The sequence below is a fragment of the Mustela nivalis genome, assembly GCF_964662115.1.
Source record: "Mustela nivalis genome assembly, chromosome: 1".
Classification (NCBI taxonomy): Eukaryota; Metazoa; Chordata; class Mammalia; order Carnivora; family Mustelidae; genus Mustela; species Mustela nivalis.
Genome location: NC_139020.1, coordinates 136831693 through 136973944, shown reverse-complemented (window position 1 = coordinate 136973944; position 142252 = coordinate 136831693). Strand labels below are relative to the sequence as shown.

Below are 142252 nucleotides of genomic sequence, written 5' to 3'. Positions count from 1 at the left end.
GACCAATTGCTTGGCATGAATTAAGGGAGGTTCTGAGAAGATGGTGAGAAGAGTGAGAAAGATGGAGAGAGTCTGGGACTCTGTGGGATGAAAAGCTCATGAGTCTGCAAGGAAGGAACTAGAGCTGTGTTATAAATATGGTAGCCACTAGCCACATAGACCTATTTAAATTTAAAGACATTAAAATTAAATAAATCCAAAATTCAATTTCTCAACCATACTGGCCACATTTCAAATGTTCAAAAGCCACATAGTAATGAAGAGCATTTCCATCATCATAGAAAGTTCTATTGGACAGGACTGAGTCACAGGGTAGTTGAGGATGACTGTATCTATTGGCCAGGGAGGTGGTTTTCACTGATGTAAAGTAAACCTCTCTTTCATCTCCCCATACCCCGGATTACCAGCAAAACCCGTTAATTTCATGAATGCTCTGTAGGAATAAATACAAATGGAAGAAAGGGCTATATTTCTTGCATAGCTCAATATGACATGGTATATGGAATATGCTTCAAAGACAAGAGACTGGAATCTAAGGTGGTCACATGAAATTGTGAATTGTATTCTTGGGGTAGGATGGGGGCTGGAACTCCCATAAACTGTGGAATTAGGGGAGCGACGGTGGTTCAAACCAATTTTCACTAAGATTTGTGGATCCTGTGACCCTCTTCCTTCCAGCTGACAGTATTCATATGACCATTCTTATAATGTGAAAAGGGGAATTATGTTCTACTCTATTCTTGATCCCATAGACTTTAAAACATTTGTCAAGTTTTCTTGAAAGCTGCAATTTGTGGTAAGTTCATATTTATCCATCCTGTTATTGATTTTGAGTCACCACACAGGGGACATTCCTGGCTGTAATTAATAATAGTGGTTAGCAATCTAAGTGCATCTTAAACACTTTATGTGTATTAAACTCTCTTAGTCCTTAGAGTGACTCAGTGAGATAGTTAGTGTTCTCCCCATTCTGGCAATGAGTCCAAGGCGCTAGACACTAAGTAACTTGCCATGAGTCCCATAGGGTGAGAGGCAAGATTTGAATGAATTTTTGCCCAGAGGCCAACATAATGTCTTATCTTTTGATAGGCAGATAACTAGAGAGTCTTATGGTTTATTGGCTTGGCTCCTGAATCTTGGCCCTGTGTGTTGCCTTCATGGATACCTCATTGCAAGAAGAGTCAGCACTGTGAGTGAATTAAAGACATTAATTTATGTGCCTGTCATCTCTGGGAGTGTGGAAATGGAATACCAAAGAACATCAGGGACATCCTGAACACTCTGTAGCTCTGAAGGTGCCAATCTCTACCCTTTGGGTGGAAAATTAAAGTATCCCTGACCAACTGTGCAGCTATATGAAGGAACTAGCTGCCAAGCTATTGAAAATGTCTGAATGTTCACTGAATACCTGTTCACCAACCACGTTACAGGAGAACAATCTATAATTAATGTATATTATAATCCTGTAGCATGGAGTGCTGGGATGGACTTTAGGGGTCATAGGGGTCATTTGGTCCAGACATTCTCAATGGATGGGCTGTAGACAATGTTTCAGAATCATTCAGGAAGACTTAAGTATGCAGAAACCAGGTCTTACCCCCTGGAGACTCTGGTTCCACAGATCTGTGATAGGATCTGGACATCTGTACTTTAAGGGGCTGCCCATTAAAAAAATAAAATTCATTGGTCATATTTGGAGGATGTTAGAGAAATAATTCATTATTTTAAAATCTGCCAAAATGGGGCACCTGGGTGGCACAGTGGGTTAAGCCTCTGCCTTCAGCTCAGGTCATGGTCTCAGGGTCCTGGGAGCGAGCCAAGCCCTGCATTGGGCTTTCTGCTCAGCGGGGAACTTGCTTCCCCCTCTAGCTCTCTGCCTGCCTCTCTGCCTACTTGTGATCTCTCTCTCTCTCTCTCTCTCTCTGTCAAATAAATAAATAAAATCTTTTAAAAAAATCTGCCAAATTAAGGGGGAAATCATGCACTTATCTTGTTTCTCATTTACCAGTGCTAATAAGAAAATTGAATAGCTATTTAGGAAAAATTTTTCTTTCTTTCTTTCTTTCTTTCTTTCTTTCTTTCTTTTTAAAGACTTCATTTATTTATTTGACAGACAGAGATCACAAGCAGGAAGAGAGGCAGGCAGAGAGGAGGAAGCAGGCTCCCCACTGAGTAGAGAGCCCGATGTGGGGCTCGATCCCAGGACACTGGGATCATGACCTGAGCGGAAGGCAGAGGCTTTAACTCACTGACCCACCCAGGCGCCTCAGGAAAAATTTTTCTTTACAGAAGATCGCAGCTAGTAGGTAAAGAAAGAATGGTTAAAATATCACCATTCTATAAATTCTAATGAATCAGTGGATCAAGGCCATGATCATCAGTTATTGTGAATAACACAAAATGGGCCTCCTGGTGAAGGTACACAACACCATGTATAAGTGTTCTCACCAAAAACTTAAACTGGAATCTTATCAAGTTTCTATTATTTCACTTTCAATTTTTTTTTTTAAGATTTTATTTATTTATTTGACAGAGAGAGACAGTGAAAAAGGCATCATAAGCAGAGGGAGTGGGAGAGGGAGAAGCAGGATTCCTGCCCAGCAAGGAGCTTGATGCAGGGCTGGATCCCAGGACCCTAGGATCATGACCTGAGATGAAGGCCGATGCTTAACAACTGAGCCACCCAGCCACCCCATCTCACTTTCAATTTATAGGAATATAAAGGACAGAGGAGCATGCTAAATGACACTACTAGGATTCAATAATCAAAATCCAGATTGTGAGGGATACCTGTGTGTCTTAGTCAATTAAGCGTCTACCTTCAGCTCAAGTCACTACTGCAGGGTCGTGGGATGGAGTCCCACATTGGCTCCTTGCTCAGCAGGGAGCCTGCTTCTTCCTCTGCCACCCACCCTCCACCCCCCCGCTTGCTGCTTGTACTCATACGCATGTGCGCTCTCCCTCTGACAAATAAATAAAGAAAATCTTTAAAAACAACAACAAATTTTTTTTTTTAATCCAGACTGTGGGAACATCTATAGATCAAATAATCTAGTTTCTTCATCAAATACATTGAAAGGGGGAAGAAAAGGGGAAATCCCTAGAGTGAAAGAGACTTGAGAGATAAATCAATAAATTGAAAATGGATCTTGTGGGGCTCCTGGGTGGCTCAGTGGATTAAAGCCTCTGCCTTTGGCTCAGGTCATGATCCCAGAATCCTGAGTTTGAGCCCCACATCAGGCTCTCTGCTCAGTGGGGAGCCTGCTTCCCCCTCTCTTTCTGCCTGCCTCTCTGTCTACTTGTGATCTTTGTCCATCAAATAAATAAATAAAATTTTAAAAAAAGAAAAGAAAAGAAAATGGATCTTGTTAAGGCTCTTGATTTGATCCCACACTTAAATTTTGTTAGGGGTGATAATTATGTTGTAGATGTATTTTTAGAGTTACTGTAATACTTATGGATGAAATTAATATTTACAAATAAAATTAAAAATTTTATTTTAAAATATTTCAGAGAAGAGATGTCGATCAAGAGTTATATGAAACAAGAATAGTCCTAAGTTGACAACTGTTGAAGCTAGGTGATGGACACTGAGAAGTCATTATACTACTGTAAGTTTTGAATATGATAAACAATGAATCTTGGAACACTGCATCAAAAACTAATGATGTATTTTATGGTGACTAACATGACACAATAAAAATTAAAAAATAAAAGAAAGAAATTGCCAATCAGAAAAACTTGAAAATAAAAATTGTGTCCCAAAATGCAAAGGCTATGGCTTATCACAGGGGTCAGCAAATTATAGTTCTCAGGTTAAATACAGTCTGCCACCTGTTTTTGTTAATAAAATTTTATTAGAATACAATAAACTACACCTATTTATTTTCCTATTATCTATAGCTATTTTCATGCTACATTGGTGGAGCTGAGTCATTGCTACAGAGACTGTGTAGCCCCATAAAGCCTAAATTATTTGCCATCTGCTCCTTTACAGAAAATGTTTGTCACCTCCTAACTTAGAAGAGGTTGTAAACTGGAAAAAGAATTGAGTACTAATTTTTTTGTTTGGTCGTTGTTATACACATAATTTCTCATGTGTGTGTTTCTATTTTTTTCACCTTTTTGAATCATGTTAGGAATATTAGAATTAGAATATCATCATTTTTTTTTTAGGATTTTATTTATTTATTTGAGAGAGAGACAGAGAGAGAGAGCATGAGCGAGGAGAAGGTCAGAGAGAGAAGCAGACTCCCCATGGAGCTGGGAGCCCGATGTGGGACTCGATCCCGGGACTCCAGGATCATGACCTGAGCCGAAGGCAGTCGTCCAACAACTAAGCCACCCAGGCGTCCCAGAATATCATCATTTTGTAACTTCTGATGAGTTAATGGTTTTAGGCAATGGGTATCAATAGCGATAGATCTAAGCATTGGTCATCAAGGAATAATACATAAGAATATTGACATAATGGGCAAGACTATATGAATGATGAATGGTTTAAGCTACTGTCCTAAAACAAATATGCCTAGGTGATTCCAATGGACCAAGCTGAGAATATTAACCTCCCTCCCCTTCATTATTTATATGAGAAAACAGTTAAGTCATGGAACAGATACCAAAAGAAGGTACCCACTCAGAGACCCAGACAGGTTTCATCATGTGAGTTCTTTCTGCCCTCTCACAGTGTACTAGAGTGTTTAAAACAAAATGAAATGGTATATGAATCCTAGCAAGATGTGCTTTGCATTAGTTTTCTCTATCTCAATTCTTGTAGTTCCTACAGACTGTATTGGTCAGTAAAATATTGTGTCTTGCAGCATCACTACCTGCCAAGTGGAGAGAGAAAGGAGGTAGTTAATGCAATCACTGTCCCCACAGTGATGGTCCATATATTATCTGTCTAATCTTCTAAAGAATTGGGTGGTGCAGAAGGTGGAGTATTGTTATATTCCCAACACTAGCTTCTCTGAAGGACGATTATATTGCTGATTTTGTAGTGGTTGGGGTTGAGAAGTGGGAGGGGAAATAGTTGGGAAAAACACCTTAAGGAATCTAGGGCTCTCACTAAGCTAAGGGAGGTAATGCTGGAGTAGCAGAAAGGCTTGGAGCTGAATGACTTTGTTGGAGCCCTGACTTTTCTGTTACAACAATGTGACTTAGGAAAAGCCACTTAACATGGCTTCTTTTTAACCTTTGTGAACTTTAGTTGCCTCTGATACTTCACAAGGTTGTTGTGAAGATTAAACGGAGTAATGGACCTGGAAGAATTTTATAAACTCTATAACACTAGGCGACTGCAAGGGGTCATTACTTAAGCTTATTCATTCTGCCAATGAACTAGAGGCATCTTTGACAGGTGCCAAGTTCAGGAATGTTAAAAGAAGCATTTGGCTTTCTTGCAGATGGATGATTTACACTGAATCGAAACTGTCACGCCTTCTTCATCCCTGGCTAGACAGTCCATGCTATGTTCTTAGACCCAATAGCTTACTTCCCATTTACTCTCTGGTCCCTAGGATGGTAGCTGGATGTGTCATGCAGAAGAAGCACAGAATGAAAGGAGACGCAGGAGTTTGGGCAGCCATACACTTCTATAGCATCCCTCTATTTATAATTTGGCAGAGAGATGGTAAAATGAATACAAAATAATGTGTAATAGAAAACAGAACCAAGAAGGGAGCAGTACGGAACACAGAGAAGGTAGATGTACTTTTAGAGACATATGGTTTGGGGTCACCCATAGCATGACTTTCCAAAGTCAAACGCAGTTTCTTGCTTTTGTGCTTACCTCTGGCATCTTCCCAGCCTATTTACTTCTCTTGGTTCTAAACAGTACCTGACAAAGTGTTATGCACATAGCAAGAGCTCAGTAAATATTTGTGGAATGAATAGTCCTTCCATTAAGGCTGAAAACTGAGAGTTGGCTACACATATTTCTTTCCTTCTCTAAAAGGACTTTGATAGCTCAGAGAAGGGTTGAGCCATTAAAGCAGCATTGAGAATTCAGTCCAGGTTTGAGGTGATTAATTATCATCCTGTTTTCTCTGGCTTGGCCAGATACCATAACTACTTTTAAATGTTCCGTACAGCTAGCATTTAGCTAGAAGCCTCTGACAGCCTTGGAAACTACTATTGTCTAAACATTTTGTGGAGATGTATTTTTTATCCTCTGTTAGCAACTGAATTCTTGCTCTTGTATGCAGTCTAACTGCCACTCAAAGCAGAATATTTTTATTTGGTGCATCCTTTCTACCTTTCCCACTCCTAAATGCATGAGTGAAAGTGTTTGCTGCTTAAAAAAAAGAGTAAGAGGTTTCTAGAGCAGGTCATTGTTGCACTAAGATTCTTTGACGTCTTAGATATTGAATAATAGTATAGGTATTAAATAATATTTTAGCTATTACATAAGTATGCATTATGGACATTGGGGTGGGTATGTGCTATGGTGAGTGCTGTAAGTGTGTAAACATGGCGATTCACAGACCTGTACCCCTGGGGCTAATAATACATTATATGTTTATAAAAAAATAAAAACATTATAAACAAATAAATAAGTATGCATATATTTTATACAAAATACTGGCCGAATAATGAGGATGTCACATATAACATGGTAACTATAGTTAATAATACAGTACTGCATATTTTAAAGCTGCTAAGAAAGGAGATCTACAAATTCTCATCATAAGGAAAAAAAAACCTTTTAACTATAGTGATGGATGTTAACTAGACTTATTGTGGTCATGATTTCCCATAACTACAAATATTGAATCATTATGTTGTACACCTGCAACTATTATAATGTTGTATGCCAGTTATATCTCAATAAAAATGATTTGACAGAGTTGTAAATTGAATATGAAAAAAAAAAAAAGTACTGAACAGTATAGCATTTGTTTCTGAAATTTAACACAATTGACCTAGACAGTAATGGCTCTTTTTGAGAAATTTATTACTTAGGACTTGCCTTAAGTCAGGTTGGTTAGAATCAGAGCCTGGGGTGGGGATTCTTGTTTGAATGATTTATTAGGGAAATGTTCCCGGAAGAACAGGAGCACGGAAGCTGGAGAGCGTAAGGAAAGGAGCTAAGCAGGGATGTGGACTCAGCTGGAGACTGGCTTCAGCCTGATCCCACGAACCTCCCCCCCACCCCGCCCCCTGCCCCAGCATACACTACATGGCTTCTTTTAAATGGTAAAAGGAGTTTGAAAGCTCAGTGAGTTTTGTAGTCCTTTTACTTGACTAAATGAATAATCATATGAAGGAGAAAAGGGTTCTGGAAGCTCAGGTAACATAGCATTTCCTGTCTCTCAAAGAATTTCTGTTCTTCCTGTATTTTATTTGGTTAAAATAATCCAGAAGTAATATTTTTAACCTCTCATTCTTTTGCTTTTCTTAAAAAAAAGAAATTGATGAATGTGAAAGAATTGACTAAAGATTATTGCTTAAAATACTATTCTGGAAAGAAATTATAGAAAATAATAGCACTTGTGATGTGTACGTAGATAGATATGGCAACTTGAATTTGTTAGTTCAATTTTTTAGTTCATATTAAAAAACAAAGTTTTCAGATTTAAAAATAATTCTTGGTTTAGTTGTTAGATAGAGGATGACAGGGGCGCCTGGGTGGCTCAGTGGGTTAAAGCCTCTGCCTTCGGCTCAGGTCATGATCCCAGGGTCCTGGGATCGAGCCCCATGTCGGGCTCTCTGCTCAGCAGGGAGCCTGCTTCCTCCTCTCTCTGCCTGCCTCTCTGCCTACTTGTGATCTCTGTCTGTCAAATAAATAAATAAAATCTTAAAAAAAAAAAAGGATAGAGGATGACAATTAAGTAGCAGCTCACATGATGCATCTGGAGAAAATTTTTACCAACATCAATAGGACAAATATTAAGTGTCTAACTAGGAAATTCTGCCACCCTGAGTAGACTATGAAACTTCTTACTTGAATGCAGTTGGTGACAATTATTTCAGTATGCGTGTGAGGGGGAGGGATGTTGGCGAGAATGGGATAGGATTGTAAGAATGAAGGTGTGGATTTGATACATTTTTCTACAGCTAAATATAGCATATGTATTCTATATATATACTCTCATATTCTCTATATATTCTCTATATATTTTACATATATAGTAAATGCATAGTTAAATAGAGAATATATATATTCTATAGGAATATATGTTTACCTATAGAACATTTCTCTTTTTTTTCCATTTTAAAATTTAAATTCAATTAATTAACATATAATGTATTATTGTTTTCTTAGGTAGAGGTCAGTGATTTATCAGTCTTATATAATACCCAGTGTAGAACGTCATTTCATCTTCATTTCACTGCTAGCACCAAAATGGAAATAGCATTTGTTACCTAAATTGGGTTAAGGGAGAAATAGATTAAAATTCATACAACATTTTGCATATGATAATGTAATGAAGTTTGTCAAAATTACTCATTGTCTCTTCCCTTCTTACTTCTTTCTAATTTCTAAAAATAAGTCAATAATTTATGCTATCTCTAAAGGTATTATTTATTGTTTTTTAAAAACTTTTTATTCTTTTGCTGATTACTCTTTATTCTACAATTCTTTTTTAAAATTCCATTTAATTGGGCGCCTGGGTGGCTCAGTGGGTTAAGCCGCTGCCTTCGGCTCAGGTCATGATCTCAGGGTCCTGGGATCGAGTCCCGCATCGGACTCTCTGCTCAGCAGGGAGCCTGCTTCCCTTCCTCTCTCCCTGCCTGCCTCTCTGCCTGCTTGTAATCTCTCTCTGTCAAATAAATAAATAAAATCTTTAAAAAAAAAAAAATTCCATTTAATTTATTTAAGTAAACTCCACCCCCAAAGTGAAGGTCTAGTTCACAACCTGAGGGGCACCTGGGTGGCTCAGTTGGTTCAGTGGCTGCCTTTGGTTCCAGTCATGGTCCCAGGGTTCTGGGATGGAGCCCTGAATCCAGCTCCCTGCTCAGTGGCGAGCCTGCTTCTCCCTCCCCTCTGCCTACTGTTCCCCCTACTGTGCTCTCATTCTCTCTGTGTCAAAATAAAACAAAAACAAAAACAAAAACAAACCCCAAACCTCTCACTACCTGAGACAGATTGAGCCAGCCAGGCATCCCCAATAATATTTTTTGACACATGTATACAGAAACTTATGAGCAAGCTTTATGACACAAACAAATGAAAGATCATTAGGTATGTATAATGTAACCCAAAATATCATATACCCGTCAAAAAAGACATACAAGCATATATGTGAACCCAGATGTTTCCCTGTGAGAACTACATAAACAATCACAAGGATGGGGAAGAGGGAGATTGGGAGAATGTGAAGGTCAGCCGAGGTGTGTAAAGTGTTTCCAAGTGTTCCAACATAAAGGTAACTTGAAAAAGGTCAGAAAGATGGTGGGTTTTTTAAGGGTAAACAGGACATACGAGAAAACCTCAGGTACTGGGGTCAAAAGTCAATAGGAAACCTGGAAGAGCCTAGGGTCCCAAGGAGACGCAGGAAGTGGGAAAGTGTTCAGAAACCTCCGAAGAGGACAGAGTTTAAACCAGGTTCAGGGGAAAGCCCGTGTTGCCACTGCGCCAAGTCCTGTAACATACAAACTAACAGAACCCTGTTGCTTTCTTCTTCTTTCTTTTCTTTCCTTTTTTTTTTTTTTTTTTTTTAAAGAGTGGTAGTGGGGAGGGGCAAAGGGAGAGAGGGACTCTTAAGCAGACTCCACACCCAGCATGGAGCCCAGTACGGGGGCTTCATCTCACAACCCTAAGATCATGACCTGAGCCAAATCAAGAATCCAACGCTTAACTGACCAAGCCACCCAGGCACTGCCTTGCTGCTTGAAAAATAACAATCCTTTCTAGGAACTAGAGCCTTGACTTGGCTCGGTGCCCTGGACCCTCACCAAGACCAGTCCTTCTAGACGGCTTCCTTTGCATGTCACATATGCCAGCTCAGAGGTTAGCTCTGCTCTCTTCATCGAGAGATCATTTGTACTCCTCTCCCATTCCTCATTGTTACTGCCGGAGAAAGGAATCCGGATTTTGTGGTATGAGGTTAAAAGGGGGAACCATCTTCCATGTGGGCTCCCTCAGGACATCCAGAGGTTTCTGAAGACCTAAGAAGCGGTGGCGGTGGGACGCTGAAGGCACAGAGTGAAGGGAAGGCAGTCCTGATGGGCTGCCCGGTCCTGAGCTGACCGATGGTGGGTGGGTGGGTCTGCGCAGCAGAGGCTGGACCCAGCAGTGGTCTTCAGGCGCAGGCACATTCCCAGGAGTGCAATCGATGACTCCCTGGGCGGTGTGCAAAACATGTCAGAGCTCCTGGGTTTTTTTTTTTTCTCATCTGACATTAAGCTTCAGTACTAATGAACATACATATCGACACGGGTGCCTTGAGTGGATGGGAGGTGGTGTGTGCTACAGTCTTGGAGGTGTTTCGAGGTGATGGGGGGAGCTCCACTCCATGTGGTGAGCAGCAGGGAGGGTTGACCTTGGCACCTTCATGTATCTGAACGTTTCCGAGCTCTATGATTGATGTCTTCTAGGTTACTTGTGCCATATTAATTGCATTTGTAAATGATTATATCTACTTGAACTAACCCTTGAAAGATGAATGAGGAGATTAGGCAGTTCTACCAGGAAACTGAAGACTAAACTAAATGCAAGCGTAAGCAAACAACCAGAAAGGGGTAGAGCTGATGCCACTTTTACTCTTAGATAAACTCATCAGTCACTGAGGAGGTAAAAATGATGTTGATCTAACTAGGTCTGACAGTTAGCCAAAGTAAATTGTCATTAGCATGACGACTTTATGTCATAGATACACATCTATTTTCATTAACGATGGTCCTTACCTTTTGTGACTATGGAGCACTAAGATAATAGTGGATGTGTTTTTAAGAATAGGATGAACGCGGAGGAACAGGGGGAACAGGTCAATAGGAAAGTCAGGAGGAACAGGGCAATAAGGAGTTGGCTTTATTTTTCTCTAAACATCCTTCTTAACCATGACTGTCTTAGTCCATTCAGGTTGTTACAACAAAATACTGCTTCGGGTGGCTAATAAAAAAGCCAGAAATTTATTTTTCAGAGCTCTGGAGGCTGGGAAATCTGAGATCATTGCAGCCTTTGCTGATAAGGGCCATCATGCTGGTTCATAGCTGCTGCTTTCTCATTGTATCCTCACAGGTGGAAGGGGCTAGGGGGCTCTCTCTCTCTCTCTCTTTCTTTCTCTCTTTCTCTTTTTAGATTTTATTCATTTTGGTGCACCTGGGTGGCTCAGTGTGTTAAAGCCTCGGCCTTTGGCTGGGGTCATGATCCCAGGGTCCTGGGATCAAGCCCCACATCAGGCTTCTGCTTGGTGGGGAGTCTGCTTCCCTTTCTCTCTGCTGCATCTCTGCCTACTTGTGATCTCCATCTGTCAAATAAATAAATAAATAAATAAATAAATAAATAAGATTTTATTTCTTTTTGAGAGAGATTGTGTGCACTCTCTTCCTCAGCCTTTCTTAGCCTTTCAGTTAAATGAAGAGAAGCAGGAGTCTTTTGTGACTGGTGCCCCTATTGTTCTATCTTAACGCTTTTGTGCTGTTCTGAATGTACTCCAGTGAGGAGGGACGAGGGTGATACATTCTACTACTTACTCCTGGGTCTAGCTCCTTCAGCTCTGACCTTTGGCATTCTGTCCCACGACCCTAACTCTTCGACTTCCTTGTCCCCAGGAGCTGCCTTCTTGGGTCGGTCCCATCCTGGCGGCGTGAACATGCATCCATGTGTGCAGGGAAACACTTACATTCTTGCCACCCGAACGACTGCTTCAGTTGCTGGTCTCCCCTTGCCCCCAGAGACCTCTTGATGCCTTTGATGGCCAATGGCACTACCTAGCCTCCTGCTTTCTGCTGCCACTAGCTGGAAAATGGACCCACATCTCCATGTTCCCCCTTCATCCAGTCAATCCCCAAGTTATTCTGGTTTTACCTTCCAAATCTTTCTCAAATGGAGTTTTCCATGTCTTCTCTGGCTGCCATTTTTCTAGTTCAATCTTTTCTGTATTTTTCTTTCTCACTTACCTTGTCCTCTTAAAAAACTACCTTCCACACAACTGCCAAAATAATTAACAAAAAGGAAAATGGAATCCTATTACCACCCTGCACGATGACCCTCCTCCAGGGAATTTTCCCTGAGACTCACTTCCACCTGCACTCTCTCTGCCCCTGAGCTGGGTTAGGAGCCCCTCTTCTTCCCTCTCTAGGCTCTTCGGTCAGTTCTTCAATTACTGTACTTACCTTGCAGGTGCCAGTACATGTGTGCCTGTCTCCACCATCAGACTGAGCATCTGTGAGGAAGAACAGGGTCTTTTTTTTTTTTTTAAAGATTTTATTTATTTATTTGACAGAGAGACAGTGAGAGAGGGAACACAAGCATGGGGAGTGGCAGAGGCAGAGTAGACTTCCTGCTGAGCAGAGAGCCCGATATGGGGCTTGATCCCAGGACCGTGGGATTGTGACCTGAGCCGAAGGCAGACGCCAAACTGACCAAGCTACCCAGGTGGCCCTGAACAGTCTTTTTGACTTGGCCTTCCTTGTGCTGGCACATGAGTGGCATTAAATGAATATCTGCTCAAGGAACAAATGAAGAAATGAAAGAATAAAATAAGGCTTTAGGATAACTGAGGGCAGGAGATCAGATGGAAAAGATGATTCCCTCCTACTTGCCCCTTCATTGTTTCTGCTGCGGTTCTGGGTCACCACCAAGTGGGCCTTCTCAGCAGTAGGGAAGTCATCTGTGCTCCAACCACCTGTCTGCGTGTCTTTTTTTCCTACTTACGAAAATACAAGGCTAGGGGCGCCTGGGTGGCTCAGTGGGTTAAGCCACTGCCTTCGGCTCAGGTCATGATCCCAGGGTCCTGGGATCGAGTCCCGCATCGGGCTCTCTGCTCAGCGGGGAGCCTGCTTCCCCCTCTCTCTCTGCCTGCCTCTCTGCCTAGTTGTGATCTCTCTCTGTCAAATAAATAAATAAATTCTTAAAAAAAAAAAATACAAGGCCAGAATAGATGATCATTCCTCTTGCTTGTAAGCACAAAGATTCCTTGCCTCAGGGGATCATGACGGTTTGCCTGGTTTAAGAAAACAAAACAAACAAGGGAACTGGTTCTTGTGGGTTTTCTCCGTAGGATTCCAGACATGCGGTGGGTGGGGTCAGGGTGTGAGTAGTCAGAGAGAGGTATTTCTGCAATGCTACTAGATTTCCAACGGAGTCTGATGGACCCAGTCCTTACAAAGCATCTTTAGACTTTTCATGGCTGCAGTTGCCAACACGAAGGCAGAAAAAGAATGGACAGGATGGCAGGCAATCATGAGAACCTGTGACCAGAATGGGAAACCTAGAGACAGAGTATTCAAGAAGCTACCCTTTGATGCGGCCCCGAAATAGCAGCCTGGGGGAGGTAGGGAAAGACAGGAACATGGTGGCCCTGATGGCACATTTTGCCTCTGTCTGTATTTACCTAGTGTCTAGCACTGAATCTGGGAAATAGCAGACATCTGCTAAGGGGGAAGGTGACACAGGACTCAGCAATGTCTAGGATTATTTAAAAAAAAACAAATAAACTTGTCCTAAACCATGGCAGTCACTGAAAATAACTTACTCATGCAAAAGTGTGGACTTTCTAAATTAAGAGAAATGGTTTTGGCCTTCAGTTCTTGCATATTCCTAAGATCATTGTTATATAAGCAGTTAAGATTCTTTCCTATAAAACTCTGAAGAAACACCAACATGCTTTTGTTTTTATTTTATTTATTTATTTATTTGAGAGAGAGAGAGAGAGAAAATATGTTGGGGGGGGGGCAGAGGTGGGGAGAGGGAGAGAGAGATAACCAGACTCCCCACTGAGCAGAAGCCTGACATGGAACTCTGTCTCAGGACCTGGAGATCATGACCTAAGCTGAAGGCAGGTACTTAATTGACTGAGCCACCAAGATGTCCCTTGAAGGGAGAGAGGGAATCTTAAGCAGACTCTGTGCTAAGAATGGAGCCTCTTCCAGGGTTTGATTTCACAACCCTGAGATCATGACTTGAACTGAAATCAAGGCCTTGAGCCTTCACAAAGACATTTAACTGACTGAGCCCCCCAGAGACCTCTTTCCACGGGGGTGGCTAATTTGAGAAAATATAAGCCTAGAACTGCTGGAAGCCATATTTGGGGAAAGCCTGCCTGGAAATGATGCCAAGTCAGAAGAAAGCAGAGCTTTCTGATGGAGGAAATCAGATTCCTGATAGCATTGTGTGTATGCCTAGATCAAGCCAGACCTGTAACAAACTTAACTCTGGATTTTTTTATGTTCCAAGTCAATAAATTTCTTTTACAACCTTGTTTAATTAAGACAGTCTTAGTTGGGTTTTTTATTACTGTTTACCCCAAATTCCTGACATTCTAAGACCCTAGAATTCTACTTAGAGTAGATAGAGTCTTTTCTATTGCTATCTAGGAGCTACTTCTTATATACGCCCTTTGATTCACACAGGAATATTACAGAGGCCCAAACTATGGAAAATGACGGGAGTTGTTAGGACAGAAGCTTGTTCTATTTATTCTTCTTTTTAGGTAGATATGTAAGGTAAAGAAATATTGATTTGAGACACAAGACATATTTTTAAGGCTTCTATGACCTTTTGAATACTTTCAAAGGGAAAATAATTTTCCATTTTTCCCCTCACCCTCTATTTCTTTTCTGAGGTCAGTGGTAAAAAAAAGCTCTTCAGCTTTGAATCTTGAGTTTTCTATTTGTCCTTCCTTCCAGCCTCTCCCTCTTCCCCTACCCCTCTTGCCAGTCTCACCACAGTCATGCTTAGACAGCCTCAGCACCAGGGTCCACACCAACACCAACAGCTCCAATTCAAAAATAGTTTTGACATCATTGTTCTAACTTTACATCTCTCCCCCACTTTCTTGTTTGTGCTGAACTCAGTTCTGGCCTCAGTTGAGACCAAAAATACTTACTGAGCAGCTACTATGTGACAAGCACAGTTTTAGACACTTCAGATATATCAGTGAACAAAACTTAAAGATTCCTGCTTTCACAGAGCTTGCATTTTAGTGTATGTGTGTGTTGAGGGGGTTGGGTAGAAAATGAATAATAAATATTACAAGCAGGTATATTATATGGTCGTAAAAGGGTCATGAAGAAAAAAGGGGAAAAAAAAAAAAAGCAGAAGAGAAGGAAGGGATCAGGTTTCCTGGGAGTGAGAGGCCACACTGAGAAGGTAAAATGTGAATAAAGACATGGAGTGCAGGATTTAGCTGTTAGATTTGGGGGAGAAGTTTCCAAGAGTGGGAAGAACCAATACCAAGTTCCTCTGCAACAGTGCACCTGGGAGTGTACATGAGATGGTGTATGTCCCTGTCACTGGGCGGTTGGGGTGGGGGGAGATGGGGGAGGGGAGAGAAGTAGGAGGTGAGGCAAGGTGAGCAGTGGGAGGAGCGTCATGGGATCAGTGTCATGGGGGACTTGGGTTTTTACTTTGAGGAAAATGAGTACTGGATGGTTTCAATAGAAAGGGACATGACCTGACTCAGATTTTAAGTGATTACTCTGGCTTCAGAGTTGAAAGTAAGTTTCAGAGGAGCCAGGGTAGAACACTGAGGATGTAGTCAATGCCAGAGATGACGGTGGATGTCGAAGAGGTGATGAGAAATGGCTGGGGTTTATTCTGAAGACCAAGCCATCAGGACTTGCTGAGAGATTGGAGGGGGAGCTTGTAAGAAGAGCCCAGGAAGATATTTGCCTTGAGCCTTTGCAAGGATAGAGTTATCATCAGCTGGGAAGGAGAAAACGGAAGGGGACGCACCGTTGAGGGGATAGCAACAGTGCAATTTAGGACAGCTGAGGAGGAAGTAAGCGATGCTGGGTAGGCAGCTGCATACCAGATTTCAGGAGATAGGCCTGGCGTAGAGAGAGATACTTGGGAATTGTTACCGTCTAGATGGTACTTAAAACCTCATGTGAAACTGCAGGTCCTTCTTATCAAACAAGCCTCCTATTACCTTCCTGATCTGACTTGCAGTGAGAGCTGAGAGCGTGACACATTGGGAAAAAAAAATACAGGTTTTGTAGTGGGACAGATCTAGATCAGGATACGACTGATGCTACCTTACTAGTGGTGTGACTTTGGGCAAGCTCCTTATCTCTCTTGGTTGCAATTTATGCATCTGAAAAATTGAATGAGAACACCTACTTTTTAGGATAGTTAAAACTCATGAACTTAAATAATGCCTGTGAAACTGCTGGAACATAGTAGGTACTGAAGAATTAAGTTCCTACCCACCTTTTTTTTTTTTTTTTTTTTTTTTTTTAAATCTGGTATGGATGCTTACCAATGATTGCAGCCCTGTTCTACTTCCCTGGAGCAGCTATATCCAAAGTGGGGTCACTGAAAAATAGCATCACCTGGGAGCTTGGTAGAAAAGCAAATTGTCAGGCCACATTATTCCAGGCTACTGAATCAAAATTCCATGGTGGGATCCAGCAATTTGCATTTGAATGAGTCCTCCAGGTGATCCCGTAAGATTCTAGAATTTAAGAACCAAAGCTTTAGTGTCCATTCACAAGCTTCCATGTGAGCCCTGAGTACACCAGTCTCTCTCTGCTCATGGCCCTGCATCGCTGTTGTCAGAAAAACTTTTATTGACAAAGTTAAATGGCTTTACTACACTTTCATTCTATTTGTTCTTTAGCCCTGACCTCTCAGTTGAGTCCAGACTTACACTTCTAATTTTCTCTACATTGAATATAGCTGTGGCGTGCCTGGGTGGTTAAGGTGATGAAGCGTCTGCCTTTGGCTCAGAGCATGATTCTGGAGTCCTGGGATCCAGCTCCGCATCAGGCTCCCTGCTCAGCGGGAAGCCTTCTCCCTCTCCCTCTGCCTCTTCCCTATGCTTGTTCTCTGTTTCAAATAAATAAATAAAATCTTAAAAATAATTAAATAAGTAAAGCAAGCAAGCTGTTCTGGAACACACTCCAACTAAAGGGACTACATACAGTGTCTCTTTAAAAGAAAAAATGACCCGGATGTGAGGGCGATCTGGCTGCGACATCTGTCACCCCATTGATCGCCAGGGTTGATTCGGCTGATCTGGCTGGCTAGGCGGGTGTCCCCTTCTTCCCTCACCGCTCCATGTGCGTCCCTCCGGAAGCTGTGCGCTCCAAGAGGACAACCTTCCCGGATAGAGGAGAGCACCATTCTTCGGTCAAGGGTATACGAGTAGCTGCGCTCCCCTGCCAGAACCTCTAAACAAGCTCTCAAGGTCCATCTGTAGGAGAACGTAGGGTAGTCAAGCTTCCAAGACTCCAGACACATCCAAATGAGGCGCTGCACGTGGCACTCTGCCTTTAAAAAAAAAAAAAGAAAAAAGAAAAGAAAAAAAAAGATCCAAAACTAAAAACTGTAACACCAACAACTCCAACTTCCCTCTGTCCTCTTAGGTTCCTTATTTTAACAGTAGAGAAAGTTATTTGCTCACTACATGTGCCACGGTGCATGTATTATTTCACTGATTACTCCCTAAAACTCCATAAAGTAGGACTAACAGGAGGTTTCACTTAGCAGACAAGGAAATTGAGGATGAAGGAAATTGAGACTGAAGGAAGTTAAATAGCTAATGCAGGGGTACACAGGTTGGGCCCATTAGGGGAACCAGAGGAAGACCCTGAGGCTGGAGGGGAAGGAGGGACTTGTTCTGTCCTGCTCTGCTTAGAATCACATCCTACGGTTCGTGGGCAGCAACTGGGCTCTTCCTTCATGCAGAGAGTGCGTGCATGTGTGCCTGTGTGTGTGTGTATGTTTGTGTTTCCCCCAGGTTCAAGAAGACTGAATTAAGCAATCTCATGGCAGGGAATTGGGTACCAATCAAAGAACTTTCATTCCTCTCTTCAGGGTCTTAGCATAGACCTCTTCTCTCACGCTCTGGAGGAAACGAAGTCACTTTTGTTTCCACGGAGCAATCAATGGAGCTTCATAAATAGGTTGTCTGCCACTTTACGTTATTGTTAGTTTGTTTCTATACAGTTGACTTTGGGGATATGGAAATGAAGATCTGTTTTCCTCATTACTAGGGAAAATGAGAGTTTATTTTTTGATGCCAACTCTTTAAATATAAAAACAAAATTATTTAAGAAACAAGTAGGAGTTTTCGTAAGGAGGGTTATGTGGTAGAATATATTAAGCAATATGTAGGAGAGGCTAAGTGTAGCCAAAAAAAAAAAATGCTGTAGTGAATAATAAGAACATCTGGAGTGTAGACTTTGGTAATTTTTGGCATTATCATTTGCATTTTAAATGGATGAGCAATAAAACAGCAGCTATTCGTAAATGTCTCTATCCAGCTTGACTTAAAGTGCACAGTTTATGATTTCACCCTGAAAGCTGGTGAAGTTTTTTAAGTACCATCTTATCCACTTCCCTGTTCCTGAGAAACATCATGTTAAGAAAAAATAGAGGTTTTGTGAGGCCAAAAGCTACAAAAAAGCAGCCATATGAAGCTCTGGGACTAGAGAACTCTGCTTGAGTCTATTTACCTCCACAAAGTTCAGATCTTTGTTGCCTGCTGTAGTCGTTCGGGTTCTGTAGACTGATGAAAACACGACAGACAGAGCATTTGGATATGGATGTTTTTCCTTCTTAGTTGTCAGATTATATCTTTTTCCTTTCTTACTGATGCATTAAAAGCTTATTCTTTGGAAAGTAGGGGTCCCAAGAGAATATTATCTAACCCTAATTACTCATTTGGAGATGAAAATAAGAGAGCATTCCTTAAAGTAGGGGCTTTTTCACTTTGAGGGCAAGAAAGTTTTCCCTTCTTATCCTTAGTCATGGAGGTTGTGCTGTCCCTGACACATCCTTCCTTCCCGTTCTGCTTCCTGACTCATTAAGAAAACACCAGGCAATACCCTCTGTTACTTAAAACATTTTATTTGTGCATTTGATTAAAGACTGGTATTTTCTGTTGATAAAAATATTTGGACTGTGGTAGTCCAGTGTAGGTGCTGCTTACGGAGTGTATTTAGGGAAAGATCCACGTGCACAAAGCGATGGTGAAAAGCCTGTTGGTTATTGCTTGTGGTGAAGGAATGACCTCAGCAGATAAACTTCACAGCTCATAGCCATGTGAGAGGGTATTTCCTGGGCAGAGTTCCACATACCATTCTGCCCCATGGGACTATTGTGGACTACTACCTAGTTATCTATGTTGCCAAGGTTTTGTTTATTCTCTTCCCCTTTCTTAAGTTATTTATCAAATGCCTGCAGTCTCCTTTCTGTTTGCTCCCACATCAGCTTCATGCCCCCAACTAGCTATGCAAGATTTAGAAGGTCTTTTCTTATCCTTGGATTTCATTTTCTGTTAAAATTGTAGGTACATTGGGGCGCCTGGGTGGCTCAGTGGTTTAAGCCGCTGCCTTCGGCTCGTGTCATGATCTCAGGGTGCTGGGATCGAGTCCTGCATCAGGCTCTCTGCTCAGCGGGGAGCCTGCTTCCCTCTGTCTCTCTCTGTCTGCCTCTCCATCTACTTGTGATTTCTCTCTGTCAAATAAATAAGTAAATAAAATCTTTAAAAAAAAATAAAATTGTAGGTACATTATTGTTAAGATCTTTGTCAGTTCAGAAATTCTGTGGTTTCTTATCTATGCTTCCATATTTTAGTGCATTTGACTTAATTTTTAAGCTAATCTTGATATTTACCTCTCATCTGAGATAAATGTCACAAGCAGAGATGGGAAGAAATAGTATCGTGGTGTCTTAAGTACAAGAATTAGAAGCGCATGAATTACAATGAGCCTTAAGTTATTAGGTGGTAAACTTACCTTTATTTCATTTTGCCTCAGATGACTCCTATATAAAAGGCAGATAATATTATTTGGAAGTCCAAGAAAGAAGACTGCGGGATGTAATTATGAATGCTATACAAATAGATAATACAAGGACAATGGTGACATATATGATTGACTATTACATGAAAACCATTCTTGGAATTGTATTGCCTCTTGCTAAGCGTAAAACATAGCAGAGTGTTTTACTAGAAGTCTGACTGTACTTGTGTTGGGAATCCTGAGATAAACTCCATCATAAATTAAAAGCAAGAATACCATTTATTCTAGGAGCTCTTTTAAACCTAAATATAGTCATCACTTTATCTCATTAAAAATTTTTTTTCCTCACTTAAAATTTTTTGTGTCCTAAGAACATTCATAGGCACTCTGTAGTGCTATCACCATTCAACTCTTCAGTGTCTCTAAAACCAGAACAGGGGTGTCTACGTGGCTTAGTAGTTACGTGTCTGCCTTCGGCTCAGGTCATAATCCCAGCGTCCTGGGATGAGCCCCTGCATCGGGCTCCCTGCTCAGAGGGGAGCATGCTTCTCTCTTTCCTTCTGCCTGCTGATCTGCCTACTTGTGCTCTGTATCTCTCTGTCAAATAAATAAATACAATCTTTTAAAAAAAATAATAAAAACAGAACAAATTTCCACCTAAAATATTATATGGGTTAATTATAAGATTTGAAAGAGAATAATAATATTTAGATGAGAGAGGAAAATGATCTCATTACTTGACTCTTTGCTCCATTATTGCCTTAAAGAAAAACCCCATTGATTTCATTGAATAATGGTAGAATATTAGAGAATAATTAATATAGTTTGTAAAATTTTATAAACATTAAGACAAGTTGAGAGAGTTATTTTGACTAATGTCTGTATCTAATCATAAATTAAAATCCTGAAAGGAAATGATATAAACATTAAGACAAGTTGAGACAGTTATTTTGAATGATGTCTACACTTAATTGTAAATTAAAATACTGAAAAGAAATGTAAACATAGATTCCTTCTTTCGTGTAAAACATTATAGTCTGCTTGATGGTTAGAAAACTGCTGGTTTATCTGCAAAGGGCATTATCATGATTGCTACGGTCAGAGGTTCAATTTTAAAAAATTTGAGTCTGTAGTATGTGTTTACCAGGCTAGTGTTAAAAACTCTTTCTAAATATGTATTCCCAGGATATAGCTATTAGAGAAAGTCTTGTCAACTTTCATGCACTTTTATGACAGATTGTTTTTCTTTTTCACACAAAGGATACGTGGCTGATTCAAAGCTCAGAACAGTTCAATAGCTGTTATGTGATACCATGACAAGTTCTATCTAAGCTGGTTTAAAAATATTCCTCAGGGAATGTTTCAAAGAATGGCACACAGTGACAACGGGAAGAAAACTGCTTTATTAATAGTCGGCAATTCCTACTGATTGCAGGCATGTGGCATAGCCCCTGCCCAGCCTGGTGACGGGTCAGCGTCAACGTCTACCTCTAACACAACTGCGTACATTCTGTGTGAGTATTTAGGAATGCTCTTGGACCAGCTAGCTTTTTTCCTGACAAAAAATAAATTTATATTAAGTAAATAGAAGCCAAGTGAAATAGGAGACATTGCTCTCTCTGATGAAGACTTAGCACTCCCTTCGACCAAAATGCGAGTCGGGCGGCTCCAGCTCACTGTCTTTTCCACGACCCTCCAGGTGAGACAGGATTTTCATCTCCTGCTTTTCCTTTTGTGCCTTAGTCTCATTTTTACTTTCTTCCCTTTCCTTAACATCCCTTTTATTTGCTTTCCCACAGACATCCTACTTCTCCTTCCTCTGTTGTTTCCTCTTTTTTTTTTTTTTTTTTTTACCTTTTCATAGATTTTATTTATTTAACACAGAGAGAGAAAAAGCACAAGCAGGAGGAGAAGTAGGATCCCAGCTGAGCAGAGAGCCTGAGGTGGGGCTCGATCCCAGAGCCCTGGGATCATGACCTGCGCCTAAAGCAGACACTTAACAGACTGAACCACCCAGACACCCCCTTTCTTCTTCATTATTTTTCTACCTCCTTGCATTTACTTTCTTCTTTCCATACTTTCAATTCTCCCTCTGTCTCCCTTCCTGTGTTGAAGTCATTACAGGCTAAGAGAACCAAATAAATGGCACCTGCCAGTGGCCCCTCTGATGTCAGACACAAAAAACTGATATTTGTGAATTTTTTTGTTTGTTTGTACTGGCAATTACAAGAAATTCAATGTCAACATCTTAAAGTCATGCCTTAATCAGAGGAGTATTTCTAGGAAACCACTAATATGTGAAATGCAGAGTGGAACTAAAGAACTTTTTAAAATACCAAAATTAGGGGTGCCTGGGTGGCTCAGTGGGTTAAAGCCTCTGCCTTGGGCTCAGGTCGTGATCGCAAGGTCGTGATCTCAAGGTCATGATCTCAGGGTCGTGGGATCGAGCCCCTCATTGGGCTCTCTGCTCGGCAGAGAGCCTGCTTCCTCCTCTCTCTCTGCCTACTTGTGATCTCTGTCTGTCAAATAAATAAATAAAATCTTTAAAAAAAAAGCCAATATTATTTCATTTACTAAGGTTCACCAATGGCTATTTAGATTTAACCTATTAAGTAAACAAGCAAACAATGAACTCATTTCAGTATAAGTAGGAGAGAATTCATGAATAAGTAAAGTGCACTTTTTTTGCTTTGGTATATTAACAGGAAGCTTTCAAAGGAGTAACACCTCAGATCTATAGCAAAATTGTTTTCTTTAAAATGAAACAAATGCAGAAAAACAAGGCGGGAGGTCATACTACACAAACCACACCTGGGATCCACCCAGTGTAACTGCCTCAGCTCATTGAGAAAAGGGAAAATTGGCCTGTGAACATAAGCTGCCTGAAGACTGAGTAAGCAAAGGTTACTACTTTCTGTTTACATTAGTCCTTAGGAAGCAAATATTAAAATACAAATATTCTGCTATCAGCCTCTGTATCTCCATGTGAGCTAAAGGACACTAAGTCTTCACAGGTCATGAAATATTTAACTTGGTACTCTTTCCCCTTAGAATCGCAATATTGATACCTAAGTAAAGGTAAACACTAAAATGAACACAATATTACTGTTGAGTCTCAAGACATAATTTTGAAACAAGGAAAAGAACGCGGCATAATTTTAACAGTAAGGTAACCAAAACATTTATTTCAAACATAAAAAGGCTGCTGATAAGACATCCCCCAATTTTTCTAATCAGTAAGTAGGTCTTCCTTGTAAGCTATCAGGAGGATACCCAGGGAATCCATGGTGCATTACTAAGTCATTGCTATTTATTAAATATACTCTATTGGTTGGACTATAGTTTGTGAGCTATTGTGTTAAAATTACTGCAGTAAATGACCTTATAAATATTAAATAATGAAGTTATTTAATCAAAATTAGCTTGTAGCATTTTTCAGATCTGCATTAGAATAAATCTGGATTAAAATAAATATCAAGCTTATTTTGATATTAACCTATGCTATTTTGTGCTAACCTAAACCATTCCCCCCCCCCCCGACTTTCTTACATCAAGTTGATAGCACACTTCTTCTAAAAAACCACATTTTTAAATTTTGGGAAAATTTAAAGGGTATGGAAAAGTTTTAAGAGTAAGAATGGTACAAGGAAGATCTGTATATCTGTTATTAAAATTTTATCCAATTTGCAGTGCTCCTTAAGCATACTCTCTGTGTATGTGTTTATGTGTATATATAGATATAAGTACATATATTTTTCCTGACTCAGGGTCAGTTGCATATACCGTGGCCCCTTTACCCCTAAAACATGATGTGCATTTTCTAAGAACAGGGATAGTCTCTTACCTAACCACAGTATAGTCAAAACTTCAGTAAATGTGTTAATACGCTTTTAAAAAAAATTTTTATTTATTTATTTGACAGAGATCACAAGTAGGCAGAGAAACAGGCAGAGAGGCGGGGTCGAGGAGGGGGAGAAATGCAGGCTCCCCGCTGAGCAGAGAGTCCAATATGGGGCTCAATCCCAGGACCCCAGGACCACAACCTGAGCCGAAGGCAGAGGCGCTAACCCACTGAGCCACCCAGGCGCCCCCCCACCCCCCGATACACTTTTATTCAATCTGTTTTCTCACTTTTGTCTGTAGACTTAATAATGTCCCTGCCTCACTGGCTCTCTGTTACAGAATCCTGTCTAGGATAGGATAGAGCATCTTGTGGTGATGTTTCTTTAATCTGGAACCTTTTTATAGCCATTCTTTTGTCTTTTATGACAAAATTTCCTCATTTTCGGTTTGCTTGATGTTTCCTAGGGCTTAGAGTCAGGTTATGCATTCCTGGCTGGAATATTTCGTAAGTGAAGCTGGATACCTTCTTAGGGTGTCTCATGGAAGCACACAGTGTTGGTCTGCTCCCTCTTAGGGATGTTAATTTTCATCACTCAGTCTAGTGTTGTTCTATGTTTCCACTGTGGAGTTACTATTTTTTTCTCTTGCAACTAGTAAGCAATCTGTGGGAAACATATTAAGATCCTGCAAGTATTCTGCCCTCATCAAACTTTTTCCTAGATTTAGCAACCATTGACAATTCTTGCTTGAACTGATTTTCTCTGTTGTGGTTATAAAACGTGCAAAACTCCTGTATGCCACATTTACCAGCTGGCACTTGACATTCTACCACAAATAACATTCCTCCTTTCTCCCTCTTTAAGTATTTATCAGTGGTGAGGACTTGTGGATTCCTTTTTTCTCTCAATGGTTTATAATTCATTACTGCCCTTAAGCATTTTGTGCTCAAATTGTCCCAGATTTGGCCAGAGGAGCCCCTTCAAAGTGACTCCCATGTCTTTACTACTTGGCTTATTTTTGTGAGGATTTCCTTGTCTTATGTTCCAAGCCCATCTTTTGTTTATCCTTCCAGCCCCAGAACTGGCCTTTTTTTCTTCTTTGTTCTTTTTTTCTGAGAAACCCTATTTCCTGGTAGTTGGCAAAGGTATTTAAACTGGAAGATCTAGGTGTTAGGTGTGTTGTTCTTTGCTGCTGAGGTATCTTTGTTTCTGTGGCTTTCAGCAGACAGAGCTAATAAATACTGGCCTGTATGTACACATGTACAACCACACGTATTTATACATACACACATGGGTATGCATGCAGAGACACATACATATTTTATTTTATTTTTAAATAGATGTTATTTATTTTATTTTAGAGAGAGAGAGAGAGAGAACGCAAGCAGATGGGGGGTATGGAGAGGGGCAGAGGGAGAGAGAGAATCTCAAGGAGACTCTGCAGTAAGTGCAGAACCCAAGGTGAGGCTTGATCTCATGACCCTGAGATCACAATCTGACCCAAAAGCAAGAGTCAGACACTTAACCAACTGGTCATGCAGAGGAACCGGCACATACATATTTTAAAAATCATAGCTTCACCCATTCCTCCAAGTCCAATCTACCACCAAAGGGGTTTTTCTCACCTTCCTCCATTCTCTATTTGTATGTTTCTGCTTTCGCAGTGAGAACCTGGTTCCCAACAATATCGACACATTTATTTCTTCATTGCTGTATTTTATTGAAGGTGGTTTTAGAAATATGTAGCCCATATCAATGCAATGAACCAAAAAAAAAAAAAGAACTTAGGTTGTGTATGCAGTTTTACCTCTGCTCCACAAGCTGCATAAGGCTAAAAATACAGAATTGAAGTCAAATATTGTGCTCATAGGTTTCTGAGACTATTTTTTCTTTCCCTATTTACAAATACAATATTTACTTGAAATATATTTGGACTCATTATTTTGGTTTGCTTTCAGTTTCAGATTTAAAATTTTTCCCTTCCCATCTTTGTTGTTTGAATTTTACTTAATTTCTTGAATGTTTAGAACAGTAACATGCTTCCAAAACTCAAAACTATATGAAAAGATAGATGCAGAACCATTACTTGCTCTTACATCCCTTTGACCTCACCCTGTCTTACCCTTATTTTGTGCTCTTCTTCTTCCTGTGTTTCTTTGATAATGATAACAGATAAATGTATGCTGTCTTTTTTTTTTTTTTTTAAGAATTTTATTTATTTGACAGAGAGCGATCACAAGTAGGCAGAGAGGCAGGCAGAGAGAGAGGAGGAAGCAGGCTCCCCGCTGAGCAGAGAGCCTGATGTGGGGCTCGATCCCAGGACCCTGGGATCATGACCTGAGCTGAAGGCAGAGGCTTTAACCCACTGAGCCAGCCAGGCGCCCCCTATGCTGTCTTATCTTACTAGATTTTACTTAAAAAAAATTTTTTTTTTACTTAATTATGTCTTGGAAATAAATTTATATCAGTTCATAGATACCAGTCTCTTTCTTTTTACAGTTTCATGGTACTCAATTGGGGATAATAAGCCAATCTTCTAGGCTAGGGCCTTTATGTAGTTCCTGATATTTTGCAATTACAAATAACGTTGCAATGATTAAACTTGTGCATGTGTATTTTCGCATTATTGGAGGTATAGCCTTCAAGATAAATTTCCTAAAGTGGAATTGTGTGTGTAGTTTTGTAAAATATTGCCAGTCACCTCCAAATGGGAACTCCTTCATCTTGCATTTCCACCAGCTGTGTAGGAACATGCCTGTTTCCCCACAGTCTCCCCAACCAGTGGGGTATGTTGTCAAGCATTTTAATGTGTGCCAATCTAATAGATGAGAAATAGTATCTCACTATGGTTTTAATTTGCATTTTCCTTATTGTGAGTAATATTGCATGTCTTTCATTTATATAAAGGCCACTTTTATATCCTAAACATTTTTTTCCTATGTCTTTATCAATTTTTCTTTAGGATTTATGGTCTATTTCCTCTCAGTTTTAAAGCATTCTTCGTATAGTAGGTTTATTAGCTTCTTATCAACATAATATGTGGCAATTGTTTTCTCCCCGTTTATCATTTGTCTTTTGACTTTATTTATGGTTGTGTTTTTATTAGCCATGCAAACATTCTTTATTTTTATAAAGTCAAATTTATCAGGCTTCTATCACTGTATTTACTTATTGTTTTTAGTCCTAGAAGACTCTCCTTCCCCCCAGATGAAAGGGGAATTTGCTTATTTTCCTTTAGTATTTGTATCATATTATTTTTTATATTAAGTTCTCAGATACATTTGGAATGTATGCTTGCTTGTGTATATTTTGAGGAATTAATCTAATTTTATCTTTTTTTTTAAACGGTCCTCTAGTTATCTCAACACTATTTATTTATTTTTAAAGAATGTATTTATTTATTTATTTATTTGAGAAAGAGAGCAAGAGAGTGGGAGAACATGAGCAGGGGGAAGGGCAGAGGGAAGGAAGAAGCAGATTCCCTGCTGAGGGAGGCTGATGGGGGACTCGATCCCAGGATCCTGAGACCAGAACCTGAGCCAAAGGCAGACACTTAACTGACTGAGCCCACTCAGGTGCCCCAACACTATTTATTAAGAAGACTAACTTTGCCTCAGTGATTTGACATGCCACTCTATCCTATACTAGACTTATGAGTTTTGCTGGGTGTATTTCTGAACTCTGTTTTATTCTGCTGGTATGCCCATCTGTTCATGTTCCATTATTGCCCTGTTTTAATTATCAAGTCTTTGTAGAAAGCTTTAAAGGCTGAGAGAGCAGTCCTTCCTAAAACTCCCCCCTTTTAGTGTTTCCTATCTGTTCTTTATGTTTTTTCCCCTATGTGAACTTTAGGATCCATTTATCTAGCTCCATAAATAGCTTATTGGTATTTTAACTGGAATCCCGTTAAACTGATAAGTTCACTTAGAACTGATACGTTGATGTTGTTGAGATGTCCTAAGAACAAGAGATGTCTTTGCATTTGCTTATCGCCTTTGGACAACCCATTCTTTTCTTTCCATCTTAAAAAAAAAAAATAAGCTTTTATTGTAACAAAAGCAGTATGTATACACTGTAGAAAATTAAGAAATGCAGAGAAGCCAAAAATAAGATGATAAAAACTTACAATTCCTTTGTCCATTCATTATAACTATTAAATTCTTAGTGTGTATTCTTCCAAGTCTTTTATCTAGGAGATCACACTGTCCATGTTGGCTTGTTAGTTACTTTTTTACAGTTAACCATCTCTAACTTTTTGTGTCCAAAAACCTATGAACATTTTATCTAAATCACATTTGTATTCTAAATTCCACAATTGGGCAACCTATTCCTAATCAAAGTGAATAATGATATTAGGTACTCTCTAATTTTTTTTCTGGTATGCTTCAATCTAAACTAGACGATAGAATAAATAAGAAACTTAAATGTCTGTGGGAAAGGGAAAGTAACACTTCGAATACCTTCTAGGTGTCACATACTTTACAAAATGTTATTTACTTCTCAAAACAATAGTGATGTTACTGATTTAGCTTGTCATAGATCGTATAAGGGAGTCCTCTTTCAAAGAGCTTATCTTCCTTCTCTAAGAATAGTTAATGAACAGCAGGAGCGGGACTCAGACCCTGTTCTGTGTGCCATCACTGTCTACTTTCTTAACGTTCACTACCTGTTAAAAAACGATACTGCATCACTCTTACTGCATCAGAGGTATGCATTGTATACATTGTCTTATTTGATTTTTAGAAGTACCTGTGACGTCTAAAAGGCATGGGCTATTATTACACTAATTTTACAGATAAGGAATTGAGGCTCAAGAGCGGGCGAGTGTCCCAAGATTGTGGCTGGTTAAGTGTCAGACCTGTTTCTAAAACATGTGACCTCTAACCCTGTTCTTTTGAGGATATCACATCCAGCCTAAAAATTCAAAGGGAAACAACTGTACCTCTTCCTGTTGGTGTTACACAGGGATGATTTGAAAATGAATTCTTTATAGGAAAACAGCAACACAGTCCATGCTTGCCCTATGGTGGGTTGAAAACTTCCTTTGTTCACTGCGAATCAGAGGGTAGCAGTCAATTTCCCTACGACTGTAATTTTTGTTCCTTATCACCACTAGCTGTCTTGTCAACAAAATATAAAAACTGAACTTGAATCAGTGGATCTTAATATTTTTTATACACTGGAATCACCATGATGCTTAAATAACTACAGACATTTGGATCATCCCCCCAGAGATAACGTATCCACGGGGAGAAGGTGCAGAGAGAGACAGCCAGGTGGAGGGAGGCCTACTGCTGGGCAAGAGGCTGATGAGAAAGGAGGGAAAAACAAGGAATTAAGCATATGAAGGAAGAGAAGTACTTCAGAACATAGAGAAACCGTTTTTTCTGTAGCTCTCTCTTTTTCCTTTCCTTTACCACCCACAGAATCTCATTTCCATGCACTCTTGGCTAATGTTGGAAGAATGAGAGAAAAATATGGACTTTTAAAAGTTTGGGATAAGGTTGAAATCACCGATGTTGTGTGACCAAACTCCCCTCCTCCCTCCCTCCCTCTTCCTTTCTTCCTTGTTTCCTTCCTTCCTTCCTTCCTTCCTCCCCTAACATTCATTAAGAGCCGGACTCTGTTCTCAGGAAATGCTTATTGAATTTATACGTTAGACTTTGGGCCTACAGGGACTCAAAATATTAAAAGTCAGGGCTTACATTCTTGAGAGGCTCATAATTTTCAAATTGTGGGAGGGCATCACTCACTGGGTTGACATGATAATGGGCTCATCTTCTTCACTTCTCTATGTCTCTATGTTCTTGTTCTTCACTGTGCACCAAAATCACCCGGGGTGCTTGTTAAAGCATAGATGACTGGGCTCACCTGCAATTTCTGGTTCAGTAGGGCTGATGTGGGGCCCAGTAATTTGCATTTCTAGGAAGTTCCCGGGTTCTCACTTTCCTCCTAATTGCCATCAGAAAATATGGCATAACACAAGCAGCTTTCTGAAGTAGTTTTGCCTGATGGTGATGGTCAAGGGTGTTGGGGGCATGGCTGGATGCATCTTGTGTCTGTGAAACTCCTGACCAAGTGAGGGGTAAGTGTGAGATGAATCAGATCTTTTCCCTTCTTCGGCGCTGCCATGCTCTGCTAGCTCAGGTGGTGCAATGAACTATGACTGTCTTTTGCATAACAGCTCACCACAGCCCCATTTCATGGAAATATTTCTAGATGGTGACACATAACCTTTCAATCTGGAGCAGTTGCTAATATATATTTTGAGTGGGTCTGTTTCCACAGGTACTTGGAAGAAGACATTCTGGGTATAGTAGGATAACAACTTACCACTTTTAGCCTCCTTTTTAAAAATAGCATGCTCTCAGAAGATGTTAATTTGGTAGTGGTGAAATAGGCAAGGCTTTAAGAACCAGTCCTTTTTAAAAAAAAAAAATGTTAAATTAACATATAATGTATGAATAGCGCCAGGGGTACAGGTCTGTGAATCGCCAGGTTTACACACTTCACAGCACTCACCATAGCACATACCCCTCCCAATGCCCATAACCCCCCTCCCTTCTCCCAACCCCCCTCCCCCCAGCAACCCTCAATTTGTTCTATGAGATTAAGAGTCTCTTATGGTTTGTCTCCCTCTCAATCCCATCTTGTTTCATTTCTTAAGAACCCAAACTGCCTACATGCAGCTGACTTTGAAGTTAGTATCTTATGTCCAGATTTCTCTGAGCTCTGGAGGTCTTCCTTGGAATCTTACATGCATACTTCAAGCTTGTAATAGTCAATGCAGAACCCATCATCTTTCTTCCCAAGCTCTCCTCTGTACCTCGATTTTCTATTTTGGTGACTAACACTACCATCTAACCAGTTTCCCAAGCTGGAATCCTCCTGCATCCTTCACTTTCTAGGTCATGCAGAATCTTAACAGACTGGGTTGCTGTGCCCTTCTCTCTTTTCCGTCAACTATGGTCTCTGTTAGGCCCTGACTCTTCCGAATCATCACGGTGGCCTCCCAGCTGGGCTTCCTGCCTCATTTGGTCTCACCGTGGGCCCATCTCCATAAAGCTGCTAATGTACTCTTTTAAAACTGCAAACTGGGTTTCATGGCTTTCAAAATAAATTAAAATTTCTCAGCCAAGAACTGGGCCCTTCAAGAGTTTGCCTTTGCTTGCCTCTCTGCCCTCAGAGCTCACCACTTTCCATTTTATATCATTCTCTCTAGTCATATAGAACCAACTGAAAGTCATTGAGGTGTTATTGTATTTTAAATATTAATACAAAGAACCCTTCATATTAAAGTAGCTTCAAACAGAAAAATTGCAAGACTAGGACAAAAACCTCATATATTCTTTATCTAGATTCACCAGTTGTTAACATTTTAACAATCCTTTTTTTTTTTTTTTTAAAGATTTTATTTATTTATTCGACAGAGAGAGATCACAACTAGGCAGAGAGGAAGGCAGAGAGAGAGGAGGAAGCAGGCTCCCTGCTGAGCAGAGAGCCTGATGCGGGACTCGATCCCAGGACCCTGAGATCATGACCTGAGCCGAAGGCAGCGGCTTAACCCACTGAGCCACCCAGGCGCCCCAACAATCTCTTTTATCATTGTATCCTCTCTCTCTCTTTCTCTAATCTGCCCATTTACATAGTGTTGTTTTCTGAATCACTTGAGAGTAAATTGTAGACCTTAAGCTCCTTTTATCCAAGTATGTATATGCTAAGTACAAAGGAATTCACTTGCACAAACACAGAATAGTTATCAAATTCAAGATATTTAACATCAGTAAAACAGTATTACCTAATAGACCTCATTCAAATTTCACCAATTGTTAAAAAAAAAAAATTGAAGTATAGTCAACAACGTCATGACTAGTTTCAAGTGTACAAGATAATATTTTACGAATTTTTATAGCACTTTTGTTTTGTTCTTCTCTGGGGCCACTCTTCACAGGTAACTACCCTGTCCCTGTAGTCCTTCAACATGGACAGTTTCTTAAGCATCCAGGGTTGTGTCCAGTCTTGTCAGTCTTTCTGGAATACACTTTCCCTCATTGCCCAACAGACTCTTAACTACATCAAACTAGCACTTACCAGCACTTGCCCAGACATGTTTTACATGGCCGCCCAATCTGATTTCCCCACATCTTGCACCATATGGAAATCTTCATTCCTGCACTAAGCACACTGCTGTTCTCATTTGATTTGTAAGCCGCTCAAGGATGAGGATAAGACTTTATTTAACTTTTTATCACTAGTGGCCAGAAAAGCACTCATCACAAAGTTTGTGCTCAGTACGCATATTTTTGATATTTTTATAGGTGTGCTCCCATGAATCAGTATTTAACACTTAGTGGTCTAGTACCCCTCATATCCAAAGAGTGCCTTGTATTAATAGAAGTGTGAGGACATGGGCTGGTAGGAGTGTGAAGTGTTATCACCTCATGGGAAGGTAATTTGGCAGTATTGAACAAAATTAAAAATTCAAGTTTAAAAATCCTATTTTGGGGGCTGCATCTTGTGATAAACCAAGGACCAGTACGTAAAGTCACAAGTGCAAGGAAGCTTATTGTAACATCATTTATTGTAATTAAAAAAAAAATACCAGAAACAATTTAAATGTTCATCAGTGGAAGAATAGTTGATTATGGAATATGCATACAATTAAAAAAGAATGAACATTTTGGTACATCCATATAGTAAAATGTAATGAAGGCATAGCTACTATGCCGAACAAAAGAAACCAAACACAAAAAGGTGCAAACTTTTGGGTTTGATATAGGAAATTGTGAAACAGGCAAAATCATATCATGGTTTATTGGCACCGGCAGGGCAGGTTTGACTAGGAAGGGACAGAATGGAACTTTCTAGGATGATGTTCTATATCTTGAGAGGGGTGTCAGTTCCACGTGTATATGCACTTGTAAAAATCAATTGAACCATACACTTAAGGTCTGTGTCTCAATTATTTGTTAATTTAAAAAGTGTGCATAGCCCTGGAGCTAATTGCTCTGTTTGGGGGCTATGTTTTATTACAAAAGAAGCACATATATGTAAAGACATGTTCACAGGGAAGTTTGTTATAATGGTGTTTATTATAGCAAAACAACAAAGACAACTAAAAACTTGGAAACATCCTAAATGTTTTTCTCTAAAGAAATAAATATATTTTGATACAGGTATAAATAATGTAACTACTTAAGAATAAGTATAATCTAAATGTATTAATCTGGAGGGATGTGCATGATATGTTTTTAAGAAACTACAAGTTGTTGAATAGAGTGTATAGTATGTTATTGTTATAAAAGTAGGAAAAACTTTCATATAATTATGAATGTTTATAGAACATATGGAGAAAGGTAAAAGAATCCACACCAGATTTAACACAGAGAAACTAGTATGTTTCTGCAGTTTGTACATATTTTTATAACTAAAAAACAAAACAAAACAAAACCCACCAAAGTGAATTCAGTCACAAAAATACATGCAAGGAAACAGATGTAAATATATAAGAAATAAAACCAGTTGAGTCTGAAGACATAGTTCATGTTTGGCTCAATTCCAAGTGTCATTCCATTCCAGCTGTCATTTGCCTTTTTGCCCTTTGTCCGATTGTCTTTTGTTGAATAACACTGTTGAATGAATAATATAAATAAATGATATAAAGAGCTCCCATAAAAGAAATCAGAGAACATTACGTTGTGTTCCCATTGAGGTTAAGCATGTGAGTGAATCAGCGGACTGGTTGGACTGGTGAACCACCAAGTTAGCAAATTTGACAACTTTTGGCAAATAATGATTTATGTTGTGGGGATGAGGCAGAGATGTTTTCATGTGTCTTGTATTTATTTGACCAAACCTTTTTTTGAGGGATGCACAATTATGATGTACACAGATTGGACAGAATGAAAACAAACGTTTATGTGGTCAGGCTTGTCCTTCTGGCTAAACCAGGCCCCAGACCAACACATCTGAATCTCTCTCTGTTTCCATGGAGGCAGTGTGTTGTTGGAAGAAGAGAATTTTTAAAAAGGAAAAAAGCTGGGGCGCCTGAGTGGCTCAGTGGTTTAAGCCTCTGCCTTCAGCTCAGGTCATGATATCAGGGTCCTGGGACAGAGCCCCAAATTGGACTCTCTGCTCAGTAGGGAGCCTGCTTCCTCATCTCTCTCTGCCTGCCTCTCTGCCTACTTGTGATCTCTCTCTCTCTGTTGAATAAATAAGTAAAATCTTAAAAGAAAATAAAAAAGGAAGAAAGAAACAAAGAAGGAAAAGAGGAGAAAGAGCTCAGGCTTTACTGTAAGAGAGGCAAAGATTTGAATAATGGCTCCTCTTAAAAGCATGCCAGGGGACAAGCAGTGAACTTCCTTTTGCATCTCTCTGTCTTCATCAGAGGTGACTGTGAGGTTTGGTGTATTTAAAAAAAAAAAAAAAAAACAGAGCAATGCCTGGCACGTATTAGATACTTGAACAGATTAATGTACCCTCTCTTCTAGTTACACTCTCATATTTATACCTGCCCGGCAACATGCTGGTATTTTCCTTTTGGCAATTCTGATCTTAGGAGTACAACTAGCTCAGAAACAAAGGGATTTACCTAGCCATGTAGGTAACTTGCCATATTTCACCTACATTTGACACGTCTACTTCTCCCAAGTCTGCAACTTCCTATCATGAAGCTGGCTTGTTTCTGCCCTTACTTTCACCACTTTTTGTCTTGAGCTGTACAGTTTTAGCAGAACAGGATCCTTAAGTCTGCATTTGTGATAAAAGAGACAGCAGCTTATAGTAAAGTGGCTTTCTCTCTGTGGGTTGAGTCTGCCTGACTGATAACAGATCAGAAACAGCAAGTGGCCTTTGAAATTGAAACACTGACTGTAGTGGGGAAAATGAAAGGATCTTACATTTTTGATCAAAGGACCATATCTTCTAACTTGGAAAAGGGGGTTATTCTGTCTGCCAAGGCCTCTTGATACTGTGTTACCTACTTACCCTAAGGAAGAAGATTCAATTTCATAGCTATTACATTGCTACATAGTTTTAAAATATATTTATCGATACACATTTCCCCATTTTGTTTTCCTTTTCTAACTGCTGTCCTCTAGTCTGGCCTCCAGGCAAAAGGTCCTGTGATTCTTAATTCAAACAGCATTTAAAACAGTCCTCTGGATCCTTAATCTTCAATGAATATTTACTACTAAAGAGAAGACAAACTTCATTTTTAAAAAAGACTTATTTATTTATTTTAGATAGAGCACATGGGATGGGGCCTAGGGGAATGGGCAGAGGGTGAGAGAGACTCTCAAGCAGGTTCTATGCTTATCACAAAACCTCATGCGGAGCTGTATCCCTCAAGCTTGGGGTCATGACCTGAGCTGAAATCAAGAGTTCGATGCTTAACTGACTATACCACCCAGGAGCCCCAAGAGAAGATGCACTTTAAATTAAGGGAGGGCATTAAATAAAACTGAGGCATTAAATAAAACTGAGGATGCCATGATGAGTAGTAGGTATTTAGTGGGATAGTTTCTGGTGTCATTCCACAGGACGAGATCTGTGTTATTATTAAAACTAGCCAAGGGAGAGCTGGAGATATGGAAAAGGCAAAGGCCTAGACAAAGAGTCCAAGGTCAGTGTGTTTGCCCCAGGTGTCTGAAATGAAGAGAGATGCTCAAGGGAATGAGGAGAAAGGGGTCATCAACATTAGACTAGAGAGGAGCCTATCCAGAACTGGCCACTGGGAACAACGTGACTGGAAATTAGACAAGGGATGGACAGATGGGAGACAATCTAGAATTAATTCCCCAGACAGAGACTATATTCTGTTATTGGGATCCTAGGGTATTTTGTGGGGAAGATATTAAGTCTTTATTGACTTATGACTTTAGTGACTTACAAATTATGTCAGTTGCTGGCCTACCAATCATCAATGCTGAATCTGCTTGCTTCTAACATGCATGTATATATGTATGTGGATATACACACATGCAAAGATACACACTCATATAGATTTATGTTGTCTTATTTCAATGTAGAAATTGGCTTCTGTGTGTCAGTCCAGTTACTTATTTCTCAACAACTCAAGCTAGATCTCAAACCACAAGTATTCTTGATTTGTCTCTCTACTTAAATACCTAATCTCCATTTATATTCTCAATTCCCTCTCACTCCTCCTACCGTTGGCTCTTCAGGCTTCACTGTCCAATATGGCAGCCACCAACCACGTGTAGTTATTGAGCACTTGAAATGTGGCTACTGTAAATCAGGATGTGCTGTAAATTAAAATACATAATGAATTTCAAAGTCCTAGTATGAAAAAAGGACTGTAAACTATTTCAGCAATTGATGTAATATTATTATCATATTTAATATAATATTAATATAATATAATTGATGTAATATTAAAACAATATTATAATATTGACTATAGTATTAAAATCATAATATTTGGATAAATTAAGTTTAATTAAAATAATTTCATATGTTTCTTTTTCATTTTATATATGGCCACTAGAAAATTAAGGATTAGGTTATGTGGCTTGCATTTGTGGGTCATATTATATTTCTACTGGATAAATATTTCTACTATCCAGGCCTTCTTACTTCTTTCTATAAGGTAAAAAAAGGGGGAACTACCCAAAGCAGGTTCCCAGATAGCTTACCTGAGTCTGCATATCGATGTGCCATCAATTTCTCTCTATCCTTTCATAGACAGTATTGTGGAGTGAGCACAGTGCTAGCAGCAGACTTGCCTGGGTTCAAACTCTGAGTCTGTTGCTTGCTACCTGTCTGACTTTGGTCATACTACTGTATCTCTCTACAACTGTTTTCTCATCTTTTAAGTAGGATATTAATAGAAACTACTTTATAGAATTGGTATGAAGACCAATTGAGTCAACGTATGAAGCACTTTGAACTGTATGGCTCAGAGAAAGTACTCAATTAATGTTAGCTGCTTTAGTTTTCCTTAAAATCTCAGAGGAAGGCTGTCTTTTACTCTGAACCTCTTAGGGGATTTGGGTGTCATATTTATGCTTCCATTTAGCAACCTCTTTCTCTTTTTCTCTCTCCCCTTCTTTTCTGACTTTACATAAGCTCCACTAATATGAGCTTAAAAATTCTCAGGAGTATCCTTGATCTTAAGCTGACTTCTGTGTTTGTTCATGTTCTTCTATCTTTCCTCTCTTTCAAATCCCAAGCAATCTATTTTTCTTCAAGGGTGTATTACCCCCCCCCCCCACACACACACATTCTGACCATGTGATTTAGGACCTAGGCTGGAAGGCAGAAAGGATCAGGCTAATTCTTATGGGGTAGGGAACAAGGAAACCAAACCCAAGTTCTGGAACAAAGGTGGTATCAAGAAAGAGGGGAACAACATCAGACTCAGTGGGGAGTAGACACAAGGGCAAAAATCCCTTATAGGGTCTGTTTTTTCTCCAGCTCTTTTAGGTTTAGGGTTAGGTTGTGTGCTTGAGACCTTTCTTGTTCTTGAGAAAGGCTTGTATCACTATATACTTTCCTCTCAGGACTGCCTTTGTTGTGTCCCACAGATTTTGAACCATTGTGTTTTCATTTTCATTTGTTTCCATGAATTTTAAAAAAATTGTTCTTTAGTTTCTGGGTTAACCCATTTGTTCTTTAGTAGGATGCTCTTTAGCCTCCGTGTATTTGAGGGTTTTTTCCAACTTTCCTCTTGTGGTTGAGTTCTAGCTTTAAAGAATTGTGCTCTGAAAATATGCAGGGAATGATTCCAATCTTTTGGTACCAGTTGAGAGCTGATTTGTGACCGAGGATGTGATCTATTCTGGAGAATGTTGCATGTGCCCTTGAGAAGAATGTGTATTCTGTTGCTTTGGGATGGAGTGTTCTGAATATATCTGTGATGTCCATTTTGTCCAGTGTGTCATTTAAAGCCTTTATTTCCTTGTTGACCTTTTGCTCAGATGATCTGTCCATTTCAGTTAAGGGGTGTGTTAAAGTCCCCTACTATTACTGCATTATTGTTGATGTGTTTCTTTGATTTTGTTATTAATTATTTAATATAATTGGCTGCTTCCATGTTACAGGCATAGATATTTAAAATTGTTAGATCTTCTTGTTGGACAGTCCCTTTAAGTATGATATAATTGTCCTTCCTCCTCTCTTATGGTTTAAATCTTTGGCTTAAAATCTAATTTATCTGATATAAGGATTGCCACCCCAGCTTTCTTTTGATGTCCATTAGCATGGCAAATTGTTTTCCATCCACTCACTTTAAATCTAGAGGTGTCTTTGCATCTAGAATGAGTTTCTTGCATATTGATGGGTGTTGCTTTTTTTTTTTTTTTTTAAATCCATTCTGGTATTCTGTGTCTTTTGATTTGGGCATTTAGCCCATTTACATTCAGGGTAACTATTGAAAAATACGAATTTATTGCCATTGTATTGCCTGTAAGGTGACTGTTCCTGTATATTGACTCTGTTCTTTTCTGGTCTGTTACTTTTAGGCTCTCTCTCTGCTTAGAAGACCCCTTTCAATATTTCCTGTAGGGCTGGTTTGGTGTTTGCAAATTCTTCCAGTTTTTTTTTTTTTTTTTTTGTCCTGGAAGCTTTTTAATCTCTCCTATTTTCAATGGATATAGTATTCTTGGCTGCATATTTTTCTCATTTAGTGCTCTGAATGTATCATGCCAGTCCTTTTTGGTCTGCCAGGTCTCTATGGATAGGTATGCTGCCAATCTAATATTTCTATTGTTGTATGTTACAGACTTCTTGTCTTGGGCTGCTTTCAGGATTTTCTCTTTGTTACTAAGACTTATAAGTTTTACTATTAGGTGACGGGGTGTGGACCTATTTTTACTGATTTTGAGGGGGGGTTCTCTGTGCCTCCTGGATTTTGATGTTTGCTCTTGCTGCCAAAATAGGGAAATTCACTGCTTTAATTTGCTCCAATATACCTTCTGCCCCTTCTGCCCCTTCTCTTTCTTCCTCTTCTGGGATCACGAGTATTCTAATATTGTTTCATCTTATGGTATCACCTATCTCTGGAATTCTCCCCTCGTGGTCCAATAGTTGTTCATCTCTCTTTTTCTCACCTTCTTTAGTCTCCATCATTTGGTATTCTATATCACTAATTCTCTCTTCTGCCTCCTTTATCCTAGCTGTAAGATACTCCATTTTTTATTGTACCTCATTAATAGCTTTTTTTATTTCAATTTGGTTAGGTTTTAATTCTTTTATTTCTCCAGAAAGGGATTTTATTTCTTCAGAAAGGGATTCTCTAGTATCTTCCATGCTTTTTTTGAGCCCAGTTAGCACTTTGATAATCATCATTCTGAACTCCAGTTCTGACATCTTACTAATGTCTGTATTGATTAAGTCCCCATCTGTCAGTACTGTCTCTTGTTCTTTTGTTTGAGGTGAGTTTTTCTGCCTTGCCATTTTATCAAGATAAGAATAGATGAATGAGAGAACAAAATACTAAAAGGGTAGCAATGATCACAGAAAAATATACGCTAACCAAATCAGAAGAGACCCAAAACTGGGAGGAGAAGAAAGGAGGGGGAGATAGATAGATAGATTGATAGATACTAGATTGGTGAATAGAACAGAGCCACACACTTGATTTTGGGTGTATTTTTGTCTGTTAAAAGAGACTGCCTCCCAACATTTTAAAGACATAAGATTATATATATGTATATACACACACACACACACACACACATATATGTATGCAAAAGAAGGATAAACACAATGAAGGGATGGAATATGACTGTAAAGATGAAAATTTTAAAAAGATTCTAAAAAAGGAATTGATAAGATAAGAAGTTGGTTGAAAAAAGAGAGGAAAAAAAGAGGATAGAATGTGATCAAGCTGAAGACTAGAACAAAGCCATGTGCTAGATTTAGGGTATATATTGATCTGTTAGAAGAAACTATATCCCCAAATTTTAAAGAAAGAAAAACCTATATGTATACCAAAAGTAAAGTTAAATACAATAAAGGCATAGAATATGGCTATGACAATGAAAATTTAAGAAGATTTTTAAAAAAGATATTGATAAGATAAAATAGTCAAAAAACATTAAAACAAGAGGAAAAATAAAAAAATAAAACAAGAAAAAAATAAAATTAAAAAAATTTTAATTTTGAAAGACTAAAGAATCATGGGAAAAAGCCATGAATTCTATGTGCTGTATTCCCGTGTATCTCTGAATTTCTGAGGTTCTCATTGATCAGTGAACTTGGTCAAGGCTGGGTATTCTTGCTGATCTTCTGTGGGAGGGGCCTGTTGTAGTGATTCTCAGTGTCTTTGCCCAGAGGCGACCAGGCTAATTAATCTGCTTGGCTTTGCTCTTTGGAGTTTTTGTTCCGTGAACGCTTTCCGTAGAGCTCTGGAGGATGGGAATGAAAATGGTGGCCTCCCAATCTCCCCCCCTCCCCGAAGGAGCCGAGAGCTTGGGGCCCCACTCCTCAGTGAGTCCACAGAGAAGAGCAGTTAATCCCTCCTGTCTTCCTAGTCTCAGGCCACAATCCAAGCTCACCTGGCCTGCGATCGAGCATTTCTATCTCTGGTGAACAGCCCCATTTGGAGTCTCCAAACCCAGCAGATTCCTGCAGTGCCCTCCTGCACCTCTCTTCCCGGAGAAGGAAGGTGAGTCTCCCTGGATCTGCCACTTGTGGGGTCCCTGCCGGAAGAGCAGTGGTCAGACTGTGCCTCAGATCATGGTTAAGGTAACTCTGTTCTGAAAACTCACTCCTCGGGTCTGTCTCTGTAGTTCGCTTTCCCTCTGAAACCCGGGAGCTCTGCCACACTCAGACACCCCTGCTCTTTTTGTGAGACCCCATGTGTCCTGAGACCATACTGTCCCTGCGAGGGCTCCACATGCCCCTGCCTCCCAGCCTCTGGAGCCACATCCCTCAGTGGAGCAGACTTCTTCTTCTTCTTCTTCTTCTTTTTTAAATTAATTTTATTTTATTTTTAAAATTTAATTTAATTTTATTTTTTCAGTGTTCCAAGATTCATTGTTTATACACCACACCCAGTGCTCCATGCAATACATGCCCTCCTTAATACCCACCACCAGACTCACCAACCCCCTACCCCCCTCCCCTTCAAAACTCTGTTTGTTTCTCATGGTTTATCTCCATCTCCAATTTCCCCCAATTCACTTCTCCTCTCCATCTTCCAGTGTCCTCTGTGTTATTCCTTATTGAAGTAGATGTTTTAGAGTTTCAATTTTGTGCTCTGCTGCTCTACCGCTTGCTGGGAACTAGCCCCTCCCCCCGAGGTCTCTCTTCCTGTATATCGCCTTGGATTCACTTCTCTGCACATCCAACCTTCCAGAATGTGTCGCTTTTCTGTTCCTAGAATTGCTGCTCTTCTTCTCTTTGATCTCCTGTTGATTTTGTAGGTGTTCAGAATGGTTTGAGAACTATCTAGCTGAAGTCCTGAAGCCCTATGATATTTAGGTGTCCTACTATTCTGCCATCTTGCTTCTGCCCCCCATCATTGAGTCTGTGTCTGCAGGTGAAGAAGAGGAGTTGGCTGGTTCTGGCAGAGTCTCATCCCAGGGGCACTGATATATAGAGGTACGAGTAGTGTTTGAGGTTGTCTTTGGCTCATTGGTAGGGATAGAAGAATTCACAAACATGCCTATTTGTCTGTATAATTACAGAACCAGTGGATCTGAATGGCATGAGCAGGACCAAGTGAGTCAGTGGGACACACGGGTAATTACCTCAAGATGATACCCCCAAAGGGTCAGAGAAGGAGCAACTGAGCAACAGTCTGGCCTAACTATAGGAAAGTGGTGCTCAAACTTTAGTGCACATCAAGATCACCTGAAGGTTTTGTTGACAACATATTCCTATGACTCCCCCCTTCCTAATTCTGTAGTTCTTTTTTTTTTTTTTTTTTTAAGATTTTATTTATTTATTTGACAGAGAGAGATCACAAGCAGGCAGAGAGGCAGGCAGAGAGAGAGAGAGAGAGGAGGAAGCAGGCTCCCTGCTGAGCAGAGAGCCCGATGCGGGGCTTGATCCCAGGACCCTGGGATCATGACCTGAGCAGAGGGCAGAGACTTTAACCCACTGAGCCACGCAGGTGCCCCTGTTTGTCTGTTTTGAAGGGTCATACCACTATGACTCTTTTAAGCATGCTAACCCTGTGAACTGTTATCCACTTGAGCATTGAATTCTGGAATTCAGTACTTATTTTTAATGGCAGAATTCACCTGTAGGTTTCTATAGTGGATATATTCAAAGTCTTTACCAACATTGTAAGATCTCTTATTCCCAAACCTTCCTGGGGAAACCACGTTTCATTGATGTAAATGGAATATTTCATCATTTGCTGATTATGAACTGTGTTTGCAATTTACCCTGGGAGCATATGCTTTATTAAAATTGTGATATTAGATTTAACTTCTTAAATCATTTTATGAAGCTAATGTAACATTAATACCAAAACCTAACAAAGTATTAAAACTCAAACACCATGGGCTAATTTCTCCTATAAACACAGATGTAGAATTTTTGAATAAAACAGTAGCAAATCAAATACAGCATTATATTAAAATAACAATATATAATTAGCCAATAAGTTACAGGAGTTCAGAGATGACTTGATATGAGAAAGTATATCAGTGGAATTCATCATATTATTATTTGGGAGGAGAAAAACAATCAGATGCTAGAAAGGACTTGGTGAAACTCAACATCTATTTTATTCTTTAAAGACTTTTACCAAATTTGGGATAGAACACTGTTTCCTTATCAACATCTTGGAATACTTATTTCAAACTACTGGTTTGTAGGATATTTAATGGCTATCACACAAGGCATTGATGTCAAAGTCAGAGTTGAAAAGAAGGATCCTCACCAGCATCTTTCATTTAACATAGCCAATGCTATTAGATTTGAAAAAGGAATAAGAAGCACAGGGTAGATTATTCTTTGATAATGATTTGATTACTGACCTGAAAGAATCAGCCAAAAGTCTTTTAAAAATCAAAAGAATCATAAAAAATCAATAGTTTTCTTATAAATTGACAATAACCAGAGAGAAAATGGAATGATTCTAGTTACAATAATAAAACCTATAAAATATTTAGTTAAAACATCATAAGAAATATGTAAAACTTGTGTAAAATTTGTTAAGGGAAAAAATTAAGTTGGAAGATATATTATGGATTTTGATCAAAAGACTCAATATTAGGATGTCAGTTAACTCCAAATGGATTTACAGATTTGATGATTAACTCCAAATGGATTTACAGATTTGATATTTACTGAAATATTATTGGGCTTCAGGGGAGAATAGGACCAATGGATTCATTAAAAAGTTCATGTGAGAAAATAAATAGACTCAAATATCCCAGAAAATTTTGAGAAAGAATGAGAGTGGGCATGTGTATGAGTGTGTGTGTACTCAAGTGTAGATATGAAAGTATATTTTGAGTTTTAAGAGTTAAAACAGCAGGGTGCTGGTGAAGCTTAGATGACCAGAGTAGAACAGAAAGGTTAGGACAGTCCCAAGTCAGATCAATAGCCACAACATAATAGTGACATTTCAAATCTGTGGAGGAAAATGATTAGCAAAAAGGTGCTCTGTGTGGTCTGGCAGCTGATAAAGAAAATCCCTTCCTCAGTCTCCCCTCCTCCTGGCCTCTGGCTCAACTAACACAGCTCACAGGCAAAAAGCTTCCCACTATTTTATTATTAGTATTCTAGACTTCATTTATTTGTTTATTTGAGAGAGAGTGAGAGAGCGCACACGCAGTTGGGAGCAGCAGAGGGAGAGGGAGAAACAGGGAGTCCAATGTAGGGCTCTATCCTGGAACCCTGAGATCATGACCGGAGCCAAAGACAGACACTTAACCAGCTGAGCCACCCAGGCGCCCCTCCATTATTTTAAATTGGAATTCTAAAAACGCAGAAATAGAAGATATTTGATCAATTGGTCAGTTATATGGAAAGGAATGAAGTTAAGATTTTATAATGCTATCATAGATTCCAGATGGATTATGAACTAAATATAAAAAATGAACTCATTAAAGCACTTAAAGAAGAGAATGTAGGTAGGCATTTATACAATCTTGGAATGGAAAAAGCCTCTAAGTATATAAAGTAAAAAATTATAAAAGAAAATATTTAGAGGTTTAACTATTTAAAAAGGAAAAAAAATCTGTATATCAAAAAGCACCAGGAAGATAATTAAAAGTGATAAAGTGGTTAAATGCATTTGTAATGTATTATTTCAAAAGGCCTAGTAATCTAGGTGTTCTTATAATAAGATCATTGAATATCCCAGTAGAAAAATGGATATGCAACTTGTAGAACAAAAAATTCACAATGTACAATAAATATAAAGAAATAGCATGATTAGTAGTTGGCAAAATGAAAATAAAATGGATACCATTTTTACTCTTTATCAATATGGCAATAATTAGAAATAATAAAGCCAGTGTTATCAGTGTCTAATTTTGAATATTAGGTTTTTGGGTGTTTCTTTTTTCTTCTTTTTGGTATTCTTCTATGTATTCCAAAATTTCTACCATAAACACTTACTATAGTTTTAATCATAAAAAACAAGGAATTTTGCAGATTACTTAGATTTGTCAAATTTTAGCTTTTAATTAATCCCACAGTAATTTTGGATTGGCATCCAGTCTCCAGTCTTATTTCTCTACTTCAATTTGCCCTATTTTTCTATCTACATTTTCTCCAGAAAGGGTAGATGGCATTTGAATTTGCTGAGACAAATATGGAGCAGATCATCTACATCCGTGTTTACATTTTGCATTGTTGTGTGCTTTGGGGGGGGTTACATTGTTTTTATTAGCTCTTTAATTATTTTGTGTAGTATTCTGCCATGACAGCAAAATACTTGAAAAGTAATTAAGAAATTCTCAAGCACAGCAGGAGATTTTGCTGGAAAAGAGAACCTTGAATATGAAACTCAGCAATCAAGAGGGATGGGGACTTGTAAACTGTTTGCGAACCCTGACACAGGAGGAATGGGAATAAAGCATCACAACACTTCAAATCCATGGTGATTATAGCAAAAGATATTTTTATTATTGCTTGATGTAGCTATTGCCTTGGTGATTTCCATGTGATTTTTCCCTTGGATAGTTGAGTTTCACTCAGTTTATTTTGCAAGGTCTACCTGTTGCACTATCTCAGGGAATCTACGAGGCATGATGAAATAATCCTATGCAATTAGGCTAGGAGCAGGGCCTCAGCACTGGTTGTGTACAGTTGAGAAGTTGTGTGCCCCGCACCTCCCTGTGTGTCCAAGTTTCTCTACTTTACCCTTGTCTAGCCAATATAAAAGCACTTCTTCCCTGATTCCGGATGGACAATTATTGGAACTTAATCTTGCTCTGAATCCCAACCATTGACAAACGTATTTTTGTTCAGATGAGGACTCTGTTCTCCATGCTCCCTGCTATTACCTGGAATCCTCTCCCAAACCAGATGGGCCACTGAGATCCATGGTATTGCCACCCCTTGACTTCTCTGATCACTGATAATGAAATTGCCCGTAGTATGCTTGTGGATCCATGTCCACCATGTCAAAATCATTCTCTTCTTAAGAGATGTAGCATGGACTGTTGGCCATCAATTTTAGTGCTCACCCCAGGCTGAGATAGTTTCTCTGCCCATTCTATCTGACTCCAGGAACATCACTTTCCCCACCAACCTGTGTCTAGAGCTGATTCTGCCTGAATTATGACCCTATTTTTTCCTAGGGTATGGAAACAGTGGTTTGAAAAAGGAGCAATTGATAAAGTTTAGAGAGAATTTTCTTTTTCTTTAAAATAAATTATGTAATGTTTTGCTATACGTTATAGAGGTTAAATAAATCTGAGATGCTTTTACTTATTTGGACCTGGGGTCAGATTGACTTCATCATCTGTGGAATAAGTTCAAGTGTCACTATTTTACCTCCTTTGGAGGATATTAGGGGAAATAGGTCATTTATAGATAATTCTATGTCATAAAATAGAAAAATGTGATAGTTAGATAACTGTTTTAGATAAAGTCTGCACACATTTCAATGGACAAATAAATAGATAATGTCAGAGATGTATTTATTACACAAATCTATCCTCATATTTTATTTAGAGTCATTTATAACCCTAAGAAAAAAATTGCCAGCTTGAAACATTCATAAAAGAGCAAACAAATACCCTTGGGCAAAGAGTCTACCCACATAAATTGATTTCTAAATAAAGATTCAATTTAGATTTAAAAGTCTTGTATGCACCCAGAGGTATCTATTATATCTGTAATTTCCTTGTGGGGTTCTAGTGCCTGATTGTGCTGTCATCAACTTCTTATTAGTTGCTTTCTCATGGAAGAAGGAAAGCTTCCAATTAGCACAATTTTTTTTTAATGAACATGTGTTGGGAATCATTGCCAATATATATCACCTCTCTAATGTTGATCTAGAGTTCTCTCTACCAACCATTCTGCATTTAGTGTTTGGTTCACCTGGTTAGCTTTGGGTGATGATACTCCTGAGATAAAATTTAAAACTTGGAAAAATCTTTTTTTTCTTATTTATTAGGAAATATCATGATAACTTCAGATACTGGTTATATTAAAATTGAAAAATACACAGACATTCTCAAACACTATTTTCAGTTTTACAGTTAACCTGCTGTACCACTGAGAGAGCATGCAATGCTGGGAACATGCTGGGAAGAACAGTGTTAGGCATGAGCGCTCCAAGTTTTAGCTTCTGGTCTCTTGGCTTGTCCTTTTGAGAAGGACCACTGAGATTGCTACCCACAGGACCAGCCTTTATATTAGAAGTGCTTTCATATGGGGCACATTTCCCTCTCCACCTTTCTGAATTCATCAGGAATCACAATGATATCCTCATGGGCATCCATGCCATTCCCCTCCACCCCCCACTTTGATATCAACCTTGGAATAGGCAATATGTTTTTCTTACTTATAATCGTGCATTTCCAACTTATTAACATAACCCAGAAGCGCAGCTGTCCCTTGATCTGTCTGGCTGAGTCTAAGTTCTGCACACATTTTTGACTCAGTCTGGCCTCTTCGCTGACTTCCATGAGAAACTGAATCACGCCAAGCATGTCCGGGTTTTGTAATTTGTGAAAGATGGTCACGGTTTCTGGCTGAAGTCTTAGTACAGGGAGTTTCATTTGGGAAATTCTCATCACACTTTCTTCTCCTCGCCTTTCTCTACCTGCCTCATTGCCCACCACGGGTCCCTTTTTGCCCTTTACCCATCTCGGAGAGTCCTTTTGCCATACCTCATTCTATTTACATATTTGTCACTCAGACAGTGACAGTGAACTTAAAGGCTGGGATATTTCCTTTGGATTTGTTTGTCTTTGCCTGGAGGAGTCACTAGTACATTGTAGTTAGCTCTCAAAAAACATTTGAAGAATAAATAAATGAACAAAAGGAACTGTTAATTATGGAGATTTATTCTTTTTACTCTGCAAGGGAGTAGGGAGTTTATTCTCTGGTGTTCTTTCCATGTTTATCCCTATTATTACCTGTGTTTATGCTAGTAAGGTGAAACGGAAAAGTGAAGCAATTAAGAAATTTAAATAACAAATCTATCATTTTAACTTTGAGGGTGAGAATTCATTCATTCATTCATTCATTCATTCATTTGACCAGTCAATACTTTTTGAGAATTACTAGGTCCAGACAAAAACTCTATCCTTGACTAAGGAGTAGGCCTCAAGCTTTGTACCCATGTCTATCTTTGGTCTGTGCAGGCCAGTCTTAGCAATGAATCCTTCTAAGTCAGCCCTTATTCCCTTGGTATTTGATGACCCTCGCCTGCCCACAACAAGGATCCTGTTAGGTCAGTTTACCAAGAATTCCCCCCACCTTTGATGTCTCCTCTTATTAGTAATTTATCTCCTGTCCTTCACCTTTAACATGCTCTTTGGCTGTAATTCTCCAGCTGTCTTTGCTACATTCAGAGTTAAGCTCCATCTATCTCCCTTATGGCAATACCCCTATTGTGATGCTCTTTTAAAAAATTTTTATTTATTAGAGGATCTCTAGACACCACATGGGGCTCAAACTCATGACCTTGAGATCAAAAGTCACGTGCTTTTCTGGCTGGATCAGCCAGGTGCCCCATAATGGTCTTGAATAAAAAGTCTTCCTTAACATTTTAACAAATGTCAAATTAATTTTTTCCTTACCAGTGTCAGGCATGAAACAGGTAAGTTATTAGCTTTCATGGAGCTTAACTTTTAGTTGGTATAGAGAGAAAATAAGCCATCCCCCCAGAACACAAACAAACATGAAAAAATAACAAATAAGTTAAGGCTCCCCCTTAGGTATATAGAGGGCTTCTTTAGATTGGCTGACCAGAGAGGACCACCCCCAGGAAGAAGATGGAGAAGCTGGGAGCCGAAAGAAAGACCCAAGCATCATGCTGGGATGAGGGAAGGGAACTACAGGTGGAGAGTGAAGCAGGATCTAGGGGGAGGGAGTTGTAGGAACATGCTGGGACAGAGTGGGGGAGGAGGAGATTGGCAAAGGGTGAGACCAAGAAATGAACCAAAGCCAGGTAGTGATGGACTTTGTAAGGGAGGGGAAGAGTTGGGGTTTATTTCACGGAAGATTGGGCTTAAAATGGATGTTGCCTGGGTTTTTCACATCGCACTGCTGTCATTGACAGGTTTAAGAAATTGTCAAACAACTTCCTCTTTTTAAACTCTTACTGAAGCTCCTTTCTCCCTGGATTTGTTATTTTGCATAAGATGACAGAAAAGTGGGGAATGACTATTGCTTCGGGATATTACCATTTTCTGTGTTTCCTTTAGTATTCTAAGGTAAAGGAAAAATATTTTGCTAGATAATAGTCGGTTAGCAGTTTGTGCTTGGTTGCTTTTAATTATTTCTTATACCATCAGCTCCTCTCTGGGACCCTTTCCCTCCTGGAGGGTTTTTTATCATATAAAAGATAGGTCTGCCTAATTGTTTTCATTTTGCTTGGGTAGTCTTTACTGATATGAGAAAATGTTGAATGTTTTAAGTTTATCAATCTGGTTGTATTAAAAATTTTAGTTTATAGGTCCATCTTCTCAAATTCTTAAGTCTTCCCAATTATTGTTCCAAAAGATTGTCTTCTCACTGTGTTCTTTCTCAAAGAATCTACATATTTAAGTTTGTGACACTATCATCATCTGATACTTAATACTACTTCCAAAAAACTTTCAGAACCTTTATGCTAGGCATTTTATTTGAAGAGCTATACTGTAATTTTCTATCATATTATATTCTTGCAAAACATTGTGATTCTGATAGTTATATTTTGTCTGGATCACAGGATGGGTGTTTTTCTTTTACTTTGTGAGAAAGTGCTGAACGTCTTTCCAAACTAGGACCATATATTCCTTCCATCAACAACATCTGAATGTTCTAGTAACTGCACACTTTATTTCAAGGACAAGCTATAGAGTTGGCTGGGCATCCTGCTTTAGATAGAGTTCTTTCTACAATGTGCCAGTGATTCTCTATGGTCCTAAATTCTTTTTTGAAAGAAAAAATCATTCTTTGTTTCTATTCTTTTAAATAATATAGTCAGAGAAGGTAAGAATGGACTTATTTCTAATCTTGCATTAAGTGCTAGAAGAGGGGCAGGGAAAATGTTCTTTCTCTGGGGCTCAGCAATATGCCAGTGACCTCTTTCACATAGAAGGGGAGAATCAAATTCATGTTTGGTTTACTGTGATTTTTTTTCCCCCCTCTGGCATTCTGTCATGCATAAGAATGAGGGTAGAAGAAGGTTAGAAGTAATTATATTGAGAACTACAATAGATGCCAAGCTTTAGTCATCATTGTATTTAGAGCTGGAAACACTCTGAAAGGTTGATTTAAATCACCCTTTTTACAGATGATGAAAATAAAACCCAGAGAAGAAAATAACTTGTCAGGGTCATTCTTCTGGTTAGTCAACCCAGCCAAGGTAAGAACTCAAAACCTAACCTGTCTTTTTAGTGCTGGTTTTGCCTTGCTTAAGAATCTCCATTATCACTTCTCTGAATAAGCCTGGATGTTTTGTTTATTTCTTTGTGAAAACGTGTTTTTGTTCAGAATTACAGGTGGTGAAATATACAAACTGGTCAAATATATTCTTTAGAATTGTTGTAAAACAGAAGACTCTATAAAACAGTTTCATAAAGTAATTGGGTCTGAAACATTTTGAATTTTTTCCCTCTTCAAACTAGATGATGTTATTATGCAGTTTCCATGGAAAAGCATATGTTAGCTGCCAAAAACCTAAAACAGAGCTTGGATGTTAAGCAGGTAAGGTTAAGGCACGGAGTATGATTTTTGTGGAAGAAAAGATAGTATCCATTTGAAAAACCACCTTTGTGTTAGGAAACATCTAGTTATATTCTTTCTGTGCAGCTTGGAGGCTTAAACACCTTTATCAGTCTATTCAGATGAAAGAATAGTTTTCCAATGTCCACATTTGTTGGAACCTTAAAAGTGATTCTTCCAGGAAAATTTCAAAAACAATTCTTCAGGCTAGAACTTTTCATACACTGTTTACTTTCATATCAAGAAAGCCTTGGTCTTCAAATAAACAGATGCCATTTGATTTTACCATACTGTTGATGGTGTGGCTCAAATGTGCTATAACTACAGAATCAGGAACTGGATTTTGAGTGTGTGTGGTCCCCCCTGCCCCCACCAAGAGCTCATGGGCTTTGAAATAAAACCAATAAATCCCTGATGCTCTAAATAGTTTTCAAATCTTATTTAGAATATTTCTAGAAGTCAAACTATGAATGATTATCCTATGTAGATGAAGTCTTATATAAACTTGCTTATATTCAACTATCCATTCAACTTCAATTCCATTCAACTATCTCTCTGGATCTTTGGCCTTTTCCAAATCTTTATTGAGAGAAACTAGTTTTTCCCTATAGGAAAATCCTAGAGTTCCCAGAGTGCCTTTGCTCTAGAGGGGGGATGTATAAGCCTTCCCAATGGTATATATATTCCTCTCCGATGCTAAAAAATAGGCATTTTCTACATGCTTCCTGAGTAAATAAGTTAAATTGAATTTTATCTTGCATGAGTAAATATGAAAACATGCATTAATAAGTAAGTCTGTTAAGACTCTCATAAATCTGGATCATGTTTTCTCCAACTCAGTCTGGATCAGGGGTCAATAACCCTTTTCTCTATAGGGCCAACTAGTAAATCTTTCTGGCTCTCTAGCTCTGGCAATCGCCCGTCTGTCATAGGCACTCATGTCTGTTGCTATAAGGCAATAGAAGCCATAGACAAGATGTAAACCAATGGAGGCAGCTGAGTTCCAAGGAAACTTTATTTACAGGCGGCATACCCATAGGCTATCGTTTGCTGACCCATGATCTAGCCACACAACATTGTGCTGTATGTGAAAGTAGATGAAGCATGAAGGATGTGAGCAGTAGAGTCCTTTTGACTTTTATTCTGGTGTTTTCCTGCCTTTGTTCATGGAGTCAGGGTATTTCTACTTCATCTTCTCACACAGAGATAGTGTCGTAGAAGGCTTTTCCATTTGTGAAGGAAAAGTGTGGACATTTTGAGGTAATCTGCTTTTGTCTGGGCAATCTTCTTTAGAACTTAGCATACCACCTAGGATTAATAAATGCTAAATAATAATCATTTTTCATTTCACCACCATACCCTTTATGGTGTCTCCTCTGGCACCCCCAGAGGTGTTAGCCTGTAGCTTTTACAATGTTCTGTTACACGTTGTCAGCAGCACATTGCTGATGAAATCACACTCGAGAGAGAGACTTAACTGCCAGGCTGTAAGTATTCCTGACAGGTTGCTCTTGCACAGGTTTGGCTTCTCTTGTCTAAAGATTAAAAATCTTGTCACAGCCGGTAAAAAATGAAGTACACGGAAAACCACCGAGCATCCACAACTCACAAAAGGCACTTCCCTAAAAGTCAGAATTCAGCTGAGGGGGCTAGATGATATGAAGTAAGATGCCTGAGAAGTGATGATCAGGTATTTCATAGCACTGGGTGGTGGGGGGTGCTGTTTGTGCCAGGGGCAGGGTCTTGAATAGCTGTGAAGCTCTCTTTCATGATTCATCAAAGAATTTTGTGTTTCTACTTCATTTAGACAGATCCAAACTAGTAGTCCTACTTTTGTGTGTGTGTGTTTGCTCTGAAGATGCGTTTTCTTGACCATGAGCCCAATTTTTCTTTTCCTTTGTCCTTAGTGCAATGGTTATAAAATTGTCATTTTGCTCTCCTTTCAGAGTCTTTGCTTAAGCTGGATGTGTGCCCAAAGCAGCAGGAGATGCTGTCCCATAAAGCTAGAACATTTTATAAGTACTGGCAGTGAAGGTTTATTACTTCATTTCCAGAACAGCACAGAGAGCCTCTGCGGAGGTCTCGGGAGGAGAGCCACGGAATCTGGAAGTGCTGACTGTCACGGTGCTGAGTCAGTGTTGCCTTTGTGGCTTTGGCTTTGGCTTCGTGCTTTGGGTGGCAATGAGCGGAGGAGGCAGTGGGGATTTTGGTGCTGCGAGTCATGTTGAAGTAACTAGTTAGGTGATAACAGCTGTCCAGTCAGGCAAGACTGGGGCCAGTCAGGAAGACGAGGACTTGAATTCAGATAGGTAATTTTGACAGTCTTAAACAATTGGTGTGGCTGGTAAACTTTTTAAATTTTGAGGTATTAAAAGGCGTACCAATTCCAGAAAAAAACCACATGTGTTTGTGCTTTTGTCAACCAGAGAGGAGTTTTTTGTATTTGTTTCAAGTCCTTTTATAAATGAAACGAGATCATATTAAAGATCAGAGTTGAAGTATTCTCTTTCCCATCCCTCGTTCCTTTCCCCTTGGTTACCTGTAAGGCAACTGCTATAATCTGTGGGTGCACTCGTCAGAGTCCTGGTAAGAAATGGATGTCACATTCAAGATGGATGGTTTGTGGTGTGTGGTGTATAATAGGCAGGTGTAGGCAGAATATAGGGAAGTCACAGTGGATATAGGGTGCCAAAACCTGTGGGTCTAAAGAAAGGGGAGGAAGGAGGGAACAGGTACTGGATTCTGGAGGAGGGAATTGTGTGGAGGTCTCGATAGGCATTGTGCCTTTTGGTTGAGGGACAATACTTGCCTAAGGCAGCACTGCAGGGATGGAGGGGGGCAAACAAGCATCCCCAATCTCATTTCCCTTCTGCCCTCTGGTTGCTAGTCTGTTCCCCTACTGGCCACACCCAACCTGGAGCAAGAGGCCCCAGATCTGGTCATGCAGATCAGCTCCTCATGGCGAGGAAGGAGGTGGGATATGGAGTCAGAGGGCAAACAAAAGACATCTAGCACAGCGTGTATCCTGCGACCACTATTTCTAAGTGTCCCTGTACACGACAATACATAATAAATAGTGTATAGCAGGGGCCAATAAACGTTTTCTGTAAAAGAGCAGATAGGAAACATTTTAGATTTTGTGGGCCTCCTACACCCTCTGTCATATATTCTTATTTCTTAATTTTTAGAAACCTTTAAAAATGTAAAAACCAGTCTCAGCTTATGGGTTATATAAAAAAAAAGTCATGGGCTTGATTTAGCCTTTGGGCTGCAGTTTGCTGACCCCTCCTGTATCGTAACAATTTTGTGTGTTTTAAAACTTCTGGCATAATTTATATTATACTCTTACTCTTTTCTAACACTGTGCAACAGATTGTTACAAATTTAAGGACTTGCAAGAACACTCATTTATTATCACACAGTTCTGTAGGTCAAAATTCTGGGTGGGTTCACAGATAATCACTGAGATAGGAGTGATCAATATCTTGGTTGCTGTGTTACACAGCTTTGGCTTTAATGATGGAAATCTAGTAGAGGCATTTTTGTCCATGGGACCTCCTAGGGGTCTTCAGATTATATCCAGCAGGCAACAGTTTACTGAACCCAACCATAAGGCTGAATTTAGCCATTGTCATGGATGAATGTGTTGCATGGATAGGAGGAACACTATCTCCTGTTCACATACTACCACTAACTGACTTGGAACCAGTGTGATATAATCCTTGTCCTGGGTAGCTTACAGCCAGTGATAGAAAAGGCATTTTGTTGTTCTTTGAATATGACTGAAACAGGTAATAACAGAGGAACAGGAAATGGGATGTCTTCTCTTTGGTGAACATGACAGGGTGCCTATAAATCAGTGAGGATTTGATGCCTGAAAGTGGATTAAACAGAGAAGACATTTTAATCTCATACGGCAAGAAGGTCAGAGGTAGGGTAGCTTCAGGATAGGTTAATTAAGAGCTTGACCATGTTATGGAGGACCCAGGAACTTTGGATCTCTCCCTCCTGCCATCCTCTGCATTGATTTTTCCTCAGGTTTCAGTAAAATGCCCGGAATAATTCTAGGTCTCATGTTCAGACAGAAGAGCTTTAGATGTAAGGGACTGCCTCTATTAGGAGGGAAGAAACTTTCTCCAGAACACCCCTTCCCCAGGGGCATTCTTTTCATATCTTTCTGGTCAGAGCTGAGTTGTAGGCCAACTTCTGAACCAACACTTGCCAAAGGGAGTGATATCATCATTAGACCAATAAGGTTTATTTCTGGAGCTGGGGTCAGTTTCCTCGAAGCCCATGGCTGCTGGGTGTGTATCTGAACAAAATCAGAGCCTTGTTAGGAAAAAACAGGATGGGGGGAAGCAAGACTGGAGGCCAATAACAGTTCCCACTGTGTCCTCACAGTCCAGATCCTTTCAAATATATTGAAAAGTATTCATAGCCACATTAAGTGTAATTTCTCTACAACTATATAAAAATAGAAGTGCAGTCATATTGGTAATATAACTTTCTGTTTTGAAGGCATTTTGTTAACCAGTTTTTCACTTCAATTTTATAAGTTTCTTTTCATACTTTGGAATCAATAAATCTTTTGTCAGGTCTCAAACATTTCAAAAATCCCTTGTGAAGCTTGTAGACCCTGGGCCACATGAGAGTGGGGCCACCTTCTAGCTGGAGGTAGGATAATGAAGACAGGACTTTTGTCATTTAGAGGTGAAATACAGGGTTATCGATCCATGATTAATTTCAAGTACATGGAGAAGGGCTGTTTTCTTGTCCAGGGGACCAAAGCTTTTATTGCACAATTAATGATAAAGCTAAAAATACAAAATCCTACTTGAGGTAGTACTTCAAGCTTCACTGAAACCATATTGGCAGCTTTTAAAAGTGAAAAATGAGAATCAGAGCAATAGACACTCCAGAAGTAAGCAAGGAGAGCCTAGGTATGATCCCAAAACCCCAAATCTTTTGGGCATCTATTTTCTAGTCGTAGATCTTACATCAGATGTACTGTACTCCTTAATACCACATGTATTTATCAAACACTGCCACGTAGCAGTACCTGGAGGGTAGAATGAAAGATTTAAAAAGTCTGAAATCCAAGATTCTTTTGTCTAAGGAGGCTGCCATCTTGGAAGAGGAGGATGAATGTTGAGGATGAATTTGTAGTCATAGATTTAAAATATAAGACTAGTTAATGTCCTCATTAAGTTTATTAAAACTTTTTGATAAAGGCCCATGTCCAACAAATAGTTCTTTTTTTCTGCTCTTAGGACCTTTTATGTTGTGTAGTGGTTACTTTTAAACACACCTCTCTTTTCCCGACCAACCCATAAACTCTCTGAGGGCAGGGATTATGCCTTTCTTACCCTTTACGTTCATGATTCCTAGAATGGTACCATGCACAGAGATGTCAGTAAACCTACGTGAAGTGCACGTAAACTAATGGGGCACCTGGTTCCAACAACAAACAAACACACCCAAACAATACAACAGAAAAGATACCGAATGCTTCTTACTGCCCTTCTGGCAGATTCCTTGGGAAACTGAACTGATGTTAAAGATCACTTGGCTTTATTTTTAACTCTCTGGCTGTTAAAGTTTGAACATGTTAGTTTTTCTTTCCCAGAGCAGAGCTTTTGAGATCCATAAGGGGAAATCTGTTGACGAGGATACAGGACAACAACAGGTCACAAGGTGAGTTCAAGGGGAAGAACATCTCCTCACCCCAAGCTGTGAATGCTCCAGGTCTTCCTCCCTGTTCTTTTCTCCAGGCTTTGTATGTAAAAATTGTTACAGCAGTTTGCTTCCTGCCTAGCGAGAATCAATTTAAAGCTGATTTTACATATTTATTTAAAAATGGCCTGTAATGTATTTTACAGTCAGTATTGATTCCACTTGTCTTTGTGATTACATCTCTGACTGGTGTTTTGTTATGTTGCAATTGCACAGTAAAGTAATAGGCTCTGAGATTCTATCAGTGCCTACTCTTTTCATGTTGCAATTGCTTGATAATAATTCGATTGTATCTCTGCCTGATGTTTTAATACTCCTGTCTTCCAGATTGCTCTTACTGGGGAGATATTTACCTCAGTGAGTTGCTACACACTAATAAAAATAAACAAAGCAGGAAAACATGTGGTTGCATATACTTCTTTGTGTGACACTTGTCTGGGCTAACAGTGTGGCTCAGGCTGATTTTCACAGATACCATATGTTCCAGTTATCTATTGCTGCATAACAAACCACCCCCAACTTTAATGGCCTAAAACAACCACCATTTCATTACGCTCAAGGATTCTATGGGTCAGGGATTTAAATAGGGAGGAAGGAAGATCGCTTGTCTCTACTCCATGAGGTCTGGAGCCTCTCTAGAAAGATTCAAACAACATTATTAGCTGGGGACTGGAATGATCTGAATGTTTCTTCAATCATGTGTCTGATTAATGGGCTGGGGTAAACTGAAAACTGGGCTCTGCTGCGTCCGCCTCCTGGAATGCCTGCCATGAGGCGTGGGCTTCCTCAGAGCATAGTGGTCTTATGGTAGATGCCCTTCTTGCATTCAAAGCTCCATGAGTGAGTGTTCCAGTCAGCGAGGCGGGAGCTGTGTGACTTTTTCTGACCCAGCCTCAAAAGTCATGCAGTGTTTATTTCTGCTACATTATCTTGGCTACAAGCGAGCCACTAAGATTGGTCCACATTCAGCCAGAGAGTAAATAGACTCTACTTCTTGATAGGAGGACTGTCCAAGAATTTGTTACCATCTTTAAAATCTTTACAATAAATGTTTTACTTTTTTTAAGTCTGGTTTCCATCTTTTAAAATTAAAAAAAATTTTTTTTTAAATTCTTAAAAAACATTTTATTTATTTATTTGACAGAGAGAGTACACTTGGGTGCTCGAGAGAGAGCTTGATGGGGAAGGGGATGGGAAGGGCAGAGGGAGAAGCAGGCTCTCCTCTTAGCAGAGAGCCCGAGGTGGGGCTCGGTCCCAGGACCCTGGGATTAAGACCTCCGTCAAAGGCAGAGGCTTAACTGACAGAGCCACTCGTATGTCCCCCGCACCCCCCCCCCCTTTTTTTAGATTTATCCAGTCATTTCAGAAAGAGCACACAGTGTGTGTGTGTGGGGGGGGGGTTGCAGTGAGAGGAAGATAGACTCTCCGCTGAGCAGAGAGCCTGTTGCTGGTGGGCTCCATCCCAGGGCCCCAAGACCAGGACCTGAGCAGAAGCCAAGATGTGGATGCTCAATGGACTGAACTACACAGGCCCCTCCCTCCCTGCCATCTTTTTTGAATTTTAAAAAAAGATTCATTTGGTAAGGGGCAAGTTTATTAAGTACTTATTAAAACATGCTGAGGCATGACAAGGAGTGAGGAAAAAGAAAGAAAAAAACCTTTTCTGACCATGAAGCTTGCAATTTAATCAGAAAGGTGGCATCCAATTATATAAAAGCCTGAATAACATATTTACAAGGTAAAGTATCAAGGAGTCAAGTCAATATGCCCTAGAACTTTGCAGTAACAGCTGTGGAATTTTTATAATATGCAAATATGTTGGATCGCCTCCAAAGTGTAACTACTCACAGTAACAAATATCACCCAAGCAACCCTTACAAGGCTCAGGAGTCTATGAAAAGAGGAGTCCGATGAACATAAAATGTTAGATTTGGAAGGAACTTTAGAGATGATTTATTCCAAGTCTTTCAATGTGTAGGTGAGGAACTGTAGGCTCCAAAATGTAAAGTCACTGGCAGTTCAGGAAGAGGGAAGAGTAGTGCTTATTCAGCAGGGTCACCTTAAGCATACACAACATAACTTCTATAGGTTTCAGTTAAATATCAAATTATGTCAGTGTGATTGTATCAGTAAGCTCAGGCTGGTATGTTTCAGTAACAAATTACCCCCAAATCTTAGTGATTTTACAACTGAGGTTTGTTTCTTGCTTATCTACAGGTCCATGCTGGGTAAAGCATGGCTCTGGTTGATGAAGATCTTCACTAGGGTAAGCAGCCCATGTGGGACATTGCTGGTTGATATAGGGGTAAAGAGATCATGGCAAAGCAGATGCTGACTCCTAACACTTTGGCAGGGAGTCACAGGCTCGGCCTGACATCCAAGGAGCAGAAAATATGATCTTTTCTGAGAGAAGAATTGCCTGCAGTGAGGGTCAGCAAGTATTTTGAACAAGAATACAGTTCATCACAGTGATGTGGGTAAAAGTACTTGTGAACAATGGGACACCAATGAATGCAAGTTGCTCTTGATCTGTTCAAATTCTGCCAGCCTCCAGTGATGGAACTGGGGTGGCAACATATTCTCCTCTTTTCTGGAACTATTCACTGGACACCTTTCTTACCATGTTAGTGCTTAACAAAACATCCATTTTAGAACTGTCAATCAACATAGCCCCTTTGCCAGATATAAGGACAATATCCTAAGGATAAATCTTTAATTATATATTTAAGTATATATATATACTTTTACCTATATAAAATATATGTGTATATATAATGTAATATATATTTTTAGTATAGAATTTGTATATATATAATATAGTATATGTATTTTGGTAAGAATTGTTCTTACCAAAGAATTGTTCTTACCAGCTGTGATTGCAGCTTTCGGTTTGATAGATAATTTTATACTACATGCTGGAAAGCCTCGTCGCATGTGTCTTAAATCAGCCATTTTCACCTTATGTGTTTTATTTGTGAAGAGGAGACTTCTATCACATTTTTTATGACAGAATTTGTCCTTAAAAATACATAAATTCCATTACAGCTATATAACTCCTCCATAATTGCCTTATTCATCTCTAAATTATGCGTAGAGGAGGCAAGATGGATGATACAAGCTTTTCAATGTTTTATGGAGGAGTCAGAGGCAGACTTCTTGGAAACTTTCTCTCAATTCTTCTTTTTCAACTAATGCAGGCATCAAAACTCAAGGACACTCACTTGCTGTAGAAGCCTATTTGCATAATCAATCAGATTATTTGCCAGGCTCAAAGAGCTGTGATGTTTGGATCCCCAGGGCTTTTTGGGGGGGGGTGGTAACCTTTCATATGGGGTCACCAGGGTCTTCCAGATTTGATGTACTTTCACCAGTGGGTTTTTGAAGCCAGCCTCCACTCTGCTCTTACTTTAGTTTATGTGGAACTGGAGGGGTGGAATTGACACACTTTTTCAGAGGGAAGGTAAATTGAGTTCTGTCTTTGAGCTATGGATTGTTGAACAGGTTGCAATATAGTTGTTACACCACTAGCCTGGTGTTGACCTTCATGTAGGAATTTTTGTATTTTTTACAAAGCAAACATAAATCCAATGAACCTTAGTCATGGCCAAAAGCCAAACTGAGGAAACCTCTGAAATCTAGATTAAAAAACCCATGGCAGCATTCATTTCATATAAGTCAATGAATTATAAAAGTGAGGGGGATTAACTTCAAATAGCCCAGCTCTCTCCTTACCCCTGAAACACAAAAAAGGCAAGTTCTTGGTAAAATGCCATTTTTTTACAAGGTAAAAATATATTTTTATATTAAAAATAATAATAAGGTCTGCATTGACCCATTCCATCATTAGCTTCTCCATCAATTCACACCTCAAAATGTTTTCTCAAATGCTTATGTATTTGGCATGTGGGAGTAAAATTTGAAGTGATAGCCTAAGCTTCCAGAGTAAGTGAAATCCATTGCAGCAGCAAATTAACATAAAATAACACTTGTGAGAGAAGTTAACTGGCTAATTAGCTGTACACTGCCATAGTCTAGACCCAACTTTGCATACAGCCAGAGGTATAGTCTGTAGGAGGCTAGAAAACCATTACACTAACCATTTCCCCATATCCTTGCAGGAAAAGGAAGACCAAAATGTGCTCCAATTCTGAGATATGGTCCAGAGCATATATTTACTTAAAACAACAACAACAACAACAACAACAACAAACAAACCCAGGGTGCCTGGGTGGCTCAGTGGGTTAAAGCCTCTGCCTTTGGCTCAGGTCATGATCTCAGGGTCTTGGGATCGAGTCCTACATTGGGCTCTCTGCTCAGTGGGAAGCCTGCTTCCTCCTCTCTCTCTGCCTGCTTCTCTGCCTACTTGTGATCTCTGTCTGTCAAATAAATAAATAAAATCTTTAAAAAAATTTAAAAAACCATCTATCAAATGTAAAATAATTGTTTGAATACGACAGCAACCGCTAATTTGATTGCAAATTAGTGGGCATCTTTAGAATACCAGTGGCACTGTGAGAATGAATTTTAGACTTGATCTAAGCTCTCTGGTGTTATTTATCTTCTGTTTTCTATTGCCCAGGAGGAAAGGAACAAAAATAACTTTAATTCTTCCTTTTGTGCTTGTGAAAGGATGGTTTCCTGGCATGGACCTTCTGTTTCTTATATTTTTTCACTATCTTATCCTCAGTTTATAAAGCAGAGCTTATACTCAGATGATGGGAAAACTACCTCTAAATTCTGTGCTTCTGTATTATTTTATGTATCATTCATCTGAGAGCACTTTATTTATCCTACCTGTGTATAAAATTACACACACATATACATAATACACATATTTACATATATAATTTCTAACAAATGGTCATTTTGAGTGCCCAAATCATGAAAGTAAAAGTTTAGGGGCTTCCCCAGATTCTGAGATCGTGGAATGGGCTAGGGGCCATTTATATAGCTCTGTTTTTCTAAGGTGTTTATTTCTCTAGAATGCACCACAGCCTATAGGAGCAGGACTACCTGACCATGAAATGGGACAAAATCCTGAGAAGCAATTTAAAATAATGGAAAGAGATAGGGGATGGGATCATGTGGAGCAGTTAGATTTTGCTGTGTAACAAAGAGATAACTTCAAGTGACACAGTGATAAGCCAGGGATGTTCTGCTGAGTTCAGATGGGGTGACCTGGGCATGGCCCTAGGCTGCAGGTCCTAGTCAGGTCTGACCCACGTAGTGGTCAATTTTCTGGGGCCAGCTGGCTGCTCAGAACCTCATGGCAATGGCAGAAACTCAAGAGCATAGCCCAACTAACCACACTAGTCTCTGCATATGTCATGTTTGGTAATACCTCATTAGCCAAATTAAGTCATGTGCAAAGTGAAGAGGAGTGGATATATAGTTCTCCCTTGTGTGGAGAGAAGAGAAGGAATATTTGCTGAACAATGATCCTGTCTGCACAAATGGTCTGCATAAAATCTTCAATGTATTGCTTTTTTAATTGTGTGGTTGAAGGCTGGCTTGATAACTTGATAGTTTAGTGGGGCTGGAGAGATGATGAGGGACATGTAGGCCACGTTACTATTAATAATACTAACATTATTAATAATAATACATAACATTTATAAAGGCAGGATGTTGCAGGCTATACTACTAATAATAACAACAGTAGAAGCCTCATACACACTTACTCTTTAGACATGGTTCTAAGCACTTTACACAAATTCATGTGTTTAATCCTCACAGCAACCCTATAAAGTAGATGCTATTATTATCTCAATTTTTAGGTGAGGAACAAGGGGCACATAGAATTAAGGTGATTTGCTTAAGGTTAAATAAGTCTAGTAAGTGGTGAGCAGAGATTTATTTAATTATTTATTTATTCGACAGAAAGAGAGAGAGAGACAATGAGACAGAGAACACAAGCAGGGGGAGTGGGAGAGGGAGAAGCAGGCTCCCCACTGAGCAGGAAGCCTGATGTGGGACTTTGAGCCCAGGACTCTGGGATCATGACCTGAGCTGAAGGCAGATGCTTAAGGACTGAGCCACCCAAGTGCCCTATGAGCAGAGATTTAAATCCAGGTGTTCTGGATCCAGAGTCCATGTTGTTAACATACCACACCCCCACTTCAGTTATTTTGTGGGCTAATGGCTGACATGATCTGATTTACATTTTGAAGAGTTATTCTAGAGTTTTTGGTAGAAAGAATGGGTGAAAGTGTGGAAATGGTGATGTCTGTTAGAACAGTGTTTCTCAAAGTGTGATCTGTAGTCTACTACTACAATTTTGTTATGGCCCCAGACAAAATAAGCTCGGAGATCGAGAGGAAGCATTTAGAAACTCTTATGGTGAATTTGACATTGGTCCCAGACCGAAGTGTGTGGTCGTTATCCTAGTAATTCACTTTTACTGCACGTTACAGAAGCGGTGCTTCCTAATGGATGGGAAATGGAACACAAAACAAAAAGAAAACTGAAAACAACTGTCCGTTCATCACAAACAGCTTGAGAAACCCTGAGATTAGTGCAATAATCCAAGTGTGTGCTTATTGATTATGCCTGAATGAGGGTGGTACTTATGGAGACAGAAAGTAGATGGATTTGCTAACAGTTTTAAGAATGGGTCAGTCCAACTTGTTAACATCTTACAGAGAAGAGAAAGAGTATGAGGCAGGTTTAAAGGAAAAGATGCTTCTCTCCCTCCATTTAGACACAGCCTGCATGCTGCATGTGGTAGCAGTTATAAAAAACATCACACAGAAATACAAGTCTATTTAAAACCCAGCAGAGAGGAACTTAGAGGAAACTTTTGGTGATTTTTGGTGTAGGTGAAATGCTTGTTTACTCTGTTAGAGCGGTCAACTCGTCTTGGTTTGCCTGGGACTTTCCCAGTATTCACACTAAAGTCCTACATCCTGAAAGTCCCTTCAAGTCCCAGGCAAACCAGAGTGGTCAATAACCCTCTCTTTAATATTGTAAATAGTAGTTTATGTTATACTGGTGGTACTCGGGCTGTGTGCATCTTTTTCTGCTTTCTTACCAGCACTTCTGGTGAGGTCCTTCATTCCCAGGATGTTGGAGCCTAATACAGATGCCCAGACATAAAAGGGGATTTGAATGAGCCCTTTTGCAAGAGATTTTGAAAATGATAAAGAAATAAGAAATGGGAATAAAATGAGATGCTAATTATTCAGACAGATCCTTGAATGATTTCCTGTAACCTAGAATTTCTCACAAATTCTTGGCTTTGCTGACTTTATTTGACCATGGAGAAGAGAAAGCAAGAAAGGAAACTACAATTCTCGTCCATAGGGAAGAGTTGGTGGGGATCATGGAGTGTCAGTAACTTGAAGAGGACATGGCTGTTTCATTTTAGAGTGCACACAGGGGCGGGATAAAACATGATGGCTGGGAGCCGTGATCTCCCCTCTCCACATGAATATCGATTTCAAGCTTTTAGTGTCAAAGGATGAATCCACAATGAGGAGACATAAAAGAAGATCTAGATCAAGGGTGGAACAGCTTTAAAAAATCTTAATGCTTTGAAGGGGAAATGGGGAAAGTTCTTGTTGATGCAAATATGAGCTTTTCATGTAGGAAGCTCATTCTTGAGCCTTTCCTACTTATGCAGGAAGTGGATTTGGAGCTTCAATCCCACCAGCATGGTGGTGTGTAGTGTGGACTGTGTAATTGATGGCTAATTAGCTAGTGGGCTTCAGTCTAGGGTGTCATCTGAATCATTAATTCTGCCATACAGATCCAGTCCTCATGAAAGGGCTGCCATCTTGGCTTTTTAATGTAACATTTCTACTTTCTCTTGGACCATATCCTCACTCTTGCCTTAGTGACTGTCTTCTCTTAGACCAGATGACTCCTAAATCCTCTGCAATTCTGGGTACCTGCTTGAAAGGCTCATCCTTAACCAGGATCTCAGCATCCTTCTCTCAAGGATTAAGTGTGAATCTGTGTCTGAAAACTAAGACCACACCTCTCTTTCACCTGTATCATCATCATCTGGAAGTTTCACTCCCTGAGACTGAGATCTTGCCTCCTCTTAATGGTCTACCTGCATCAGTAAGCGCAGCATTTGGCGTTGTGTTTTCAGCTACTAACCAAACACCCCAGGCTTAGAAATTCTTGAATACTGACACCAACTCCAATGAACGACCCTTTGGATATTCAATTTTGGATTACTGGTTACTCCCATTCAAGGGCTAGCCCTGCTGCTGGGCCTGGTCTCCTGTCACAGAACTGGTTTCCTCTTCTCTACTGTGTCTGAGTTCATAGGATACTTTTTGACCAAGTTCACTCCAGTGATGACAGCTGGGCCTTATCAAACACAGAGGAGGATGATCAACTATGTGACTACCACACAAAGGAGAAAGAGGACAGCCAAGGCATATGGTGCAATAATCACAGATGACAGAGAGAAAACAGGACAGTTCAATTCCATGTATACTTCTGGTTTCCTTATTAAGTAGAATAATTCTCAAATGTGGTGAAGAGAGAATTGATGTCTGGGATGGGTGATGAGTAATAAGAGGACACCTAAGTACTTAAATGAAAATTCTCAGATGTTCAGGTTAATTACTCCCGGATTCTAACAGACCTCTCATATGGGATTATTTAATCTTGATGGATAATCTTTGATGAACCTGAGAGATGCAGGAGATAGTCAATCATACCATTTTCCAGAAGGGGAAAATACAGATTTCAAAAATTAAAGACATGCAAAATTAAACTCTTTTCACAGAAAAAAAATTGAGAATACATTTTTAATAAGATGGTTCTTAGTGCTTAGAAAGAAAGTGTTGATATAATCCAAGGGCAATAAATGGCAAGTAAGTTGTTAGAAATGAAGGCAGCTTTATTTCTCTTTCAACCTCGTGCTCTCTCTCTCCGTTGGCTCCTGTTATGTACATCTCTCTAAGCTCTGATTCATTCTTCTATTGTTCTTTTCCAAAGAACAGCTGCTGCTTCCTCTGCTCTTCCTGCATGACACGTCATGGCTATCACCAAGTGGGGGTATCCTCAGATTCTGAGTCTGTATTCCTTCACATGTCAAGTACCTGTCCTACGTACAAATTTTAGAAGCACAGATTTTATGGCCCATTGACAAAACACCCATATTTGACCCATAAGAGGGCTCAAAATATAGTATTTATATTCTTACTGATCAAGAATAATTTGAGCAGTGGGACTAAGACCACACTTCCTCTAATGCTTCTTTTCCCACCTTTCAGCATCAAGAAAAGACTCACTGGGGCTAAGCCCTTGCCTTCCCAAACCTATCATCATCAAGGATAAAAAAGGAGCTCCTAAAATACCCCTCTTCCTACCACTGAACATTCACAGACTTGCCACCAGTTTTTTGAATCTATAAGGACCAATCTTATTTAGTATTTATCTGTGCTTATACAAGTCACTTCAAAAGCCTTTTGACATACAGGGCAACTCTCATCTCTCCCACTCTAATGCTCCAAAGACTTTGAACATCCTTTAATCTGTTTCATCTGCTATGCTTCCTCATATCTTGAAACCCTTCACAGTATGCTCTGAATTCCATGGTCTACCATTAGTAAAATCCCATATATCTTTTAACTTTTAGTTCCATATATATATGTGTATATATATATATATATATTTTTTTTTTGTCATTTTATCTTAATGGATATTTGGTGTCCCTTGAGGATGCTGTGTCTACTGTAGCCTTCTCAAATAATGACTGTTTTTCTTCTACTACTTTCTCACTTCTAGGCCTGAGCTATTAGAGGGGGTGTCCTCTTTGCTCTTTATTGCTGCTTTTAGACCATTTTCTTCCTCCTCCCCTTTCTCTTCCACTCTGAATTCAAGATCATCAAACTATCAACCATTCTCTCATCCACTGAGTTTAGATCATGGGGCAATCCTCCAAATTTCTTTATGATTTTAGATTCTGATTTTTTTTTTTTAAAGTTTACAAGTAAGTTTTGTTGTGGTCACAGGTCAACAGCAAAAACATACGGAAGTTAAGGTTCAGATTCTCTCTATCTCCTGTTTTATCATATAAATTAAATATGGAGAGGTACACACAAACTTTTGGTAAGAACAAGCTGTTTTCAAATCCCCATTTCCTGGTAGAACACACATCACTACTGCTTAAGGGTGGGGCAAAGTAGAGGCATACTGTTAGAGCACAGTTTCCTGAGAAGAAACAAATCAAAATGTTCCAAGTCTTTCTAGTTGACTCCAATTACGGCAGCCACTCAACACTGCTCCTGGCAGGCTGCATTCAGACTAAAAACATAAAATAAGGAACTGCAAAACACCAAAACCTTCAAAAAACTTTACTGGGGAATAAGTCTAGCTCTGATGGAAGAAGCCCACCTATGAAAAAGAAGTTGTGGGTATTTATGCTGGTCTAACGTACATCTGTGACTCCTACATTCATGGCTCAAAATAAAGACCTCAAATACAAATGATTCTAAAGCTATTACAACCCACAGTTATGGGATTCACCTAGATGTGCCTGTATTAGCTCTTAGGATATAATCTCTATACAGAGGATCTGCACCTTCCTAATGAATAACCGAAGCACATGGCCATTAACAGGGGAATTGGGGGGGGGAATTTAAATGGAGTATAGGATTCTGCTTTCTACACTATTCAATGAACATATATCTAGAAGGAATATGAAATGTAATCAATGCCCAGGTGTCTCAAAGAGAGCAACTCCCTGTGACAAGTGTGATTTGGAACTTTCTAGAAAAATACAACTCAAACTACTGTGGGACCACACAAAACCAGTACCTCCTCTCTAATATGATTCTTATGCTTTAGTGATTCAAGTATACATAATATACAACTGATTCTTTCAACTTTCTGATCTCTTAGTTCCTTGACATTATCTTTTCCAAAAATCTTGTCTTTTATTCTACCTCAGCCACCATTTCCCATTGTCATACTTTAGACTTTGTCTTTATTGATAACCATAACTCTTTTTAAAAAATCTTTTTATTATTATTTTTTATTTTTTAAAGATTTTATTTATTTATTTGACAGAGAGAAATCACAAGTAGACGGAGAGGCAGGCAGAGAGAGAGAGAGGGAAGCAGGCTCCCTGCTGAGCAGAAAGCCCGATGCAGGACTCGATCCCAGGACCCTGAGAGCATGACCTGAGCCGAAGGCAGTGGCTTAACCCACTGAGCCACCCAGGCGCCCGATAACCATAACTCTTAACTTCATGCCTTTCACTGTCTTACCACTATCTCAAAAATTTTCCAGTTCATTCCCTCTAATAGCCCAGTCCCAAATGGTTTCCAACACCCTTCACCCGCATCACCAAACTCCAATTCATTGAGCATACTACTTTTCTTCCATCCCTCAATCCTTTGATGTCCTTTCTCTTTTCCTTATCAGGGTAAAATTACACATTCAATCTTTATAGTCCCTTGCATATATCCTCATCTCCTATGCCTATATCTTGGTAAAAAATATAACCTTGGTGAATTTCATCTTTTTGATTACTCCAAACTTATACCCATATCTAGCTGAACACGGCTAGAAAAAAAAAAATCACAACCACATTGGCTAGTCTCATTATAAATCCATAATTAGGGATCTCAAATAGGTCCTTAATGCCTTCAGGCAATCATAGATTCCTTATCCATTCATTCTCTTACTCTCCTAGATGATTATGTCATCTTCTCTGTCTCCTTAAAAGTCCAACACCTCCTCTTCCATTTAGTGGAGGAGTCTAGTCTATGGTGACGATCTTGCTTTTGGCTTCCCTAAAAAAGTGAAAGCAATCAGAAGAAAACTGCCACAGATTCCATCACTACATCTATCCAGTTACCAACATCTGAATTGATGTATTCTACTTTCCCTATGCCTATCTCAGCTCTTCTCTCTACCTGGATATTAGATTACATATCCTCTTGCTCCAGCATCACTTCAGCAACTCTTCCCTCTCTTGCCAATATCATCAATATTTCCTCTCTTTATGGGATTGCTCCCATTTGTTGTTTCTCAGTTATAAATACCCTCTTCTTGTAGGGGGGAGGGTGAGAAAAAATGGGTGAAGGAGAGTGGGAGATAGAAGCTTCCAGTTATGGAATGAGTAAGTGGGGGATGAAGGGCCTATAACAGGGTATATAGTCAATGGTATTGTCATAGTGTTGTGTGGTGAAAAATGGGAGCTATACTTGTGGTGAGCAGAGCATAATGTATATAGAAGTTGAATAACTATGTTGTACACCTGGAACTAATGTAACATTGTATGTCAACTATGCTAAAAACAAAACAAAATAAAACCCTCTTCTTGTTGACACATCCACAACATTTGATGCTCCAAAGTTCCTCTAATATTGTTTGAGCTTATTGTCTCCAATTCTTACATCCCCTTAGACCACTCCAGTCAGGTTTTCGGCCTCATGACATCATTGAAACCACTCTTGTCAATATAAGCAATAAGACTTCTAAGTAGCTACACTGAGTAGTCAATTCTCAGTTTCCATTTTGCTTCAGTAGTATCATTTGACCTAGTTGAATGCTCTTTCTAGCACTTTGTGCATTTGGCTTCTAGACTTCTACGCTATCTTAGTTTTTTTTTTTTTCTAGCTTAGTGATTGCTTTATTTTAATCCCCTTCTCTGGTTCTTCCTCTGTCTCCCTAACTTTTTAATATTACAGGGCCCCAGGGCTGAGTCCCTTGATTTAGTTTCATCCTTTTTGAGCTCATTGAGTCTCATGGCTTTAAAATCTATTCATATGCCAACAACTTGCAATATATCTCTAGCTTGGATCTCTCTCCGAAACTGCAGATTTGTATTTCCAATCTATCCAAAACAGACTTTCCGATCTTCCTCTCCCATTCCAAACCTCCTCCCTCTCTGGCCTTTCCTGTCACCGTTGATGGGAGTAACTCCAACTGTCCTGTGTCTCAGGCCAAGAACCTTGGCATGACTCTTTTCATAACCACATGCAATTTATCAGCAAATATTGTGGACTTCACTTTCAAAATAAATGTGAAATCCAACCAGTTCTCGCCTCTACCATTTCTTACTACTGCTGCCTTGGTCTGAGTCACCATCTTTCACTATGATTACCATAATAACATACTAACAGATCTTACTAATTCCTTTTAGATATAGCAGCTAAGGTTATCCTCCTAAAATCAGATCATGTCACTCTTTTGTTCAAAACTGTGCAATAGGGGCGCCTGGGTGGCTCAGTGGGTTAAGCCTCTGCCTTCAGCTCAGGTTGTGATCTCAGGGTCCTGGGATCGAGCCCCACGTCGGGCTCTCTACTCGGCGGGGAGCCTGCTTCTCCTTCTCTCTCTGCCTGCCTCTCTGCCTACTTGTGATCTCTCTCTCCGTCAAATAAATAAATAAAATCTTAAAAAAAAAATAACCCAACAAAGAAACCCCCTGCGCAATAGGTTTTCCGTTCATTCAACATAGGAATTAAAGTTCTTATGTTGACCCATTTGCATCTCTGATTTCATTTCTCAGTCTCTTCTCCAAATCATTTACTCTGCCGTAGCCACATTGATTTTCTTGTTTTTTGAACTGCCATTTTCCCTTTGTTTTAGTGTTTTTGCATGGGTTGTGCCCTCTGCACAAATACTCCTTTCCTAGAAATTTGTGTGGCTGACCTCCTCCAGGTCTCTCTGCTCAAATGTCACATTTTCAAAAAGGACCTAGTAAATCTACTTAAAATTTCACTTATCACTCCCAGTACCCTTTATCCCATTCTACTTTTCCTTTTCTTCATAGGATTTATTTTCTATAATAATATGCAATTTACTTATGTATTATTTTAATACTGTTATAATGTAAGTTCCACAAGGGCAGAAATCTTTGTCTTTCTTGATCATTGATATATTGCAGGGGCCTGGAACAGTTCTTGGTGCATATTAGGTGCTCAGTAAGTATTTGTTGAATAAACAAATGAATCGTACATTCCTAGACGTGTCTTACTTTCTAAGGTGTCCCTTCTTAGTCTAATAAGTCAAGGTGAAGGAGATGAAGTCAAATGTAAGTAAATAGGACTCGTCCTCATCCTAAGAAAATAGGAGATGGTGTAGAGTAGGTTCTCTAAGAAGAAATTTTTTTTCTAAGAAAGTGGAATAGAAGTAGAAAGGAAATAATGAGCACATCTATAAAGATGGATCATGAAAATGTTGAATAATGAGTAGGCTATGGGGCTTGGGGTAAATAGAAGTTGGAACTATATGAGCTTGATTATTCCTTCCAAATTGAACATTCTATAATACTTGAACACTCCCAAGAGTGTTGATGCCTGGATGAGATTTCTAACAGTGTTCAGGAAAATTCTCCTTTTGCTTCTTACCCATTTAATAGCTTTATCCTCAACTTTAGAGACTTAGAAGTTAATAAAGTTATTAGAAGACATACACAGAGATAATATACAAGACTGTAGAATCAGGGATTAAGGATATCTCAGTGGACTCCAGTAATAGACCAAGACAAATAAGATGAAACTTAACAAGGATCAATCTAAAGTCCAGCATTGGGGGGTAAAAATATAATCAATTGTGCAAGTGCAGAATGGGGAAAATCAGGCTTAACAGCAAGTTATGTGAAAAAGGCGTTAAGGATTTTAGTTCATTTATAAGATCAATATGAGCCCACGGTGTGAAGTTCCTTCTAAAAGCAAACCCAAAACTTCTCAGATGTAATCTTGGGGCATGTTTGTAGAAACACAGGCCTGGGTGTAAGGTGCATAATAATCACAGGGTTCTTTGCACTGTGAAGAGAATGGGTCAAGTGTTTTGTTTTTATCTCAAGTTTTTTATTTAGTTGGGATTGTCACATTTTAAGAGGAGCATTGACAAACAGGCAAAATGTGGAGGACACCAGAAACTGTTTGTTCTTTCAAACCACAATTGTTATATGCTGATATTATTCCTGGATAGTAGTGAATAAGCACACCAAAATCCACACGACCTAGGGTAATCAAAGAAAGTGGGGATAGCCTACTTTTAAAAAGCTAATATATATATATATATATTTATTAATATACTCTACCATAAAACAGAAATATTTTAAGATGTTTATTGTGCAAATTTTGAGAAGTACAGAAAATTGAAAAGAAGCAAAAAAAAAATTTGCTCGTAATTACCACATTTTTGCACACTGCTTTTACTTTATGCATTTTTAAGGAAGCCATAGGAAGTGTGGAGGTGTGCATGAATGGCTTGTGTGGGTCAGATCTGAAGCGAGGTATATCACTCCCATCCACAGCAGACTGGTCAGAACTAAGTCTCATGGCCCACAGTACTATCAAGGATGCCTAGAAATAGGATCTAATTTTGTCCTAGAAGGAAAAAGAATGGTATTTCTCGTGAAATCATGACCCTCTTTTGAATCCCGAGTATTCTAGTTGGCTTCATTTTGGTCATGATTCAGTGTATCTGCTATTAAAAATATCATTCTTAGAATTATTTTTGTATCAGAACTAGTTTAGTTTATAGCTCTCCTTTTTATGGTTGCCATTTGTCTTTATCACTTTTACACTGAATTTTGTTCAGGAGATTTTTTTGACTCCTGGGTTAGATGAGTATTTAACTTCCTAATTTTCTTCCCATGATTATGACTTTGATTTTTTTTTTTTTAACCTATATTCCATTAGGTGCAGCCTAGTAGAATGTGCACTGCTGTCTGAGCACATGAGATTCCTTTGATCAGAGGAGGAAGGTAGGAACCTGCCCTCTCTCTTTCCCAGATGCTTTCCTTTCAGGTCTTCTTCAATGCTTCTTCAATTGTCCTGTACTAACGTCTTCTCTCACACACAGTTCCAACTCATTGCTTTCAAAGAGCAGCATCTTCATCCTTTTCTATAGCTCTGTTTTCATCACGATCTTTCCATGTTCTGATCTCTGGTCCCTTTTAGTCTCTAGATAGGCTTGTTTAACTACATCCCTTTATGCTCTGTAAAGGAGATGACAGAATCTCTCTGCTGGATTTGGATTCCTTAAAACTACATGACACTTTGGGGATTTCCCAAAGCTTGCAAAGTATCATTTAATGGAGGATAACTGAAACATCTCAACTCAAAGACAAAGTTTTAAAGAATTTCTTTCATTGGTTGGTAGGTAAGAGATCTTTCTTGTTTCCAAGATAGTTTGGCAGGTTAATAAATTAATAGGTCGTTTTTACCAAATTAGTGATAATTGGGTATTCAGCTTATAATTCCTTGGAAAAAAATTTCTGTATGATATATATGGGCATTTGTGTTCATTGTAATCCACACACCAGAGATAGTTGCTGGATTACACCCTCCAGAAGTGGTTAGCCAGCATTTAATCAAGAGGCCACGCTCCAGAAATGGTTATTCTAAGTGATTATTTTACTTACGTTGATTTCTGATCAAGACAACAGACTTTGTTAATGAGTACTCTATAGGTTAGAAATGGACCTTCATTGGTGAACTTTGGGATCAAGATGTAGGAATTGTCTGGAAGCTACTCTATACCTATGCATGAACAGGGCAAGACTAAAATTCATCTAGAACATACGGTTACACCTGTGCTAGTTGTTTCTAATCAACACTCATTCTGATTGGGTAATATGTACTACTTTTTAAAGATTAAATAAATAAATATTTATTTGAGAGAGAGAAAGAAAGAGAGAGAGTGGGGGAATGGGCAGAGAGAGAGGGGAGAGAATTCCCAAGCAGACTCCCTGCTGAGTCTGATTTATTCCAGGACCCTGAGATCACGACCTGAGCTGAAATCTAGAGTTGGACACTCAACCGAGGCACCCTGTACTATTTTTTTAAAAAGATTTTATTTATTTATTTAAAATTTTTTAGGGGGTGGTGTGAGGAGCACAGAGGAGGAGAGGTAGGGGGAAAGAATCTCAAGCAGACTTGGTGGTGACTGTGGAGACTGCTGTGGGGCTCAGTCTCACCAGCCTGAGATCATAACGTGAGCTGAAACCAAGAGTCAGATGCTTAACCAACTGAGCCACCCAGGTGTCCCACCTTTGTACTATTTTGATATTAAATAGTTTACGCATTGCTTCTTGGAACAAGGTATAAGAATGAGAGAGTCCAGGGGTGCTAGACATGGAACCTGCTTGGAGTGCTGGACATGGAGCCTGCTTAATATTCTCTCTCTTTCCCTCTTCTTCTCCCTCACCACCACTAGTGTTCTCGCTTTCTCTCTCTTTAAAATAATAAAAAAAAAATCATAAATGTAAGCAGACCCAGCAGTCAGTACCCTTAGAAAAGGGATGGTCACTGCATTTGTTTATAGGGTTACACAGTCTTCAACCAACACTAACTATGAAGCAGCTCTAAAAAGGACCTTAGGTATGATTCCTAGGAAGTCTTATATTTAGTCACTACTTAGAAAGATTCTTGGTTGTCTGACTTTACTTGAGGGTTAGTTGAGTCCTGATGTTTGAATTTTGCACATTTGGCTTGGGTAAGCCTCTCCTACAAGGTGCTGTCAGATTTTCTAAAACGATAGAGAGCTGGGATTTCATCAAGTTTAAAGAACAGGATAAATGATTGTCTTGGGATTGCCTGCTAACTAAATGACAGGACTCCATCAGACATTTATCTTCTTCGTTACTTCACAGCAAGGTTGTAGAGAGATCTGGAACTATATTCTGACTTTAATGAGGAGCTTTCAACTTGTAGTATGGACACTTTGCATAGGTAGAATTCAAGGTATCCATGGTATTGGATATGAAAGTGAATTACATTTTTATGCTCACTAACTATAACCGAAATGCAGAATTTCCTTCAATTATGAGTGTAGGCAACACACCTTGGTGTTACTAACATTTTTTGTTGCTAATAGAAATCAAATTTATTTTCAAGACATATTACTGCAGATATCTCGACATGTCATTTCATCTCATCATTACCTTGCAATTATAGTGATCATAGACCCACTAGTAAGTCTATTTTTAATTTATTAATAGAGAATTCTACATATTTTTATGTCACAGGTATTTAAAAATAGTTCAACCACTGTATTTCAAGGTATTTTGCTTTCTCTTTAATACTTAAGCATTTTATTTTACATATTTAAAAATGATAGTCTGAGAAGAGACAAAATGATAAATATCTGCTTTTTTGAGGCAATTAATATTTACCAAAAAAAGCCTACTGGTTGTTTTTGACTGAATTAATTTAGGTTAGTTCCCAGCAGTGGACAGGTGGTGTAAGAATAAAGCTAATGGGAAAAATGTGGTCAGGAATTAGAACTGTTATCCTTCATGCAGTTTGGGTGATTGTAAGCTAGACTAGCATCCATGACAAGGCTTGAAAATCAGAGACAGTATCTCTGCATGTGGGGCATAGTTAAGTTCTGAGGGCTTGGGCAAGATCTGGCCCATTGGTTGGAGAGGAGGAAGATGCTTTCTTTTGCTGTCTTGCAATCTTGTTTTTAAATCTCCCTTTAATTTTTTTCTTGATAGTTTTAAACACCATCAGGTAAACATATGAATTTAGAAATTATTGAGAGGGGCACCTGGATGGCTCAGTGGGTTAAAGCCACTGCCTTCAGCTCAGGTCATGATCCCGGGTCCTGGGGTCGAGTCCAGCGTCGGGCTCTCTGCTCGGCAGGGAGCCTGCTTCGTCCTCTCTCTCTCTGCCTGCTGCTCTGCCTGCTTGTGATCTCTGTCTATCAAATAAATAAATAAAGTCTTTAAAAAAAAAAGAAATTATTGAGAATGTGTCACTTTTGGAAAATGTGCTTAGAAGGAGCAAATACACCCCTTGTCTGTCCCTATTCTGTCTGTTCTACTTCTGGGATGGACATTCTGGGAAATAAATAAAGTTTATGGGACTATAGAAAATGACTCAAAATGGTTTTCATTTTATTTTTAATTTTTATTTATTTATTATTATTTTTTAAAGATTTATTTTATTATTTATTTGACAGACAGAGATCACAATTAGGCAGAAGGCCCGGCAGAGAGAGAGGGGGAAGCAGGCTCCTTGCTGAGCAGAGAGCCCATTGTGAGGCTCGATCCCAGGACCCTGGGATCATGATCTGAGCTGAAGGCAGAGGCTTTAACCCACTGAGCCACCCAGGTGCCCCACGATGGTTTTCATGTTAGAGAACAGTCTTTCATTTTCTCAAAAAGCTAATTTATCTTGGTGTACATTATTTTTTAATTTTTAATTTTTTATAAACATATATTTTTATCCCCAGGGGTACAGGTCTTTGAATCACCAGGTTTACACACTTCACAGCACTCACCAAAGCACATACCCTCCCCAGTGTCCATAATCCCACCCCCTTCTCCTAACCCCCCTCCCCCCAGCAACCCTCAGTTTGTTTTGTGAGATTAAGAGTCACTTATGGTTTGTCTCCCTCCCAATCCCATCTTGTTTCATTGATTCTTCTCCTACCCACTTAAGCCCCCATGTTGCATCACCACTTCCTCATATCAGGAAGATCATATGATAGTTGTCTTTCTCTGCTTGACTTATTTCGCTAAGCATGATACGCTCTAGTTCCATCCATGTTGTCTTGGTGTACATTTTTACAGTAGTTATATCACTATAAATACTAGGTAAGGAGTTAAGTTAGGTAGTTGGAGATAATAATAAAAGCTAAAAGAAAATTTCTTTCCTTTATTTTAGAATTATATATAAGTCAGAAGTTTTTAAAACTTTTTAAAAAATGTTTTGACCTACAGTCAGAAATGCATTTTATATCCTGAGCCAGTACGCGCGCACGCACACACACACACACACACACACACCCAAATCTTCAGGAATCAATACTTACTCCTTACTACATTTCCATTCCATTCCTTTCCTTCTGTTTTATTCCATATTTTTCATTTAGAAAAAATACTAATATGTCTGAATCTGAAGTTTGAAAAAAAAATACTGGCCTAGGTGAAGTTTGTATATTTAATTTTTAAACATAGTTCAGAAATGACACACTATTTTTCTCCTACCTTATTCGTAACACTTGTCATTGTGAAACAAAACTGAGTGAGAGGGTTAGCAGGAGGACCTAACATTAAGCACTTACTATGTGCTAATAATGTTACATTTTTTTTACAATTGGAATCACTCAAGAGTTAAATCTGTCCACTTGAAGTCTGGGCAAACAGTGCTCTTCTACAGGTTTTAACCTGATGGCACAGAGCCCCTGGGATAAGGTCACCGTTTGTTCTTTATGAAAGCAGAGACCTTCTCTAAATCTAGAGGAAACAGATTTCCAAATAAAATCATTCTAGCCAAGAGAGACACTGAGCCAAATTAACAGTACCCGTCCCCACCATCTCTCAAAAAACTTTGGCAATAGGCTTTCTCAAATGGAAGTGGTACAGCTGTTGTCTGAGGTAGAGCTATCGCCTCATGGCCTAACAATGGCTAGGTCACCACTCCAGCAACTGCGGAGCCAACAAGACTAAGACATTCAACAACTAATCATGGATCTCCAGGAAGGAGACAAAACTGCTTAGCAACTCCCCAAACAGAATTGCTTTTAACCATGTGAAAAGAATTTGATTAATGGATTCAGAGAGTTTGGTGGTAACCATTTGGTGGTAAGCATAGAGTATGTTTATAGGAATGTGAGGCTGGCAAGTTGTTTCAGGCTGAGTCTGGGGGTTGAGCCATGGAAGAGGACATTCAAAGCATAGTTATTTGTGTCTTATATCTTTAAATGTGGATTCCCAGTGACTTTTAATTCAGCTGTGATCAGACTCAATGAGTGGGTAGTAAACTGGAAGGCAAGTTGTAATGTACATTTTTGGATATCTAAGCCATTAAAACCAAAGTGTATTTGTTCACCAATGTATATCATTCCTAGTGTTAAGATCTTTGGGAACATTAATGAAGTCTGCTGAATACAAAATGCATATAAAAGGACTTGAGTCTTCATAAAGACTTTCACTGAGTTGTGTTGGACTGTGGAGTCATCTTTTTCCATTGCAGGGTTATACATGTGTTAGAGATCGGAGGCTTCTGGTATGCTTTGGCCAGTCTTTTCTGACCACAGTGAGGATTTATCTCTGGTTTTTGTCTGGCTTGGTAAAAAGAGTGCCTCAATAGATACTCAGCATTCACAGATGGAGCTTCTGAGCTATTCCATTTTTTCTGCATGTTCCAAGCACAGCTTCTGGACCTCCTACATCTTATTAATTTGATGCATTGGTTGACTCTCTCCAATATCTCCCTCTTCCTTACTCTTTTCTTGCATTAAAACCCCCAAAGCACAGGCTCACCTGAGTGGCTCAGTCAGTTGAACGTTGGACCTCCTCTGATTTCAGCTCAGGTTATGGTCTCAAGGTCCTGGGTTGAGCCCACTTCAGCCTCCATGCTCAGTGGGAAGTCTGTTTGTCTCTCTCATTCTGCCCCCGCCCTGTCATGCTCTCTCAAATAAATAAATAAATAAATAAAGCACTTCATAACAACCTCCTGTTTGACTTCCTATAATTGGGCTTCTGTTTTCTTTTTCTTTTTTTTTTTTTTTTAAATTTTTTTGTTAAAGAGAGTGCATGTAGGCAAGCCAGATGAGGGAGTGTGGGAGGGGGAGGGCGAGAGAGAGGGAGAGACTCTTAAGCAGGCTTTATGACCAGTGTGGTACCTGTCACAGGACTTGATCTAATGACACAGAGATCATGACCTGAGACGAGATCAAGAGTTGGTCGCTTAACCACCCCAGACGCCATTCCAGTAATTGGGCTTTTTACCAATAGGGCCTATTTGGAGATGGTTTGAACTTGAAGGTAGTTCTCAGAAATCTTTGTTAGCATCTTCTTCCTTTAATGATGCTGAAGGCATACTAATAAATAGAAGACAACTAACATTTGTCAAACATCTACCATGTGTCAGACTATAGTGGAGGTTATAGGGAAATTGACTGAAACAAAAAATAGGTCAAAAATAAATATTCCCAATCATAGAAGTTTGTCACATATTGGTAATTTCATGCATGATGGTGACAGTTTTGCAAATATTAAAGTGTCTTAAATATTTGTGTCTACTTATCAGAGATTTTCAGAGGTTTTAAGCTATTTTTATGAACCCTGGGATACTTACAGGAATGTGGTGTTTCTGTTCATTTCCTCACATATTTGGAGTTGGTTTATTTATTTTTAGCCAATTAGCCCTGCTTTGCTTGTTTGGCAGTTCTTCATGAATTTAAATTTTGTCTCTAGCTTTGAGTTTTCCAGAAGTAAACTCCTACCAAAAAAAGGGTGCTTCCATCTTTTAGTTCATATATTGATAAATTTTGTCTGTGCTAGTGCAGTTTTATGATTTAAAAATTAAAATTTTGGAGAGCTGTTGCTCCATTTTCTGTTATTTTGTTCTTTCACATGCAAAGCTCATTTTTGTCAAATGGTGCCAACTTATTTATATAAATTTTCACCATTTTCATTATTTATTTATTTTCTGTATAACAGCTTTAAAAATAATGAAAGCTTTAATGTTCAAATAACCAAACTATTGGAGATCCCAGATGTTCATCGACAGATGAATGGATTAAAAAGGCGTGGTGTTTTTATACAATGGAATATTAAGCAGTCATGAAAAAAATTGAGATCTTGCCATTTGCAATGGCGTGGATGGAACTAGAGGTTGCTGAGGGGAGGGGAAAAGGGATGCGGTAGCTGAGTGATGGATATTGGGGAGGGTATGTGTTGTGGTGAGCACTGTGTTGTGTAAGACTGATGAATCACAGACCTGTACCCCTGAAACAAATAATATATGTTAATAACAAAAAAGAAAGCTTTATAGAAAAAGCAGCTTTGAAGAAATAATAAACTTTTTTATTGGATATGATGAAAGTGACATAAGGTTTTTTGGTTTTTTGTGTGTGTTTTTTAATTAAAAATTTTTAAATTTAAATTCAACTAATTGAGATGTAATATATTTTTTTAAAAGATTTATTTATTTATTTATTTGACAGAGAGAGAGAGAGAGTGAGAGAGGGAACACAAGCAGGGGGAGTGGAAGAGGGAGAAGCAGGCTTCCCACTGAGCAGTGAGCCCAGTGCTGGGCTTGATCCCAGGACCCTGGGATCATCACCTAAGGCAAAGGCAGACACTCAAGGACTGAGCCACCCAGACTCCCCAAGACGTTATGTATTATTAGATTCAGAGGTAGACGTCAGTGATTCATCAGTTGTAAATAACATCCAGTTCTCATCCAGTGCCCATCACCCAGTTGCCCTGTCTCTCCACCCTCTCCCCTCCAGCAACCCTCAGTTTCATTCCTATAGTTAAGAGCCTCTTATGGTTTACCTCCCTCTCTGTTTTCATCTTGTTTTGTTTTTCCCTTTCTACCCTTATGATCCTCTGTTTTGTTTCTTAATTTCCACACATGAGTGAGATCATATGATAATTGTCTTTTTCTGGTTGACTTATTTTGCCTGGAATGATACCCTCTAGTTCTGTCCACATCATTGCAAATGGCAAGATTTCTTTCTTTCTTTCTTTTTTTTTTTTTTCCTGATGACTGGGTAGTATTCCATTGTATATATATACACCACATCTTCTTTATCCATTCATCTGTTGATGGATATCTGGGCACTTTCCACAGTTTGGCTGTTGTGAATATTGCTGCTATAAACATTGGGATACAGGGTCATTACATTTGTATCTTTGGGGTAGATATTAGTAGTGAAATTGCTGGGTCCTGGGTAACTCTATGTACAGAGTGGCTAAACCAGCTTGCATTTCCACCAATCCCCAAAGAGGTTTCCCCTTTCTCTGCCTCCTTGTCAACACCTGTCATTGCCTGACTTGTTAATTTAGCCACTCTGACAGGTGTGAGGTGGTATCTTATTCTGGTTTTAATTTGTATTTCCCTGAGGCCCAGTGATGTGGAACATTTTCTCCCGTGTCCCTTGGCCATTTGTAGGTCTTCTTTGGAGAAATGTCTGTTCCTGTCTTCTGCCCATTTCTTGACTGGATTATTTGTTCTTTGGGTGTTGAGACGGTAAGTTCTTTATAGACTTTAGATACTAGCCCTTTATCTGATAAGCCATTTGCAAATCTCTTCTCCCATTCCTTGGTGGTCTTTTGGTTTTGTAGACTCTTTCCTTTGCTGTGAAAAAACATTTTATTTTGATGAAGTCCCAATAGCTCATTTTTTTTCTTTATTTCCCTTGCCTTTACAGACATGTCTAGCAAGAAGTTGCTGTGGCCAAAGTCCAGAGGTGGCTTCCCAGGCTCTCCTCTAGGATTTTGATGGAATCCTGTCTCACACTGAAGGCCTTCATCCATTTTGAATCTATTTTTGTGTGTGGTGTATGGAAATGGTCCAGGTTTATTCTTCTGCATGTGGCTGTCCTATTTCCCCAACACCACTTGTTGAAGAGACTGTCTTTTGTTCATTGGATCTTCTTTCCTGCTTTGTTGAAGATTAGATGACCACAGAGTTGGGGGTCCATTTCTGGGGTCTCTATTCTGTTCCATTGATTTGTGTGTTTGTTTTTTTGCCAGTACCATACTGTCTTGATGATGACAGCTTTGTAATAGAGCTTGAAGTCTGGCATTGAGACGCTGCTAGTTTGTTTTCTTTTACAACATTCCTTTGGCTATCTGGGGGCTTTTCTGTTTCCATACAAATTTTAGGATTATTTGTTCTAGCTCTGTGAAAAAAAGGGTGTTCTAGTAGGGATTGCGTGGAATGTATAGATTGCTCTAGGTAGCATAGATGTTTTAACAACATTTGTTCTTCCAGTCCATGAGCATGGAATGTTTTCCTTTCCTTTACTTTTTAAAATTTTATTTTATTTATGACAGAGAGAGATAGCAAGAGAGGGAGCACATGCACAAGGGAGCTGGAGAGGGAGAAGCAGGCTCCCGGATGAACAGGGAGCCCAATGTGGGGTGGAATCCCAGGACCCTGGGATCATGATCTGAGCAGAAGGCAGAGGCTTAATGACTGAGCCACCCAGGCACCCCTGGAACGTTTCATTGTGTCATCCTCAATTTCTTTCTTTCTTTCTTTCTTTTTTTAAGATTTTATCTATTTATGATAGCGAGAGATAATGAGAGAAGGAACACAAGCACAGGGAGGCTAGAGAAGATTTCAATATGAGATCCCAGAGCAGGGGTGCTAATATGGGGCTCGATCCCAGGAGCTGGGATCATGACCTCGGCTGAAGGCAGCCATTTAATCACTGAGCCACCAAGGGGCCCCTTCCTCAATTTCTTTTGTGAGTGTTATGTAGTTTTCTGAATACAGATACTTTGCTGCTTTGGTTAGGTTTATTCCTAGGTATCTTACAGTTTTTGGTGCAATTATAAATGGGATTGACTCCTTAATTTCTTTCTCTTCTGTCTCATTGTTAGTGTGTAGAAGTACAACTGATTTCTGTGCATTGATTTTATTCCTGCCACTTTAATGAATTCCTGTATGAGTTCTAGCAATTTTGGGGTGGAGTCTTTTGGGTCTTCCACAAAGAGTATCAACAACTTTAGGTTTTTAATATTATTTTAGCATTGGAATGTTAAAGTTGTAAGAAATACTTGTTTGTACAATGTCTCATAGATTAAGTATTTCGATACTGATAGGCATTGTTGAGCTTTTTATCCTAAGGACATTATGTTAGTTCATTGGGCTGCTATAACAGAATGCCATAGACCGTGTGGCTCATAAAGAATACAAATTTACTTCTCACAGTTCTAAATGCTTGGAAATCCAAGGGCAAGGCGCTAGCAGATTCGGTGTCTGTTGAGGACTTACTTCCTGGTTCATAAACAATTATCTTCTTACCATGTCCTCACATGGTGAAAGGGACAAGGAAGCCCTATGGGGTCTTTTTTTAAATAAGGGCTCCATAATCCAGCCAACTCCCAGAGGCCCCACCTCCTAATACCAACATTGAGTTTAACATATGAGTTTGAGGGGGACAAATATTTTGTCTATAGCTTACACAAATATTGATTTTATGTGGTATTACTAATTTTGTTTAAGTAATCCTTTGGCACAGTTGCTATCACCAAATTATGGCAGTTTAGACCTTAAAAAACCCACAAAGAATTATCTGTGTTTGGTACACTTTGTCTCATAACTACCAACTATAGTAGGAATTACTGTGTCCATTTTACAGGTGAGAGAACTAAGGTTCAGAGAAGCTAGTAAATTCTCAAAGGTCTCTGACTCAAATCAAAATTTAATGCAAGAGTGAGACTGAATTCATTTGAATTCAAACACTGTATTTCAAATCTCTTAAAAAGCCAAACAGCTATGTTTATTTCAACAGGTTTTCATGATAATAATTTCCAATGATTTCATTTAGATAGACTGTATGTAGTTGCTACCTACACAATTATAGGCTACTTCAGGGCGCCTAGATGTAGGAGATGCTCCCAGTATCTCAAAATTGAAAAGATACCAATTCTTTACAAAATAATATGTGAGGGGCATCTGGGTGGCTCAGTCAGTTAAGTGTCTGCCTTCAGCTCAGTCATGATCCGAGGGTCCTGGGATTGAGCACCACATGGGGCTCCCTGCTCAGCGGGGAGCCTGCTTCTCTCTCTCCCTCTGCTGCTCCCACTGCTTGTGTGCTCTCACTCTTTCTCTCTCTCTCTGTGTCAAATAAATAAAATCTTCAAAAATAATAATAGTAATATGTGAATATAATAGAATGCCATATAAAATCCTAGAACACATTCAGAACAGAGGGGCCTTAAAAAAAATTCCTTGTTTAAAAGAATAAACATGAAGGGACGTCTGGGTGGCTCAGTTGGTTAAGCAGCTGCCTTCGGCTCAGGTCATGATCCCAGCGTTCTGGGATCGAGTCCCACATCGGGCTCCTTGCTCAGCGAGGAACCTGCTTCTCCCTCTGCCTCTGCCTGCCATTCTGTCTGCCTGTGCTTGCTCTCTCCCCCTCTCTCTCTGATAAATAAATAAAATCTTAAAAAAAAAAAAGAATAAACATGAAGATCGAAAATCCAGAAATTTCCTGAAAAAGAATACAGAGATGAAACTTATTCTATCATATCTTAAAGTTTATTTAAAGTTTAAAAATGTGCAGTCTTGAGAAAGGAGCCAAAATAGACATATAAATCCCTGAAACAGAATAAATAAGTGGTTAATAATGACAGAGGAAAATCTTTGAATCAGTGGGGAAATGGTAAGCCCCTAGGCAATGATTATATCCACACACACAAGCTAACTTCGCATTACTAGCATATGTACGTCTTCACAGGCAAGAGGTACCGGGAATTCATGCCCCTCCATCTCTCAACTGGTGGCAGACGGGATTTGATGGCGATATTCCCGGCTTGGGTAACTTTGAGATCTATGTTCCATTGTGTCTCCCAGAGTACCCCTGTGGCACTGAAGTTCAGTTGCCCACAGTAAGAACTTGCATGATAACATTATTATTATTGTTTACTCTATGCCAAACATTTATGTGTACCTTCCCTCCCACCCCCAAATTAATATGTTGAAACCTAATTCTTGGGGTGCCTGGGTAGCTCAGTCGGTTAAGCATCTGTTTTTGGCTCAGGTCATGATCCTGGAGTCCCACCATCAAATACAGTATTGGGGTCCCTGCTCAGTGGGGATTCTTCTATTTTTCCCTTTCCCTCTGCAGCTCCCCCGCCCCACTCATATTCTCTCTCTCTCGCTTGCTCACTCTCACTCAAATAAATACAATCTTAAAAGAAAAAATGCCCAGTGTAATGGTATTAGGAGGTGGGCCTTTGGAAAGTGCTTAGATCATGAGGATAGAGTCCTTGGAAATGGGATTACTGCACTTAATGAAAGACACCCCATAGAACTTACTAGCTCTTTCTGCCTTGTGAATAATGGCTAGAAGGTACCATCTAGAAACCAGAAAGGGGGCCCTCACCAGACCAAATTTGCCTGGGCCTTGATCTTAGACTAGCCTCCAGCACTATGAGGAATATATGTTTGTTGTTTATAAGCTACCCAGTATATGGTGTTTTGTTATAGCAGTCCGAACAGAATATGACATTGACTTTCTTCTCTTTCCTCCCTTACTTTTCTTCTCCACTAGTGGGGTTTTTTTTGCTTGTTTTTTTTTATTTATTTATTTATTTATTTATTTATTTTTTTTATCACCTACAAATTAACTACTTTTACTTGAATCCTGAATCCTTGTCTCAAAGTTTCTGGGGTAACCCAAGCTAAGATACCACCTTACCTATTTGTTGTGGATATTGGAAGTAAACATTTTGGCCTAAAACATACACAAATCCAATCCCAGTCTGGGACCCCTTGTCTGGAATTTATATAAAGATGGCTTCTCACTTGCCTGGCCAGTAGTGTGTTCCTTATTTTTGCCTCCTTATGTCTATTTTATTTGACGGCACACTAGAATTCCCAATGTGCTGCTCTGACTCTTCCTTTTTTTTTTTTTTTTCCTGGCAATGCACTTGGGGCTGACTTTCTGGTTAGCCACTTTATCTACCTAATATCTTGACACTACATGTTATTATATGTAATATAATGTTACAAATAACATAACTATCAGTTATCTATTATTACATAACAAATTACTGCCAAATATTCTTTAGCTTATGACAATAAACATTTGTTATCTTACAGTTTATGTGGGTCAGAAATCTAGGTGTAGCATAGCTGTGTGCCTCTGGCTCAATTGATACTCAAACGATCAGCTAGAAGTATGGTCTCATATGAACGTTTGACTAAAGGAGATTTGCTTCCAAATTCACTCATGTGGTTGTTGAAAAGCTTTGGTTCCTGGCCGTGTGGGTCTCTCCACAAGACTACCTCATGACATGGTGTATTAGTCTACCTAGCTACCATAACAAAATACCACAGACTGGGTGGCTTAAATGACAGACGTTTATTTTCTCAGTTATGGAGACTAGAATTCCATAATCAAGGTCCTGGCAATTTCAGTTTCATATGAGAGCTCTCCTGGCGTTTAGACAGTTGTCTTCTCACTGTATCTTTACGTGGCCTTTATTCTGTGTATGTGTGAAGAAATAAAGAATTCTGATGTCTCTTTCTCTTCTTATAAGGACACCAACCCTTATGTCCTCACTTGAACCTAATTACCTCTCTAGAGGTCCCATCTCCAGATATCATCACATTGAGGGTTAGAGCTTTAACATGGATTTTGGGAGAGACACATTTCAGTCTATGACACATGGTACGGGAGAGAGTGAGAGAACTAGTGAGAAAAGCATCCCTAAGGGAAGCTTGAAGGTGACATCCCATCACTTCTACTGTGTTTTATGTCATAGAAGTTAGTCCCTGAGTTTACCTCACACTCAAGAGAAGATTAAACAAGGGTGTGAATTTAGTAGGCAAAGCTCATTAGGAGTATAGGGAAAAGCTCTCTGTGTCTTTCTTTTTATGATACTGAATATGTGGGTCTTTCTTTCCCCACACATCAGACAATTCTCTGTGACATCAGCTAGATGTTCTTCAGTTTAATTCGATTTAATTCTGACTTGCCAAAGTGCAGACCCCACAGGTTAAAGCCTCCTCCCACAAGACTGCCCTCAATTTCAAATGCCAATAGCAAGTAGTAAGTTCCCAGGTTACCCACAACTTCTCTATAATTTTGTTACAAACGAGGTTCCCACAGTAGCCCCCTTGGAGTTGATCATTTGCCAGAACAACTCGGAACTCAGGGAAACTTAACATTTACCAGTTTATTACATAATGAAGATACTATAAAGGAAACCAAGGAATAACCAGATGAAGGGATATACAAGGTGAAGTGTGGAAGGATTCTGAGCGCAGGAGTTTTGTCTCTGTGGTGTTGGGATGTGTCACTCTTTCTAGTGAGTAGATTTGTTGTTTCCCATCCAGGAAGTTCTTGGAACCCAGTACTTTAGGGATTTTTATGGAGCCATCATCATGTAAGCATGATCAATTAGACACTCTATTTCCAGTCTCTTCCCCTCTCCAGAGAATAGACAATGTGGGTGTAGTGGATATGTGGGGAACCTCCATGTTCTGCTACCAGGACCCATATCTCAGTAGGTTGCTGTGAGAATTAAATATGGTTATACACATATAGCATCCCAAATTTTATAATTTTCTGGAGTAAGCATTCATTGGGGATATTACTAGTTATTAACAGGTTTGACTGTTAGAGGAAAGCATTCATTAGACAATGAGCTAGGGAGGAATATGGCCCTGAAGGGTTCCACTGGGTAGATTTAAGAAACGACATTAGAAGTTTGGCCATCGTCTAAGAAAATATGTGGGTTCCTTGACCCAATTTATATCCAATCTGCTTTCCTACACTTCAGCAGACATTTAGCAATTCTGGTATCAAATTCAAGAAAAAAATAAATAGTACGCTCAAAGGGGAGAATGAACCAGTTGTATTTGTATGCGTATGATGAGGAAAGAGAGGAGGCCGTATTCTAACTGAGGGTGTTATAAATCGAGAACTTGGGTGAGAAAGGTACACACAGATTAATTTATAGACTCCTGTCAGCAATGCTACTTTTAAAATAGCACTTCTATGCTCTCTGGCAAAGGAAAAGTGAAACAGCTGGAACTGCTCCAGGCTCAGGCTTGTAAAACCACCAGTAAGTGAATCCAATACACAGATGTACATTCCTACCTTGAACCACACCTCTTCCCCCACACTCTTCCACAAATCCAATACACCAACCCCCATGAAAATATTTAAAGCTGGTTTGCAAAATCGAGGCCTCAACCCACACTCGTTACAGCCACAATCTCTTATCTCCTCTCCTTTGGCCATTTCCCAATACATAGACTCTCTTTCCCAGCTTTGCCTGCTTCACATGTCAGAGCAAAACTTGTCTTGGGCAGAGTTATTCATAAAAGATATTGAATAGGATGGAGCCTTCATCTGTATGTGGATCCATTCTTGAGCTTTCTATAGGAATGTGGTTCAACCAGCCAAGAATCCCTACAGCAGAGTCAGTTTTTCATTTGGTAAATGTTTTCAATTCTAATTTATTGCAAGTACTGTGCCAGGCACCAAGGACATAGCAGGGCATAAGCCTCAGACCTTTCCCTTAAGGGAAGTCTGGTATGGAGGCAAACAGATGGGCAGGAGTGCAGAGCATCATGGGAGCACATAGGAGGGGGAGGGGTGGGCTTGGCACACAAGGCCCCTTGAGGAGGGTGAATTGGAATTAGCAAAATGGAGGTGGCAAAGAGATGTGAAAGGAGTTGAGGGAAAACTATATGCAACGTCATGGGAGTAAAATTCCAGAATAATTTGCCAACCAGTGATTATAAGATACTAAAGAAGGCACTATATCCATCAGGTCCCGGATTCTTGGTCTACAAGCTGGCCATCAAGTTGTGGCAGCTGGAAAGAATTCTAGCAGTTTTGGCAAGACGCTGAGTCCAGGATGAGTTCTGTTGGGGCAGTAGGGTATGTTTGAAATTTGAATTTGAACGTCTTCGGGAATTATAAACTTTTTGTAGTTTGCCCCAAACCCTGCCCATTTTTAGTGTTGTAAACCAGTGGTTTATGTATTATATTCCATGTCTGACTTCTTTGTAATCCTGTTCCCCGGTCTGTGTTATTCCCTTAATTTTTAATATAAGGAGCTTGATTGCTAGGTAAATAGATCATTCATTTATTCTTTTATTCAACAAATATTTACTTTGGCTCAGGAAGGGGACTGGGTACACAGTGGTAATTTCAGCTTCGGTGGAGCTGATGGTCTGAAGAGGAGGACAAATAAGTAAATAAGCAAATGGGTATATAATATACAAATAATGACAAGTGCTTTGAGGGTAATGTGAGATGGTAATAAAAGCCTATTTTAGAATGGTTGGCTGGAGAGCCTCTCTGAGGGAGAACACTTAAGCAGAGACTAGAAGAAGCAAGTTTTTAGAAGAGTTTGGGGGAAACATGCTCCAGGTAGCAAAAGTGAAGCCAAATGCGAGTTGGGCTGCTGGTAACTTGCACAAGGGAGTTTTTGCTCACCAAACCATGAACCTTGGCACAGGGCAGTGTCTGTTCAGAAGAAGGGATATGCAAATTGCAGGATGGTGAGCAGAAACTCCATGAGAAGGCCCTAGCTGGGAAAGACCAAAGACCGATCTTTGAACACTGGAGAACAGATGTCCTTTTAAGGTAGAATGAATATTTGAGGGGTGTTGGGTGGGGAGGATGGAGTTGAGAGATAGCTCAAACTGCAAGTAGTATGGGAAATCCAGCAATGCTGGAGGAAGGCCGTTTGAGGAGATGAGAGTGACAGGGACACACAGGGGTGAGGGGGGACATCTCTGCCAGGAAGACCCAATATGACACGTCATCTGGTTTCCAGGCAGGTCCGTTCCCTGGGAAACAAAGATTTAGAAATACAAAGCAATGGAGGGAAGGAGGCAGGTAGAACAAGCCTAGCCTTAGGCCAGTGGAACCTGGTAACACTGGTTTCCAACACCATGGGAAAGAGGAGGAAAGTAGAGAGAAAAAGAGTTGGATTTAAGTAACAGTGCAAGGACTCAGTCACCAGAACTGGTGCCTAGGATCTGAGAAGAGTTAGGGCAACGCTTTTGGAACATAGGTTATTGGGATGCTGACTTTTAAATTCCTTTCTTACAAAACTTAACTTTGGGGAATACCCAGAGCAGAGCTTGGTTTGTAGGAAGTAATTGAACTACATCAGATTTGAAGACTAGATGGACCATGTGAAGATCCAGGCAAGTCATAACACGATCGACACATCTGGTGTCTTTAAGCAAAGCAGAGCCTAAATGCAGTTTGATGTGACTCAGTGCTCCAGTGGGGACCCTTAGTCATTTATTATTTTTTCATTTTTTCAGATGCATCAGGCATTTCTTATCCACCACCTCACATCCTCACGACACTGCTGTCTCTAGGGTCATTGGCCACTTGTTTTCCCCAGCTGCTATGGCAACTAGCTTCATGTGGGCACAGCCCAACAGTGCCCTGCTTCCTGTCCCTGCTGTGCAGGACTTGCTTGCTGCTCTGGGCTTTCCCCAAAGCCTGGGAGGTGTGAGTTGCTGAACTGGCATCATGTTAAGCATGCAACCTGAGGTGTGGGGGAGTGAATGTCCTGTGAAGTGAACTTTGGTCAAAGTGAAATGGAAGCTAGTTGATAAATCCTTCCTTCTCCTGCTGAGACACCCAAGCTTACATGTCTCAGAAGATGATTGTGTGACATGGAATAATTGTTCTTGATTCCAAGTAGTGGCCAACTCTGTGGTCTTCCTTCTTGCCACGCTCCCGCCTTGCCTCTTTGCGCCTCATGGGTTGTACCTTTGATAAAGTAGCAGTACATACGCTTTTGCCTCAGGCTTTGCCAAGGTACAATCAGTTTCCAAACTGTTCTGGGGTCAGTGGCCTATAGGTCAGTAGCTACACAGTCCAATGTTAGCTGAGAACCACATGTGGCTATAGAGCACTTGAAATGTGGCTGGTCCAAATTCAAATGCAGTGTAAGTATAAAACACATATCAGATTTTAAAAATATACCAGAAAGATTTAAAAAATCTCATTAATAATTTTTAATATTTATTATATGAGGAAATGATATTTTTGATATATTGAGTTAATCAAAATGTACCATTAACATTAATTTCACTTAGTTCTTTTTAACATTTTGAAGTGTGGCTACAATATTTCCATCACATAGCACTTGTCTAGAGCTCATGGAATCCAACTCTCACCCATTTGAAAGTTTAGAACAATACCTGGCAGTTTTCCATCTCCTTTTGTACTTTTGGGACTTCTCTTGTTTTCTACAGTTTCTTTAAAACTTACAAATCAGGGATTCAGTCAATAAGTGATACTTCCAAACCAAGGGAGTATTTTTATAGGGGTCAAAAGAAGCAGTAGCCTGTATATTTTGTCTATGTGAATATTAAAATGGCCAACTATATTTGTTAATGCATAATTCTGCAGGATGTTACATTTATAATTTAAACTATCAATGAACAAAGGCTTCTATTTGATGCCTTATCAGATATATTAGCATAAGTGCAATAGGTGTTGAAAAAGCTAGCAGTTTTATAAGCATTAATCTTTTGGTATATTTTATTATATGTATTTTCCAAACTATAATTGAGTATCATGAGTATAGTGCCTAAGGATTAACATTTTTGCCTTTTCTTTTTTTTTTTTTTTTTGTCCACTATTATCAATCACATGTTATGATTTGGCAGGTTAAATTAAATTTATTGCAAAATTTGGCCCTGCTCCTTTCTCTGGAATTTCCTTGTGGCTTTCTTGCCCAGGGAGGGTATTTTATCATCAAATTGTCTTATTAAGCTTTCATGCATATGACACCAGCTACGCACTAGTTACAGTGCCAGTCAAATAGCCTTGGATTCCACTCTGTTCTATACAAAGACAGGGTTCTGGCTTGAAGTCACATTCTTTCTCTTGAAATTTGGTTCTGGCTGGATTGAAACATTGTTAAAGAACAGTTTGGTGTGAAGTTGCTTGAGGGATAAGAGTTGAGTGAGTTCATACTTAAAAGGAATGTGACTTGAGTGGGAGGGAGAAAAGAGGGGTAAGGAGTCAGCTTCAAGCTGAGCAGGGAATGGAGGGAACAGGTTTTGAAGATTTAAAAGGAGCAGTGGTTTTAAAACAACACATCAATTTCACTTGCGGTTACACCCTACCTAAGTATAAGCTTTTTGGTTTTAGTTTTAAGTCAACATGATAGCAGACCATGTTCCTTTTATTTTTGGTGATCAATTTCTTGTTAAAAAAAGTCCAGGAACCCTACTATTCAAGATATTGAAATATCGAATTTGAATGTTGAATTTATTCCAACATGATTCTAAAGATGACCTACAGTATTCTCCTAGCAGACGTGGTATTTGAGTTGATCCTGACAGCCAGATTTGGAGATGAGTTTCACATGCTGAAAATTTATTAATTTCATTTTCTAACCTCTAAATTGTTTTCATTGAAATTTTGTTTCTTTTCCTTCCAAATACAAGAAACTAAGTGTAGGGAACCGATTCTATCGAAAGCTTTATTTTGATAAGAGAGGAATTAATGAAAAGTTGATTAAAGATATGCTCATAACTGAATTGCTAAATTAGTATTAACTTCATTCAAAAGCACAAAGGAGCAGAGCCCTGGGACAATCCGAGTAAATCAGGAATCAGGAATTTCAAAGTAAAGTTCCTCACCTGTTTTGCAATATTCCAGGGAGGTTAGAATTATAGGCAGTAGAGGAATAGAAAGGTAAAGATTATGTCGCATTCACAGCCCATAAGGATCTTGCCCTACCGTGAAGAAGTTCACCTGCAAAGCAGACTTAAGCCCATAACACAGTCTTCTCCAGTCTGGTTTTGTTATGTTAAATAAACATCTTGCAAACATTATTATTAACAGCTTTCACCGTTCACAAGATTAAGGTTACTCTGTTAACATTTTATGACCCAGAGAGGTAGGTTATCGTAGACAGAAAATATGAAAAAAAGTGAACTATACCTTAGATTTCTTTTTGGGTCAACCAACTTAAAGTATAATATAAATAGTAAACATCATCATGGTAGTTGCTTTTGAAATGAAAAAGACTGAAAAAGGTGATATTTATAATGAAAAAGGTGATATTTATGCTGAAATTGGAAGAGAGGACTTGGCTGACCTGAGATTGGTAAACAGTGGGAAGGCTGTGGTTTTGGTGTGTGGCCAGCAGGGCTGTATTTTAACCATTGCTATCCTCCAATCCCAAATAGAGCTCTGATACATAGTAAGCCCTTGCAAATGTAGACCGAACAAAGGATGGGAAGCCAGGGGTCATCAGTGGCATTGCCAGCTCAGCAGGCCAAGTGAGCCAGGAATTGGACCAGGGGTAGGTAAGCCGAGGAGGTTTTGGGAGAGAGTAGTACAGGGAGATGTTGCTGAGGTTTTCTGGTGCGTTCTTACCTTCAGGATTGGATGTGAGCTTTTCTTTGAAATAAGATTTATTTATTTATTTGAGAGAGAGAGAGAGAGAGAGCTGTGGGGGGAGTGGCAGAGGAAGAGGGAGAGAATCTTGAAGCAGACTCTGCACTGAATGTGGAATCTGACATGGAACTCTCTCCCAGGACACTGAGGTCATGACCTGAGCTGAAACCAAGAGTCAGACACTTAACTGAATCACCCAGGTGGCACTTGTGTGCTTTTCTGAGAGGCATATTAGAGGTGCTCAGCAGGAGAGGTCCACCTGGATATAGTTCTGACAGAACCAAGCAGAGTAAGAAAAGTAAGTTGAATCATAGATGTGTTCATGTGAAGTGGAAACACATTTTTGAGGACTGTGAAAGGAACCTGAGAAGAATTAAGTATAAGGCTATTGAAAACACTGAAAAAAAAAAAAAAGCTGAGTTCATTTATAAAGAACATATTTAATACTGGTTTTTAAAAAGAAAGAAAGATGCCTGAGTGGCTGTTTGTTAAGTGTTTGTGTTCTTCTCAGGTCATGATCCCAGGGTCCACTGGACTCCCAGATCAGTGGGGGGATTCTGTTTCTCTCTTTCCTTCAGCTCTCCATGCCCCCCTCCCAGCTTATGTGTTTTCTCTCTCTCCCTCGTGTGTGCCCACTCTGAAATTTAAAAAAAAAAAAAAGAAAGAAAGAATAAGCTAATAATTGCATTTGAAGTATGTATAGCATTTTCCTTTTAAACACAAAATGATTTTTGGGCTATCACTTAGTATAAGTTGTTATTGATGAAGGTGTGGTGGGAGGGCCAAGAAGAGGGAACTAAGTGAGCATCTTGTGTGCCAGGTCTTATGATAAGGGATTTGCACATGTCAACCCCTGTGACCCTCACCATATATTACTAACACTTAAAAAGTTGATGGTGCCTCCTAGAGAACATGCAAAGCTCCATTCCCCCTTGTAATGATTCTATATATAATACACAAGTACACATGTAAGTTTCAAACACCAAAGAAGGATGATATGATAAATTATTGTCACTCCATATGCTTTCCATAATCTCACTTTCTTTTATGTATGTAATTGCCATTAATGATTTGATTAATGGCCCCAACAAATTTTTATTTATTCGCACATATGTATCTGACTTTTTAAAATATGATGGTAATTGTAGAGGAGTACAATTCATTGGAACATAAATATGAAATGATTTAATTTTTAAAAAATGACCCCCCCCCAACTATGTATGTTTTAAACTTCTCTGTCTTGTTGGGTGGTATGTAGGTTCCTTAATGAAATTTCAGTCCCCTTCCATAACTTTCCTGTTACTTTCAGTTATTAGAATGATTTCCTTTAAATATTTATGATTCTCTATTTTTTAAGACTTCAGCCTTAAATGCAATTTAGAGGGAATTTCCTTCCCTGACACCAGTGAGGGCCAGATCTGTGTGGGCTCCAACTGCTCTATTTGTATGGGAGTCGGGGTAGGAAACTTGCCTGCAGCCTTTTCTTGATTGGCCCTATCTGCTATTCTACTACTTATGAGCTTGATGAAGGCAGTAGAAGTATCAGTATGCTCCTTGCAAAAGAGGCTTCCTTCCATCCAGCCTTCATGGGCATCAGTAGTCCTTTGTCATATTTAGATACCTATTCCAGCCAAGGATGGCGTCCTTTCTCATTCTTTAATAGGGCACACCTCTCTCCCCATGCAACACCCAGCTATTGTGGTTCTAAGAAGAGTTCTTCCAGTCTCAACTGCTTTGTTGAATCTCTCTCTAAGGCTGGTAGACACATGTGGGATCCCTTCTTCCATCTCGGTCAGAAATCAAGAACATGATGGGGATGGGGACAGTTCTGACTTTCTTTCTACCTGGTACCTCCAGTCGCTGGCCACTTGCAATCTTTCTCCAGTTCTCTCTTATGCAGGGAAACCATTAAATCTGCTGGTCCTATGTGGGGAGCACAGAGCAGATCATTAGATCTGCTGGCCAACCAGACATGCAGATGAGGAACAAGGTACCAAACTCTTCTTGCAGTCTCTCCCAGTCTTTATGGGAAATTCTGTTGAAGCCTCACTAGAGATTGTCTACATTTTCCTAGGGGAGAGGAAGCAATATTCTCTCTCTCTCTCTCTCTCTCTCTCTCAAGGGAGTTGAGGGAATAAACTCTTTTTTTTTTTTTTAAAGATTTTATTTATTTATTTGGCAGAGAGAGAAATCACAAGTAGGTGGAGAGTCAGGCAGAGAGAGAGAGAGAAGCAGGCTCCCGCTGAGCAAAGAGCCCGATGCGGGGCTCGATCCCAGGACACTGAGATCATGACCTGAGCCGAAGGCAGCGGCTTAATCCACTGAGCCACCCAGGCGCCCCAAGGGAATAGACTCTTTTTATGAATTGCTATTGAGGGCCTGGCGACTTCCTCCCCTCTCAGTTCTCTTTTTATGTGGACTGGAGGAAGGTCATGTGGTGGTGGGTGGTAGTAGGACTTGTACATTTTTGTTTCTGTAAGGTCTGTGGGAAGGAGGGTGACCCCAGTTTTGACTGCGTTGTGCACATAAAACATGAAATGCTTAGTACCTTCTATTTTCAGTCCTGACCCTTGGGTGAAACTTTGCACCGTGAGAAAAATCCAAGTTGACATCTTGTTTCATATCCTTATGCACTAAGAATTTGCTCCCTGTGCTGTTTGTTCTCTATTTGTCCCTCTGCCCGAGATCTGTTCTCCACCTTTATCTGCCCTGCAGTGGGCCCTGGAAAGCTGACTTCTATGAATTACATTACTTTGGCTCCCTTGTTCTCTTGCTTCTGGTTGGTTCTGACTAAAAGAGACACTGGTAGGAGATTGGAGAGTGGTATAGAAGGAAGTTGGGATATTTATAACCTTGACCCTCTCTCCTGACCCAAGTTCCTCTGTGGCTGAAGCACCTGCCTAGCCACCGTTCTTGCTTCTTTAGCTCAAGACTGGTAGAGCTTCCCACTGTTGCTAGTACCAAGCTGCATTACCATCCCGTGTTGCTTCCCTTAACTGTTTCTGTCCCTTTAACCCTGTCCACACCTCTGAAAAGAGCCCCTTCTTAAAATAATTTTTGTTAAATCCTTTGAGTGGGGCACCTGTTTCGTGTCATGACCATGACAATCCCCTTTTCCATTAGCAGAATATTCTGAAGGCTACTATGTCTTTAGAAATATATTTATTCAAATTTTAAAAAGTGGCCGTATAACCTAATCACAAGGAAACATCAGCCATATTCAAATTGAGGGACATTTTACAAAGTAATTGACTTGTTCTCTTTAAAAATGTCAAAGTTATAAAAGACAAAGGAAGATGAAGGGACTATTCCAGACTAAAGGAGACTAAAGGTACTTGGCAAGTAAATGCAATACCTGGTTGGGATAAAATGTTGACATTTGGGGAGTTCATTCTACTGTTTTTACTTTTCTGTGAGTCTGAAATTATTTCAAGATGAAATGAGCGTGCAGTGTACGTGACCTCTGCCTTGCTGTGGGTCGTTTATGTAGGTTTTCCCCCATTTTTCTCCAGGACAAGCAGTCCCGCAGTGAGCACCCTTGTACACTTATCTCTCTGTACGTGTGCCAATATTTCCGTTAAACAGAGTTAAGAAATAGAGCTACTGAAGCAAAGGTCATATACATTATACGTTTTGGCAGATTTTGCCAAGTTGCGAAGACTATTTAGAAAATACCTACAATCTGTTTTATATTATAGCAAAACTATGAGAAAGCTTTTATTAAAAAGTTAGATTGTAATCTATACAAATCAGTCTTTCAAACTGATCAAATTTGAGTCACTAGAGTTAAGTTATTTGTACATGCATGAGCTCCTCTCGCCCCCACCCTTTGGCCTGTTACATTGTTTTTAAAAAAAGATTATTTATTTATTTATTTATTTGAGAGAAAGGGTGAGTGAGAGAGAGAATACATGAGCAGGGGCAGAGGGAGAAGCTGACTCCGTGCTGAGTTGGGGGCCTGATGTGGGTCTTGATCCCAGGACCATGGGATCATAACTTGAAGGGAAGGCAGACATTTAACTGATTGAATCACCCAGGCACACATGGTCTGTCACATTTTTTAATGCTCTGTTGTTTGCATCCCTCCTTTGCCCTGGAGCTTGTGACTCATCTTTTAGTCTGCCTTTCTCAATTCCATTTACTTAGGAGGGTAAAGGAGTTAAAGTACTACTTTCAGAAATGAATCATACTTGATTTTTGTATTAAGAATGACATTGCTTCTTTCCATGAACGTATATAACCAAGTATTCACAGTTAAAATCCTTTGAAAGATCACCAAGTGACTTAATATCAAGGATGGATTCAGAAATGTTATAACATTGTATGTGCTATGGTGAGCGTTGTGAATTGTGTAAGACTGATGAATCACAGACCTGTATCCCTAAAACAAATAATACATTATATGTTAATAAAAAAAGAAAGCAAGAATATTTCTATTAAAATAAAAAAAATAGACTTCAGAGAAAAGAAAATCACCAGGCAGAAAAGGGAAGTAATATAATGATAAAACAATAAATCCTTCAAGAAGACATAGAAATCCCAAGTATGTATACACTGAACAACAGACCTGCCTACTACGTGAAGCAAAAACTAATAAAATTTACAGAAATAGAAAAAAATTGCTATACAGTTTAAAGAATTCATTTACACAATTGTTCTTTGGATATGGTCACAACGTGTTAAAGCTGGAAAGAAAGTTATAGACCATTTGGTCCACGCTCTTCTTTTGGTGATGTGGAAACTGTGAAATACAGAATTTGTTATAGTGCCTGAATTCACAGTCCTGATAACTGGCAAAACAAGCTAAGCACTCCTGTTCTGACCTTTCTGCTTCCTACCTGAACTATCCTATCCTAAGTAAGGGTCTACAGGCTATGCTATGGAACAGATCATGCTATTAGCCAAGTTACAAGACTGGAGATGATTCAGGCAAGGATGCCTGGGAAAAAAAAATTATTTCAAGTACATAATGAAGAAAAATTTGCATAATGTGATCAGTATAAATGATTTACTGGAATATTACTGGTAAGGTGGGTACTTCTGTTTTGACTGCTGGGAACTGCATCAAAAGGTACAGTAATTATTGTATTAAAATATATTAATACCTTAGGCTCAAAGAGTTTTGCACAAGTGATAATTCTAGCATGCTTCATACACAATGTAAAATATGACTTAACATGTATCCCCTGCTTTTTGAAAGTTTGTGTTACTCCACTTCGCTTTTACAGAAGCCTTACATTAAAATGGTGAGAGGTTTTGCTGTTTTGCTTTTGTTTTTTGGTAAAGCAAAAATCCTCTTTGGATTTTCTTTCCATTAGAGAAACAGCTACTAATGTAAGCCTTTCCTTTTTTTTTTTTTTAATTTAAATTCAATTAGTCAATGTATAGTACATCATTAGTTTTTGATATAATGTAAGTCTTTCCTAAGAGCAGAATGGACTAACATGAACTTTCAGAAAGCAGGGGATACTTTTCCTTTTATGCCATTTTTGTTTATGAAAGATTTTATAGGATGCTCTACTTTTGGGTAGTGGGAGAAACCCATATCTGAAAATGATTAGATTTCCTAGATAATCTGTGAAGCTGATATTGGATGATTTAATCCTAATCCTCTTTACAGGGGCATAATTCATACAAAGATCACATAATTTCGCTTTTGTAATTGAAATGAACAATTCTCTGAGTGTTTATCTATAATAAGGAAAGACAACATATAATACCAGTGTGAGCACTAACCCATCTCACCCCTGCCGAGTCATTTACTTTTGCTTTGGAAACGTATTTTTACAATTTGGTTGTGTGCTTCATTCTGAAACTCAGGAAGTTTCATATAGAATCCTCAAGTTGCCACTAGATCATGTCTGTACCTTTTTCATAACTCTGGTGCGATCACTAACGGAACATACTGGGATTTGAAAAACTTAAATTGGTACATGAAAATTTCATAGCACGTGGGGCTAACTTTTAGTAGGTCTGATTATCAAGAGAAAGAAGATGGCTGGCTAGGGAAATGACAGTTTCTATTCCAAAGAACCCTAAGATTTAGGCTTGATTTGGATTGATGTAGCTATCCAAAGGGATCCATCTGGTTAGTGGGTGGAAGCAACAGGTGTTTCAGTCAATGATGATTTCTAATTTGGGTGGCTCCAAGTCTTCAGCTAGTAGTTGTGGGTTAAAGAGAGTTGATAATGGCTGGGCAGATGGTCAGGTCCCAACTAAGTGGCTCTCAGTCCTGACACATTCAATTTCCTCTATTTAAAAGAAATATTGGGGTACCTGGGTGGCCCAGTGGGTTGGCCTCTGCCTTTGGCTCAGGTCATGATCTCAGGGTCCTGGGATCGAACCCCATATTGGACTCTCTGCTCAGTGGGGAGCCTGCTTCCCCCTCTCTCTCTGCCTGCCTTTCTGCCTACTTGTGATCTATCTGTCAAATAAATAAATAAAATCTTAAAAAAATAAAACAAATATTTTGTTATACCCCTTACTTAACATAAAATAGTCTACAAATGTACTTTTAAAAAAAAGAATTGACAAATATTACCTTAGTTTCAGGTGTACAACATAGTGATTCAGTAGCTCAATATGTTATGCTGTCACCACAAATGTAGCTCCCATTGTTATTACAATACCATTGACTATATTCCCCATGCTGTACCTCTCATCCCTCTGATTTACTCATCCCATAATGGGAGACCTGTACCTCCCACTTCCCTTCACCCATTTTGTCCATACCCTGACCGTCTTCCTGTTGGCAACCACCTGTTTGTTCTCTGTATTTATGGGTGTATTTTAGTTTTCATACAAACATAATTTAAAAAATCTGTATGCACTAATTATAAAATAGAAAAGAAATTTAAAAGTAACTAATAACATTTATCTTAATGTATAATGCTTGTGCACAACCACGTTGGAACTGTGCTTCCCAAAATACACCAGAACAGCACTTCCCAAACTTGACTGTGCATACAAATCCCCTAGGATCTTGTTAAAAAGAAAATTCTTATTCATTATATGTTGGGTGGGCTCTGAGATTCCTTATTTCTTACAAGCTTCCTGGTGATGTCCATGCTGTTGGTACATGGAACACATTTTGTTCCTAGAAAACATAATGACGACTTTTGCACTGGGAAAGGGAAAGCTACAAATGTAATCTGACAGAGGTGCATTGAATTAGTGATTGAATTGCGGGGCATAGTGTTGCCATTATTAATGTGATTCTTTGGGAAATTCAAGATCAATTTTTGGCAAAATTCAGATCAAAACAAAGCCAGCTTTTCCCTTGATCTGCACAGTAGCTGCATTCTTGCAAAAATATTTTGTATATCTGTGTGAAACAAAGTTCAATCCTAGGCTCAGGTAATTGTAGACAAATTTTTCACCTACAGGAATGCCCGGTGGGATACCTTAAGTTTTTGTGGAATGTGGGACCACCCTTTGTATAGAGAACTATCCCATGGATTGCTGGACAGTTAGTATCCTTGACTCCTGACCACTAAATATCAATAGCACACCCAATCATTGTGACAACCGAAAATTGTTCCCCAAATACTCTGGAGCACAGAGGATCTACACAGTATGAATCAAGACAGAGTGCTAGCCTGGGTCTGCTCATTAGTAACTGTGGTAGAAACCCATTGCAGGGGTTCGGCAAACACATCAAAGATTAGGGAGTGCAGTGCTTGGAGACTGGGAAGTCCAGACTTGCTCTGATGTGCGTGATCCTTTTGCATGTGATAGAAATACTACAAACTCTTTTGGGGAAGGGATGGGCTGGAATAGAGCATGCCTCTCAAATGTTAATGCATCTACAAATCACTCTAGGATCTTGTTGAAATGCAGGGGGCGATGCAGCAGGTCTGGGGTGTGCCGTGAGGTTCTACATTTCCAGCAAGTTATTAGGTATGGCTCTGGCTCCACAAGCTCTGAGTAGCAAGAGACAGAATACCTAACTTGGTGGGCTGTAGGTTGAAAACATCAGGCCCTGGAGCTGAGACTTGGGCAGTCAGAAGTGAACAATGAGCATCCCATCTTTCTTTCCACTCTGTAAGGATGATTTTTTCCCTCATTTTTAAATTCTCAGATTAATGAATATCAGCACACTAAGGCGGAGCTAGCTTGTCTGCAGGATTACTGATTCTTATCTTCTTTAAAATGGGGAAGCTCTGGATCACATTTTGTCTAAAGGTCATTTTAGGTCTCAAAGGTACAGAGTAAATGCTACAGAGATGTTATTTATGTCATCAAAGGATTTAATTAGGCATAATCTGACATACTGTTAATGGATAATTGAAAGCCAAATTTTCCAAAGATAACATCCAGTTCAAATAATTAGTTACTGATGATTGAGAACTTTCTCTAAAACTACTGTGGGAAATTTTTTCATTTGGTTCTAGACTCAAAAAGACAGACACACAATACACATGTTATAAATCTCTACTCTTGTGGCCAGAGTTTTGCAAGCAGGTACTTAAGGCATGAAATTTAAGGAGGCACCTGCTCTTTGGGGTTGCACAAGTACATGGTTGGCACACGAGAGTGATTGCCTCCTTAAATTTTGTACTCCCCCTCCGCTACCTTGCCCTAATTCTGACCCTGCCACTATCCATGGCAGACATTGCTAGGGATAATGCCCATGTTAAAGATTGCATGATGGATGTACCATTTACCTGGATGAAGATTTCTTCCATGTATCTTTAGTTGATTACCTGTTCTCTGGACACTGTTCTTACTCATAAGATTTTTAGCTTGTCACAATAAACCCTATAGAAAGTCATACTAGATCTTTTCTTGAAGACATGTATAGAGAAAAATCTCAATAATTTTCTAAACAGATTTCCTTCTATCTAACATTTCTTCTTGGTCCTCTTATAAATATAATATTATTTTACCAAAGAATTACATGATTTGTGTATTTATTATTTTGAAAGCTTAATTATGGTTGAGAATATCTGCATTTAGTGAATAAAAATGGGCAAAACAAGCCAAAACAGAAAACAAAAGTAAAAACTACAAATATCCCTTTCCTCATATGACTTGTAGTTATGATTAAGTCATGAAAAATTTGTTATTTGTGTAAGAGAATCAGATCCCAAAGGCCAAAACCAACACTTGAAATGCTTCTGCTGGAAAAGCCAACCTAGAGTGCTATAGAGCTAGGCTTTAATTGCTTTGTTTCAGACCTGCTATACCAATATCTCTGACTGAAGAGTAGACATTTGGAATATATAAAACTGCAAGGAAATGCTGGTGCTCAGGCAGAATGAAGAACTAGAGCCCTAAAAAATATGTTTATTTTCAGGGGGTCAGAAAATGCTCACATTGTGAAAACACAGTTTATTTCACTATATGTTGACCTAAAGATGTGTTACCAATTTTTAAACATTTTTATTTAATGTATGAAAAAATGATATTACAACTGCAATAATGAAAATAAACAAATTCTACGATCCTTATAAATAACTCACTTGTTTTCATTTTTTCTTTCCCTAGCTTACTCTGACCTCAGGCTTCATGGGTATGTGGATTTTGCAGTGGTGGAAGGTCCCATACTCAAAAAGGCCCCACAAATTATGTAGTTGGTCATGTCTATTTATGTGTATATATCTGCATATAATTTTACATAGTTTGGAGTCCAGTGATGATTTGAAGTTGTGCTCCTTTTATTTTTTTTAACCAAATTACATCATAAGTATTTTTTTCATGGCACTTTGTGCTGTTTCACCATCTGCCTGGTGATTAGTTTTAAAGTATATAATATTCAATTAATCTTATCTATAATTAACTAACATTCTCATACCTTAGCTTAATTTTCCCCATATTAAACTCCTTCTTTTTTTTCACTAATATATATTCTATAGCAATGACAACTCTGTGCATTTAGCTTTAGCCTTTGAAAAAGTTTACTCAGGATACATTCCCAGGATGGGAATCACTGGGCTGTGCTGACCATACTTCTTGGTTTGCCTAGGACAAAGATAGTTTATGCCAGGTATATTTACTAATAGTGCCCCTTTTGATATCAGAAGTGCTCCCATTTGGGCTATAAGTTTTACAATTCTTGCCTATGACTGGTATTACAACTATTGAGTACTTTTAGAAGGGACAACGATAAAATCAAATGATCAACAATAAGATATTATAACACAAATAACATTGAGAATAACCACTTTAGAAAATAAAACACAGGAAAACCCCCCAGCTTCTTTAGAAAAGATGCTCAAACTAAATTGAAATTCTAAATCACATGCTAATTGAGAAGGATGGAATTAAATGACCAGTAATATTTTGGGTTATTTGTAATTGTTAGCATATATATGGTTGTTAATGCCCCATGGTGGTGGGAGGTACACTTACAAATCAAGATGCTAACTTTATTATTTTAATTTCTAAAATTTATTTTATGTTAACTTTATTTTTAAAGACCACAGATAATTCAGGTATTGCATTAAAATTTCTTTAATCCTGGCATGACCAGTTTAAAATTTGTGATAATTCAGAAAGGATTTTAACTGTAGTTTCTCTTTGTCAAGAAAAAAAGGGCATCGTTAAGTAAGGAATAATGTAGAGAGAGAGGTATTTATTCACTTTGTAGAATAAAGAACTTCAGTAATTGTACTTACCTAGACAAAGTGAAATGACTCTGTAAGCTGAGTCTCATTGCTGCTTGGACTGATGCCCTAATTTACCAATTCAAATAATTCTTAACTATTCATTAAAGTGAGCTCTTCTTCCAAATGTGGTTGGTATGTCTAGCTCCAGTTATTATATGAACATGGCCATGGCAAAGCCTCATTTCCTCTAAAGTAGTACATCATTACATTACTTCTCCCCATTTCAGACAGGCTTGCCCCTTGAGTTTGTTCTAAATTTATGGTATTTTGCTTTTTTCCTTTGAAGCTAGAGGCTATATTTTCAGGATAAATGCAAAAACTCAACTGCTTCTACGACTGTGTTTGGATATGACCTTTATGAAACAAAGTGTATCCAGGATTTACAGGGCATGAAGATTCTGACAGAATGTTTCCTCTTTCAGGAAGGAAAGGACAAGTGAAGGTCAGGGGCACAGTCCTGGATATGAAGGTAGGGCTGCTGGGGAGATCAGGGAGTCTGTTCATGGAAGATTAAGGAGTTTTGAAGGTTCTGTTGAGTCTGAAATAGCATCACTTTAATCTTATCTTCAATACCTATCAACTCCATGACCAAGGATAAGTCAGTCATTCTCTGAGACTTAGTTTCCTTGTCTGTATATTACTGAACAGATTTCTCCCACAGTAACTGCGTGGTGAGTTTTGTTCCTAAAAGTGGAAGAATAGACAAGGATGCCTGAGAGGACAGGTAGGGAAAAATCATGAAAGTTGGGAGTTTTGGGAGATTCTTCTCAAGCAGAACAGATCCCCAAGCTTGAGGAAAGGAGGTAGGAGAACTTTGGGCAGGCTTAGCCATCTTGATTAGCTGGATCAGAGTGCATGATTACCCATTTATGCCCTTGCCAGGAGACAGGCATCTTTTAGGGCAATGCAGGCTTCATAGGGTGTGGTCTGGAGATGACCAGAGTGGAGCAGTGGCCAGAGGCAGTATACCCATTGCAAGGGCAGAAACCTGGATGGTAGGGCAATAGTGACTTTAAGGAGAAGATACAGTTGTGCAAGAAAGTAATTTTGCATCTGGATATCTGTCCTAAACCTTTAGTTTTGGATTCAGGGACCTCTAAAAAGCACCTTGCATGTCTAGAATCATGCATTATTCTCTCCTTTATTTATTGAGAGCTGACCAAGTGCTCAGCACTGGGGATAAAGGGGAACGAGATATGATCTCTATTCCCAGGACTCTCATGGTTTAAGGTGGAGACATTCATTATAGTTTAATGAATATATCAAGGCTTATTTATGAATCTTCCTGGATAAGTTGACTTTGTACTGGAAGTGAAAATCCTGCCTTTCCTTCCAGGAAGCAAGCCTTAGATGTTGTCTTTGTCTGGTGCCCCAATGTCTGGGTCTGGTGGTGATTCAGCTTTGTAAATCTAACTCTCACCCCAGGGGATCAATCTGCCAAACTGGTTCTATACCATCTGTGTTGTCTGGTTTCTCTGCTGGGTTTTTTCCTTGGGGAGGGGACTAAAGACACTCTTCCAATGTCTTGAACCCTCTTGGTCACTTTCCCATAGAACAGCTTTGGGTTCCTTTTCCTTGACACCAGCCCCCTACATCAGTTGGTAGATTGAGGACCTAGTTCTTCATCCTGGTGCCTGTCACTAGTGCTATTTCCTAGGAGCACTAAGCCAGGACCTACTCCCATTAACTGTATTGTCTCATCAACCCCCACATCCCTCTCCCTTTTTCTATTTTGTTTATCGTGGATTGACTGCCTCTAGCCATTGACACCTACCTGAAGATAGGTGAAAATAGTTAAAATGAAGTCAGGCAGCTAGTAAACGGAAATACAAAGAATTCAAACCCAGGCAATCTGATGCCAGAGTCCATGCTCATAACCACCACATTGCTATCTCTCATCATTGTATAGGCACTCCTCCATTGTATCTACTATCCAGTACTGCTTCTCTTGAGAAAATTCAATTCAGAGTCCATAGTACTCTAGCTTTGTGTGCAATCTGGTTTTCTCCTTCCCTCCCTTCCTCCCTTCTTTTTTTCATCCTTCCTTTCTCTGGAAGGTTTTTGGATCTTAAATTTATAGCTAGTGTGCTCCTTTCATGTGTCTTGATGTAGGTCTTTTTCTCTTTTCCTTTATACTTTTGGTCAGCAAATACTTTCAATTTTTTAATTCTAGAGAAATTTACTGATTCATTTATTTGACAGATTTTCCTGTTTATCCATTCTCTCTTTATGAAAAACAAAATCCTAGATATTTGACTGATCTGAGCCTCAATGGACTTCTGAACTGACCCTCTATGTTAACATTTTTCTTTCATATTTTTCATCTTTGAATTCTATTCTTTGGGGGAGTTTCCTCAATTCTACTTTCCAATTTTTCTACTGAGTTTTAAATTTTGGCAATCATATTTAAATTTCAAAGAATGTTATTTATATCATTCTGTGTGTTTTTTCTTTTAAAGATTTTATTAATTTATTTGAGAAAAAAAGCAGAAACACGGGGGGAGAAGCAGAGGGAGAGAGAGAAGCAGATTCCCTGCTGAGTAAGGGGCCTGACTCAGGGCTCCATCCCAGTACCTCTGGGATCATGACCTGAACTGAAGGCAGGCACTCAACCTTCTGAGCCACCCACCCACCCCTATATCATTCTGTGTTTTAAAAAAATAGATTCAATATTTTGTTTATTTTCTCCAATCTTTCAAGTCTCCAGTTAGAGAATTTTGACATTCTCTTTTATTTCTAACACTGTTCTTTCCATTCTTGTTTTTGTTTTTGTTTTGGGGTTATTTTGTTTAAAGGAGAAAGCTGATCCCTGTGTGAAACATTCTTTTTTATTTTTTTTTTTATTTTTTGAGATTTTAAAATTTAAATTCAGTTAATTAACATATAATGTATTATTAATTTCAGAGGTGGAGGTCAGTGATTCATCAGTCTGATATAATACCCAGTGCTCATTATATCAGGTGCCCTCCTGAACGTTTATCACCCAGTTATCCTGTCCCCGCTCCCTCTTCCCCTCTAGCAATCCTGTTTGTTTACTATGATTAAGACTCTCTTATGGCTTGTCTCCCTCTCCAGTGTTGTCTTATTTTATTTTTTCCTCTCTTTCCCTATGATTCTCCATTTTGTTTCTTAAATTCCACATATGAGTGAGATCATATGATAATTGTCTTTCTCTGATTGATTTATTTTACTTAGCATAATACTCTCTGGTTTCAACCACATCATTGCAAATAGAAGATTTCATTTTTTTTTTAGGACTGAGTAGTAATTCATTGTATATATATATATATACACCATACACCACATCTTCTTTATCCATTCATCTTTCGATAGCATCTGGGTTCTTTCCACAGTTTGGCTATTGTGGACATTGTTGCTATAAACATTGGGGTGCAAGTGCCCCTTTGGATCACTACATTTGTATCTTTGGAGTAAATACCTAGTAGTGCATGGATCCTGGGCTAACTCTATTATCAACTTTTTGAGGAAACTCCATACAGTTTTCCAAAGTGGCTGCACCAGCTTGCAACCCAACAGTGTAAGAGGGTTCCCCTTTCTCCGCATCCTCATCAACATCTGTCATTGCCTGAATTGTTAATTTTAGCCGTTCTGACTGGTGTGAGGTGGTATTTCATTGTGGTTTTGATTTGCATTTCCCTGATGCTGAGTGATATGGAACATTTAATCGTGTGTCTGTTGATCATTTGGATTCTTCTTTGCAGAAATGTCTGTTCCTGTCTTCTGCCCATTTCTTGACTGGATTATTTGTTCTTTGAGTGTTGAGTCTGGTAAGTTCTTTATAGACTTTGGATATTAGCCCTTTGTCTGATAAGACATTTGCAAATCTCTTCTCCCATTCTGTTGGTGGACTTTTGGTCTTTTGGTAGACTGTTTCCTTTGCTGTGAAAAAGCTTTTTATTTTGATGAAGTCCCAATAGTTCATCTTTGTCTTTATTTCGCTTGCCTTTGGAGATGTGTCTAGCAAGAAGTTGCTGTGGCCAAAGTCACGGAGGTTGTGTCCTGTGCTCTCCTCTAGGATTTTGATGGATTCCTGTCTCACATTGAGTTCTTTCATCCATTTTGAGTCTATTTTTGTGTGTGGTATATGGAAATGGTCCAGTTTTATTCTTCTGCATGTGGCTGTCCTATTTTCCCAACACCACTTGTTGAAGAGACTGTCTTTTGTTCAAGTTGTGTATTTGAGACCTTTCTTATTTCTTGAGAAAGGCTTGTATTGCTGTATACTTCCCTCTTAGGACCAAATTTGCTGCAGCCCAAAGGTTTTGAAGAGTGATGTTTTCATTTTCATTTGTTTCCATGAATTTTTAAAATTCTTTTTTAACTTCCTGGTTGACCATTCATACTTTAGTAGGATGCTCTTTAGCCTCCATGTATTTGACTTCTTTCCAAATTTCCTCTTGTGATTGAATTCCAACTTCGAAGCACTGTGGTCTGTAAATATATAGGGAATGATCCCAATTTTTGGTACTGTTTGGTACTGATTTGTGACCCAGGATGTGATCTATTCTGGAAAATGTTCCATGTGCACTTGAGAAGAATGTTTATTCTGTTGCTTCAGGATAGAAGGTTCTGTGTATATCTGTGAAATCCATCAGTCCAGTGTCTCATTAAAAGCCCTTGAAGATTCCTGATTGCTTTTCTGCCTATTTGGTCTATCCATTGCAGTGAGTGGGGTGCAAAAGTTCCCTACTATTACTGTATTATTATCAATGTGTTTCCTTAATTTTGTTATCAATTGGTTTATATAATTGCTTGCTCCCATGTTAGGGACATAAATACTTACAATCTTTACATCTTGTTGGATAGACCCTTTCATTATGATATAGAGTCATTCCTCATCTCTTATTGCAGCCTTTGGTTTAAAGTCTAATTTGTCTGATACAAGGATTGCTACTCGAGCTTACTTTTGATGTTCATTAGCATGATAAATGGTTTTCCACCCCCTCAGTTTCAATCTGGAGGCGTCTTTGGGTCCAAAATGAGTCTCTTGCAGACAGTATATGGATTGGTCTTGGTTTTTTTTTTTTTTTTTTTATCCAATCTGATAGCTTGTGTCTTTTTATTGGGGGCATTTAGCCATTTGCATTCAGAGTAATTATTAAAAGATATGAATTTAATGCCATTTTATTATCTGTAATATCCTTGTTCTGTGTATTGTCTCTGTGCTCATATTACTTTCTCTCTTTGCTTAGAGGATCCTTTTTAATATTTCTTGAAGGGCTGGTTTAGTGATCACAAATTCTTTAATTTCTGTTTGTTCTGGAAGCTTTTTATCTCTCCTTCTATATTGAATAAAGCCTAGCTGGATAAAGTATTCTTTTTTTTTTAAAAAGATTTTATTTATTTATTTGCCAGAGACAGAGGGAGAGAGAGCGAGCGAGCACAGGCAGACAGAGGCAGGCAGAGGCAGAGGGAGAAGCAGGCTCCCCGCCGAGCAAGGAGCCCGATGCGGGACTCGATCCCAGGATGCTGGGATCATGACCTGAGCCAAAGGCAGCTGCTTAACCAACTGAGCCACCCAGGCGTCCCTGGATAAAGTATTCTTAGCTGCATATTTACCTCATTTAGTACCCTGAATATATCATGCCAGTAAATTCTGGGCTTTCTCTGTGAATAGGTCTGCTGCAGTCTAATGCTTCTACCTGATAGGTTATGGACCTCTTGTCTCAGGCTACTTTCAGGATTTTCTCTTTGTCTCTGAAATTTGCAAGTTTTACTATTATATGTTGGGGTGTTGACCTATTTTTGTTGATTTTGAAGGGGTTCTCTATGCCTCCTGGACTTGGATGCCTGTTTCTTTCCCTAGATTACATAAGTTCTCCACCATTATTTGTTCCAATATACCTTCTGCCTCTCTCTCTCTTTCTCTTTCCTCTTCTTCTGGGATCCCAATTACCCTAATATTTTTCTCTTTTATGGTTTCACTTATCTCTCAGATTCTCCTCTTGTGATCCAGTAGTTGTTTCTCTCTCTCTCTTTCAGCCTCTTTATTCTCCATCATTTTGTCTTCTATATCACTAATTCTCTCTTCTGCCTCATTCAGCAGTTAGAGTCCATTGCATCTCATTAATAGCCTTTTTGATTTTGACTGGATGCAATTTTAGTTCTTTTATTTCTCCAGAAAGGGATTCTCCAGTGTCTTTTATATTTTTTTCAAAGGCCAGTTAGTATCTTTATAATTGTTATTCTGATCTCTAGTCCCAACATCTTACTTATATCCATACTGATTCGGTCCCCGGCATCATTACTCCCTCTTGTTCTCTTTTTTGAGGTTAGTTTTTCCATCTTCTCATTCTTGCAGAAAGTGGTTGCTTTTCTATTTGTAGAGTTGCAGCTATTCTTTTCTTAGATCTCCAGATGATTTTTCAGGTGTTCAGAATGCTTTGATACTTATCTAGCTGAATTTCTGGGACCAGATGAAAGTAAGATCTCTTATTCCTCTGCCATCTTGGACTATATCTATGTGAAACATTCAGTGTGAAGTTGTGGTATTTGACTAATCCATATGTTGACTATCCCAGCTTTTATGGCTATATAACAAATTTCTCCCAAATGTGGTGGCTTTAAAAAACAATAATCATTTCTTACCTTTGAAGCTTTCTGTGGGTAAGAAAGTTCCTAGTGGTTTTGATTGGTGGTTTGGATTTGGAATTGCTCATAAATTGGGACTACAGTCATCTGAGGGCTTGACTGGAACTGGAAGATCCATTTCCAAGGTGATTCATTCAAGTGTCTGGAGAGTTAGTGCCAGTGCTGGGATCTCCACATGGGCCTCTCCAAAAACTGTTCTTCCATCATGGTAGCTGGATTCTTCAGAGTGAGCAGTTCAAAAGAACAATGTGGAAGTTGTGAAGCCTTTTAAGACGTATCCATCAAAATCTTTCCTTGTCACTTCTACTATATTCTGTTAGCCTTATAAAGTCATACATTATTTAATTTAATATGGAGGGGACTAAACAAATGCATATCAAGAGGTAAGGGTTGGGGCAACTGGCTGGCTCAGTCAGTTAAGGGTCTGCCTTTGGCTCAGGTCATGATCTCAGGGTCCTGGGATTGAGCCTCACATGGGGCTCCCTGCTCAGCAGGAAGTCTGCTTCTCCCTCTGCCCCCACTGCTTGTGCCCTCTCTCACACCTTCTTTCAAATAAATAAATAAAGTCTTTGAAAGAAAAAGAGGTGAGGGTTATTGGAGGTAATTTTGCGAAACAGCTATAGAGCTCACTTCCAATTCATCATCCCATCTTTAGTTTTATATCTTGTTCTTACTTTGGGGTGTGGATTAGTTTCCAGTTCTAAGCCCCTCTGAGGTTCTGTGGAAAAGTCAGGTAACTCTGTGTCCTTATTTCTGTAACTGCCTCTATGCACACATTATGCTATGTCTTTTCCCCTAGTCCCTCTCCTTTTCATCTTTCAGCATTTTCTTGAAATCTGTCTGCCAGTGGACTCCCTCCTGTTCTCTTTTTTATGGTAGGTGTATATATTATTCCTTCACTCTCATTAGTGAATTCTTAAGAGGAACAGAGAGAAAAATATTTGATCAATCTGTCATTTTTAACTTGAAGCCAGACATTTTTTTTTTAACACAGCTCTCAGAATGGGACATAATTTTATTTCATAAGTGGATTTTCTGATTATGAATAAATTGCCTTTCCATAAGACCTAAGAACCTCTAGTTAATCTAATTGAAATTGAGGGATTAAAAGAAAAACTTTGGTTTATCTATTAGACATAAATAATACCATGTGCAACATGCTGCTTTACACTTAAATTTTGGTACCCTTATTTTGGTATTAATGTAAAATTAGGGCTGCAATTTATAATGGACTCCATGCTGTGATGTTGACACTGTATTTTAGAAGCTAAAGAAAAAGATGAGTTGATGATTGGTGATCCTGACACTTTTGTGGCTGAAATAACTCTATAATATACCTTTTTGTATCATTAAAAACATATCTTTCCCTCACCAAACACAATTCTCTCATAAATATTTATAGTTCTCCATTCCCTAAGCTTTTTATTACAGAGGCCTTCATTTACACTGCTCTATCTTGTTTTTTTTTGTTGTTGTTGTTAATAAAGGACGCACATTTTTCTTTTGAAACCAGTAAGAAACCAAATTGAAAATAGCCCCAAATATCTAATGTTAGAGTTAATTTTATATCCAGATTTCTTTTTTTCTTAAAACAAAAACCCAACTACTATATAATAATGTTAATTGTTTGAAAAATTGGGAAACACACATAACCAGAAATAAAAAGAATAAACAAAAATCACTCATGATTTTACCATTTTCCTCTTGGTATATACATGCACACTTACTATTTTTTGTTTTAATTTTTGTCACTTAATTTTTTAATGATCATATTTCCTTATTAACATATATAAGCCTAAAATATAAGCCAGTTATTTGTCAGTATACTTTATACCTCAATAAAGCTGAAATAAAAAATTTAAAAAAGGAATTAAGACTAAATAATTAATTTAATATATGCATATATTCTACTTTTTAAATATAATAACATATTTAATCAATTCCCTATTGATAGAATTAAAGTTGCTATAAAATCTTAATTATAATAAACAATGCTGTGATTACTATTCATATATGTGTATGTATACACAAACACACACACTGTCTCTTTGATTCTTTCTGAAGGATAAATCCTTTGAAGTAGAGGATCTGGATTACAGGACATAAACCTTTCATATTGTCAACCTGACCTCCAGAAGGGTGGAAATACTTACACAACCACAAACATGTATTTGAACCCCAGTTCTCCATACTCCCTATAGCACCAATACTAATTATTTAAAAATATTTTCCAGTGGCAAGCTTTCCATTTCCACCTCCAGATTCACTCTCCTGCTTCTCCACCCAGCTCTTTGGAGCATTAGTGGGTTCCTTGCCCTCTGGCTCCCTAATGGGTCTGCTAGTGAAGCTATTGGCAGGAGATCAGCAAATGGGAACATGGTGAGGTCAAGACATGTATTCTTTTGTTTCCTCTCTGCCAGGAAGATTGGTGGATGGGCTGTATCCTTATAAAACCTCACAGCTCCTGTCTGGTGGTTTCCATTCATTCTGTGTGCCAGGAACTGTTCCTTCTTTGCTCTTTTCTACTGAGGCAGAACAATGTCTCCCTTCTGGGCTATTGCTAGTCCTGGGTGTTTCACCTTCCCTGATTGGTTTCCCTTAGCACTGTCTATACTTTTGCAAAAAGTTGCCTCATATTAAACTTCCTAATCATTCTGCTTGAGTGTGCCCTGTTCTCCAGCACCCCCCTCCCCTAGGACACTGACTAATAGATGTGTAAAGTAATATCTCATGTTTATGGTAATTTTTCTGCCCTATATATTACAATTTCCCTCCAGATTTGTCATCTAACCTTGTTTTCAGCATCTTTGCAGTTCAGTATTAAATAGCTTTACAAAATCAGAGTTATTGACTTTTTCCTTGCTATGTCATGTTTAGAAAATTCTTTCCAACACTGACTGTGCAAATGTACATCTGGATTTCCTTCTTGTTTTTGTGAATAATTATATTTTAGTGTTTACATCTTTAATTTATCTGGATTTTATTCTGAATGAAGGTATGAAAGGGGGATAAAATTTTTTCTTCTTTAAGCACAGATTTTTCTCCCAGCTTTCCAACAACACTTACCATTTCCCCACTGATTCAAAGGTCTTCCTTTGTCATTATTAACCACTTATTTATTCTGTTTCAGGGATTTATATGTCTATTCTGGCTCCTTTGTCAAGCCTTCACATCTTTTTAACTTTAAATATGTTTAAAATATGGTGGAATAAGTTTCACCTCTGTATTCTTTTTCAGAGAATTTCTGGATATTCAGTCTTCATGAATTTTTTTTTCAAGGCCACTCTGTTCCAAAATTGTTTTGGAATTTTATATGACTTTATATTATATTCACATATTCCTATTATTATTTTTGAAGATTTTATTTATTTGACAGAGAGAGAGGTAGAGAGAGTGAGAGCACACAAGCAGTGGGAGCAGCAGAGGGAGAGAGAGAAGCAGCTCCCTGCTGAGCAGGGAGCCCCATGTGGGGCTCAATCCCAGGATTTTGGGATCATGACCTGAGCTGAAGGCAGACACTTAACTGACTGAGCCACCCAGGTGCCCCTTACATATTACATATTACTTTGTAAAGAATTGGTATCTTTTCAATTTTGAGTCTTCCAGTCCTAGGTATATGGTCATTATATATTTACTTAAGTCTTTTACTGTCCCAAAGATTTTGAACAGTTGTATTTTAATTTTCATTTGTTTCCATGAACAAATGTCTCAGTAAAATTTCCTCACACATCTTGTGTAATTTTTATATTAGAAATAAATTGTTATTGCTATCGTGGAATTTTTATTCTTGTTATGAAAAGATACAGTGAGGAAGAGACAGAGTTATTCCTATTTGAGTTTTGAAAAATCACTAAGACATTTAAACTCAAATTCATTATAAGTTACTTTTTTTCATTATAAGCTACTTTGAAAAGCATTTCAATTTTTTCTCTAATATTTCTACTCATGGTAACTGAACTAGCAATTTCACATTAATTTATAGTCAGATATTATATAGTGTTATTGTTAATTCATTGAAGAATAATGGGCTTCTACTTCTGAGACCACACAATACCTTAATATTTATACTCTAAATCTTACCAAACATTAGTGGCATCCACAATAACCTTATGAGGAAAGAAATCCATATGTATAAATTAATTATCTATAAAAATAAAAATAAAAACTCCACATACATATATTTTCAAAAATAAAAACTCCACATACATATATTTTCAACACAATGCTAAATAAAAACCATGTACAGATTGAATAGCCCTAGATTTTCTAGAGCTCTTGCTAAATGTGAACAATTTTTACTGCAATAAGATGAATACTAAACATTAACTCTAGAGAATTTAAGTACACTAAATATATAGCTTTAAAAAGGCACCTCGAATTTCAAAGTGAGTATAGCATTGTTATAGAAATTATTAATGTTCCAAAGTCTTTATAGATACCCCAAATGAAATTTCTGAGCAGTTTGTTTTCTATAATGTACCTAAATTTTGATGCATTGTTTTGAATTTCGGAATTTAGTTAATTTTTTTTTAAAGAATAGACTTTAGTTTTTAGAGCACTTTTACATTCACAGCAAAATTGAGCAGAAGGTACAGAGAGTTCCCATATGCCTTTCACCCCCACACATGCACAGTCTCCCCCATTATCAACAGCCCCCACCAGAGTGGCACATTTGTTACTATTCATGAGCCTACACCGACACATCATAATCACCCAAAGTCCATATTTTACATAATGGTTCACTTTTGGTGTTGTGCATTCATTCTGTTTGGAAAAATTTATAATGACAGATTCCCCATTATAATATCATACACCGTATATAGTATCATTGTCCTAAAACTCTTCTGTACTTTGCCTATTCATCCTTCCTTCCCCTGAACCCCCAGCAACAACTGATCTTTTTCCTATCTCCATAGTTTGCCTTTTCCAGAGTGTCATATAATTGGAAGCAAACAATATGTAGCCTTTTCAGATTGGCTTCTTTCAGTTAGGGACATACATTTAATGTTCTTTCGTGTCTTTTTATGGCTTGAGAGCCCGTTTCTTTTTAGTGCTGAATAATATTCCATTGCCTGAATGTACCACAGTTTCTTTATGCTCTCACCTACTGAAGGGCATCTTGGTTGCTTCCAAGTTTTGGCATCTATGAATGAGCTGCTGTAAACATCTGTGTGCAAGTTTTTGTGTGGATATGTTTTTAACTCCTTTGTTACCAGGATGTGGGATTGGTAGATCGTATGGTAAGAATATATTCAGTTTTGTAAGAAACTGCCAAACTGTGTTCCAAAATGGCTGTACTATTTTGCCTTCCCACCAGCAATAAATGAGAGTCCCTGTTACTCCACATCCTTGCCAGCATTTGGCGTTGCCAGTGTTCCAGATTCTAGCCATTCTAATAGACGTGTAGAGTGTCTCATTGCTTTGATTTGAATTTTCTTAATGTATGATGTGGGGCGGCATCCTTTCATATACTTATATACCATGCGTATACCTTCTTTGATGAGATATTTGTTTAATGGGCTTTACTTTTTAGTGTGAATGTTTCAATTGAGGATACAGCTGTAGGATGGAAGACGTTATTGACGAGCCAGAATATGAGACTAAGTGGTTTATATTATTATATGTTGGCTTACTGCCTTAATTCAGTTTCTTTAGACTTTTGTTTTCTTTCATTGCAAGAGCCTCCCTGACAATCTATCTTCTCTCCAAATTATTTACCTTTGGCCCTTTGTGCAGTGACCTCAGGACAAGTCAGGTGTATTCCTTTTGCTTAAAGGAATAGTTCTTTTTTCTCAAAAAGAAATGAGAAGCTTTGAAATTTTTTATGCCTATTGAATGAGCTTACTGTGTTTAGGCACAGTCCCCCCAAGTTCGTTTCTTTTGTAAGCTGAGGCTTTAGCCAACCCGTCTTTTCCTTTCCTATTTTCATATTGTGCTCACGTTGTTCTGTTCTCCTCTCCACCTTTGAAGCCTTATCCTAACTCCCAGCAGAGGTTCAAACACTAACTCTTTTATTATGGTTTTGTTGATTTTCTTCACCTGCAAGAAACATTTCACTTTTTTCAAGGCATTTTCTTGGTGCCTCTCACATGCTTAATAATTTTTTAGTGAACATCCTTCAAGAATCATTCTGTTTAATATACACCTCAATGGCAGGTGGAATGTTTTATCTTTGTATGCCTAGCATAGTTCACTTCTCACACATGACAGTTTGTAAAACTGAGTGGTAGTTTCTAATGCCAAGACTCATAGTGCAATGTTGACATTAGCCATAGTTGACTTATGATATAATTAAATATGTTACAAATAAAGTTGTAGGTTTCCACTATTAATTTTATGCCAGAGAAGGGCAAAATGGATTTTTTACAACTACTTCATATATACCAATGTCTTTCTCCTTCCCATGATCCTCTATTTAACTAGATTAGGTGTTCTTTGACAAAATATACAATATAAAAGGAAAAATAATCCTGAGTTTTAGTTCAGTAGGATAGAAAATACTAGGTAATAGATTTTTATTATAGGTGTTATATTTAGTATGTCTGAGTATGGCTGTTACTTGATTTTTAGATAACTTACCCTTCTAGAATAAGTTTATGTTTATTTAGGAATGTTTTAGCTGTACTAAGTTGAAAAGGGGATCTTGCAAACTTAAGTATGGTGAAGATAATCATCGTGCATATTTCTATGAGTGGTTATAACGGAAAATTGTCGGTGGCTTAATTTAAATTATTTTTTTCTTTTGTATTATTTCATAAAAAAACTTTGTGTAGTCATTTTTGAATCAAATTATTGTGGCTACCATTTTGGAGGATTGGAAATGGCTCCAGCTCTTGTTATCACTAAGAGGGATAATTTTATTGGAGAATTGCCAGTGGGTGGTATAATAGTCTAACTGTTTAATAAATTTTTTCCTATTGTAAAAAAGAGACAATTCTATAGGGTAGGATTGGGTTTAGAACTTTTGACCTTAAATAACTCCAAATGAGGGAGTACCTCTGCAAGTACCATGAATGGGAATTCCCTTAACTCCCACATGGGCACGTAAGAGCGCAAGCATGCTAGAGAGTGTTTAACCCCTGGACATGGCCCAATTTCTTTTCATACAGTAGAAGAGAAACATGATTTTAAAAATCTACAATAGATGAATTAGGAAGAAAAATTCTGGCTGCCTTAGGGGTTAGTGGACATAAATGAAGTTTTTGCCTTTTTTTTCCCCCCAATAAAATATGGTTTAAATTTGTTTGTCCTTAAATGTTTCAGACAGAAAAATGGCAAAGTTTAAAAGGCAGGTAGCAATGGACGATTGTCAGTATCCCTTGCACTTCAAAAGTAGAAGTACTTTTTAAAAGACATTTTCTATTTTTCTTATGAGTTTAGTTATGCTGCGTGTAATTCTTCTGAACTGGTTCAATGATTACAAATGAATTAAACCTACTTTTCCATGTCAGTGGATGAATAAATGCTTTGCTGTATGCTTTCAAAAATATAAGGCAGAAGAGTGTGGGCCAGTGTGGATATGCTGGGAGTCGGAACTGAGTTCTGAGTCTTCCTCTTCTCTTACTAGCTGGGAGATTTTGGCACAGTGACTCCACTTATGCCTTAATCTCCTCTTCTGTAGAATCAGTGCAATACTGGCTTCATATATTTGTTCTGTGGACAAGAAATACTGTCTATAGAAAATGCTTACTATTGCCTGGTACAAACTAGGAGTTCAAAAAATGGTAGATATTTTGATAGCTGAAATACTCCCACATGGAATTACTATAAATATAAAAATCAATAAATTAGATATTTGGCAAGAAACTCAATGAGTGAGGATTGGCTGGAAAAAAAGAGCAAAAAGTAGGTGCATAGCTTGGTTTGGTCAAGATAGGGAAATTACAGAAAGGATAGAGTTTCCTCTGAGCAACTCGAAGTAAGAATTTCTTCATAAACAGAGAGTTTTGTTAAGTGAACATTCCTTGCATCTCCTTTTGGATAGAGCTGCATTTACCATCTTTATGGTTCCATAGCAGGTGACTTTTGTATCAACCTTGGGTATGTAATATCACTCACTTTTTTCTAGCTCAAACAAGTCCTTTTACAACAAGGTATTCACATTGCCGTATGGTCTCAAATGCATTTTATATTCCAATATCAGCCAGTTCTCTATCCTTGGGGATAATGACATCCCTTGGTATTCATAAATATCATCTATTTATCTACATCTCTTCACCTATTTAACCACTTGGAAAAGTTTGTAGCAGAATGTCTTTATTTATTTATTTATTTATTTATTTATTTATTTATCTTGCTTTCTACTGATACCCTCTTTTCCTATAAAATACAGTCACAATAGTTTAGGTAATTTCCTGGGGGAATCTAATGTGGATAAGCCATGGCTCTTTTTTTGGTGCTGCAGTTTCTCTCGGGTTCTAATAGAATGTCTGTTTTTGCCCTTTGCATGTTTAAAGGTCACATATCGTAGCCCTAGTACTCTTTCTAAGTATAGAGGTAACATAAGAGAAGCTAAAAGTATGCATGAAGTAGAGAGCAGAGTGACAAAAAAGAATTGAGAGCAAAGAGACATCAAAATTTAACGAGGCATTTAAAAAACGTCATGAAACACTTACTTGTGACCTAGAGACATTGACTTAAATGAGAATTGATCTATTGATAGAGCATGAAATAAAAAATGTGGACTACATTTGGAAAAATAATAATATGACTAAAACAATGAGAAGAGCAATTATAAATATTTAGAGTATACTTGTGAGGGGTCAGACAAGAGACAAGAATACTCTATGAAACTAAAACATTGTTGAAATGAGAAGAAGGAAAATGAGAAGATTAATACAGAATGGAAAGGGGCATGTAGAATAACTATCAACGAAAATGTTGCTATTTCAGTAGAAAAAGTTTTGCAGTTTGAGGAAAAGTGACCATTGTTTTTTTCCCCATGTTGAAATAATATGAGATATGATGTAACACAGGGAAAAGCTATGTTAAAATAGGATGCACAATTTTTTGAAAATACAAAGGAAAAGAAGACAAGAGTTCTTAGATGACATAATATAAAAAAGAAAATTGCTATAGTTAATGAATGAGTAGCCTTAAAGGAGAAAGACAATTTTTTTTCACATTCAGAAAACAATGTATCTGCATTAGTTAGAAATCTGTCTGGAAGTTCAAGTTTAAAGAACTAGTTAGCTTCCATACACTAGAAATCTCTCCTGCAATTGAATGAAGATGAAGATCAATAGAAACTGCCAAAGAAAGATGTTTATGAAACATTTTAGTTGAACAAAGTAGATTAAAAAACAATATACATGGTATAATTCTCTTTTTGTAAAGAAAAATATAAATGTGCACACATAGGAAAAACTCTAACAGGGATTCACTGAAGAATTCTAGGTGACTATCTCTTAATGGCAAAACCATTAATTTGTTCATTTGTTACTTCATTCCATAAATTTTATTGAACAACTGGTATATCTCTGGCACTGTGTCTGGGTAGATATTGGTGAACAAAATAAATATGCTTCCAGCTCATGGTATTTAAATTCCAGAGGAAAAACATACTTAACAAGTAAATAAGTGAAAAAAAAAAACAACTAGACATTATTGATAAGTGCTCAGAAGGAAAATAAGCTTGATATCCAGAATGTTGTGGCACAGAATACTAGGGTAGACCTGGGGGTTACTTAGATGGGCTGGTAGCTTTCATAAATCCTCTCTCAGAAGGCGATATTTAATCTGGTATTTAAAGTGAGGGAAGGTGCCAGCCCTTTGAAAATCAGGAGAACAACAGGAGAAGAACATGGGAAGAACATGAGAACTGTAGAGATAAAATGAATATGAATAGACAGCACTTTAAATATATTTTGAACTCAAGAAGCTCAGGGATGTAGATTCAGGGAATATCTTTGCAAAAATGGAATAAACAAGAGTAAGTTGTGAATTTTATTTTATTTATACTTGCAACATAAAATATTTAAACACTTTGCTACTTACATTTTTTATAATCAGGGAGAAAAAAGCAATAAAGGTTAGGAGAAAATGTCTAAGTTGCAGAGTGACCAAAGGTTGAGGCTTTTGGAATTGACAAAGTCAAAGTTATTAAAGACATAAGAAAGGGGCATTTTCACAGACGAAAAAACTAAGATGGGAGTCTGAGAAAGTCAAAGGCAAAATAAACAAGCAGTGACTATAGCTATGTTATTAGCTGCTATATTTTGGTTAATGAGAAATACAAAGCAATGTATACAAATCATTTGGAAGTCACATATTAAAGAAAGAGGACCTATTTCTCACGCATCCTGTGATACTCGGCTTGAGTCCCATTCCCTTCATGGAGGCTTCTTGATGACTTCAGCATAGTACGGTGTTGCTTTGTGAATTTTTATAGCATTTATAAACACTATAATTTATACTACTATCAATCCTAGCACTTAATTGGGGCCAACTTTTGTTTTCTAACTGTATTATGATCAAGTCATCTTCTGAACAAAAGTTATACATTCTTTATTTCCATGGGTTCAAAAGTCATGATTGTATAAAAAGATACTTTAAAAGTTGGTTAAAGAAAAGCATAATTTTAAAAAATTACATATATAACTTAAACATTTTTTATTTAGAATGTAAGTGGATATTCATTTGTCAATCTTCTATCAAAAGCAAAATTTTTGAAGTATGAGCTTGTTGATTGAAGTACCATTTGTCTTCCTTGTATAAAATTTACCCATTGTGAATTTATCTACAATTTTCAATTTTTTGAACAAGATATTAAAGACATTCTGTAGAGAAATTTGAGAACAGAATCCTTCCAGCATTCTTTCTTTTTCTCCAGTCCTTTAAAATTGTTACACCCAGATTTGATTCAGTTCTAGTATTTTTAAGGGACTTGCCTTTATTTTGAAACTTTCCAAAAGCATTCAGCTGAGATTTCATATAAACAACTCTTTTTTCACCCTCATAGTTATCAGTTTATAGAACATTCAACTGAACTACATAATTACAAAAACAAGTCCAACTAGCATTAATAATATAGAGACAAACTTAACTGAGTCTTGCTAAAATATAACTCAATTGGTTTAATTCCTGTCATTAAGTAGGGTATGTATGTGTGTGTGCGCATGTGCGCGTGTGTGCGTGTGTGTGTGTGTGTGTGTGTGGTGTATGTGTACTGATCATGAGGGTCAATATACTGTTGGCATCAGTCAGTGCAGTGTATTTTTGCAGGGGCCTCAGGAAGCCTCAGTTAATCTGTGATAGGGTGTATGAGTTGAAGATAGTTGTGCTCCTTTCCTTAGGATCCTTTGGTTATTTTGGTACAAACATTACTTACATCTCTTTCTGAGATAAAGGGAGAGTTGGGAATTTTCCAAAAAAGAGGGCCAATAGGCTTGTACATATTGCTGATTCTTGTCCTAGCTGAATACTGGAGAGATGGGACAATTTTCTTTGCATTTCAGTGAAAGACACAAGGAGACTTCTATCCATTGCTATGGCTTAAAAGGCAACAGCTGTCATCAGGAAAGTATTCCTGGACCCAGACAGCATTTAGTGCCGTGAATTAGATATCTGATTTAGCTCCTGCATAACCATGAGATGACATCAACTCACTGATGTCTCTGGTGGCTTGGGAGCCCAAGGGAGTGGTCGCCCTGAGATCCTTTCAGAGGGTCTATGAAATAAAAATTATTTTCATAATGATATTAAGATGTTATTTGCCTTTTTCCACTCTTATTTTTTTCTTAGGTATGCAGTGGAGTTTTTCTAAAGACTAGATGTTGTATGAGATTGTAGCAGAGTGAATGCAGAAGCAGTTGGGATAACTCAGTTGTTATCCATTCAGCCAAATATTAAAGAGATTTGCAAAAATGTAAAACAAGATTATTCCCTCACTATTTTTTTTTGGGGGGGGGAATATAGTTTCTTTTTTTAATAAAATATGCTGTTTTTCCATCGCTGCATCACAAATTACCACAGTTACTGTGGGTCAGGAATCTAGAGCGGGCTTGCCCGAGTCCTCTGCTTCAGCTTCTCTACAAAGCCGCAAAGTGCCCACCAGAGCTGGGGCCTTATTTAAGGCTCAAGTGAGGAAGGGCTGGTTATTCAGCTTAGGTGGTTTTTGGCAAGATTTTGTTGTGTTCTGACCAATTGGGCACCTGAGCTCCCTTCTTGCTGCCAGCTGGAGAGCCCCATCATTTTCTTGACATGTGGTCTTATCTATTTGGCAGTTTACCTCACAGCAAAAACCAATAGAAAGTGTCTTCTAGCAAGATGGCTGCCACGATCTTAAGGAACATAAACGTGAAATAACATCCCATGATCTTTATCATATTCTACTGGTTAGCAACAGATCACAGAGCCCACTCAAGGAGAGGGGATCATACAAAGGCAAGAACAACAGAAAGGGGAACTATCTTAGAGTCTGTCCACTCCAACAGTTTATGTGGTGGCATAATGCAAATCTGAATAATTTCATTTGTTCTAGGTAATGAAAATATGACACTAAGTCCTAACTACTGCAACATCTTAATAATAATAATAAATAATAATACTGTCTCATAAAAATATGCTGTTTTTAGTAACATTTATTATTTCTTTTTTAACTCTTTTTATTATTGTTATTTCTAAATGAGTGAATTAATATTTTTTTTAAAAAAGATTTCATCCATTTATTTACTTAAGAGAGGGAGAGAGAGAGAGCATGAGCTGGGAGAAGGGCAGAGGGAGAGGGACAACAAGAATCCTTACTCAGCGGGTCTGGCCCTGGGCTCAATTCCAGGACCCAGAGATCATGACCCAAGGTGAAGTCAAATGCTTAACCAATTAAGCCATCCAGGAGCCCCTGAGTGAATTAGTATTTCAAAATTCTCTCTTTTAATTTCAAATATGGTAAACACTGAAAAATATCACCCATGTGAACAAAAAGCTTTTTGGGGTCCTGGATAATTTTTAAAGTATAAAGAGTCCTAAGATAAAAAAAGTTTAAGAAGTAATGATGTAGAAGAAGAGACTGGACCAAACCCTAGGAAATGGTACAGCCAAGAGATGTAGAATTTCTAATTGTCAGTTAGCATTTAACAGATCATATCATTATGGATACTTGATTCTGAGTACTTTTGAAGGAGAATAAATTCTTAGAGCACTTAAAAGTTTTGCCCAAACCTTTTAAGCAAAACCAGACACAATATGGAATAATTAACAAACAGAAAAAAAAAAAAAACCCCAGACAAATGTTTCTAAAGAATTTTAGCAGGAGAGGAATTGACGTGAGGTGAATAAATTTTCATGTCTGTGTAATGGCACAGTCTTTCACAATGTAGAAGGAGTTTAAATTTAGGGAACTTTAAAAGCTTCTAAAATTTTTCTATTTTTATTTAAAAAATTGCAGTCTAGCTAAATTAACTAATATGTAGTTAATTTTTTTTATTAATATTTTTCTCTATTATATGTGCCAGCAGTTAAACATGTTGTTTTAACTGCTGTGAGAAGCAGTAGCTGCTCAGATACTGAGCAATGTAGTAATCATTTAAAAAAGATACTTGGATTCTCAAAATAGTGGGGATAATTTTGTATGGAGATTGATAGTATGTTTGACTACAATCTTTTAGTAACATGAGTTATATGCCAGTTTCATCTTTGTGAGTTATGGCTAACAACATGACCTATTTGTACATGTTGAGTTTTTGAGGATTCAGTAACAATAGGTGATATACTCCAGTGGTATCATTAAGATTCAAGAGCTCTTACAAAGGTGAGTCTTTGGAATAACATTTAATTAATTGCCCATGTAGTTTTCAATCAGCAACTAACCTCTAATTATTCTGTAAGTTCATCCTTGAGCATGCTTTTCTTAAAATAACATTCATCTTTTTTTTTTCACATTGCAAAAGGAATATGTATTTTCATTGTAGAAGTTCTAGTAAATATGGAGACACTAATTCAAATAAGTATCGTAGACACATCCTTCTCTTGAAGATCACTCTATTAACATTTGGGTACATCTCCTTCTAGTCCAATCTGAAATATACATGCATGTTTTCCTTTTGCAAATATGGAACCGTACTGTATATACTGTTTTATAAATAGTTTTCCCCCAACAGTATTTCATTAACATCTTTCTTTCAAGTATACATTTTGTTAGTATTCACACTAAATTTTCTCAGATATTTTTGTTGCTATTATCTATGATTATGAGAATGTATCATGCTGTCTTGAAGGTTCTATCACTCAGGGTTCTTGTTTGCACACAAAAGAAACCGATTCTGGCTAAATTTCACAGAAAAAGAGTTTACTGGAAACATTGGCAGCTCCCAGGGTGGAGGGCAAGATGGACCAACAAGGCTCAGAACATGGAAAACCTATGCCCACTACAGTGAAACACTAGAGATTTCTGTCTAAATATGTGTACCTACCTGCTTGACTCTATAGAATCTATTCCATTTGCCTAGATTAGAACTGAGAGAGAAAGATATGGGCTGGTTGTCAAAATGGTAAAGGGGGAACAACAGATGCTGACTTAAATGGGAAGGACTCCTGCAGCTCTGGACCAGAGGGGTTTGATATAAGACCAGAAGACTCAGGATCCCTCAGCTTGATGTCTTGTGAGTCAGGTGTAAGACAGGCAGGTCTTCGTTTGTCACTTACTGCCATTGATGGCACGCAGACCTTATTGTTATTTATTTGAGTGATGGGAATAGCCATAGTGGGCTACCCCCAAGGGGGCTTGTGAAAGTCAGCTGGAAACAGGGCTGGACAACCTGAAAGTGAAGTGCTCCAAGTCTGTGGCAATGTGGAAAAGCAGAGGAGGCGAACCCAGGATGTGAAGAATCTTAATATTTAAGGCTGTGCTATATCAGAGTAGCAAATTAAGTCCTTTCACCCCTCCCCATTTCCCTTCCCTAAATTGCTAAGTCTGAGACCATGCGTTAGTCTGACTGATAGAACAGCTTGAAACTAGGCCATTTGAAATATAGATGAATTCTTGTGGATAGGTGAGAAAATATGCCATTTTGCAAAGCTGTCTTCTACTGAAATCATTGCATAATGGCATTCAGCAGCATTAGAAACGACATGGAGAAGAAATAGTGCTTCGAGAATAGAATTTCTCTTAGCTTTCTTTAGAGTGCTGAGGAGTTCTTCTAGAGAAATACACTCTTGGTCGACTGATTAAAACTGATTAAAACCGGATCTCCAACGACTGTTCTGACTGGGAGAAGCTGTCCTCCATACAGCACTGGACTGACTCTTAGTGGTGACAAAACACATTAGTCTCTGTTCTCCTTCATTCCCTTCCGTCATCCCATTCCCGCCAAAGAAGGAGTCTTTTAGTGATGTTTAATTTAAAAAAAATATATATATTTACTTATTTTGATAGAGAGAATGAGTGAGAGGAGCAGAGGGAGAATCCCAAGCAAACTCCCCAATGAGTGAGAAGCCCAACGAAGGTCACTGTCTCAGGACTCTGGAATCACGACCTGAAACGAAACCAGAAGTAGACGAGTAACCAACTGCCACCCAGGTGACCGTGGTGGTGTCTAATTCTTAAAATGGGAGCTTCCCGAGAAAATTTGTTCCCTAGTCTCTGCAAGTTTCTTTTTCTAATCGGTTTGTTTTCTCAGCAAATAAGGACTTCAAAGAGTTGGCAGTGAGGAGTTAAGAAATGGTCAGTAAATGGGGAAAGAGAAAGGAAGGTATTCACACTGACCAAGAACCTACTAGTTCCATTTACTTTGCATGTAACTTCTTGTTATTCTCCCCACCACTTTGTGAGTGGTTATTAGTATTTCCATGTCATAAAGGAGTTAACTGCAACTCAGTGAGGATGAGATTTGCTCATGACCACAGATGCTAAATAGAAGAAACTGGATGCAAATTGTGGTCTCTTCCCCTTTAAACTCTTTTTACCGTAACAGTTGAGGGCAAGGAAAGGAAGCAGGTGAAAGACATTGCGTTTGGTGGGGAGAGAAGAGAAGAAGAAACAGGACTATTTTATGACATTTGTAATGAACATTTGGCCATGTTCACATCTGCATTTATAGTTGATCACAGTGTAACAGCTAATATAAAATTACATAACTGCAAAGAACTGATTGTTAATTGAATTTATCTAACAGCCTGGTTACTAACCACTAACAATATGAAAGCTGTATCTGTGACTCACATATCTGTGCTCTTTATGTTATCAGAAGCATTTTTATGGTAATTCACTCCAATATCTGATAATTTTTGTAATGGCCACATCTGTTTATCTTTCTATTTATTCATTCAGCTTTCCTCATTAGTAGGATATTAGCATATAGAGAAATATATACGTACTTACATACATGCACACTCAAACAAGTTTTTTCTTTTTTTATGTTTTTATTTAAATTCCAGTTAGTTAACATACAGTGTAATATTAATTTCGGGTGTACAATGTAGTGATTCGTCACTTCCATACATCACCCAGTGCTCATCACAAGGGTCCTCCTTGATCTCCACCACCTATTGCACACATCTCCCCACCGCCCTCCCCTCTAGTAACTATCAGTTGTCCTATATAGTTAAGTCTGCTTCTTGTTTTGCTGCTCTCTCTTTTTCTCTCACTTCCTTTGCTCATTTGTTTTGTTTCTTAAATTCCACATAGGAGTGAAATCATATATTATTTTTCTTTCTCTGGCTGACTTATTTCATTTAGTATAATACTCTGTAACTCTATCCATGTTGTTGTAAATGGCAAGATTTCATTCTTATTTTTAGATTAATAATATTCCATTTTATACATATACCTAATAATATTCCATTGTATATATATATACTGCTGCTTCTTTATCCATTCATTAGTTGATGGACCCTTGGGCTGTTTCCATAGTTAGGTTATTGTAGATAATACTGCTAAAATCATCAGGGTGCATGTAACTCTTTGAATTGCTATTTTGTATTCTTTGGGTAAATATCTAGTAGTACAATTGCTGGATAGGAGGGTGATTCTATTTTTAACTTCTTGACAAAACTCTACTCTGTTTTCCAGAGTGGCTGCACCAGTTTGCATTCCCACCAACAATGTAAGGCTTTCCCCTTTCTCTGCATCCTTGCTAACACCTGTTGTTTTCTGTTATTGATTTTAGTCATTCCGATGGGTGTGAGGTGATACATTATTGAAGTTTTGATTTGTATTTCTCTGATGACGAATGATGTTGAACATTTTTTCATGAGTATGTTGGCCATCTGCATGTCTTCTTTGGAAAAATATCTATTCATGTCTTCTGCCCACTTTTTAATTGGATTATTTGTTTTTCTGGCATTGAGTTTTACAAGTTCTTTATATTATTTTGGATACTAACACTTTATCAGTTGTGTCATTTGCATATGTCTCCCATAGGTTGCCTTTTAATTTTGTTAATTGTTTGCTTCACTGTGCAGAAGATTTTTATTTTGATGTAGTCCCAATAGTTTTATTTTTGCTTTTGTTTCCCTTGCCTCAGGAGATATATCTAGTAAAAAGTCGCTATGGCCGATGTCAAAGAGGTTACCGCCTATGTTTTTCTCTAGGATTTTGATTGTTTCATGTCTCGCATTTAGGTCTTTCTTCCATTTTGAATTTATTTTTGTGTAATAGTATAAGAAAGTGGTCCAGTTTCATTCTTTTGCATGTTGCTGCCCAGTTTTCCCAGCATCATTTTTTGAAGAGATTGACTTTTTCCTGTTGCACATTCTGTCCTGCTTTGTCAAAGATTTACTGACCATATAGGTGTAGGTTCATTTCTGGCTTTTCTATTCTGTTCTACTAATCTATGTGTCTATTTTTTGTGTTAGTACAAGACTCTTTTGATGATTATAGCTTTGTAATATAACTTAAAGTTTGGAATTGTGATGACTCCAGCTTTGTTTTTCTTTTTTCAATGTTATTTTAGCTATTTGGCGTCTTTTGTGGTTCCACACAAATTTTAGAATTGTTTGTTCTAACTCTGTGAAAAATACTGTTGGTATTCAAAAAAAGGTTTTGATTCTTGGGACATCTCTAAGTTTTTACATTGTTTAAAACAATATACAATAATATCATTTTCTGATTATAAAAATAATCTTTGCTAATTAAAGTTTAAAAGTGTGATGAAAATAAATGTCACCCAAATCTTACAAACCAATGGAAACCACTGGTTTATTGTATTTCCCTATATTCTAAAATACATATCTACAGAAAAAAAAAACCCTTCTATTTTGAGATAATTATAGATTCATAAGAAGTTACAAAAATAGTGCAGAGCCATCCTGTATAACTTACCCAGTTACATTCAGTGGTTACATCTTACAGAATTATAGTACAATATCAAAACTCAAGGGGGCACCTGGGTAGCTCAGTCAGTTAAGCATCTGAATCTTGGTTTCAGCTCAGGTATTGATCTCAGGGTTGTGAGTTCAAGCCCCACATTGGGCTCTACACTGGGTGTGGAGCCTACTTAAAAACAAACAAACAGTATCCAAATTCAGGGAATTGACATCGGTAAATGTGTGTATATAGTTCTATCATTTTTAGCACATATTCATATACTTTCCACCACAGTAAAAATTATATATGTACATTTAAAAAATTAAGATCATTGTGTATAATATGCTTCATAACTTTTTTCTCCATTTAACAATGGAGATTTTTTTTTTAAAGATTTTATTTATTTGTCAGAGAGAGAGAGAGAGAGAGAGAGCACAAGCATGAGGAATGGGCGAGGGAGAAGGCTCCCCACTGAGTAAGGAGCCTGATGTGGCACACAATCCCAGACCCTGGTATCACGACCAGAGCCGAAGGCAGATGTTTAACCGACTGAGCCACCCAGGTGTCCCTGAAGATATATTTGAATACAATTAATACCTGTCCTATAATGATAGCATTTTTGTCGGCCTAGTTTTCCATTTTATAGACACACATTCATGTGCATCTTGGATAATTTTTTTATAGTGAGTAGAATTGTGTGGCCAATGGCTATGAACATTTTAAAAGCATTTGCTGAGGGCTCCTGGGTGGCTCAGTGGGTTAAAGCCTCTGCCTTCAGCTCAGGTCATGATCACAGGGTCCTGGGATCAAGCCCCGCATCGGGGGTCTTTGCTTCCCTTACTTTCTCTCTGCCTGCCTCTCTGCCTACTTGTGATCTCTGTCAGTTAAATAAATAAATTAAATCTTAAAAAAAAAAAAAAAAACATTTGCTGCATACTACTGAATTACCTTTTGAAATATTGTATCAGTTTATACTCATGTGAGTCAAAATGAATGATGAAGCCCATTAACCAGTGACTTGGTCACCATAAGTTTTAGCATTAAAAGAAATCAGTACCAGGAGTGGGGGGACCAAGCTCCCTGCTGAGCAGAGTTCCCGAGCAGGACTCAGTCTCAGGACCCTGAGACCATAACCTGAGCCAAAGGTGGAGGTTTAACCCACTGAGCCACCCAGACACCCCTGAATTGTATATGTTAAATGAATGAATTATATGGTATAAGCTGTATCTCAATAAAGCTGTTTAAAGAAAAAAAAAAAAAGAAATCAGTATCTGGGGCCCCTGGGTGGCTCAGTCGGTTGAGTGTCTGACTTGATTTTGGCTCAAGTCATGATCTCAGGGTCATGGAATCAAGCTCGTGATATACTTTGCACTCAGCAGAGAAGTCTGCTTGTCCCTCTCCCTCTGCTCCTCCCCCTGCTTGTGCACATCCTCTCTCTCAAAATAAATAAATAAACCTTTAAAAAAAAAGAAAGCAATACTTATTTGATAGGTGAAGGTATTATTTTATCGTACATTAGTTTGCACATATGTGATTTCTAGTGAAGTTGAATATTTTTCATATTTATTAAACATTTCTAAATCTTTCTTATAAATACTTTATTCCTATATTTTAGACAAATTTTTCTTATGGGGGATCCTTTCCTTTATATATTTCTAAGTGTCATTTCTGTTTGAAGGATATTATCCCACCATCCTATATGTAGTAGTGTTTTGTATGTTTGTTTCAGTTTGTTGTTGGGTTTCATATTTTGTTTACAATGATTTTGCTGTACAGAAGTTAAGGACTTTCATGTTATCAAACCTATCAAACTTTAATTAGTTATCACTTTTGGAGAGTACTTTTCTACCTTGAAATAATTAAGTTATGTTTTTTGTTGTTGTTGTTCTTTAAGGGTTTATTTTTTTATATTAAACTCTTCTAAACATCTGCCATCTATTTTAGTGTATAGTGTAAACTAAGTATCTAATTAATTTTTATTCTAAATTGTTAGCTATCTCAGCAATAGCTTTTAAAGTCCTTTTCATTAACCTGAAATGTCTCACTTATATATTAGGTTCCTATGTCTAGTACATAAAGGTTAGAAAATGGATTTTTAAAATTAAGGTATAGTTGACATACAATGCTACATAGTTTCAGGTGTACAACACAGTGATTCAAGGAGTCTGCATGTTTTGCTATGTTCACAAAGGTAGTTATCGTCTGCCATCATACAACACTATTACAGTATCACTGACTATGTTTCCTATGCTGTGCCTTTTATCTCTATGACTTAGTCATTCAACAGCTGGAAGCCTGTATGTCTTGCTCCCCTTCACCCATTTTGCCCACCGCTGTCTGGCCCCCACCAGTTTGTTCTTTGTCTTTATGAGTCTGCTTCTGTCTTTTTTGTTTGCTTGTTCATTTTCTTTTTCAGATTCCACACTTAAGTGAAATCATGTAGTAATTGCCTATGGTACAAAGTGGATTTAAACTCAATATGAATTCATTTCATTTACCCGCTTACTCATTCTGCCGTTCGCTCATTCCACAGACATTCACTTAGTGCCCACGGTATGCTTTAGTTGTGGTTAAAATGGTGGACAGGGTGCTTGTCACTATAGGATTTTCTTTTATGACTGGGTTTGCAAAGGGAAGAGATTATAACAAATAAGTAAAAAATACTAAAAAGTTTAGATAGAAGTTCTGTGAGAAAAAAAAAATATGACCGTGTCTCCTGATTTCACACTCTAGTACACATTCATACCATCATCACTTGTTTCTGGTACATGACGTCTGGTAAATTCCGTTAGCTTATGGGTCACCTTGCTTATATGTCACTTCTCAGTAGCATTAGACAGCTCCTTTCCGCTTTTACCTTTGAGCCGCCTGTCTCCTTTGTTCTGTGTTTCTTCCACAGTACATGTTGCTTCTCACATGCCATGTGTGCTGTGGGTTATTATCTATCATCCGTCTCACCCTACTAGAAGTAAACTCCTCCAGGACGGGGATTTGTTTTCTTCATGGCATATGTCCAGCACTCTAAATGGTGCCTGGCATAAAGCAAGCATTTAATAAATGTGTATTGAGTAAACGAGGCTGGGAAATACTTAGTGACATTGCAGCTGAGTTCTGAATAAAAGGCCTTCTCTGAAAATATCCAGGGAACGATTATTTTATACAGATACATACAAAGAAGGATTTTTATATAAAACTCTTCTAATCACTTTTCAAAAATTTTTTCATTTAATCCTCTAATGATCCTATAGTGTACATGTAGTTGTTAATCCCATTATGCAGATGCAGTAACAAGGCACAGGGAAAGTGAATAACTCAGTCAAAATCACTCACCTGTCTAAACACAGGCAGCAAGCCAGGCAATACGAGACCAGTTTGTACACTTATCCACTATGCCTTGCTGTCTTTCCAGGCATAGCCAGTGCCACGAACCTGAAGCGGGAGCAAACCTGAAGTTTTTGAAAGGACAGCAAGAAAATCAGTGTGCCTCGTGTTTATTTACGGATAAGGAACTAGTATGAATTAAGTTCAGAGAAGGAGGTGAAGGGGAGAACATAGAAAGCGTTAGAGGCTGAGTAAAGAATGATGTGATCTGAGTCACAGTTTAAAAAATTTGCTCTGGATCCTGAATGGAGAAGGAAGTTCATGAACAAGGAAAAAATCCCCATGAACAGTTTGTTAATTCTGTTTCCTCTGGAAATAAATATTTTAAAGTTATAGTTAGTTTATAAATTACCTTCTTGAATCTCTTTGAATCTTTGTTATATTAGCTAACAGAATATCTTTATATTTTGTTTCATTTTGTCATTTTTGGCACAGTGAGCTTTAATTCATGAAAATGAAGATGATGCAACATGAGAATTTTTGAGAAGATGAACAGAAAGACATAATAACATGCACCGATGTCAAACTGCAACCAATTCATAGTATCCTGGCTCATTTCCTAAAATTCAATCATTTTTTTAAACATCTTTGTTGAGGCACAATTTACATAGCATAAATGTCACGCAGTGACATAATTCAGTCATTTTTAGTGTATTTACGGTGAATAATTCAGTCATTCTTAGTGTATTTACAGGCTTGTACATTCATCACATTCTCATTTTAGAACATTCCTATCACCCCAGTAAGAAATTTTGTGCCCATTATCAGTCACAGCTCTAGGCATCCATGAATCTACTTTCTGTCTATAAACTTTACTTTTCCGGATATTTTATATACATGAAATCATACAGTATATGATCTCTCATGTCTGGCTTCTTTCACTTAGCATAATGTTTTTGAGGTTCATCCATGTTTTAATATGTATCAGTACCTCATTGCTTTTTCTTGGTGGATAATCTATGATATGAATATACTATATTTTATTATTCATCAGTGGGTAGATGGGTTATTTCCACTTTTGACTATTATAAGTAAAAACTGCTTTAGATATTCCCGTACAAAGTCTTTGTGCAGAGATGTGTTTTCATTTGTCATGGGTGAAGACTTCTTTTGGAAAGGGTGGAATTGCTGGATTTTTGGTAAATCTATGTTTAACATTAATTTTCTAAAAAAAAACCCCAAAATAACCTGCATCACGGTTTTGTTCTGATAAATTGTCATCCCCAAACAATTTAGATTATTTTGCTATTAAACACAAATTTGTAAAACTAGCTTTTGGTATATATTGATATTTTAAGTTATTGAATATGGAATGTCTTTGCATTTCAATAATGTTTCAAATATTGAGAAATAATTTCTCTATGCTCAGATTTTTTTCTTGGTGCTAAGTTTGTGACTTGATTAAAAACGTCTTTAAAAGGAAGATGCTCTCTAAGTTATCATTTCAGAACATATATAGAGAGTTATTTCTCTCTTTAAAATAATCTTCATGGAACAAGAGGTTTGCAAATCAGAGTGAATATCTTTCTTTGTTATTTTAGCTGCTGACATTTTAAATTCAATTTAGAAGTGGCCTTATATTTTTAAAGTTAATGAAGTGGATTTCAGGTTCAGTTAACAGTAATTTAAGATGACAATTAAATCATTAGTGAAGCTAATTATTAAATCGAAAACTCACTGTAATACTTAACCTTACAAAGAAATAAAATCCTACATCCAAGGGCCATGCAGACTGTGAGCTGGTTTGATAGGTAGTTCTTTTAACAAAGTAGCACAGTAGCAAGGTTGACACATGACAGTCCTATACATGGTATTATTTCCAGCAAGCTGAACTTTAATATTTAGGTTCAACCTAGCCATGATTTTTTTTTAGCTAAGTGACATAGGGTATGAAACACTGTTTCACAGCATCTCAGGCAGTGTTTCTGAGTACTATAAATATATCCACTATGTTTGCCCTGTTCATCTCCAACTCATATAACAAGCATAGTAGTTGCTGTGTTTATTATAACAAAAATAAAATCAGAATGATGTTGCTAGGAATGCTTTAATACTTTTGTTTTGGTAGCAAGGGCATGCATGTCTATTGGGTATATACCTGGGGCAAAATTGTTGGCGAATGAGGAGTGCTATGGTTTGACTGTGATAGATGGGGCCATTCCATTTCCCTAAGTGGTTAAACCTCTTAATACTCTTTGATTATATCTGTTGCTCTATCTTAATTTAGTAGGTAGAACTGAAGACAACACAGATTCACTGACAGTGAAATAAACGAATGACTAAGTGATGATATGTACACAGTGGGATATTATACTGCAAGAAAAACAGACTATAAAGTTCAAGTAACAACCTGCTTAAATCTCAAGGACATAATGTTAAATGATTAAAGCAAGACACAAGGTGAAACAAACTTGAAATAAAATCTCTATTTTTACAAAGTTGAAGGCAAAATTAAGCTGTGGTGTTAGAAGTGAGAGTAGTGGTTAATTTGGGGAGTAAAGAGGCTAGTGATGGAAAGGGGGCAGAAGGGCATTTTCTGGTACTGTTTATTTTGTGTCTTGACCTGGATTTATTCACTTTGTGATATTTCTTTGCACTGTACATTTAAGATCGACACATCCTTCTTGTATGTGTATTAAACTTCAATAGTAAGTAAAAGACAAGTAGGTGTTAGACTTAGAAAAATATTAATTTAAGTTCTTTTGATTTTAATTGTAACATTGATTTGACTTAAGCAGAATCATTGAAGCAAAATTTATTCAAAAAGCTCTCACACTGAGATTCCTTAATATATGCTATCCCATAGAGTATATTTTGCCCTTTATTTTTGTGATTTTTTAAAAAAAGATTGTCTTTCTAGTTTTGTTCCTTCTTAACAGCTTAAAAATTTTCCCAGTATTAAAATACATTTTTAAGAAAGTTTTTAAAGTTAAAGTTAACACAGTATAATATTAGTTTCAGGTGAATAATCTTGTGATGCAACACTTCCATAAATCACCTGGTGTTTATCACAAGTGTGCTCCTGAATCCCCATCACCTACTTCACCCGTTCCTCTACCCCTACCTTCTGGTAGTAAGAGGGGCAGTACATTTTAATTACTGACAATAATGTTACTCTTGTGATTCTTTTATTTCAAGGCCATTTTGATTGTTTCATCATATACTTATTTTGTAAATTCCCCCAATACAACAAGGCTTTTTTTTTTTTTAATTTTGCTTTATAAATGAGTGTTAGAGGACATTTTTACAGATTTTTTTCATCCCTGTTTATCTATGGTGTCTCTCCATTTATTTAAGTCTTCTCTTATGCCATTTAGTAACATTTTCCTTTTAAAACTCAATTATAATCACATGGTTAAAATATGAGTACATTCTTGTTGCTAAACAATTAAAACAAATAAATTAAAATCTCAAATTCAGATATATCACTTTTTTTTCCATAAGGTTATTCATAGTTACCAAACTTTTGTATGCATCTACATATGTGTAATTGTACCCCAAGAAGACATATGGTATCATGCTACAGTATTTTTGTTCTATATGAATTGTATCATATAATCCACATTTGTGTGTGTGTATTTTGATTTTCATTTTTCTCTACCAACAATATGGCTTATAAAGAGCTTTTTCCATACTAGAACATTAGAATTCCTTCATTCTTTTAAATTGCTGATTTGTATTCAATATAATAGGTATATAATAGATTATTTATACATTCTCTCTCTCTCTCTGTTTAGATTCATTTATTTGAGAGAGAATGTGAGTGGGGGGAGGGGTGGAAGGAGAGGGAGAGAGAATCCTCAAACAGACCCCTTGCTGAAGGCAGAGCCTGTTGTGGGGCTCAGTCCTGGAATCCCAATATCATGACCTGAGCTGAAATCTACAGCTGGTTTCTCAACCGACTGAGCCACCCTGGCACTCTTATTTATACATTCTCTTCAAGATGTCTTTAGTGAATTTTTTGTAGCCAAAAAGGTAAGCTCAGAAACTCAATTTGTTGGCCTACTAAAGGGACACCTTTCAGGAACAGATTCACAATAACCAAACTCACAGAACCTGACGTAATAAACCAATTTATTAATGCACAGGTAGGTAAGTGCCAAAGGTTCAGATATCTCTAGAACTCTCACCTACTGTCCAAAGATACTCCATACAGAGAACCAAATTATCATTTGAATGTCGGCTAACCCAATTTTTAAGAAAATATATGCACATGGCAGTCCATTTGATATGGGCTGAAGCCTTTCAACTTGGAAAATCAGTTTATAATCTTGCTTATTGAGCATGGAAGGAGAAAGAGGAGAGAGAGTGAAGTTAGGTACAGGAATCACCATCTCTGCAATGTCGGATATACCTGCCCTTGGTCAGAGAGATGTTTCCTAGGCAAAGGCATCCTCACCCATCCTCACTGCTGGGATGGCCCAGCTGATATTTGCCTCTGGTGTTCTCTCTTCTCTGAGCTTGCAGGGATGGCCCTGTATCTGATGGGTGTATTATATTCCATTACAATCAAACATTATTCTCTGAGAGCAATCCATGTTATTTAATCCTAATAATAAAATCAATAATTACAGTAGTAGTGTTTATTTAGGGTTTATGATGTGCTAGGCACAGTTCCAAGTGCTTTAAATACATTGACTCATTTAATCTCTTTAAAGTGTCTTTCTCTATCTACATCTTTGTCCATCAAGTATTGATTTGACAGCTCATCTATCTGAGGGAGCAAACATTTATTTTAGTTACACACATTCTTGGAGTGGCTCTAAGTATAAGCCCAATATGTGGAAACACAACTAAAATACATTAGAAACTCTAAGTAGAGGTGATTCATTTTGATTAGGTCAATAAGGAAAACTTCTCATGGAGGAGGAGAAGGGGCTTTAAAGCATGAGTAGAATTTTTATGGACAGAAATAGAAAATTCCTCACTCTTAAAAAAAATGACAATTATCCTGCTTAAAAGGTTAAGTTTCACTTAACTGTAAAGTTTGTTTCCATGAAATACCTAATTCCTCAATAATGTCTGACACATAAAATATATTTTATAAACAATTTGCTATTGGGGGTAGGGTAGGGAGGAAATATGAATATTTTCCTGTAAAATTCTTATTGTCTGATTAAAGTAAATGGAAATAAAACAATACTGTCATTGGTCTTTTCTTTCTAATTGTGTTTCTCATGACTTGCACAATTTATATCTTAATGAAAATGAGGCTCACGAGAAGCTTTTAAAGTCCAGGAGGAGAAATTAGAATGCATTCCCCTTGATTGCAGCATTTGCTATTTTAGAGGGAAAAAGCATCAGTGGTCACTTATAAATTGTGATTCTGACCTACATTGCAGAGCTAGCACATTTTCCTGGGAAATTGATCAATAACACACTGTTAAAAGAGAACCTTGCTAACAGCCTTTCCTTAGAAAAAGGTAAGGTTGACAGTCCAGGAAACAATTTGTTCAATTTCATCTACTCTCCTGGAATTCCCAGCAGGTAAAATTGCTCCCTATTTCATAGTTACAAAAGCATTTCACTTAAAATAATAATGTTGATGTTGATTGCATTTTTAATATAAAATTTATAAACAAGGGACTTCTGGATAATTAATGTAGCAGTCTCGCTGTGTCTGACACCCTTTCTCCCAGCTTCTAGTACAGTACACTAAAAAGATGTGTAGAGAAGACTGAAACAGGCATCAGAGGAGGAAACTAAAGGAAAAGCTGCAAGTCAAACTTTGCATGAAATTTCTGCTCTCACCAGTGAAGAAAAATTGAGATTCTTATTTTGGGACTATGTACCACCCCTCCACCTTTTGGATCAGAACAGAATAAAGAACCTCAGGGTTGATAGGAAGAGATAGTAAGTCAACCCCTTTTTGAAGGCAGCCATCCCATCAGTCAGGATTTCCCAAACTTGGCCCTTTGACATCTGGAACCAGAGAATTCTCTGTTGTGGGAAGACTGTTGTATGTAGTGTGGGTTGTTCAGTAGCATTCTGGTTTCTAGCCACTGGATGCTAATAGCTCTTCCTTATCCCTGGTTGTGAACCAAAAATGTCTCTAGACATTGCCAAATTCCTTGAGAGACAAAACAGTTTGGGTTGAGAATCACGACATAGATGACTAGCTTAGCTCATGCCTCGAGCTTCTCTGTCCCACCTCCCTTTAGTCTCTTTTCATTCTCAATGACAGGAAGCCAAGGGGAAGTAGATGGTCAAGCCCTGAAACCTGAGGTGTCCTGACCCTAAAAAAATTTTAAGAAACTCATTTAGATCAAAATTTATCTATGGTGCTAGAAATTAAAGTAATGGTTACTCTAATGGTATCAATGGGGATGCAAAACAGGCTTCTTCAGTGATAGAAGGGTTCTGTATCTTGATCTAGGTGGTGGTTGTACATTTGACGAAATTAGCTGAGCCCAATTGTTAAGCTGAGTACAATATTTAAGTATTTAAATTTAAGTTATTTAAATAAAATTTTAGTTAAAAATCTAAGTTAAAAATTTAAGTTAAAAATTAAATTTAAGTTAAGTTATTTAAATTTAAATTTACTTAAATTTAAGGTATTTAAGTTATACCTCAATTAACAATAAAAAACAAGGCTCAGGAGAAAGAAACCCCAATATAAGGCATATTAAAAGGAAAAGGACAAGGACCATTTCTTTGAAGATTGATAATGAGAGTGAAACTCTGAAAATTAAAAGATGTGAAGATTTTAGAATGCATGTGCTTGCATCATGCATGTATGGGAAGGCTAAAAGATTTCCATTTCATCTGTGCTGGTGGCCTTTTAACATTTCTATGAAGCAAAGGGAAAATTAGAATTAAAACCTACGGCTGTAATTCAACCTGTTGCCAGAATCTTGAAGACATTTCAGCAAACTACAAAGATAATGGATTAGTCTAAAAAATGCAATGGATTAGTCCATCCGAGCTGTGCCAACAGAAACAGAGTGCACATGCCCAGAAAGTCAAGAAGGAGAAGCTCCCTATGAGGCATTTATCTGTCTCTTTGAATGTAGCATTGTACTAACCAGTGTTCTATGTAGGTCTTCTATGTTATCCCTTTCCTGGTGACACCAATGCTTTTACATCTAAATATAAAAAGCAATGTCCTAGAAAATGCGAGGCTAGAATAGAGTGCAGGGGTCAACAATGGCTTATTTGTTTGGGGAGTAGAGTTCATGCAAGTAAAGCACTCTGTCCAGAGTAGTAACAGTGAGAAGGAAGTGTACATTAAGTAAATCTCAACATGAATGTAGAGCATCAGAATTCTGGAATGGTCAGTGTAATAGTGGTAGATCTGGCACCTCAAATCACGTTTTTCTGTAACAATGGTGTGCCCACTACATTTCATGACAGTTCCCCTAGTCCTCGTTCCTAACCAGGGTTCCACCTCTCATAGGGATTTGGAGGTTGCTGCTGTTGTCCAAAGCCAGTAAGTGGGAAGTGGTCAATGCGTCTGCCATTTCCCACATCTCAGCAGGTTCATATTTTAAACATGATCATTCCGTCTAGAGTGACAGGTTTGTCCAAAACATTTAGTATGCTATGCATAATTAATCTGCTAGATCTACAATATGTCCACAATGGTCAATTTGTCCAGCCAGTGAGGTCTGTGCTCTTTGTTTTGCTTTTCCCTGTCATGTCTTCTAGGCCCAGATGAACTCTAGTATGTTTAAGGCGCAGAGAGGTCTGAGAACAAACACGGCTGGGCTTTGGTATATGCATAGGGCTTCTGCATGCACTGGCCCAGGACTGTTCCTCTGGCTTGTTTGTTCAATCTCTTTAACAGCTATCTCCTCTTCTAAAGGTGTGGTGGGAGTCATTCCTGCCTTGCTCTGTCCTATGCTTAGCAGCTCTCTATTAGGGATATTCTACAGAGATGAGACAGACTGGTTGTATCTTGCCCAAACCCCAGCCTGGGATCTGGGAGACCTGGGCAGGAGGAGACCTTTTCCTTTGGTCCTTTCCCAGTGTTGCTCTCACTTAGCACTGTCATGGATCAAGGAATTCCCCATCAGTGACCTCAATGTACTTCTCTCCCACCTCCCTGCTTTGTATAGGAAGAGCCATTATTCATTGACTCACTTATTTATTAGTTCATGCATTCATTTAACAAGCATGTGTTATTTATTATTTAGCATCTACTGTGTTCCAGACATTACTTTGTGGGTGAGGGCTATAGCAGTATATGAGAAAGATAGGATCGTTATTCTCTTGGAGCTTATTGCTTAGCGGACAAAAGAGACTAAGCGAATAGACAATCAAGCAAGCATATATTAGGAGGTGGGAAGTGCTAGGGCATAAATAAGACCAGGACATATGATCCTGACTGGGGTGAGGTGTGGGGATACTTAGAAGATGTAGTTTTTTTCCTACACAAATAAGAATGTCAAAGACTTTGGAAAATCTTAAAATAGCCCCAAGGTTATTAACTGCAGTCTGATACTCAATAGCCTATTGACATCCATTTTCTCCAGTTCCTCCTAAACAAACCACTTCTCAATTGTTCATGCATCTCAGGGAAGGCTGAGTGAACCAGCTTCACTCAGCTGTTTAATATCACCCATTCCTAGTAGCATCATCCCTTTGCCAGTGACTAGTCTAAGACTCTGGGCCTAAGCCAATCAGCACATGATATGATCTTGTCACTAGAGATCTGTTCAGGGATGGGCTCATGATCCAGTTTGAGCCAGTGAGAAGTACAGGGGAGTTCTCTGTAAATGTCTGGGAAGTTTCCTGGAAAACTGGAAGTTTTCTGGAATAGGAAAAGGTGGTTTATGTCTCTTACTAGATGTGAATGAAAAGGTAAGCAGACAGTTGTTCTTGGCAGGTGGCGTATGGCCGTGAAGTAAATAATCCTGAGAGGAAATCTGACACTCAGGAAGTTATCTGGTTCTTGAGGACATCAGTGAATCTCTAAGCCAGCCCGTCTTGAAAGCCTGCTCTTTTGCACTCATCATTTCTGTGTGGGTCACAGCTTCTGTTTATGGACAGAGCAGGTTACAAGAGCCCTTAGGAGCAGCCCTCAGCTGGTGGTGGATGGGGGATGATGGAGAACTACCCCAGTGTTGTTGTTCCTTGTTTGAGACAACTCTGAGCATCCTATGTGACAGAGAAGCCCTCTCCAAGGAGAAAATATGTGCGCTGAGCTGCGAAAGACAAGAAGCCGTCAGTGAGACGAGTATGCACAGCTGAGGCACTGGGTTGGCAAGGACTCCAGTGTGGGATTTGTTCTGGCATATTCTAGATTCGGAAGAAAGGAAGACGAGTACAGCTGGGCCGGTTGACAGACAGCTGGGGTTCTAGAATCAGTCTGGCTAAGTCCTCCTCCTCATCTTGTGTATAGTTTGGCCTTGAGCAAATTGCTCGACCCTTTTGAGTTTCAGTTTCCTCATCTTTAAATGGGCTTAATAACAGCACCCGTATGACAGCCTTGTAATGAGAGTCAAATGAGCTCATGAATGTGAAATGTTTATCACAGTACCTGGGCCAGAGTAATTATACTCTCATCTAGATTAGGTTTGCTTGCCTAATGTTCAAATTGCCACAGGTTTTACATCTTTCTGGGGTCTTTGTCAGAATAAAATCACACCCAGCTGCACCTTGGGACAACAGAGTGCAAACCACTGCGCTGGTAAGCCCTGAGGAACCATAACTAAGCGTTTTAGATAGGGATTATCTGGATCAGTTTAGAGCTCTACTTGCCCCAGAGTTTTCCTCCCTGCCAGGAAGTCTGGAAGCATGCCTTAAAAGCTTGCAAATGTGAGATCAGTGTCTCATCGGAGCAAGAACACATCGCCTCTCCTGGAGCAGTGTCTGCTACAAGCTATCAAAAGATAATCTGTCAAAATCCATAAAGCCTGTGGCTCATGATGAACACATTGGCCAATTTGTCCATCAAATAAAATTAAAAACCTACTACAGATATGCTATGAGAAAAACTGGAAGTGCTAATATGGCTCCCTTGGAACACACATAATGTATTACCTGACGGACCTTGACACGTGTATTGTGGGCTGCTTTGAAAGCCTGTCTCTGGACCATGGAATCTAATGGATAGCATTACTTCGGGAAAGATTCTGAAGTAACCTTTATGTCAAGGGCCATCAAAAATGCCACTGCCTCTTTAGGCCATATTCAGCTTCCAAGGAGTCTACTGCAGAATCACATATGTTAGTTGCATGGATGGCTATGTGCAGTAATCCCAAAGCTTACTTGCCAGAGAGAGGAATTCTACTCAGACTCTTAGCAGTGTGTTACCCTAACTCCATGGGGAAAGCCATTGGATTTAATAACATTTATTTGCTTTCAATAAGAACAGAGAAAATATGTTTCAACTCACTTGCCAGTAGTGATATTTTCTTTAGAGCTCCCTGTCAGAGATGTCTAGTAAAATAATAGGAACTGCTAAGTAATATTTATCTAGGGCAAGTAATATTCTTTTGACCTCCAGTAAGCTCTTAAAGTAATCAAACCTCTCCACATTTAGTCAAAAGCAATTAAGTGACCATTTCTGTCTACCATCATGTACTAATTTTCTATAATTATGTGTTATTAAAAGTGAAATGAAGAGATAGAGAAAGATACAATTCCTAGCTGTGCCATTACTCATTCTTTAACCTTATTAATAATAATAGTAATGATGACAGTTAATATTTATGACAGCTTACCAAGGCCCAGGCAATAGGCTTAGCACTTAACTTACACCCATCTCATTTGATATTTGCAAAAAGTCTTTGGGAGGAAGATGTATTATCATTATATCTTTTTAGTAGTTGAGAAATAGAGACTTGAAAAGGTTAAGACATTTGTCCGGGGCACACTCTTAGTAGATGACTTGGTTGTGTTTCTAAGTTGGGCTGCCTGGCCTGGCAGATCATGTATTCATTGTATATTCTGCCTCCTCTGGGGCCTAATTTACACATCTATATTTGTCTTCCTCTTCTAAGCGACTGGGGAGTCCAGCGCTCAGCCCAGACTGAGTTTCCAGGCTCAGTGTAGGAATGGGTGGGCTGACTCACAGCTGAGAGCGTGGAGCAAAGTGGGACTGGAACCAGGACTGCAAGCTACAGGAGGGCAGGGCGGGGAGCAAGGAGATGTCTGAAATGCCCACTCCTAGTCCAGTGAACCAAAGTGAAGGATCAGCAACAGAGAACCTGAAAGCCAGAGCAAGCAAATTTGGAAGTCAGCCTGGAGAGATTGCCAGAGTCTGGGGAGACAGAAGTAATGGGGACATATGAGAGATGTCCAGGACAAAGGTGGTGGCAGGGCAGAGCTGTAATGGTAGCTGAGCACATTCCTGTGATCCAGGAGATGGAGCTATTTGTGTTTTCTCTCTTCTACAGAACTCATGGAGAGTAGGGGAAATAGCTTAGGTGCAAACACTTTGCAAACTCTGAGAATGTTACTGCGAAGTGTTGTCTGTGTTTGTGAGCACAAAGTCAAATAGTGTGCGTCTGTGTGTCTCCTATAGCAGCCTGGGCTATGGACTGCTGACCTAGGACACCTCAGTTAGGTTTAGGACTAGGAGAATAGTAGGAAGACAGTTTTGGCAAAGAAGGAGAGAAGATCACTTTCCAGCCTAGTCATGTGTTCCAAGGGGAGAATATTGAAATGTACCAAGAGAAGAACAAACACTATTGAAAAATAATGCTGCAGTGCCATGGTTTCTAGGTGATAGTATGTGGTGTATTGGTAAACTGGATACAGGATTTAAAATGCATGTGGTGGATTTGTTTTGTAGCTCAGTTCAGCATGGGTTCATGGCAAAGGCAATCTCTGGGGTTTGTGAGTGCAGTCATTATTCTGGGCAGGGGGCAGCTCAGCAGGGGATGCCGTGCTCAGAT

At 38.5% G+C, this 142252-nt stretch overlaps 1 long non-coding RNA gene across 6 annotated transcripts; it reads left to right on the top strand.

Moving 5' to 3' along the window:
* Positions 1-21375: 21375 nt before the first annotated feature.
* Positions 21376-130506, top strand: LOC309841893. 6 transcript variants are annotated; one of them, XR_014299386.1, is made up of 6 exons: positions 21376-21559; positions 40199-40332; positions 49591-49662; positions 55648-55715; positions 57972-58020; positions 79854-80234. It is a non-coding gene; the product is annotated as an uncharacterized lncRNA (long non-coding RNA). The 6 variants fall into 6 exon arrangements; XR_014299382.1 differs by lacking the exons at positions 40199-40332; positions 79854-80234 and adding an exon at positions 130438-130506; XR_014299384.1 differs by lacking the exon at positions 40199-40332.
* The last annotated feature ends 11746 nt before the right edge of the window (positions 130507-142252 follow it).